This window comes from Poecile atricapillus, chromosome 13 (assembly GCF_030490865.1).
Source record: "Poecile atricapillus isolate bPoeAtr1 chromosome 13, bPoeAtr1.hap1, whole genome shotgun sequence".
In the NCBI taxonomy this organism is placed as follows: domain Eukaryota; kingdom Metazoa; phylum Chordata; class Aves; order Passeriformes; family Paridae; genus Poecile; species Poecile atricapillus.
In genome coordinates, this window is record NC_081261.1 from 7,049,813 (window position 1) to 7,163,863 (window position 114,051).

Here is a 114,051-nt window from a genome sequence, read left to right on the forward strand (position 1 = left end):
AATCAATAGAGCAGTAAGTGCATTTTGAAAGACTGGAAAACCCCATTGGACTTAGTCATGAGAAGAAAAAAACCCCTCAAACATTCTGTGTTTGAAGGCTGTGTGCTTGTAACGTTCAGCATGTGTCAACTGAGTGTTGTTGCCAAAAATGGAGGAATGTGGTTAGAGCATGATTTAGGGAACAAGCTATGATACATGTTTTTTTTCACCCATCTCTCAACAGCAGTTGTAAAACTGATAAGTTTGTGCTTGTCTCCCAAAACAAAATTCTGTAAGTGCTATTTAAGGCTGTTGGGCAGGGACTGTGTGAGCAGTGCAGTGACCCAGATGCAAAAGGCACCATAATAGTTCCAGTTCATGTTTCTTCTTCCAAACAGCAGCAGAAGGAAAAGTTGAGTGATATTTGGAGCAAAAGGGTTGACAGGACTTTTTGGTGCATTTCCCTCCATGGAAGATTTAAATAACTCAGCATCATCTTTTCCAGTTTTTCTTTTGAGCCTCTAACAATTGTCTCAACAAGGTATTAATAATGATACAACTTTTGTTAGGTTACTTAGAGATCAACAGTGCATGTTAATCTGTAATGAAATAAATACATTCAAAGATGGGACTCTACATCATCCCAGAAGCTCTTTTTTTTTTTTTTTTTACTCTGGATAGACAGAAGAAGGAAATCCCCAAAGCTTTACATAGACTCATAGAACCACTTAGGTTGGAAAGGCCCTCTAAGATCAAGTCCAACCATTAACCCAGCACTGCCAAGCCCACCACTAAACCATGTCCCCAAGTGCCACATCTGTATCTTTTAAATACCTTGATCCTGCCCATCCAGATGTGTCTGTGGAACCTTCCTGCCCTCCAGAAGATCAACCCAACTTGGTGTTGGCTGCAAGCTGACTGAGGGTGCATTCAATCCCCTCATCATTGATGAAGACATCAAACAGAGTTGGCCCCAGTTCTGAGCCCTGTGGATGTAACTCCATTCCCCATCACTTTCTGGGCTGAGCCATCCAGCCTGTTCTTAACCCATGTATGGTGCACCTGTCCAAGCCATGGGCAGCCAGTTTCCAACAGAATGCTCTTGGACATGGTGTCAAACTCTACCAAAGTACAGGTAGACACATCCACAACCTTTCCTTCATCCACTAAGTAGGTCACCTTGTCACAGAAGACCATGTTGGTCAAGAGGACCTGCTTTTCCTAAACCCACACTGGCTGGGTCTGATCCCCTGCTTGTCCTGGATATGCCATGTGATGGCACTAAAATTATCTGTTCCATGGCCTTCCCTGGCACCGAGGTCAGATTGACAGGCCTGCAATTGCCCAGATCCCTCTTCCAGCCCTTCTTGTAGCTGAGTGCCACATTTGCTGACCTCCAGTCAGCAGGGACTTCCCCAGGTAGCTGGGGCTGCTGGTAAGTCATGGGAAGTGGCTCAGTGAGCACCACAGGACAACCACAGTGAGTCTCCTGCCTTGCCTGTCCCTTCTGAAGAGTTTTCAGCCATCTGTTGCAGCACTCCAGTGCTCCAGCAACTCCACCATGCACATTCCATTGTCTGCACAATGGAAACCATGTCTTTCTGGGTCTTCTGAGGAAGCCCATCCCTGCTTTACAAGGCTGTAAATCAACAGCCAGCAATGGGTGCAAAATTCTGGCGTGCCCCAGCCTTTCTCTGACTTGACCTCTTTTATCTGAAGGAGCCATTTGAGGTGTGACTGTTCATGCATACAGAAAGCAGTTGCTTTAAAGTCTTCCTGCTAACCTGGCTTGGAGGAAAGGGTGCTTTATGAAACAGTTCCACTCTTGTTCCTCACCTGAGAAGGTGTCTAAAACAGATTAAGGTAGAGAGTGCGCTGATCAGATTTCCGCAGTCAGAAGTCTTTGCTGGAGGAGCTGTGGAAGGGATTGCAGCTTGTGGCAGAGGACAGCCCAGATTAATGACTAAGGGCATTAGGATACTTTCAGATGGAAAGGGAACACCAGGTGATACTTAATCCTGGTGCACCTGCAGTGCTGTGTCTCTTGAGTTTTTTGCCTTAGTGTTATCCTCACTTTGGTGGCATCCTATGGTAGGTATAATGATCAATTCCAGGGTAGTATGTTTATTTCCACACTGAATGCAAGTTATCTGAAAAGTTCTTTTAAAGCATATAATGAAGAATAGTGGCAGAGAGCACTGAAGGATTCATTTTCATGTATTAAAACTGCATGCAGCCTTCCCATTTGTTTTCTGTACCTAAGGGATAAATTTTGGTCTTTCTTGTTAAGTGCAAAATAGGAAGAACAGATTCATAAGCTGAATTTGGAACTGCGGATGTTTTTACTTGTCCTTAAAATACATTTATTCAGTAAATTTATCAGCTGGACTGACGCCACATTTTTAAACAAACAGTAGCAATTTTCTGCATTAAGAGGAGGGTGGCTGGGTCACTATGCCCTGCTACTCCAGCCATAAGCTGTGGGCAGTGTTCCTGACCCAGTTAATGGAGCACCTGAAGATTGAGTGGTGGAAAACACTGAGCAGTAGCTGGATTCTCAGCTCTGGGCTGGCTGCGCTGGATGGGAGAGGAGACACTTAAGAAAAGAATGAACGATGTGTCTCCAAAGTGGCACGGAAGCCAAGAGATGTCTATCTGTATAGAAACATGCAGCCTTCCTGGAAGTGGGTGGCTTAAATTTCCTTTGCCAAGAAAGACAAAAAACAGTGCAGTAAAGGATATTAGAGGTGTTAGATATACACTGCCTATTTCCAGATTAATATAAAATACTTATTGTCAGATGACCTGTCTGCCTGTTGATTAAATCTCTCCCTCCAACCTGCTAGAGTGGAAATCTGGGTGCACAGAGAGGAAATGACAGCCTGGGCTGTCTGCTTCCTAATCCTATGTTTGACTTCTGTGTAATAAAAACAAAAGCAGCACCAAGGTTTTAGAATCCCTTTGGTTTGTTTGAGCATTAGTTGTGTGTAACATTGCAGCAGGTGGAGGAAGGGGAGATGAAATATCCAATATTCATGGCTTATTTCAGCTGCTAAATGAGACTTGCTTATCAAAAGTAAATGATCCTGGCCCACAACACAATCTTGAAATCAGTTTTATCTGGTATAATTTCAAAGCAGTTTCAGGGTTTGGGGTTTCTTTTGCTTGAATCATAGAATCATTAAGGTTGGAAAACACCTCTAAGGTAATCGAGTCCAGCTGTTGGAGACAGACCATGATAATCTGGAAGTCACAGTTCCAGCTTTGTTTCCTTAAACACTCAACATTTATTTATTTGTTTGTTTGTTTGCTTTTATTTCAAGCATTGCCCAGTTTTAGGAACCTGTAAATTTGTGGGACAGTTCAGATCCAGAAAATGGGTGTTTATCATTCCCCACCAACTGCTTCTGGAAGTATATCCCAAGACAGCCCACTTGTTCCAAGTACCCAGATACATTCTCCTGTCAAAGTCAACAATCCACTCCTGTGCAATGTAACCACTAATTTCACTCTTGTTTCAGTTAACTGCAAAATCAAAAATTAATTTGCTTATGCCAACTTCCTATTCTCACTGCAAATGGTGGAATGAGTGTGTGCACTGACTTTTACTTGTGAAAGAGCAGCAGATCCATTGCCCAGCTCCATTTTCCTGCTGGGCACTCATTTGCAAGGATTTGACCTAGGCACACAAAGTCTGTTTTTTGGGTTAGTGGGAAGGGAGGAAAGGTGTTTGGACAGTAGCAGCTGAATTCTTCTTATGTCTTCTGTAAGGTCTTTATTTCAGAATGGGTAGTCCGGGCTCAGAATTTGGCAAAGAAAGGGGGATTTAAGCAGCTAAAATCTGCCAGGGCTAAAACTACAATTCCCAAAGCATCCTGCTTCACTGATGCCTGAAACTGGATGCACCTTAGTTTGTTGAATGCCTTTTTGATGAACTTGGAAGCTTTTCAGTTGCCTCCAGTTTGGCTCATGTAGCTGCCTGGAGTATTACTGTAATCTAAGCAGCCTTGCTCCCAGCTAATCCCCCCTGGGATCGAGAAACCAGTTAATGAAGCGTTTTGGCCAAGGGCCTGATCTGATGATAGATGCTTTCAGAGAGAATCATTTGTACAGCAGAAGGGCTGGGCTCCTTGCAAAAACACATCTGTGGATTCAGAGAGCCGCAGGAATGCCAGGCCACCGAGGAGAAAAAACGGACTTCCATTCCCCAGTCTGTCAACAGCCACATGGTGCTTCTTTTGGGTATTGCCAGTGTTGGAAAAGAGGGTTGGGTCTCCTTGGTTATATGTAAGGAAATCCATAGGTGGCTGTTTCTAGAAGGTGAAACACGTGGATGGAGTTGGCTGAGCTCTGGAGGAGGTCAGGCTTTCAGCAGCATCGGTGGGATGATCGCTGGGGAGCCCCTCGCTCTGCCTGCTCATTCCTTTTGATCCCAAGCTGAGGCACTTTGTGCTGGTGCAGGGCACAGCACTTTGGTGCTGACCAGAGATTTCAGGGTCTTCTGAAGAAGCACATCCCATCCCTGCTTAACAAGGCTGTAAATCAACAGCCAGCAACGAGTGCAAAACTCTGGCCTGCCCCAGCCTTGCTCAGACTTGACCTCTTTTATCTGAAAGAGCCATTTGAGGTGTGACTGTTCATGCATATGGAAAGCAGTTGCTTTAAATTGGCAGGGGAGCACACAAACAGAGGTGAAATGTTTCATATGGTTGTTAATGTTATGTGTTGAAGGGTGGCTGTTTTTTCTATGTGTACTGTGTTTGCATCCAGCACACAGGTATGAGGATGCTTTACTCAGTTCTTTCATTGTTCATGTGTGTTGCTAACGTGGTTTTGTTGTACCTCTTGCAGGCAGTCACTTCTTCCATCGTAACTCTCTGTCCCCTCGAAGCCTGGTCTACGAGAGTGAGTTCTCATCCATCGAGCCTGCCTTGGACATGTACGACGAGAACAAAACCTGAAAGGAATCCATGCTCCTTCCTGGCCCTTTTTCTGTTTTTTTCATTTCTCATTCCTATTGTTGTGTACTCTTTCCATGGATCTCCTTTGTCTGAAGAAGAGCTGCTTTTTCCAGAACACGAACCCGCCTTCTCGTTTGCACAGACGAAGACCAGCTGTGGTGGATTCTGAGGGTGGCATCTTTGAGCTGACAAAGAGCTGTGCACAAGCAAGGTTGTCTGATGGAAATTGCTGAGAACAGCATGGGGAGCTGTGTCGGCCCAGCCGCGGCGATGCAGGAGAGGTTTTACGGTGGCCCTAAGAGTTTGTGCTGAACTGCAAATGCGTCTCTTACACAGGCGTCTGCTGTTTCCAATTTTTTAGTTGTCCAGATGGTTGGGCAATGTCAGAAAGGGAACTGGTTGTAGAGGAGATGGCCAGTGACTGGTAAAAGCACTTGTGTATCTCGGTCAATCCATAACCTTACTGTGAAATAGCCCCTTCTGAGAGGGACCTTTATAAGTGCATTCAGTTTCCTACAACCCACTTAACCCTGGACAGTGGCGAGCCAGTCTGACATTCAAGCTGCAGAGAGGACCTGCATTTGCAGAAAGATTTCAAGGAACTTGATGCTTGGATTGTTTTCTCCAATTTGATTGAAGCAGGAGGAAAATGGTATATACAGAATATACTTTTGGTCCTTCTGTGTGCTGAAGTCAAGTGAATCTCTGTAGAGAGGACATTCACAGAACCAGCACTTGATCTACCTAAAAACCATTAGACTTCTTGAAATATGCAGGAATCAAATTAGCTTTCTTTCTCACGTAACTTTTTTTTGGGGGGTGGGGGGTAAAAAATCCACCAAATTTTTCACTGAGGTTTTTTTAAAAGCCAGCATGTTGGCATTACACAGAGAAGAAAAGAGGTATGCTTCTTATCCCACTCTCCTGTTGAGATCTGCAACAGTTATTTAACAAATACATTCTCTGAGCTGTGCCCTTTCCCACTGACATCAATAACGGGAATGCAGAAAGCAGGAGAAGAAAGGAAAGCAGCTACTGCTTTGACTCGCTGCAGGAAAAATCAATTTTTACCAGCATGTGACAGAAGCGGTGGGGAAATGGATATTGTTTGCAAGCTTCTGAGAGAACAATGCAGAAATGGAGAGCGAGAGAGGAACCTCTGGAGCTAAGTCATCCACAGTGTTCCTCAAATGAACAGACATGGAGGAGAGAGTGCTTCTGCTCCACCGTTTCCTACCGGACAATGCATAGCTGTTAATGAATGTTTGGATTTTTCTCCATTGCAATCTAAGTTACTGTAGGTGTAGAAACTCATTTGTGTCCTTGTAATGTGAAACACGGTTTCACTCTCTGTAAAGGAATCTTGAGAAATCAGTTAAGCCAAAAAGAAAGGTAAGACTTATCCTGCCATGCTTTAATTTCACCTGCTTTTGCTACAAGCAGGGGAATTTCCCCTCCTTTATAATGTTTTTAATTGTATAGCAGTCTGCTTAACATATATCCTTTTCTGAAGTGTGGTTCAGCTGTGTCTTTAACATGGATGTTCAAGAGAAAAAGAAAAACCCAGCTCTGTAAAATGAGGAAGTGAACCTCTTTGCCGAGCATGCTTTGACTTTTGTTGCTGTGCGTCAGCTTTATTTAATCTGATAATTCAAGAGTGGGTGGCATGAAGTGTAGGGAGGTTTTTCTCATAATACCCACATTGATGTTTACCAAATGCACTTTTATTGCCATTCAGCTCGCTCTGGAAATGCGCTGAAGCCCCAAACTTTTTTAAGAGCACAATTTTGACACCCACTTTCTCCTACAAAGCAGAAGTGAAGGTCACAGAAGTGCCACAGGTGCTGGGGCAGCAGAGGGTCGTGGTCAGCATCCCTCCTCTGCTGGCAGGTGTGCAGGGCAGGCAGCGACAGCTCCAGCACTGCCGGCGAGCCCAGGCAGAGCTCCTCATCCCAGCCTGCCTGAGCTGCACCCCAGCCCAGGCACAGCTCCTCATCCCAGCCTGCCTGAGCTGCACCCCAGCCCAGGCACAGCTCCTCATCCCAGCCTGCCTGAGCTGCACCCCAGCCCAGGCACAGCTCCTCATCCCAGCCTGCCTGAGCTGCACCCCAGCCCAGGCACAGCTCCTCATCCCAGCCTGCCTGAGCTGCACCCCAGCCCAGGCACAGCTCCTCATCCCAGCCTGCCTGAGCTGCACCCCAACCCAGGCACAGCTCCCCATCCCAGCCTGCCTGAGCTGAACCCGTATGGGACTCGGGGGCGGCAGAAGGGCTGGTTGAGCAGCCTCTGTGTTCATAATTACATCTGCAAGATCAGCAGGGACACGTGGGAGTGGCGCCTTGGGAACGCAAATGCCTGAGAGGAAAATCACCGTCTCTCAAGGAGGTTATGGAGCTTGTTCTTATCCATGAGGGCAGTCAGGTTATGATAAACCCAGATATCTGGGTGTTCCTGGTTAAATGCAAACATGTTGTGATGTCTCTGGCCAGCACAGAGTTGCTCTGGTGGGGTTTTGGGTAGGACAGGCTCCTGTAGCACTGCATGGGGTGCTGATGCCCTGAGCAAATCCTTCTTGTAGGGACTGCCCCATCCCAACACAAGGATTTCCCCTAAGGCCACTGGGAATGTCACTGGGGCACAATTTCAGCACAAACCCAAACCTGGTGATTTCCCAACTCCAGCTGAGCCCGTTTGCACAAGCTGTGTGCCAGAATATACAGAAAAGCTAGAAGAGGCATGGAAATTAAAAACTAGAAAGCACAAAGCCCCCAAAGACAAAATAATGTAATTTGTATTTTGCTAAATCTTATTTCTAACCTACCATCTTGGTTTTAAGGAGGGGGAGGGCAAGTTTGTCTCAGTGGAGATCAGGGTCTGGCACAGTGATGTAAAAATGGATTTGTGCTGTAGCATCTTGGATAGGGGAGCTGGTATTTGTAACTGACATCCTGGATTTGGGAAATATTGCAACACTGGAAAAATTAAAGTGTGTTCAAGCACTTGGTCCCTACGTGCGCACCAGGAAGTGCTCGAGCAGGCCTTCCCCAGTCAAGTCACATTTAGGATGGGGAAGAGGCACCACAGCAACATAGGTGATTTTTTCTGTGCTGTGCTGGTAAGTTTGAGGTTTTCTTTTTAATATTAATCAGTATATAAAAAAAGCTTGATGAGCATCGTTGTTCTTGTTCTGCTGCAGTGGTGCTGTGTGTGGTTGAGTCATTTCACAGAAGTAAAATATACAGTAACCTACCAAGCACTGTAAGTGCCAGTAACTTGGAAAATAATTTTTGAGGTTAAAAAAAAGTGCTTTTCTTAACACGAAAACATTCAGTTTATGACTTCTACATATGAAGAAAAGCTTTTATCTCCAAGTGTTTTCCTAAACTATTTAAACCCCAACACTTTGCCTTCCCTTTCTCAGCTTCCTCTCCTATGAAAGTTTTGCATGTTCCCATAAGATATTTGTAAAATCAGGGTTTGCTTGTGTTCTTAGAGGATAATTGCCAGTAAGAAACCAGACTGTAAGTGTGCTTTTTCCTATGATACACAACATTAAATATTAAATTTGAAGCATGTTAAAATTTATCTAACGATCCCACAATTGCTCCCTCCAGTGAGCTCATGTGTTGGAATCTGCATCGTCCCTTTGCTCTAGGATGCTTGCCCTGGCACCTGAGGATGCTATAGGAATAGCCAGGTATCCTGCATTAGCCAAAGAAAGACCAAAACCAGTTTAATAAACATGTCTAGGACTATGTTATGAGACTTTTACACATCTGTTTTCTTTAACCACATTCATGTAAAATAGTGCAAAGGCTTGGGAGAGGTTTTTACCAGCTCCTGGAAAGCAGAGGGAATTCTGCAGGAAATATGGGTCATGCTGAGGCTCCAGGACTTGATCAGTCCAATTTAGGTTTGAGGGAGTGCCACAGTCAGGTCATGAGCTGAAGGATGAAGGCACCAGGGTTGAGCTGAAGTTCAGGCAGCTCTGCAGCCTGATTACTGGCCAGTGAGTTGACTTAATTATTAAAAATATTTGTTATTTTGCTTAGCTAATAGTCATTTTGTTTTTTACAGTGTAGGAAATAGCAGCTCAGAAGCCAAGGCACAGTGGGGCAAAGGGAAGAGCCACGGGGCTGCTGCCAGTCCTGCAGGGTGGGCAGAAAAGGACAGGAGATCTCAGGGCAGGGACCTCAGGGAACACCTTCAAATTCCCAAGTAAAGCTTTTGCTCCTTTTTCACCCTGTGTTACCCAGCCATACTTGACCTAATTTTCCAGCCTGAGTGGTGCAGAAGAGTGTGTGATGTGCCATGACAGCTTGCATATGTGTTATATTTAAAGATATCTTCACTTTTTCCTTTCCCTGCTAGACTTGCTGCACCGCAGGGCAGCCTCAGTTCTGGCACACTCAGTGGAAGCTGGTGAGCTGGGGAGGGAGAGAGAGAGGGAAAGATGTTCCAGCTAAACAGATTGGGGGGAAATCAGGGGAGAGGTAGACAGTGCTTCAGTATGCTGGTGCTCATTTCTGCTTTTCTTCCCTTGTCTTTGAAATAATTAAGAGAAAAAGCTGTGCTCCCTACCCCTTCCTTGTGGGATGCAGTGACAAGAGCAGGGCTCCAGGTGGGATTTTGCTCCTGATCCAAGGCCATGATGCTCTGTAACCCCCAGCCAGTGATGTCCTGAGATGTCAACCAAAAGCCCCAAATTCACAAGGGTTTGTCAGGTTTACCTGGTACTTGCACAGTGCTTTGGGAGGATGAAATCTGCTCACAAAGCCTTTGCAAATCACCAATAATTGACAACTTGTTATCTGTCAGTTGATTGATTCTTTCATTAACCTAGTCTTTTTAAGAGCCTGCAACATCCCCACTCTTAATTCTCCCAATTAATCTCTACCTTTCCACTCCATCACAGTACTACTGGCTTCCTCCTCCTCTGGAGAGTTGGGTGAAGGTCCCTGTTGTGCAGGCACTGCTGTCCACCTGTTTTTCCAGCATCTTCTTCATCACTGTGCCATCACCTCACTGTGCCATCACCATGGCAGCCAGCCCCTCCAAGGGGATGCATCGCTCCAAACCAGTCTGGTGTGTGGGGGCACAGAGGTTCCTGCTGGGCTGTGCTCAGCCAAAGCAGGGCATGTGGGATCTGGGCTGTTGTGAGATGCTCGTTCTCTGGATCCCTGCATGGAGCAACCTTTTGCTCTTCTGCCCATTAGCCTCGTGGAGATGCTCATGTGAACAGAAATGGATGTGTAGGTTGTGCAATAACATCTGAATTTTTTTTTTTTTTACTTAATAATGTCCAGGGTCTCTGGGCTTGGGGGCCCTGTGATATAGAGTATTGCCCAAAAATAGTCCCTTTCCTAAGGAGTTAATAATTAAGTATTAATATTCCTACAAAGTAAGAACTACATAGTGTTTTACTGAAACACGACTACAAGGTTCTTAGAGTGACTTCAATGCAAGGCTGAGGTGTAACATCAGCTAGTGTCATACAGCTGGGCCTGGGGATTTGCAGCCCAGAAGTCAGACGGACACGTATGAGAAGGCTCCCTCACTCCTGCTGGGCTATTCCTGTCCCCACTTGTATCCACAAGCCCCTTAGGAGCCAGGAGCTTTTACTCTTTTCCCTGAGCTCAGCTGTGTGCATTTATGTGACATTTGCCTTTTTTGGGGGGTTGTTCTTCTTTTTTTGCTGCTTCTCACATACTCCAGGGCTCGCCTTTTGCTTGGCTCTGTCTTGATCTTCGGCTGCCCAAACCCCTCAGGGTGGGGGGGACAAGAGCCATTAATTCCCAGCAGAGCAGCTCTGCTGGGCTATGTTAAGGCATGGATCATTCAGATTTGCTGTGGATCACCTGTGCCTGTGTCTTTAATACCCTCACACTGTCTTGGGCAGTAAGAGCTGTAGCTGCCTGCAGCCTCCCCACAGACCTGGACTGCACTAGGAGGGAGGATGACACAGAAAACAGCTCAGCAACCCTCCCATGCTCCAGCACAGGAAAGTCTGGGCGTGAAACTTGTTCTTTGCTGCTGTTAAGCCAGGAATGTTTAGTGTTTGGGGCTGTCCAAGCAAAGCTCCTGGTGCAGGTTTGTGAGGTCCCAGCAAGGCAGCACCCCAGCCTGTCACTTTCTGCTAGTGCTGGAAGGTGCTACATGAACGAGAGACCTTCCCCGTGCCACCACATCAGCAGGCAGGCTTTCCCCACCATCTGTGTCTAGGCTTAACTCCCAGCACTGGTAAGGTCTGTAACACCACTCCTATAATGGGGAATAACCTTTCAGAGCAAAATGAGTGGTAGCATCACTCTTCTGCTTGTCCCATCAGCCCTGCCGCAGTTTGCAAGTAGCTGTTAATTACTAAAAGCTGCTCTGTATGACCGTGCCTGTCCAGGATCACCTGCTTGAGGCCATGGCTAACTGAATCCACCAAAATGGGATCATTTTATCTCAGCAGAGAGGGGACCCCCCAGCCTTTGGGCACAGGAGGCTGCAGCAAACAACAACAAAAATCCCCAATTTGTGTGTGTGTGTAAAATGAAAAGTCTGAACTGGCTTGCTGCCAGGTGGGTCACACCGGTGTGACCAGGTAACCTGAACACGCCAGCAGCTGCCAGGGGTCTGGGGACGCTGCAGGGACACAGGGACACACAGTGCCCTCCTGACAGCCAGAGCTTTCCAGTCCCTGTGGAAGTGTAGCTTGCCAGCAGCAGAACTTGTTGACATGTTTTGATGTAAGTATAACACTGTATTGTAGTTACGTGGTATATGCCGATATGTTCATAGTGTATACTGACTAGTTAGGGTTTGCTAATGTACTACATTTCAATAAAAAGCAATTTAAAAATACGGAGTTTGTGAGTTTGGTGTCTGAAAATATGGGAGAATGAGAGCATTACCCAGTGACTCCAGTCCTTCCAGTATTTCTTATAGATCTGTCTTAGAGGATAGTATGGAACAACATTGTCAAGAGATCCATTTTCAGAGATCATTTTTCCCACTCTAAGTATTTTTTTTACTGTACTAGTGCCTAGAAATCCCAAGCCTTTAAGGGCCACATGGTTCAAAGTGGCTTATGAATATGCTTATGAATATGCTGGAGACACCTTGCCATAGCTTTTGCTGCCTTAAAGATGGCACAGAGTGAGCAAGAACAGCAACAGTTAAACAGGGAAGGATCCTTCAGCATCTTCTCCCAGTGCTTAAACCCTTTCCACAGAGCACCCAGCCTTCAGAAACCACCCTGCTGCTCCCCTAAAACAGCCATGACATTGAGGTGAAGGCACAGCCCTACAGGCTGAGCCAGCTAATAAATATTTATATTACAGTAGTGTACAAAGGCTGGGATTAGGCCACTGCACTAACAAAGATGGATCATCCAGGGTTAAGGGATTTATAGCCTAAAAAAACCATGGCATTCCTGCCTTCCTGGGAGCTGGGCAATAAGCACAGAGATGGCAGATGTCAGTGTTTTGTGCTGTTGTAACACTTTCAGAGTTAGCCTGGAGGCCCTCTAATGGTTATTGAAACAAGAATAGTGGTTCACTAAATTATTGGGAAGCTGCTCTGTAGCCAAGGGATGAGAGGGAACTGCATTTCTCACTGTCCTGTGTGCTGCAAAGAGCATCCTTGCACTGGGCCACCAGCTTTGAGTGGGCTCCAGAGCTGCAAAGCGAGGACCAAAATTAAGCAGCTACCAGGAGGGGGATGCCAGGACCCCCACCCTGAGCTCGCCAAACTGAGATGCTGAGAGAGCATGTTCTTTGCAGCAAAAGGGGAAAATTAATTCCCATCTTCCCAGAAGCCTGGGCAGGAGTGCTGGACGTGTCCCACCTCTTCCAGTGCTCGACCAGCCTCTGGGGTGGATATTTCTCTAATATCCAACCAAAACCGTCACCGCCTTCCCGACACAACTTCAGGCCGTTCAGTTCAGGTCTTTTCAATGCCACAGGGTGCCACCGGGAGGCACAGGAGCCTTGCAGAGCACGGCGGTGACCCCCGACTACCCACCGCGGGCAGTCCAGGGAGGAGGCACCGGGCGCCGTCCGGACACGGGGCTCGAACCCGCGACCTCAGCGCTGCGGCGGCACGGAGGGGGCCGGGCCGCCAGAGGGCGCGGTGGCGGCGGGCGCAGCGTGGGCCCCGTGACCCGGCCCGGCCGCTCCCCCCGCGCCGCTCCCGCCCCGGCCGGGCCGGCCCAGCGCCGCGGGCCGCTCCGCTCCGCAGCCCCGCCGCGATGTGGCTGGGCCCCGAGGAGGTGCTGCTGGCCGGCGCGCTGTGGGTCACCGAGCGCGCCAACCCCTTCTTCCTGCTCCAGCGCCGGCGGGGACACGGCAAAGGGGGCGGCCTCACGGGTGAGGCGCGGCGGGGCCGCGGGGAGGCTCCGGCTCGGCCCGGGGTCCATGAGCGCGGGGCGGGGGCTGGGAGGGCCCGGCGGGGGGAGAGGGGCGCGTTCCGCCCGTCTCCTCGCTGTGTGTGAGCCCGGAGCCCCTCGGGCGCGGTACCCGCCCGGGGCCCGTGTCCGCCCCCGGCCGGCGCTGTCAGCGGTCAGGCCCGGGCAGCTGCTGCCGGGGAGGACGCAGAACTGACGGGGTGCCGGGACCGTCTCCTTTTCTTGTCAAAAATGGCTTCTCAGCCCTGCTCGCGTTGCTATGAATTATTAAGGTGGTTTATTTGCATATTTTGTGTGTGTGCTTTTTCAAGATGCAGAGGATGACAGTGAGACGTGGTTTATAATTAGTAGCAGTATCGAAGTTGTGCTGTACATGGGCCGGGGGTGAAGCTGTGTGGGTGCAGCCCACTGGAAAATACCCCTGTGTGCGGGGGACAGCCGTATTTGTGACATAAACTGCTAAAATAACATGACTGTCACCAAAGCACGATGTTAACAACAACAAATCCCCTCACTTTTAAAAACCCCATTTATGTGCAGAATGCTTTCAGTTATTAAATATGAATTACAAAGATGTGAATTTTACTTTTGTCAATTACACATAGCGACTGTCATATATTAGCCCTTTTAAACAAACTAATTACAGAAACGGTGCAGCTGTTAAACATCGTAAGCATATTTCATCTTTTCACAGTGATCAAAATTATTTTGAACTGCTCTGTTTGATGTCGCTTACCTTGTGCTGTTTTGCACATAGGCCTGGACTTGTATTCTACAATTTTCCAGTTTTTTCCTAAAAAAACGATGCCTGGTGCTATTCTGGGAACATTTAAACTGATGTGTCCCTGATGGCTTGAAGCTTTGAGCTGTGCTTCCTTTCCCAGCTAGTGAGGCTCAGTGAGTGTTCTTCAGAGCTCCTGCAGGTTAAAAGCCACGTGTCCTTAAGGAGCTGTGCAGCTGCAGTGACATCTCAGAGTTAGAGTGGGATGTTCAGCTGAGCTGGAAAGCTGTTTGAGTTGCTGTCAGGTTGCTGAACATCTCATTACCGGTCTGTGTGTCAATATTTGACATGTTCAGTATTGTTATAGGAAAGATTCAAAATTAACTTTTAATCCATATCCTGCCTAAAACTACGCAGGAAGCCCAGAGCCCAGACAGGTCCTGCTGTACTGGCTACATACGTGTTTGGTTTAGGTTTGTCACATGGGCTTGCTGTGGCTGATGTTTCACTGCAAGGACAATCAGTGGTACATTCTTAATTTCTTCATTTGTTATTATGTTAATTGCTACACAGATAGCCAAGAGAGATAAGGGAGAGGAAGTGGCATGTTTCTTGATAAGGAATGAGATATGGATGAGTACTGTTTGCACAGGCTTACCCAAACCATTAGAGCTGGCAATTGAAACCGGACCTCTCACAAAGTCAGAGCAACCATGTTCCCTCTCCAAGTTCTAATACTAGGGAACTTTTAATCACAAGTGTGTTGCAAAGTTAATTTGCATTAAAGATGCTCATAATGCATTGTCTAGAATAACAAAGCAAATAATCATCTTAGATGTCTGCTATACCTAATTGAAATAAAGACTTAATTTAAGTAAATTTATTTGCTTTACAAAGTCTGGTCCATCAATATTTACTCTGGAAGTGTCTCCTTTCTTATTTAACATAATATAAAAATATTTTGACTTCTGTATTACCAAATTTTGAGTTGCTGACATCTTTGTTTAATCAAAGTACTTCTGGAAGCATCCTTCAAACCCGTGAGCACCAGTTTTTCTAGATCTGCTTGATTCCATTTGGACAAGTTATCTACTTTTGGCATTGGTGATTCTGAAAAATACAGTGTTTGAAACTCTTGTGTCTTTTAGCTTGGTAGGGTTAAAAATCACTATTAGAAGCAGAAACCCCACAGAGGAAAACACATTTCACTTTCATTAGAAAACTCTACTGGGAATGTGAGGGACTATAATGAGGCTTAGTAGGCATTTAATTGTCATATAAACTTTGTCCATTACCAATGGGACAGGCTGCAGTTGGTTTTTAGGTAATTTACCTGCAGTGACTGCATGTGCATCTCCACTTTCTCAACCAAGTGCAGCAGCTCTTCCATCACAACTGCTCACAGACTGTGAACATCAGCGTTCTCTGCAGTGATCAGCCTGTGGTTTTGCTTAACCCAGTTCTTTGTTTTGGTATTACACTGCTGTAATTTTTGTCTCTTTGCTGCCTAGGTCTCCTTGTGGGAACACTAGACGTGGTTTTGGATTCCAGTGCCAGAGTTGCCCCATACCGGATTCTGCACCAGACTCAGGACTCTCAAGTGTACTGGGCAGTGGCCTGTGGTATGTGACTCTTGCTGGGGACTGGATTTGAGTTATTCTCTTGCCTTTTTGGTTCATATGACCGGTTATCCCACACAGGAGTATCCTGTGACTGCTCAGAACACTTCCAAGAGCTTCTGGTGGTGTAGTGGAAGATTCCAGAAATTACAAAACTAAGTGTTGTATAAACTGTAATTGAGGAACTGGAAAGTGTGCAAAAGCTTCTCTTTTCTGAAGATGTTAGGAATTTTCTTGCTCCAAGATGTACCTTGTATTTGCAAGGCTGTAATGAGATTGTGCAGAGAATAACACATGCTGGTTTTGGTGGGATGATGGGTATTGTGCTGCTGCTTACCAGGAGTATGGCACAAGATGGGAACTTGTAACATTGTTCAAGGTACCAGAGATACTTTGGGAATCTCTTGGTCCACTTTATGTTTTTTCTATTATTTCTGGCCTGGAATAGATGTGTATATAGAACTGTAAAATGGACTAGAATAGTATTTTTTTTAACATCAAAGATCCTTGGCCTCCTTTACTTGAGAAATGTAACTACTATTTTAGAATATCATAATGCAACCATCTGATGCCTGTTTGTCAACTTTGATTAAAGCTTTAGGTCCTAATGCTTTCTAAAGAGGAGATATCTCCAGACATATTTGTTAGACCTACTTTGTTTACAATAAGAACCTTCACTTCTCACTTTGTAATGGAGACATAAAATCTGATCACGAAGGAATCATTTGCTAGGCCCACAGAGGCTGATGTCTTGTTTTTCCTCTTCCCACCCTCTCCCCAGGCAACCAACACAATATTCTCCCTTGCGGAGCTACTCAGATTCTGCAGAGGAGATGTTTAGATGTTGCTGTGTTTCACAGAAGCACAGGTTCCCCTTTAAGGAGGGTGGAGGCAGAGAATCAAGAAAGACAGAAAACGAAATGGCAGATCAGGAACTGCATAGAAAAAAGGAGAATATTTAGTGCAGATCTATAATTTTATGGTATCTTGAAACTCAGTAAGTTATTTTTGTTCAATTTCAGGAGTGTTTTAGTTGATACCCTCTGTATCTCAGTTACTTTTAAGCAGTGCAGCATGTAGAAGTAAGATGGGCAGGGTAACACCCAAGTGGAGTTTGATAAATTATTGTACTGGATTAAATATGTTGTCTTCATCCAAAGTATTTTTTTTGTCATATTTAGTTCTCATTGTGCTGTCAAAGTAAGAGTACTGGCATTCCTTAAAAGTTACAAAATGTATACTGTTCTCTAGTCGAAAAATGTAAATATTTTATTTACTGTTCACTGTGTGTAAATACTAGTGGGCAGCAATCTGGTCACACATGCAGCTTCAGCTCTTCAGCACTTTGTTCTCATTACTTTATTTTAATTCTTTGTTCTTCTTTTCTTCTTTCTTATTTCCTCCTAATAGGAATCACAAACTTGGATTCCTTCATGTATGTCATTCTAATGTTATTCTTACAAAGATGTCAGTTAGCAAGGCCAGGCTTATTTTAGCAATTGGGCTGCTGTCACTTAGTAAGAGATGCAGCTCATGAAACAAAGCAGGACACACACTTTATTCCACTGCTGTTGTTACTGAACCTGTGGGGTTTTTTTCACAGTCAGAGCATCCTATAATTGATAGTTCTGTGCCCTTAAAATAAACCATTTTGTATTACTCAAAATCTTTTATGCTTTAGAAACATTGTCAGATGCTGCGGTAGATGTCAAGTAAATTTATACACGGGCAACTGAGCAAACTTTTGTTGTTGAGCACATTGGGCCATAAACCCAAATTCATATCCCTGCAGTCCTTTCAGAAAGGATAGCTCATTTGCTTCTAGTTTTATTCTCAGATTAGCTGGCATTGGGTTTTTATGGTTTGGTGTCCAACTACAAATGTGAAGAGGATTTCATGGCTGAAGCTGCCTCCCAGGGAACTGTTTGTGTCATTTGTTTTTCTTCTTTTCCATCATTAACTACACAGAGTGGTAAAATGTACTCATAGAGAAACTGAGTAGTGGCAGACATGCTGTTAACGTTTTTGGATATCCCACTGCTTAAGTATGAAACTAGAAGGTAAATTTACTGGAATATGGCAAAGAGAAATTTAAAAATGTTTTTGACTTGCATTTTAAAAGATTTCTTTTCATCTGCTTTTAACAATGTTTTTCACCTTGTTATAAAAACCTGCAATTTTTTTCTCTTCTGCTTTTTTTTCTGTCTACAATACAGTGATAGCTATCAACAGAGAGGAAGAAAAGACAAATATTTGAAATAATGAATGGAAATTAAGGCAACTTTTTAAAGAAAAGTTCTTTAAATTGTTTTTTTGTTTTAGACTGTATGCTTAAAGACAACTAACTGTTGGATAGAAAGTTTGCTGAAAAGTTTTTATTTAAGAAAGCAGAAAACTTTTTGATACAAATATTTTGGTTGCTTTTTGATTTATATGCTCCCTGCCCACCATTGCTTTTGAGAAATGGAATCTCTATGTAGGCATTAAAAAATTCCAGTTGTTCTGAAATTTGTTCCAGTTTTGAGGTTCATCTGGTAGTTTATTATTTTTGTTCTAGAATGCCAGTAATTGAAAGAGTGTTTCTTTACAGGAACATAGGAATGCTTTTTGTCTGGGAAAAAGGCTGTGTTTGGTGTGCATTGGCAAACAAGATGATCTGTTGGTTTTGTGCTGAGTATCCTTGGTGACAATGGAGACATTTTATTAGAAACATAACATTGGTGTACATAAAATATCCTTGACATGTACACACTTGGTGTGTCTGATTTGTCCTAATCACTGTTCAGTAATTGTTAGTTTCCTGCTGTGAACTTGGAGGAAAAAAAGACACTGTTCTAATTTTTTTCTTTGCTCTTGGCATCATCTTTCTCCCCTTCAATTAGGATCATCTCGTAAAGAGATCACAAAGCATTGGGAATGGCTGGAGAATAACTTATTGCAGACCCTGTCCATCTTTGACAATGAAGAAGATATCACCACTTTTGTCAAGGGCAAGATACATGTAAGTGACATATATCATTCCTTCCATGAAGCACTTCCAGATTCTGAGAAAGGACGGGGAGGTAGTTGTAATAATTTTTTATCCTGTTCAATCATACATAGGCATGGAAGTGTCATGGAACACAAACAGCATTGTCAACATCAGGTCACAGTCAGAGCAAATACTGAGCAAATACATTTGAAGGGGAAGGGTTAAGAGCAGTAGATCTCAAGGAACAGCCTGCTTAGGATGTTCCTACTAATCCAAATATAATACCTCTTTAAAAATCGTTGCCAATTATGCCTTTGATGCAGGGAGAATGCTTTAACAAAAGTTCATCTAGCAACAAATTCCAGTTTGCAGGCAATATACTTGCCCTGCCAGTGATCTGAAAGGCACCTGGGTTGTAAAGGAGCTGCACCCAACTTCCACTGACTTTGGAGTCAGGTGTCTGCTGGTTTTGCAGTTAACACACTTCAGATTCCCAGCCCACAAATCCTCTAGAGCAGAAACTTACAAATACAGTTCTTTACTGAACTGCAGGAAGTTGGATCTTTTTCAGCTCTCCTGTCAGATTCTTTAAAGTATTTTGCATGTGTATCTGTGCATGAGAGAGATTGTGGTCATTTGTTTTTCCTTCTGGCCAGTTAAGATCTGACAGACTGCAGAGTTCTGCCCTTCCTGGTAGATGATCTTCTTCCAGTTGAAGAAACATGTGTACAAGTGAAAAGAGACTGTACTGACTCAGTTCTCCTGCAGGGTGTTCCAAGTGTTCCCAGGCCAACCATGAGGAACTCAGTCAAACATTAAACATGAGTGCTTGTGGCATACATTCAGGAGTGGATCCCAGGTCCCAGATTCCCACAGTATCTGACTGCCCTTTTTGCATGTCTTTGCTGTTTCTGACAATAATAGGGAACAAGGATAAGTGCTATGTCCTGTTCCTTTGTGCCTTCCAGATTGCTGCTGTGACCCTGTGCTTTGTACATTATTTCTGTCAGCAGGCACCTTCACTTCTGTTTTTCCTCTCTCCTCCCATGTCCTTTCAGGGCATTATTGCTGAGGAGAACAAGAATGAGCAGCCCCAGAGTGAAGAGGATCCAGGTAAATTCAAAGAGGCTGAACTGAAGATGCGGAAGCAGTTTGGGATGCCCGAGGTGGAGAAATTGGTCAATTATTATTCCTGCAGCTATTGGAAGGGACGTGTCCCCAGGCAGGGCTGGCTGTACCTCACTGTCAACCACCTCTGTTTCTACTCCTTCCTGCTGGGCAAAGAGGGTGAGTTACAAGCCTACACGTTGTGTTTCTATTATTTCCCATGATCTTTTTGGTGCAGTTATCTTTTGTGTGATCTCATTTTCAAGCTGACAGGTTTTTTTTCCTTTTAAGAGTCCTTGAGCTCTGAGTGGCTCAGCACGTAAATCAGTTCTTGCTCTCATAGGCATTTCAGTGCTGTTTAGACTGAATGCCTGAGTCATTTTTTAAAACATTTCTCAAGTTGTACATCTGTTTTACTGAAACTGGATTACTTTTTACAAGTTAGACTGGGTTAGAGAGCCAAGCAGTATTTTTACCTTGGTGAATTTTATGTGGAACACCTGCCAGGACCCAGTATTTGCAAAGCCTGAACTCCTGAGTCCAAAGCTAATTTGCTGGAAAGAAAGAATGAAAACTTCAGTAATTGTAGTTGAAAGCATTTATTGGATGGGAGATAGTCCTTTTGGAACTGCATTATTTCTGGTCTAGTTAATCCCAAAGGTTATTTCCATGTATTTTTGGAGAACCCAGTAAAACTGTAAAGAAAAGATCTGCCCATGTGTAAGAGGGGGGGAAAACTGCTGCTCCACTGAGAGCTGGCAGGCTGCTTGACCTTCATTTCTCTTTGGTTGTTGTTTTGCCTCCATTGCAATAATAGTATTTTTTAAATTCTTTTCCTCAGTTACACTGGTGATCCAGTGGGTGGATGTAACCCAGCTAGAAAAAAATGCTACCCTGCTGTTTCCTGAGTGCATTAAAGTAAGCACGAGGGACAGTGAACTCTATTTTTCCATGTTTCTCAACATCAATGAGACGTTCAAGCTGATGGAGCAGTTGGCCAACATTGCAATGCGGCAGCTGCTGGATAATGAAAGCTTCCTCCAGGACAAGTCTCTTCCAAAGCCCAGAAGGCCTCTTAAGAACATCTCTGCATTAAAAAGGTATTATGTTCCCAGCAGTGAGAAAAGAAGACAGGTAATAGGTAATTATAAAAATAAATCTGTATTATTTTGTAGCTCCCAGGTGCTGTTGGGGTTTTCTCACTCTAGGGGCTGCATCACTTACATCAGTCATTAACCTTCTGCTTGTTCTCCCCATCCCAATTTGGGGCTACCTCATGTTGTTCTCATGCATGGCTAGGCACTCTCAGAAGGAATTTTCAACTAGAAACTGCTGAAATTCATATGTAAAAAAAAAAGTGAAGGAAAAAAATTACACCAACTCCTTTGTCTGAAGTTAAAGATTTATAAAAGGAAACAGATTTGTATTGTAATAAGTCCTCCCACTGGGGACTGTTCTCTGCAGTTTCAGGATCTGATGTAACATTTCAGTTTTGTAGATGCACTTGCATATTTTATCTTGTATTGCAGGACATACCTTGTCAGGGAGGCATGTCTGAAGGCTGAAAGAGGAGTCAGAGGAGGGGTGGCATCTCAGTTAGAGAAAGGAATACTAAGAATACACAGCACAGTCTGAAGGTTGTGATTGGAATGAACATTTGACATTAGTGTTTGAGTGGGTTTTTCAAGTGAGTAAGAAAGCTTCAGGATACTACCCTTACTTTTCCCCAGAGACCTGGATGCTCGAGCCAAAAATGAGTGCTACCGTGCCACTTTCCGGCTGCCCAAGGATGAATGCCTGGATGGACATACAGATTGTACCTTGTGGACACCATTCAACAAGATGCATATTCCTGGCCAGATGTTTGTTTCCAACAACTACATCTGTTTTGCCAGCAGGGCAGAGGAGGCCTGTCATCTCATCATTCCTCTCAGGGAGGTGGGAGTTTCTCAGCTATATGTTAAGACAACAGACCTCTCTTCTCTTTCGTGTCCTTCTGTCTTTTGTGCTATGCTTTATGGATAAAGGAAAACATGTCAGATCCAAATAGCCCTTGTCTTTGTGTTCTAGGTGACAATAGTTGAGAAAGCAGATAGTTCCAGTGTCTTGCCCAGCCCTCTGTCCATCAGTACTAAGAGTAAAATGACCTTCTTCTTTGCCAATCTGAAAGACCGGGATTTCTTGGTACAGAGGATCTCTGACTTCCTGCAGAGAACACCATCCAAGAAGCCGTGTGGCATCGACAGGGAATGGAAGTGGAACATGGCTGATCCCAGCAGCGAGGTACTAAGGAAATAGCTGACAGGAACTTTATCAGCTTCTCAGAGCAATGCTCCTTACAGTGTGTTTGCCAGTGCTGTCTCAGGCCATGAGCAGAGGAGAGAACATGAGCTCAGACATTTTCTGTTCTCTTGTCCAGGAGGTTCCAGAGCTGCCTTCCAGCAGCCCCCTGGCTGTCAGCCCCACGTCTGCTCTCAGCCATCGACCTGTCAGCTTCTGTGCTGGGCAAGTGCCAACAGCCTCTCAGGGACTGCTCAAACTCTTCAGGAGGAATTCTGAGGAGCTCTCTGGACCCAAAGGGGTAAATAATATGTTTATATAAAACAATTAACTTTAAATAGTTTGCAGTAGGTTGTGATTTCCTGGCCTACTCTCGAATGGAAACTTTTTATCCCTGCTCAGTATCACTGCTGTGTGTGTCACAAAGGTAGTGCTGCATTTGGTGTCTTGACTGTCAGCTTACACTGTATGCACTGACATACCTGAGATACTTGATCAGAAGCTGAGAAATGAATGTTACCAGTGTTCTGGGATGTGAATTCATGGCTGTGAAGAACAACTTTTCTTCAGAGCAAGAAAGCAGGGAACTTGTATCTCTGCTTGCTAGTTAATCATCATGATCTGTGGTTCTGCTTGCATTTATGTGGAGATTTGCAAGGTGTAGTTGTGAAGACTTGACTTTAAGCAAGGTCATTTAGAACAGGGTAGATTAGTATATATACTATTTTCTTCAGCAGAAAGCAGAGAGGTTTTAAATGTCACAATGTATTTTTCCTGTGAAGTGCAGGCCTGAGTATACCCAGAAATCACGTGTCCTACAAACATAAAAATGCAATAATCTTCTAAAATAGCCATATTTTTTTTTTTATGAAGGCAAAGGAGAAGATGAAGGAAGAGTCTTGGAACATTCATTTCTTTGAATATGGGCGAGGGATGTGTATGTACCGCACTGCCAAGACAAGGGAGCTGGTACAGAAAGGAATCCCAGAGAATCTCCGTGGAGAGCTGTGGCTCCTTTTCTCAGGTAGGATGTTGTGCTGCATATTTTGACAGCAGGAGTAAGCTTTCTGCACATCTCAAAGGAAAAGGTATGAATCTTAGCTCATTTCAGAAGAAATTAATGACAGATTAATTCCATCTGAATGATACTTTGTGGTGGCTTTATTATCCTAGTAGCTGTTTGGCCTCCTTTGTCTGTGTTTCAGTGTTGGAACCTAAACTCTAACATGATTTAACAATGAGATGTTGCTATATTTTCACATCTATTTGTAGTTCATGAGTTCATGCAATGCTTCTTGGCATCTCTGAAACTGGGAATAAAATCTGTGTTTCAGAGCACCAGAGGTAAAGCAATGCTTGTTTGTCATTTCAGGGGCTTGGAATGAGATGGTGACTCATCCTGGTTACTACGCAAATCTTGTGGAAAAGTCAATGGGAAGGTACAATCTCGCTACTGAGGAAATTGAGAGAGATCTGCACCGCTCTATGCCAGAACATCCTGCCTTCCAAAACGAGTTGGGAATTGCTGCCCTCCGGAGAGTCTTAACAGCTTATGCATTCAGAAATCCAACAATTGGGTACTGTCAGGTAGGAAGAAAGTCTTAGACTTGTTAGTCCTACACAGTGACCATGATTGACTTGGACTTTCTCTGTAGTTTTTTGTTCAGTTTCAAGCTTTTCCTTCATGCTGTCTATGTAGTAGTAACAAAGTAGGAAAGAAGTTATGCTGCATCATCTCTTAAATATCCTTTGAACATAGTATTTAAATAGATTTTCACAGTGCTGTTAGATGTAATGTCAGAGTATTTAATAGTTTTCCTGACAGAGCTTTCCATAGTTCAGCAAAAACATCTGATTTTATTAAAAGGAGCAATTAAATAAGTGATGTTGCACGTGGACAGTCTGTTGAAAATGAAACCATCTGCTGGTTTGTGAAACAACTTGGTGGAAATTCAGGTTCATTTTGTGTATTGCTATGATGTTACAGGTTCTCATTATGTTGTTCTGTTATGGCCAAATTCTTACAAGGATTTTTATGAAGACTTTGAAAATTATTCTTGTTCATGTTGTTTACTGAAAATGCATGACAAAAGGTCATCAAATTATTTGCTGCCTCATGAACAGAGGAACTGAAAACAGGAAGAAAAATTGACTTAAGGTCATCTCTTGACTCAAATACTAGTAGAAGCTGGAAACAGATGTGACTCTTAGTGACAGTTCGCTGTATTCATGCTTTTAAGTTTAGTTGGTCTGTAATAGCAGAGTTTTCATGAAGACCTCCATGTTCTTCCCCTGTTTCTGTGTGTTTGCTGCTGGCTCCTAGGCCATGAACATTGTCACTTCAGTGCTGCTGCTGTACTGCAATGAGGAAGAGGCTTTTTGGCTCCTGGTGGCTTTGTGTGAGCGGATGTTGCCAGATTACTACAACACAAGAGTAGTGGGTGAGTCCTTGTCAGATTCCTGCTAAAGCCTGGATTTTCAGCTATGGTTGCACCAGCATCTCCCAGGAACACCTTTTTGTTCAGAATTAATTAAATGTGATGCGTTTAAAAGACAATGAAGTGCAACTCTGTTCCTTTTAAAGTGGCAGGGGTGTGATGGAGACATAGGAAGAGACACTTGAGGCCTCCAAGGTAGTAGTTTTACCTTGTAGTAACAAGGAAGTTGAAGTCACCAAAAATTGGTATCAGGAGGGATCATTAGCAGTGGGGAGGAATATCTAGAAGAACATTACTGAGTTTTAGTTTTCCCCATCTGAATGCATCTGAATGATGTGTTAAATCTTTGGAACAGCCTGCCAGGAAAGGTTAGTGAAAGCACCATTTCATGAGCTTTTAAAGTTGGTTTGTATAAAAGAGTATAGTTTGATGTAAGTACCATAATATCAGTAATCCTCCACCCCTCCATTCAGGGCAAATGCACAGATTAACGAGAGGTTCTGTGTCTGCATGCTCTGCAATGTAGGAATAGTCTCCATCTAAATATGTTGGTTTTATTGAGAACAGAAATAAATTAATGTCTTAATTTTAGTTACGATGTTCAGAGGCCTATATGAAATTTAGTGAATTCATACTGTTTTGTTTAATAATTGCTTAGCTTGGTACATGACATCACCATTTTGAGTTTTACCATTGTTTTATTTGTCTGTTTCAGGTGCATTGGTGGACCAAGGCATCTTTGAAGAACTTACACGAGAGTATCTTCCACAGCTGTCAGAAAAGATGCAGGACCTGGGAGTGATCTCCACCATATCCCTTTCCTGGTTTCTCACTCTCTTCCTGAGTGTGATGCCCTTTGAGAGTGCTGTAGTCATTGTCGACTGTTTTTTCTACGAGGGAATCAAGTTTATTCTGCAGGTGTCATTGGCCATCCTTGATGCCAACATGGAGAAGTTACTACAGTGCTGTGATGAAGGTGAAGCCATGACTATTTTGGGCAGGTACCATAATTGTTCTTCTTTCTAACAGAATAGTAACGGTGGCCTTTTAGTCACCATCTCTTTCTACCTAATGGCAGGTCACAGATAACACTACAGGATGAAACTTTTGCTCCAGAGAGGTTTGTTATTGCTTTCTGCAACAGCTGAAATTAATTGTTGGATCAGTTATGGAGGAATCCCATACTTCTGGAGCTGTTTTGCAGCTTAATAAATTCCTGCATCTCAGTTTGAATTTGAATTCTTAAAGGTTGTTTATTTGAAATTTACATATTAATTCTGCATTACTATTTAGAACAGATTCTGGCAGGAATCATGTTCTAGAAACATAAAACATTATCAAGCAAATATCTCTCAAGTCTAGTAAATGTAAGATTTTCTTGTTTTAAATGGGAATCTCTTCTGTGTGCTGCAAGATCTTCAGCATATGACTAGAAGCCCACTTTTAGAAGGGTAAATAGCCCCAAAATAGGGTGAATATCAACTTTACTCCAGGTACATTGATGGTAGCATTGCAGATCAGATGGGGAAAATTACAGTCTCCTTCTGGTTTAGATTAGTGATACAAACAAGTTGGAAGTAATGTACATAGGATCTGTGTGTTTTCCTGGACACTAATCCTGTATCTTGCATCTGTTCTCATTTTTGTCCACAGATATTTGGACAACGTAGTTAACAGACAGAGTGTCTCTCCCCCTATTCCCCACTTGCATGCACTGTTGACCAGTGGAGATGACCCCCCACTTGAAATTGACATTTTTGAACTCATCAAAACTTCATATGAGGTAAAGTTCTAGCTTGGATTTTGCCCAAGATATTTTTTTCTCTACTAACATCCCATTTTATGCTTTGTGCTGCCAAAATCTGAGCAATGTTCATAGATTGAGATGCTTAAGAGTGCAGGCTGAAGCCATTGTTTCACCTGCTTGGTATGAATAGAAGCTGACACTGTTGGCTGTTACAGATTACAAAGAGTCTGCCCAACACCAGAGGGACTAAAATGAAGACTGCAAATAAGGAAGAAGTTACAGAATAGAGATTTCTTCCTGCTTTGTCAAAAAAGTCTCCACTGTTACTTCTATTTGAGGATTATCAATGTTAAGGAATTAAGGAGGGAAATTCCGGGTAAAAATTGTGAAGTACTCCACAGAAATGTGGAAGAATCCCAGTTCACGTGCATAGGAATCCTGTTCTGCAGACCACATTATAGTAATAGGAAGGTGACCCCAGCATGGTGCCAATGCAGTTAAAATATCTCTGCACTTATATAGGTGTTCCTCACAATTCGTACTGAGAACAAAGTCATGAGAAGTTTGATTCTGAATGATGGAAAGAACACAGGTGAAAGAACTGATGTTTGGCAGTTCTTCCCTGCTAAGAGTGGATTAATTTCTGTCTTTATCTTGTTTTTCACCCCATCCACTTCTGGCTGTTTACAGTCAGGCAGCTGTCATTTTCCTGGGTGTTTTGTTTGCTTCTTCAGATCTGCCATCTCTGTTTGTTCTTCTTTTTTCTTTTTATAAAAGAGTGTCACTGAATTCATATTACTTGTCTGACCTAGTCCATAGAAAAGCTTCTTGACTGTGGTGTTTCTGGCTGAATCTCATGTGGGTCCTAGAGGAAAAAATGACAGGGCTGGAAGGAATGACAATCTGTCTCTTCTCTTATCTCTGCCACAGTACACGACCTGTATTTCTGTCAGTCCTGACAGATCCTTTTTCTGTAGAGACCTCTGATGTTGGATTTCTCATGAACTCCGAATTGCTTCTCTTGCAGGACAGGAGTGAATAGGGAATAGAGCTCAAGTTTTTTCTCATCTCACTGCTGGTAAAAGACTTCTAGTGGGTTTAGGTCATCTCTGAGGGGATAGTACACTTGTTAAATAATGTAATTGAAGATGGATTGTTCTCTCTTCAGGAGATGATGTTGACCTGATCTGCTTCCTTTCTTGTAGAAATTTGGCAATCTGAAGGCAGATGACATTGAACAAATGCGTTTCAAACAAAGGCTGAAAGTGATCCAGTCTCTGGAGGATACAGCCAAGAAGAGTGTGGTATGTGACTCCCAGATTGAATGAGCTACCAAATGGCACAAGTCATGGAAGGTGTTTTGCTGTGAGCATTGAGAAACTTTGTGCTGTAGCAGACCAAGTTTTAAGTGACTGAAAGAATGATTGAATGAGATGTTTGGTATGGAGGGAGATAAAAAACACCTGTAGGCTTTGACATACTCTCCTATGCCTAGTGCTGTCTGTTTTACTGCTTGCCTGGAATCTTTGAGAAAAGATGGGTAGCAGATAATTATTTTTACTGCCAGTTAGAGAGTGCACTAGGGAATTTTACTGAAGGGTTCATGGCTGGAGGGGAGTGTCCATATTTATTGCCATTATCTCCCATGTCCTGTGTGGAGAATCTCATCAGGGTGTTTATTTCACTGTTGTTCTTTAATGCATCCAAGTCAAACATTTGAAGATAAAAACAAGAGGGAGGAGTGACACAATCTGCTCAGCCAGGTCTTCACAAACAGGAAATAAGCACAGTAAACTACTTAAAATATCAGCAGTTTCTGCTTAACTGCAAACTGCCTTCCTGATTGGTTTCCAGGGGTGTTAGAATGGTGATGTTTTTCTTCCATTCTGTGTGATATCTCCTTGCACTTGTTTTCTTCTCTTCTGTGTTACACAGATTTTCCAGTGAGTTGTGTTTGATTTTTCTACTTTTGAAATAAATTGTTCACTCTGTTTTATCTGTAACTGCAGGTCCGAGCTGTGTCTGGTGACATTGGTTTCTCTATGGAGGAGCTAGAAGAGCTGTATGTAGTGTTCAAGGTAAGAAGCCTTCCTTGAGAGCGAGGAAGAAATGTCACACACAGTACAAATAGCAAAGTAAGTTGAAAGGGAAGCAATGTCTTTGCTTTAATTCTTAATGTGACCTATCAGAAACTGATGTGGCATTCTGTTACACATGGTGCCAGTAGGACTGGCCCTGTTACTATCTGATTCATTATTTTTAATTTTTTTCTCCCAAAGGTGGCCAAACTGCATTCACAGCATTTGAATGATACTCAGAAAGAAACTGTAGAATCAGTGGAAGAGAATGTAACATAGCCCTGAGAATGGGGAGCTGGGATTGACTGTACTTCAGTTTTTATTCTCAAGTTTTCCATTGACCTCATCTGTAATTGTCACAAGATTACTTACAGGCTTTGCCTCTGTTTGTCAGCATATATATATTTTAAAAGAATGGTATTACCCAACTGCATCTACCAAAGTTGGTTGTGCTCTGTTGTAGACTTAGAAAGAGAGGCTTAGTTCTAAAACTTGTATGTTCTCTTTTCAATAACACCTGACTGACATTTTGTTAAAACCTGAAATCATGTTTTGCATTTTTCACTTTAAATAATTCCTTGTGTTTTTCCTGAAATCCATATCTCTTCCTTCATTTTTTATTATTTTGTAGTGAGGTAACAGTAGGAATCACAAGGCAGATAATGTGTTTCCTGAAATGTCTCTTTGCTTCCTCAGTGCTATTCTTGAGCTGTGACAGTCTCCACTCCTGTGGAGTAGCATAATCTGCCCTGTTAATCCTTTCCCTCCAAAGGCCAAGTACCTGATGAGCTGTTACTGGGGGAACAACCGTGCAGCCGCTGCCCGCAGGGACCAGAGCTTGCCCTACCTGGAGCAGTACCGCATAGACATGGAGCAGTTCAAGGAGCTGTTCATCAGCCTCACCCCCTGGGCCTGTGGGGCACACACCCCTGTGCTGGCAGGGCGGCTCTTCCGCCTCCTGGATGAGAACAGGGATTCTCTCATCAACTTCAAGGAGTTTGTGACAGGAATGAGTAAGTGGTGCTTTTGGAGAAAATGGAATGCTGCAAAAAATGTGTCTGTTCTTTTCCAAGAAGAGATAAAAAGAGATAATGGTGTCACTGTCATGAGGGAGGAGGGTGGCAGGAAGCCTCAAGCTGGACAAAATTTGCCTTTCTGGTGTGGATTTCATTATTGATTCTGCACAGGATTTTGAGCAGTCATTGTATGGGAATTCATTCTGGTTTGAACCTCTGGGCAGAGGGTGATTCTTTATCATTAAACTGCTATTTTTCTTAACCTTTTTTTTTTTCTTGCCAGGTGGGATGTACCATGGTGACCTCACTGAAAAACTCAAAGTACTCTACAAACTTCACCTGCCTCCTGGTGAGTGACTGCTTCTGTGTACTGCTGCTATTGAACACGGGCTGCTCTGACATCAGTTGACATGGGGTGCCTCAGGAGTTTTGCTAATGAAGTGAGTCGTAACTGCTGTTCAGTTAGAGATTTTAACATTTGCTTCTCTGTGAATACAGCTCTGAATCCAGAGGAGACAGAGTCTGCTTTGGAGGCCACAAGTTATTTCACAGAGGATGTGACAACAGAAGGTAATGCAAGACTGCTGCCTTTACCTCTCAGGCAGGAGTTGCAGCATAAATCCATATGCTCTGAACAGTGATTTTGTGCAAGGCAGTCTCATGCTGGCAGTGTGTTAGGATTGCCAGTATGCTTGGGTTCACTGTCTTTGTTGCATGATGGGGAAGAAGTTTGGAGCTAAAACTCCTTGGTGCCCATTCCATGCAGGATACAGCATGCTCTGAAGCATGGGCACAGACTGCTGAGGAGGAGCAGTGTGCTTTCACCAGCCCCTGTGTCCCACCATGATTTAGGTTTTTCATGCAAGTCTCATTGTCTCTCTTCTTGTTTTTGTTTCCTTCTCTGTGTCTGTCTGTGTCTGGCCTTTTCTTCTGTTTTATCTGGGATATTGTCCCCTCAACCCCTTTTTCTGCCGCTCAAGTATCTCCTTTTGTCTCAGAGCTGGATATCTGCCTGCACTGTGAGTCTCAAGGTCAGTCCATGGATTATGTGCATGCATTGAGCATGGCTGTGGTGCTGGAACCACCTGCCAGCCCAGTGTGCTGATGTAAATACTCTGGAATTACTGCTGCTGCTCCTTGCTCATGACACTCTCACTATTAATAAAGTGTTATAAGTAATTAAATATCTTTCAGTATATTCTGCCTATTGAGTTTCAGCCATGGTCAAAATAGGTTTTGTCTGGCTTCTTTCAGTGGAATTCATTCCATCCTAGAAAATGGTGGTCAAAAATATGCTCAGAGCAGAGTGGGGGGAGTGCTAGGCTTGCTGGCCTGGGTAGGTGATCCCTGTACCTACTCTACAGTCTCCCAGTTTAAAGGAATAAGGATACATGCCACTGAATAGCCGAACTGTTGGTAGACTAGTTTACTGCAATTCTTAAGATTCAACATTAGAGATAGTCAGATAGGAAGTCAAAGTATATTAATCATGCTAAACATTTACCAAAATACAACAATGCCCAAAAAAATCTGAGTAAGTACAAGAGGTAAGTGTGCATTTTGGTGCTAGGTGGCTGATTTAACAGTCTGAGTTGAACCAAGACTTCTTCTTTGTTCTAGTGACAATATAGAGAACCAGAAGTGAAGTTCATGAAGTTAGACTGCACATTACTCCCAAAATGTCAGTTCAGGCAGTGAATAATGAGAAGTAGGCATTAATCACATAAGTGCTCAGTAGTGATTTGGGTATTTTCCATTCATTATCTTGCTTTGGGCGACTGAACATCCTTGTCTTTAAGCCATCACACTGCTTTTCTCTCTTTCATACCTGTATTTTCTTGCTTTCTTTTAAGACCTCTCCCCTCTACCTCAGCTCTTCAACCTACTTTTTGAGTGTGGCTCTTTATCCAGCTCATCCCATCAGCCTCATGCCTTCATCCAGTTCTGTTCACTCCTCTGAACATATCATGATATGGGAGTGTGAGATATAACTTCTATTAAATGTACTCTTTATAATTTAAATTTTTATGTATAGTTGTCTTAAGTTCTTTGTATGTTGTATTACTGAAAATCAGCTATAAATTATTTTATAATTCCATAATTCTTTAGAAACCCAGGAAGATAAAGGAAGGAGAAATGAGAATGGTCCAGAAAAAGGTAATTTCATCATCAATAGACCACATTCTAATCTTGTCTCTCTCATATTATGACCTGTTCATTGTCTCATGCTGATCAAGGAGACCTTGCAAAGTGTCCCTTGTGGACCAAGGTAAAGCAGGAGGTGAGCTGGGAAATAAGTATTCCTTACACCTTACTGCTCCAACTCTTTTACATACCAAGATCACAGCTTTTGTAAATCATGTTGGGTGAGTTGTCAGCTCACAGCGTTTGTCTGTGAGAGGTCAAGCTGATGCAACATTGTTAAATTTTTTGCTCTACTGAGCTGCATCAGATAAATCTGCTGAAAACAATGCAGCCTTCCTGGTAGATGCTTTCCTGGGCTGTCAATAACACCTTCTTCAAGCCTGATTTTTGTTGGCTCAGCATTCACTTTTTAAGTGTATGAAACAATAAACCACCTGACTAGTGGCTTGTTCTTGCCTTGCAGAAGAGAAAGGTACCAGTCCACAGGACTACAGATATTACCTAAGAATGTGGGCCAAGGAAAAAGAGAACAAGAAAGAAACAATTAAGGATCTCCCCAAAATGAGCCAGGTAAGAAAGGAGTACGAAGGTTTCCAGTTGGATCATTGGCAGCTTAGTGGAATTCTGCAATATGTGCAGCCATTGTGCCAGTATGTTCAGTCCTTGCCCTTAGCTTTTCTTGCTGTTCTGGTCTGGTAGTTTTAGAACCTCTAATTCCACACATTTTTGTTGAATTCTGCAGTGGATATGGACAAACTCTTTGTATCAACCGGTCAAACATAATGTATTCACTCTGCCTCACAGAGCAGTTTTTCCTGTAAGAACTGCACTCTGTGTTTTCCCTCCAGAGCAGGATGTTTCAAATATGCTGTCAGTTACAGAAATTTGTTCAGCTTTTTTGGTTTTGCATTGCTTCAAATTACAGCTGCTTGGTAGAGAGTGAAGAATGTGGTTACAGAAGAGAGAGTCAGATGACTGGTGTGATCTTTTCTGTCTCTAATTTCCTTAGTGGGTGCTACTTAAACTAGTTCAGAAATGCTTAGAAGCTGACCACAGAAGAGTAGCAGAATAGAGGTAAAACTTCAGGTTTTTCTTAGCATTAGTGAATATGTGACTACTCTGTTCATCTGCCAGCAGAAAACCCACCACTGTTAAATTGCCAGCTGTGTCTCAATTTGGCCACAACAGAGATGGGGGAGTTTGTCTATGTCAGACTGTTCTGAATCAGTTCAGTAAGTTGCCACTTGGTGGGGAGGCAATAAGCAATGAGTCATTTGAGGTGGTGCCTGTTGCTTCATCTGCCACTGACAACTTTTTTCAGCCTGATACATGATTATTTCATCTTTGTTAAAGGAACAGTTCATAGAGTTATGCAAGACCCTTTACAACATGTTCAGTGAGGACCCCGTGGAGCAGGAGCTGTACCACGCCATCGCCACTGTGGCCAGTCTGCTTCTGCGGATTGGGGAAGTTGGAAAAAAATTCTCCAACAGGCCCACGAGGAAGTCTGAGGACTGCAAAGCAAACAATACCCAAGATCCTGTGAGTGAAGAAGAGTCACCAACATCTGAACAGAGTCAGAATTCAGCAGTGGAGCAGCAGCCCCAAGCTGACCATGAGGACAAAACCAGTGTTGATGCTCAGCCTGGAAAAACACAGCAGGAAAACCAAACTCTAGGAGATGGGTCAGGGGAAGGACAAGGCTCTCCTTTACAGCTGCTATCAGATGATGAAACCAAAGATGATATGTCCATGTCTTCCTACTCCATGGTCAGCACGGGCTCCCTGCAGTGTGAAGACATCGCAGATGACACGGTGCTGGTCGGCTGTGAGGGCAGCAGTGCAGCTGCCAGGTATGGCAGCACCATTGACACTGACTGGTCCATCTCCTTTGAGCAGATCCTGGCCTCCATGCTGACAGAAACAGCCCTGGTAAACTACTTTGAGAAAAAAGTCAACATTCTCCAAAAGATCAAGGATCAGAAGAAAGTAGAGAGGCAGTTCAGTTCATCCAGTGACTATGAACTTTCCTCTGTGTCAGGGTGAACTCAAGAAAGCAGGAGTTGTCTTTGGGAGATAAAACAGGAAGATAGTGTGGCAGATGGCAGGATGGTTTGGTATTTTCTGTTTGGGGTTTTTTTTTTGTTTATTCAGAGACCAGTAACTACACAATTACAATAGAATCCAGTTGATAAGGGGCTCCTGACAGTGACTGCTTGTGTAGATGTTCCTTTGGCTACTCTGGCTGAGAGAATTAGATTTACATTCTTGAGAGCCATTAGAACCTAATAGCCCCTGACATATAGAATTACCACCATAAATTATGCATGTCTGCCTTTTGCTATCTTTTATTTCAATGAAGTTTTATTTCAGACAGTAACTGCTCCTTGCCTGCCCTTGTTTGCTGTAGGTTCCTGGGTAACTTGCACAGCAGATGCAGCAGCCTGGCTTGAAACCATGCTCACCTCTGGCTGCCAGTCCGAGAGCTAATGCAGTGTAATCAAGTGCTATAGGACTCTGACCTATAAATAATCTTGTACGTTCCTGTAAGCTGTTCTGTGACTCAGCAGCTATAAAGCAAATGTGCCCCAGTGCTCCCAGCACCCTAAAATCTAAACACAAGACATTGCTCAGACCTGCAGGTTTCTTTCACATGTGATTTGGCATTTTCATAGTGTACGATCACTTACTGTCTCCTCCAGAATTCAGGAATTTTCAGGCAGACCTGGTTTTCTAGCATTTGCTTTTTTATTTCTTTGAAAGCCATTGGTTTTAATTTGTCTGGGAAGCCACAAGCTCCTTGACTTCAGTGCAGAAGTGATACTGAGTCAATCAGTGGGCCCATGATGGTTATAATGAAGGAATAAGTTCCTAAAATAGAAGTCAGTGAATCAGCCTCAGCATTCCAGGGCAGTGGCACACTGGTCTGCTGGACTTTCCCTGTTGGTACATTCACTGATAAATGCTGATTCCCTGTCACTCCATTCTGTTCACTAGCTAGTGATGGGTCCGGTTTTTAGGAAGACCCCTGAGAATACTCTGATCAGTCAGCCCTCAAAAATGCTTGGGGCAGAAATTTGTGCAAGAGCACTGTGCCACCCACTGCTGCTCAGTGTCCTTTCTTGAGAGTTTAAAAATGGACGTGCTTTTAGAAACTACTGCACATCCAAGGGCATTTGTACCTAAAGGGGAAGAATTCAGAGCAGTGTAGCTCTGCCATCAGCCCCTTATGGGAAACCTCAATACCAGAGCTCATTCCAGTTAGAGACGAAATAACTGGGAGACTGAGTGTTCTTTTAAATCAGTTAAAACCAGAGGAAACTACGAGTTGCCCTTCTGGTAGCAGGGTGTGTTTTCCAAGGGAGGAGAAGTAATGCTGTTACTACAGATAAACTCATCTCAGCACAGAAGCAGTGGCCTTGCAGGGGCAAGGCAAGAGACACTGCTGCTCAGGCAGAGCAGACCCCGCACTGAAGGCAAGGTTTGATCCAGCTTTTGGCTGGCATTTGGGATCTAAAGGTAGGAAGGACACATGTGGATGTTCCCATTTAACACTACTTGGTGTGCTACTCAGTGTTAATTCATCTTTGTGACATTTTTGGTCTGTATTCACAGCTGGTACATTCTTATTTCTCTGCCTCCTCTGTTCTGTATCACTGGAGAGCAGCCATTAGTAAAATTGCTTTTACTAATTATTCAGTAATTTATTGTAATTTTTTTAAAGTACAAATAATACATGTGATTTTACACAGTCTGTCTTACCTGTCATGTATTCAATAAATGAATCAGAATCCTATAGGTTATTTAGCTGTCATTTATTTCTCTCTGAGTTCATGGAGCTGGTTCTTTACCCAGTTACAAGAGTGTGTCACCAAAACTGCGAAAAACAAAATCTCTCCAACATTTTTAGAGAATCAAGGCATTACTTTATTCTGGCCAGGATGTGTAGCAGAAATAATTTCATCCACACATACCCAGGTGTGCAGAGAAAATAATTTCATGACACATGGCTCCTTACTGGATTTTTCAGATACTTATATAGTCAAAACCCATAGAAATTCGTTGGTTCAGTGTTCATTGGTCCCAAGTTGAACTGTTTTTAGTACTTGGTTTCTTTTGGTTACAGATTTCTTCCCCTCCCATGGTAATGCGATCCTCATTCCTTGGTTGTTTTACGGTCTTTTCTGGACCAGGTGTTGGTGACCACGCCAGGGGTGATGTTTGCAGCTGATGGTCGTTAATGGTTGTTATCTTTTGTGTATCTTCTGTGCTACCGCCAGTCTGTTGAGATGTTAAGTTCATCACGAGTGAGTATTGAAACAATCCTTTGAAAAGCAACTTAAAATGCCTTTCCTCCGGGCAAAGGCAAATGAAACCCCTGACTAAAGTTACATAAAAATTTTTAAACTTAGTATATTTTCCAACAAGTGGACTTGGTGTGACTGCACTCTGACTTTTCCTTCCTTCCTTTTTTCTTTCATTTTTTCTTCTTTATTTTTAGATTTTTCTTTATATTGCATTTTTTCTCTTTTCTCCTTTTTCTTTTTTTCCCTTTATTTTTTCCTGATTTTTCCCTTTCTTTTCTTTCCCCTTTCTCCTCCCCCTTCTTTTCCCTTTTTTCCCCTATTATTTTTTCCCTTCTCTCCCCCTTTTTCTTTATTACTCTGTAGATTTACCTTTTACATGACAGAGACCAGCCCATGTCCAGGTCGGTGCCGATGCGGACCCGAGGGTCACGCCGCGCCAGCCGATGCGAGGCTGAGCCCGGAGCTGCGGGCTCTGCCCCCGTGAAGGGCGCTCCGGCCGGAAACTTGATGGGTTTGGTTCAGCCGATGCCGGTGCCGGTGTCGCTGCCCGGTGACTCTGCCCGGTCCCGGTGTCTCTGCCCGGTCCCGGTGTCCGGTCCCGGTCCCGATGTCTCTGCCCGGTCCCGGTGTCCGGTCTCGGTCCCGGTGTCTCTGCCCGGTCCCGGTGTCCGGTCTCGGTCCCGGTGTCTCTGCTCGGTCCCGGTGTCTTTGCCCGGTGTCGCCGCCGGGGGGCGCTGGCGGCTCGCGCGGCGGTCACGTGGCCGCAATGGCGCAGCGGTTCTGGGTGCTGAGGTGTTGCCGCTGCCGCCGCTTCCAGGGGCAGCAGGTGGGGACGGGACGGGACGGGACGGGACGGGACGGGACGGGACGGGACGGGACGGGACGGGGGCAGTGGGTTCCGGACGCTGACCCACCCCTCTGTGCCCTCCCAGGCCAAGCGCAGCGGGCGGTGGAGCTGCAGCGTGTGCGGCCAGCAGCAGGCCGTGCAGAAGGTGAGGGCGGCCCTGCACCCTCAGCCGCGTGTGCTCACCCTCGGTGACACCTGGGCTGTCGCCGCACCTCGTGCTGCTCCCTCAGCCTTGTCCTCATCCGTTCTGTGCAGGTTTATGGGCAGGGCTCGGGCCTGGAGTGCCGGCGCCATGTCCAGAAGCTGAACTTGCTGCAGGGTGAAGCAGAGGAGGCGTTGGGTTGGACATCTTGGTACAGTGTTTAACCTTTACCTGCTCGTTGCTTTTGATGTGCTGCGGCTGGTGTGCATCTTCACACACTGGGTGCCTGTTGGCCAACCTGAGCACATTGTAAGAAGGTTTTCTGGCCTCAGGAAACCTTTTCTGACCTTTTCTGCTGGTTTTGGCCTCACCTCAGGAACAAGCTCTTTGTTTCTTTTCATAAGGATTTCTTTCAGATAACTATAGGTGATCAATAGCATGTGTTGGTCAGGCCTTTACTCGTTAGTATGTACGCAATAGGGTTTGGGTTTGTTGTGTTTTGTTTTGGTTTTTTTTTTGGTTGTTTTATTTTATTTTATTTGGTCTTTCTTTTGATGAGCTGACTGTGGAGATGTCTCTCTTGCAGATTACAGTCCTCATCAGATTACATCCTCAGAAAACATCCATTTGAAGAAGTTGCTGCCTAACTCCTGGCATTTAGCGGGTTCACACTGTGAATCTGTTGAGTAATCACTGCTGCTGTTGATAAAAGACCTAGTGCAAACACTTTGGCATAATTCCTGCTGGGCTGGAAAATCTGAGTAGCACCTTCCTGTTTATTTCATTTCTGAATCTGTTTATAAATCATCTAATCTTGAAATGGTCTTGAACTGGTCCAGCCTCCTTTTTACTCAAAGTTATTTTCAGAGATCAGTCACAGGTAGTTACGTAAGTTAGTTGTGACTACACAGTGCTTCACAGTTAAGCTTGGAGAAGAAAACTCATTGTTCACTTTATCAAAAAGTGTTGCTATTTTTATTCTCAAAGAGTTGTGAAATTCAAAACGTTATGAAACAACTTCCCTTTTCCCTGCTTTCATGGGAAAAAAAATAAGTGAGTTTAAACTGTTGTACCAAACAAACACTGTTATATCCCTAGTTATGATCCATTAAAGTGTATAATTTCATAATCAGTGGTTTTAGATCAAACCTGCAATTCTGTATAGCAACAAGGAGGGCTCTAACGAGAGCCTCTAACTACATTTAATCAAGTATTTGTGCAATGTATCTTGCAAATCATTCATTTGGCATAAGTTTTTCCACAGATTCTGTTTTTTTCTGACATGTCTCCTATCCAGTGTTCTTATCCATGCTTTCTGTCCAATCCCTTGTGCTATGACTGGGTGATTTGAAGCCTGTAAATCAACAGACTGGAGTGTGTTCTAGAAATTGTAGTTTAAACCTCTATTTTAGGTGTGTAGAAGACTGTGTAAGTGACAGCAAAAATAAAGCAGCACAACATGAGGACAGTTCAGTCCAGCAGGTAAGATCCCTACAAAGCTGAGGTAAATACAAACCCATTCTGTTCTGGGTGAATCCCAGTGAAACCAGTGATCCTGTTACATGGTTCAGACAGCTGAAATGGTGTGTCAAATCAGAGAGGCTCTTGCAGAAACAGAGGGAGATGTACACAGAAACTGCTCCTGAAACTTCAGGGGACTGAACCTGGGAATGTGATACAGGAGCGTGTCCTAAACTGATTCATGAGGTGGGGCATTCGGCCCCTGCATAACAATACCAAAAATGAGAACCCCCATGTTTTGCTGTTGTTAGTAATTCTTCAGTGTTGTAGGAGGGAAGGACAGAAGGCAATCGTTGGAGTAAATATCTGGACCAGGAGAGTGAGGATCAGGAAGATGACAAGGAGGAGGCAGCTCTGGAAAGGCAACAGTTCTGTTCCCAGAGAAAGAACACTGTGGGAGAACAAAGGTACAGAGAGAACTTGGTTTTGCAATTCCTGCCCCCGAGTGGTGACACTTGATTTGGAGGTGTGGGAGGGAGCTCATCTCTGAGATCTGAGCTAAGGTGCAGGTTGCAGTGTATGACCTGAGCAGGGATTTGGTATTTGGGGATAAAGAGCCATCCATTTTATAAACCTCTCTGGTGATCTGTGAAAAGAATCACAGTGGATCTAGTCTGTCCTCTTTGTTAATGGTTTTCTTGACCAGGAAACACCTGAAGCACTTCCTATCCAATGATGTTCCAGAGCATGCAGAAGAAAGTGGAATTTCTCAGCTTGTCTATCAAGCCAAAAAAGTTAAAACCACTGAGGTATTTTAGTTATAGAAGATGCTCCTTACTTCTTTTGTATCATCATCACTTTGAATTTTTGAGTCTTTCTCTGCTCTTCTTCAAGCAAGCCAATGAATGACTGGGGAGAAAAAAATGTTGGGGGTTTCTCTCTGAATGGTTTTATTTAAGCAAAGCCAATGCCACCTTTACTGCTTCTATGCTGCATTTATAACCAAGTTCTCTCCATTTTTACAGCACAAGAAATGCTTTGGAGCAGTGCCTGATGGACATGATGGAGATGCTGGTTCTGGAGGCCATGTGGTTCCTGCTCACTGTGAGGCTGTAGTGCCTGAGGAGAATACACAGCCCCCAACTGCTTGTACCAAACCATCCAAGTGGGGAAAATATCTCTCATTTTCTGACAACTCCAGTGAAAATGCTGCTGCAGTGACCATGGCACTGCAGGAGGGCAGTGGAGGTGTGGGGCTAGACAGCACTGCTGCTGGCAGGGTGTGGAGACACTCAGGGCAGGCTGGAAGAAGTCTGCCTCAGGGTACAGGTTTTGATTTTAAAAAGTGTGTTGCTAGCACTGAAGATCTGGCCCTGAGACTGCCCAGGAGCAGGTGCACAGTTGAGGAAGTGCTCAGAGAACCTCAGAGCCAGGTGCTAAGGGTGGGAGCTGCTGCAGGGACCACTGCAGGAAGCTGCTGCTTGGATACCACAGGAAGGGCAAACACCCTTGTGAACTCTAACCCTAGGCCAAAGATGAGCAGTATTTCTTGTGAGCAACTCTTCTGCACAGGTGAGGAGTTTGATGATGACCTCTGACATGTCTTGCTCATTTCTAAGGTATTTGCTATGTTGGTTACTTAGAGTTTTGAACTAAAGGTGTTTGTACACAAAGCCATATAGAACTGCACTATTCAAGTTGTTTACTAGCTTGATTGGTTGTGTTTGGGGGGAAGGGAAGGAGGGGGAAGAGACTTTCTCTCAGGTTACAGTGTTGTCTAGCAACCTCAGCAGCTAGAAATAGGAATGGAAGTAGGTCAGCTAGGGGAGACAAAGCTCACAGGCATTAAGGATTCCTGGCCTGTACAATTAAATTCTGTGATTGACTCCTCCTTACATACTACAGCTCCTTTTCCCAAACTACATCTTTGTAGAAATCTCCCACAGCAACCCTTTCTTCCAGAGCTAAAAGCAAGCTCTAGAGCAAGAAAAACATTGGATTGCTCTAGTTAGGGCAGCCCTAAGTGTACACCAAAGTATGTGCAAAAAGGCAGTCCTAGGCTGCTTTGTGTTTTTAGCCTCATCTGTCAATAATGTAGCTGTGATACTGAAATGCTCACACAGACACATCACATGCAGTAGTATTTATTTTTCCTCCATTCTACAAGCACTTAAGAACATGAGACAGGAACCCAGAGTAGGAAGAATGATGAACCATAATAACTCATGCTGCAATTTCTGCTTTCAGCTAGAAAAGTGCTTTTTGTTACTACTACAAGTGAGGTGGCTGCTTAGAATACTGGATGGCATCTAGTGCTGCCCCAATGTCGCAGTTCTTGGTCTGCAGGAGCCGAGTGAGCCATCCACCCTCATCAGAGAAGCCCATGGAGAGCATCTGGGACAGGGACTCAATGAGGCGAGGGTCAGCTTCTGTGAAAGGAAGAATAGTTTAAGAGTTAAGCTATTTCATGTAATTGGAAAACCAGGCAAGGCTTTAATAGCACTCTTTGAGAGGAGGAGACATGCTCATCTTTATCTCCCAGGAGTGCAGATGTTTGAGATAAACAATACATAACCAGAGCTAAGCAAAGTGCTTAGTCAGGCTCAGCTGGCCTTGCTGTGGGGGCTCAGTGCTGCTGATCTCAGCTGAGAGGCCTTGGATACTGTTACTGGCTCCCATCAGAAAAGTGCTGCCCTAAAGCCACAGGCTGTACTGGTCCACATCCTGCATTAAAAGCCTCTCAAGCAGCACACAGCAAGGACACAACTGAGGACAACACCTATTTTGTTGCTCAAATGGTGTATTAGCCTAAAGTCAGACATCTGGTTAAGACTTAGCAGCCCACATTCAAGAGAGGAACCACCTGATCATCTCTAACAGCAGCAAGAGCTGCCAAACCTGCCCAAGTCAGGGACAGGTTTAGCTCTAACTTACACAACCTTGGTTTCTACCACCTCTAAAACAATCTGCTTGTTTCAGGCCAAGTTGGCAGTTCCCAAGCCAAAGTTACTCTTAACTATGGAACCTGCACACACTCTCCCTACCTGGGGGGAGGTGTGGGTAGAGAGCAGCTTCTCGCAGCCCCGTAGGTCCTGGCTGGGGAGGATCCTGAGGCACGTTCAGGGAGCTGGGACCGTCTGTGTCTGGCATTTGCAGAGACTGCAGTTCACCCGTGGAAGGATCCACTTCTTTGGATGATAAGTGGGTCCAGTCCTCCTCACCCCCTGATGAACTGCTAGATTCACTGTGTTCCTGAAATGGAAAAAAAAAAGGTCCAGGTGTTGTAGTGCTTTCCCAGGCAGGATGCACACTCCTACCATTTGCCTTTAATATAAAGAATTATATCCACAAGAAGTTCTATAACCTTTGCTGTAAACCTGTAAAAGTGCTGTACATCACTTAATCTGCTCTCATCTTCTTATTCACCCCCACCAAGTAATCATACTCAATGTCATAATTCCTGTACCTGGGAGTGGAAGCTGCCATCTTCCATTTGTGTGGGCACAGGATCTACCACCATGTCCTGTATCTGTTCTGCAAGGACATTCATTTGGGTAGCAGACTCTGTGTTACTCCAGTCTGCTGTGGTCTGAACGTTCTGGGTTGAAGTACTGCTGGTTGCCTCAGCATTGGTCTTCTCTTGGTTGGCAGAAGTGGGAGTCACTTTGCTTCTCTGTCCTCCGTGTTCCACATCGATATCAACTTCAATACCTAGAAAAGCATTTGAGGTGGACAAAATCTTAAGGGTTTTTTCCAAAGTACAGTCCTAAATGATCCTAAATACATCAATCCTGCTCTACACTCTTAAAGGTTTCTGTCATCCTACAATTTGCCATGTAACATGCAGGAATTAAAATGCAAAGCCTTCTTTAATAAAGGATAGTTAAGCACCAAATAGTTATCTTCCTCTACACAGACCATATACTTAAAGGGCCTGGGCACAAGTTACATCTATGTCCACATAAAACAAGGCAAAATCCAGAGTCACCACTGCCTTGAAGTTACAGTGCTGACACATTAATGAAATCTTTCCTCATTTTCTCTGAAATAAAAGGTGCTGAGTGGCTGTTCTAAGCCTAAGTATTATTAGTAGCCAAGTGTAAATTAAGCCTTTGAGGCTTGGAGGCAGGAGGTAGTTCCAAGACCAGTCACAACAACTGACTGTTGCTCCTGTTGAGCAGACCTATAAGCCAGTCTCAAGGACTGATAACAAACTGCAGGTCACTTACCCAGGGGGCTCAGAAAAGCTGCAACACTCTCCCCAACATTCTTTAGGAAGGTGACATTGGGGTCCTGAGGCTGGCTGTTAGTAGAAGCTTCTAGAAAAACAATTTCTATTAGCACACACAAGCTCAGAGGGAAAGGGCACCTGTAGAGGGTGTGTCCCCACAGGAGCTTAGCGCTCATTCCTGTCACTGGCAAACATTAAGAGAACAAAGCACTGCCGAGAAAAACTAACTGAGCTACCTCTGGAACAGAAAGCCAGCATTAGCGTTGTTATGGCTCATTAGCCATGCTGAAAGGCAGATCTGGAGTAGAATTGTGACATGCTTGACCTAACAGCTCGGCTTGGTTGGGTTCCAGATACTTTATCTGCATTCTCATTGACTGCATGGACCTGAGCACACCTTAAAGTAATCATACTTTGCACTGAGAGGTGTCAATTATTTCAAGTAAATTAGATCAGTTCCTTTGTTTGCTTTCCCACCCAGACTCTACACCTCAGCTAGTCTGAGGCTCCACCACCACCACCTTGTCTACCAGGGCATCTCCTCTTACCTTCTGCAGCAGGTGCACTGGGGGCTGCAGCAGTGGCTTCGGTCTGCTCCGAGTTCTGGCAGGGACCTGCAGGCCCAGGATACCCCCAGCAGTGCATCCATGGGAAGGGTGGAACACCATGGCGCATTTTACGGAGCCAGCGTCCTCGGGGAAGCCACTGTAAAGGGTGACATTCATCCATGTGACACTGGGTTCTGAGCAACTGAAATGCTCAGTTGAATTTGTCCAATCTCTCACTCATCAGTTCCCTTCCACAGATTTTGCTTACCTCAAATGGATTAAGCAGTGGGCTTTGGAACATCACCATGTTGTGCTCCTTGTGGATGCCTTTCCCCTCACAGGTGCTGCACAGGTCATAGTCTGGACAGACACTGCACTTGAACCTGGTCCCCACCACGGGTCCCTCACAGCCATCACAGATGACATTGGGGTGCACCATGTTGCGAGGGGGCTCCTGGCTGCACTGCGAGCGGTGCTCCCGCTTGCACTCCTTCTTCTCTGTTAAGGAAAGGAAACTTTGCATCAAAAACAGGTTACTACTTACAGACGAGAAATCAGGCAGGAAAAGCACAAACAGACCATCAGGGCAGTGCTGACTTACTAGGTCAGTTTATTTTTACACTGGCTGCCAAAGCTAAGCTAGGCTCGTAAGAGACCTTAAACCACATGCAAAGAGGTTTTGCAAAGATACTTTCTTCTGAAACCAAGCATGCCTTATCCTAAATATCTCTTGGCATCCTTATTTTAGATTGGTACTGCACCACCTCATGTTGGCTTCTCATCCTACCTTCCCAAGAACTGCAAGAACAAAATGTTTCTGGAGGAGGAATTAGGAAGGCGGATGCCAGGAAGCTTAATATGAGAACAGGGACAACAGGTGTGGCTCATTAGATGGACTGGAAATAAAGCTTTGAGGGCATCTACCTGAACACAAGGGACTAGGGACCAACTGTGCACTGGGAAAGGGGAAATAAGGCTAACACATTGTTGTGACTATTTCAGATACCAATGCTAGTTTAGTGTATCCAGGGAACGAGAATGACAACAGAGCCTCGCACTGGGCCAACTGATAGGGCTAGGAGGAAACTCGTGGTTTGTTTATCCCACCTTAGATTCATGTTCTGTCACATTACATTGCCCTTTATTTAACCTCCCCCGCAGAGGCCGCAGCTTCCACCAGGCCCCTGAGGACACGGGGAAGGGCCAGAGCTGGCTGCTCCCGTTCTGGGAGCGCTGCCAGGAAGCGCTCAGCCGAGACCCGCCGTGCGCTCCGGAGCTGCGCGGCCGTACCTTTGATATAAACACGGAACACGCCATCCCGCACATAGGGCATCGCCAACTCCAGCTCCTCGTCGGTGGAAAAAGCGATCAGGTCCCCGTCCTCATCTGGAAAGGGCGAAGCGCAGGATGAGGGACCCGGTCGGGTGTCACGGGGGGTAACGGGGCACCCAGAGCCCCGCGCTCCGAGACCTGCCACCCCCGGAACATCCCCCCGGGGCCCGGCCCGCAGCGCAGCCCCGCTCACCCTTGTAGTGCATGCGGAAGGCGGGCGGCGGCCCGGCCCGCAGCAGCCCCTGGAAGAGCTCGGCCACGCGGTCGTAGATGGCCCGGTAGCGGGCGGGCGGCGGCAGGGAGAAGCGGCGGATCTCGCGGGCCGTCTCCTCCTTGCCCAGCAGGTAGGCTTTCACCGTCAGCGCCGCCATGGCTGTGGCGCAGCAGGAATTGCGGCCGGGAGCCGGGACACACACGCACGTACAGGGCGGAGCGAGCGGCGGCGACAGCGGCTCGGGCGGCCGCGCTTTTATAGCGCCACAGCACAGGCCACGCCCCGAGGGGCCACGCCCCTTCCACCCGGGGCCAGGCTCCGCCCCCGAGCCCTGTCCTGGTTCTGGTCCTGGTCCTGCTCCTGCTCCGGGTCCTGCTCCGTCCCCATCCAGCGCGGACGGGAAAGCGCTCCAGGCGCGTTTTCCTGCAGCCCGGAAAACCTGTGCGTCCGTGCAAATGCCCGTGTCTGCTCCCTGCCCTGCTCGGCCCCGGGGCAGTGCCAGGAGCGTTGGGGGGCGCGGGCTTGTTGTGGTCCCCAAAGCACCAGCGGGGCTGGGCGGTGCGGAGCGAGTGCGACATTGGGACCTTCTGGGTGGCCTCCGGGACAACCCGGTGGGGCAGCGCTGGGCTGCACCGGCCCTGTCACCGCTCGGCAGGAGCCGGGATCCGCCGGGCCATGTGCCAGCCCGGCACTTGGGCCGTCCCGGTGCTGCCTGTCCCTCCAGCGTGGCGAACGGGGCCAGCTGGGCCAGGGAGCGGAGCCGGGAGCCACGCGCCAGCCCCGCTCGTGCAGCACCCACCGGAGGGGTTTGCGTGCCGAGCATGACAGGAATAAATAACTCTCCCCTGAACCCCGTGCTTCGGAAAGGGGGGGACTAAAAATAAAGACACCGGTGTAAACACAACTGACATTAAGGGGGATGTGCTGTGGCCTTTCCAAGCTGGTTGGCAGCAGTACTTTTTGCAGATCAGATAGAGTTGACAGGCCTCTTAATCCGGCCGCAGGAGGGTTCAGCTGGCAGAACACACCGTCTGTGCTGTCCAAGTGTAATTAAATAATGATGGATCAATGATTATTAGGTTCCTTGTTGGTATTAGTTTCCTCTCACCCAAGGGCCTGACCACTCTGACTCTCGGTGCTGTATGGCTTAGTTTAAGATATTAAGAACTTAGGAGAAACTGTGTCATGATTTATCATCTTCTGTAATCAAAGGAAGCATAAATTTTCATTTCCACGATGGGAAGGTAGTTTACTTTTTGATCTGAAGTATGTATGTTAAAACAGTTGTCCTTTCATACAAAGACATTTTCGGCATAAGTGTGGCAATGTTGAAATTTCAACAAAAATTTCCTGGAAAATAGTATTTACAGTGGAAAGGTTTGCCTTATGTAGGTTAAAATGTTTTCTAGAAAATTCAATTTCTAGGTATGACATAGCTAATATTTCCACCCTGAAGCAGTGGGTTAAAGTTTAAACACCAGCAGACTCAGGTGGAAGCATGAAAGATGCTGTGAAGGAAATGATTCAGCGACTTTTAGAGCAGGAAATACTGAAAGATTTGGGCAGGCAGCAAAGCCATACTGCATTCACCTTCTCTTTTGCATGTTTGCTGTGTATATATCCTCATGTCTGAAAGTGTCAGTGAAAGCAGATAACTTGATGTTGTTGAATTATGTTTTTTTTCTCCAGAACATCTGATGTGGCACCAGCAGAAGCAGGACATGCAGTACAGGATGCTCTGCCATGCTGGATGTGCCACACCAAGCAGCACCTCCAGCATGCCCATCTCATGTCCTGTTTCTGAGCCCCCCAAGGGCTTCTTTTGATCTCACCTATAAAGCCAAGGACTTGTGTTTTGAGACCCAGCTCCAGCATATTCATTCCTTAGATTCTAAGTTGTTGCTGTTCCAGACAGCTCCAATTCCTAGTCCCTTCTCCATCCCTGCCTGTATTTGAGGGGCTTTTGCGGCACAGGGGTTGTCCTCGAGTTGCTGTGTCTTTTCATGTCAGTTCTGTCTCCAGGCTAATTGATTGTTACATTTATAATTATCAAGCAATGCGCTAAAATAAAATAAAAAATCTAAGTTTTCCTGTATTCACTTTAATCCAGTTCTCCTGGTGGGACATGCTGAGTCACGCTCTCCCTTCTGGGTGTGACATCATGAACTTTTACAAAACATAAGGCAAACAGGCTTTCACCGGTCTGTTGTTGGCATACCTCACCGATCACGGGACAGGGGTGACTCAGTGAGTCTCCTCCTCCTCCTCGAGGTCGGGGATTTCCTCTCACAAGTCCTTTTCCAGCTCAGACCTCGCTCTCCCCCCATTACCTCCAGTTCTGGCCGGTTCCTCAGCCCTCCGGAGAAGCCGTGTGAGGAGCTGTGCTGTATTCCCAGATCCACTCGAGAAGTTTCTCCTTCTGTTTGTAAGCGGATCTGGATTTTGGCATTCTCAGCATGAAGCAGTGGCTGTGTGGATATTTTCTTATGATTCCTTAGGAATCTCATAGCAGCACAGCAACCCCTGCCCAAAAAGTGGCTTGTTGGCCCCAGGTGCTGAGCAACCATCTTCAGAGATGGGTGTAGCAAAGGAACTGTAAAAGGAACAGGAAAAAAAAGCTGTTGGAGTTTTAAAATTCAAGTTAGAGAGGAAAGGCTTAAAAAGGAGCAATTAGCATCCCTTCAGTGCTCTCTGCTTTCTCTCTACACCCACTTCTGCTGGGAAATGTTTAAAAATATTTGGTGAGGTTTTTGTTCTGAGGGCACAATCACCAGAAATACTCCTTCTGTCCAAACTTCTTATGTTTGCAGTAAAGCCCCGGGGGGAAGAAGGTGGGGTGGAGGAGGAGAAATGTTCAATCTCTTCCTTGCTTGCAAACCACAGCAGAAGCTTGTGAAAAACGAGGTTCACATATTTTTTTATGGAATTTAAAAGTTTAATAGAAAGACAATTAGGAGATAAAAGTGAAGTATACAGGTACGGCCAGGTATCTCTGCATTCAGCCAAGAGAGCACACCTTACTAACAAAGGATTGTCCCTTAAAAACAGAACTCTACTACATACCTATAAATTCTCATACATATTTATACATTCTTCTTAAGTTGATTGATGTTCTTTTGTTTAGTTTTTACCTTGTCCCCTACCCAATAGATCAATCTTCTTGGTGCCACTGGGTTTTATATCCTCCGATAACAGACGCAATAAATCCTTCTCTTGGAGGTCTTGGAGGACAAGATAATCTTAAGAATGCAGGGGGGTCTCTGACTATCTTCTCAGTCTTTGGGTTATATAAACAAAAGTAGTTTGTGCTTTAATATCATGTTATAGCTTAACATATATATGTATTATACCACTATTTTTAAGTTTCATCAACAACAGAAATAAAAGAAACTATATTAATACGACAAAGTTTTCTAATATAACATATAACATTCATTATAATATTTGCTAAAAGCCAATAATATAATATGCACTTATAACAGGCTGATAGGGATTTTCCAGAGGAAATTTTCCCCCAGATCTTTGCTCCCGCCTGAGGCTCCCATCGCTGTCCCAGCGCTCCTGGTGAGGAGGGGAGGGTTTGGCCCCTGTGCCCCCCCGGCTCTGGCAGGACAGTGTGTGGATGGGGCACTTGGTGCAGCCCGGAAAGCTGCACATGGTGCCTCCATCACCACACACTGAGATCCCACACGCTCCTTCCAGAGGCTTCTGGAGAGGTGCAGGATGCTCCAGCCATGTCGAGTCAGACCCTGGTGACTCAGCCTGGTCCCATGACCGCTTCTTTCCTCCCCTAGCCCAGTGAAAACACTGTTCATGCCTCGGAAGCAGAACCCTCCTTCCTCATTGGCACAGGCAGAACAGAAAGCTGAGCAGGGAGGTTTCTGCTGTCTCATTTTTGAGGCTGAGCTTTCCTGAAGTTTAGCTGTGCCACGTCAGGTGTTTACACAGGCTCAGCAGGTTTCTCATTGCTTTGTTGAGAAACTGTTAAGGACAGAAAACTCTGGGACAGTTTTTTCACTGAGACAGAGGAGCAGATAGAAAGAATGGGTGGAGAGCAGGCACAAGGTACAAGCATGCTAGGGGTGTTATGCAGTTCCATATGGATTTTATGTTCCTAGAAGTGAAAAAAGAGTTTTTTGCAGCCTACGCAAATTGCTTAGGGCAAGTGTTGGTTTGAGAATCTGACTTGTAGCTTTTGCCCTGAATTAAAGCATCAACATGTCAACACTTTGAAGGTAAAGCACCCTGTTGTCATCTTCCTCTCTCACGGCTAAGGAGATTTGGAAACAGTTATACTGCAGTGAAACAAGCCATGGTGATGTCTGAACACAGCAGCCTATAAAATATATAGAAATGAAATTATTTTGTTTCTTGCATAAAGCAGTCTGGGAAGGATCAAGCCTAAAGATGGGCCTAACTCCAGAGCCAAGCTCTTTAGAGGGCTAGATAAAATCAGCTATAAATCTGGATTACATTTCATACCTAGACCTAATAAATGTTTTCTCTTTCTAATTTTTGTAATGGCCTCAGGACCTGTGGATTGCTATGGAAGTGTTTCCCATGAAAGCCCCTCATTTCTGCACTCAGCATTGCCAAAATCAACTGTTCAAAGATCATGAGATCACATTAAATAAAACCTTTTCTCTCTATTTGCTGCCGGGGTTTTGGGTCTCAGCAGTTCACATTTTAATCTTTCTTCTGCAAAAGGTCCAAAGCTCAAAACTTGCTCAAAATTTGCTCAAAACTTTAAAAACAGAATAAAAGACAAAACTGGGAAAACAGGGATGGACTTCAAGAATAAAAGAGACCTTTGCAGGTCTGAGAGAAAAATGGCAGGTGCTACAATTTGGCTTTGTCCTTCATTTTCTCCAAAAGAACTCAAGGTTTTTATTATGAGAGGGTGGTATAAAGCTCATTAATTTCTTCAGACTTTTATGAAGACAAAATATAACAGCAGAAATGAGATTAAACTTTATCCTTGTGGAAGAGTATAATTAATTGTCTTGGAGAAATTATTAATGTTCCTCTCTTCTCTTCTGCTGCAGACACACCACATATCCCAAGTGGAGGGAACATTTTGCACCTCTGAAAATAAACAGCCAGCATTTAATGGACTACAGCGTTTCCCCACCAGCAGCTCTTTCTTGTCTGCCACCTTTGGGGAGGGAGGATTGCCATTAATTCCTGTGGGCCTGCTGCTGTTCCATGTTCTGATGGGGGTTGCTTGGGCAATGCTTTGTAAAATCCAGGTCAGGATGCGCAGGTCCCCGGCCCACGGGTTCTTAGCATTCCCGAGAGTTCTGCTCAGGGATTTCCCTGCTCAGGGGTGTGAACAGAGCTCTGTTCTCGGCCCTGTAGCTCCTCCCTGGCTGCTGTCACTGGAGGGAGGCAGAAACTTTTGATGCCGTCCAAATGGCTCCCTCTGCCGATTTCCTTCCCGGATTTACTAACCATCGGGAGAGGCCATTTCAAGATTTGAAAAACGTGCTTTATTTCATGAACTGAAGAAAATTCTAAGGATGCAGTTAGGCAAGACTGGAGAAATGGGTGACCTGTGCTTTTCCTCATAAAAATGCACAGCCCCCAGTGAGGCAGCCCCTGCCTGCACCGTCCTGGGTGCTGGGCTCCCTTCACTGCTCACCTTTCCAGAAGGAAACAGTGGACACCTGAGGAGCCATTTGGCAGATTTTCCTTTTCAGGAGAATTCCCATGGCTGCCGGAGTGTTGCTGGGAGGAGATGTGCCCGGGGAGGGCAGCTGGGTCCCAGCTCATCCCTGTCTGCAGCCTGGGGTGGCTCCAGGGTGGCATCGGAGCACTGAGCATCCTCCTGCCTCTGCCACGGGCACACACCGTGCTCTGCATTGCGCCCTAAAAGGTCCAAACATTTCAAGCAGCACGCTTTGATCACTGGAAGCCAGTCCTACAATATTTACATGTCTGAGAAATATTTACTTGCTCAAACAGCTCTGGGGAATGGGAGATGACAACTTTCGCTGGTTGAGGAGTTATGTACTCATGTACAGGGCACCTGAGCTGCCTGACCTCATGCCCGCCCACAGAAACAAGTTTGGATGATGAAGGCAAATAAATGCCTGCGGAGCCTGACCTCACAGTACAGTCTATAATGAAATAACCTGGACCCATTAACAGAAGAAAACAGAAGCAAAACAATTTTGTAATTTGATTTTTTCTGTCCTTCACCGAGGCAAGCAGCTTGAGGTCATAACCCCTGAATACCAGGTCCTTTGGAAGAAGGATTATGTCCTTTCAGGCAGCAGCTTCCATTTGTGATATTCATCTGGCATTGATTTTCTCTCAATAAACAGTGGATGCTGTTTCCTTAACCAAGATGAAACACTTCTGTGGGAATGGCAGCAAGGATGCACTTCATGATTCCTGGGGCTGCTGCCCCCGATGTCACCCTGCACCCTCCGTGGGGACATCCCTGTGCACAGGGGCTGAGCACACACCTCCATCCAGGGGCACCCACCCGTGACTCCACAGGGACCGGGCCATTCCCGGGGCTCCACGTGCAGGGGTGTGCATCACCCTGGCACAGCCACAGGTACACTCACACCCCCACACCCTGCAGACAGATGGACCCGGGCACATGTTCACACACACAGACATATGGACACAGAGCGAGGCACATATGGGCACACACACGTGTACAGACCCACGCCGGCACCCACAGACAGATCTGCAGCTTTGTGGGCACATAAGGGTGGGCATGAGGAGGCAGGCGTGCATCGATAGGAGTCAGCCAAGGATGTGTACATTTGTATACGTAAGCCATGAGCGTGAACGCTTGCACACACACACACGTGCTTGCAGACGTGCACACACACATGTACATGGATGGACATGGACAGATACACACACACAGAGGTGCACACACACTCATACACACACAGATACACAATCTCAGACACAATCTCACACTCACACAGTCACAGATAGACACACACATAGACATGGGCAAACAGACGTGCAGACACACAGAACACGCACTCACATGCACACGCACACACACATACATATTCTCACATACACACTGTCACAGACACACACACTCACACTCACACCCACACTCTCACACTCACACACACTCATTCACACTCACACTCACTCTCTTGCACTCACTTACACCCACACTCACCCACCCTCTCACTCTCACACTTATACACACACACTCCCACACTCATACTCACTCACACTCACTCTCACACTCCCACACTCACTCCCACACACTCACATACACACTCACACTGACACTCCCACACTCACACTCACACCCACACCCACACTCACACATACTCCCACACACACTCTCACTCACTCACTCACTCACTCACTCACTCACTCACTCACTCACTCACTCACTCACTCACTCACACTCACACACACCCCCACACACACACTCACACACACACACTCTCTCACTCACTCACTCACACTCACTCACACACTCTCACTCACTCACACTCACTCACACACTCTCACTCACTCTCACTCACACTCACTCACACACACTCACACTCACACACACACCCACACACACACTCTCTCACTCAATCACACTCACTCACACTCACACACCTACACTCACACACCTTCTCACCCACACTCATTCACACTCATTCTCACACTCACTCTTACACACACTCACACTCACACTCTCACACTCACACTCACACACCTACGCTCACACACACTCACACTCTCACACACACTCACACTCATTCTCACCCACACTCACTCACACTCACTCATTCTCACACTCACTCTTACACACATTCACACTCACACTCACACTCTCACACTCACACTCACACTCACACCCATTCTCACACTCACTCTTACACACACTCACACTCATTCTCACCCACACTCATTCTCACACTCACTCTTACACACACTCACACTCACACACACTCACACCCATTCTCACACTCACTCTTACACACACTCACACTCACACACATTCACACTCACACCCATTCTCACACTCACTCTTACACACACTCACACTCACTGACACTCACACCCACACTCACTCACACTCACTCCCATTCTCACACTCACTCTTACACACACTCACACTCACACTCACACACTCACACTCACACTCACTCACACTCACACTCATTCTCACACTCACTCTTACACACACTCACACTCACACTCACACTCACTCATTCTCACACTCTTACACACACTCACACTCACTCACACTCACACCCATTCTCACACTCACACTCACACTCACACTCACTCACACTCATTCTCACACTCACACACTCACACTCACACACTCACACTCACTCACCCCGCCCCTGCAGTCCCGCATTGCCCCGCACGGGGGCGCCCTTTGCTCGCTGCTGCCCCGCCCATCGGCCCCGCCCTTTGGCCCCGCCCCTCGGCCCCGCCCAGCCCCGCCCCGCCCGCCCGGCGGGCCCGGCGCGGGCGCTGCGAGCGGGCGGTGCGGGCGGTGCGCCCCGCTCCGCTCCCGCTCTCGGCTCCGCGCTCCCCGCTCCGCTCCGCCGGGGCCCCCGGGGCCGCCGAGGCCGCGCCGCGCCCGGGACATGCGGCCGCCCCCGCCGGCGAGGAGGCGATGAGGCTCCGCAGCGGCACGGCGCTCACGCTGCTGCTCGGCTGCCTGTGCGCGCTGCTCTCGCTCTCCTGGTACGGCGCCTTCGGCGGGCACAAAGGTAAGGGGGGCTCGGCCGCCTCCGCGGGGGCCCGGCCGCCGCCCCGCCGCCGGGGAGGGGGTGCGGGGACTCCGCGAGTCGGACCCCGGGGATGCGCTGGGATCCAGACATGCTGAGCATCCTGTGGAACCTGGGCGATCCCGAAGGGCAGGATCCTGCTGGAGCCCCAGGGGTGCGGGCTCGGCGGGATTCTGTGCGCCCCTGGCCCCGCGGTACCCCCTGGTCCCCCCGGGACCGTGACCTGTGGAACCTTTGGGGCTGCTGCCCGTGCCCGGTTGGGCGGGAGGTGCCCCAGCCGGGGGTCTCTGCTCGTCCCCCAGCCGCGCTGTGGCCAGGGGTGCCCACGGAGGGTCGGGGGGCTGCGGGGTGATGGGCGGGCTGTTGTCCGGATTGGGGTGCGCTTGGCTTGGCTTTGGCGATGTGCTTCTTTGCACCCCCATGTTGATGGCCAAAATCTTCATGGGCGATAGGAGCCAGGTGGGTTAAATCTGCGTGAAAGTGTGGTAGTGCCAGCAACTGGGGGGAGCTCTCAAATGCTGGGGGTTCTCTGGGCAAACTGATGAGGGGAGATGGAGCATCTCTGCCTTCCCTGCATGTGTCTCTTGTAGCTCCATGCTGAGTCCAGTAACTTCAGTGGATGTGGGACAGGTGTGAGGGCTGTGGCTTCAGCACACAAATATTGGTGCTGGCTTTGCACTGAGTAGGCAGCTGCAGAGCAGAGGTGCAGGGCCCTGTCCCGCCGAGGCTGCAGAGGAATCCTGTGCAGGTGTTGCAGAGATGCTTGCTGCTGGTTTTTCCTGACAACACAATAGTTGCTTTTCTCCACCCAGTCTCTCACTCAAGCAGTGCACTGGACTTATGCTGGCCTGGAGGACAATTCTGACAGTTGCTTCTGAATTGTGTCTCTGTACTGTGTATGAGTGTGTAACCTCCTATGCCTGTGGTAATTGCTCAGCTCTTCCAGTTCCTGCACTTTTAGAGGTCATTAAAGGTGTGTGGTCTGACCAACCAGGCCTTGACTCTCTCCTTCCACTAGCTGTGTAAGCATCTCTCCCTGCTACAGGTGAGAAGCAGCTTTTGGTGAGTGTGAGCTGTGACTTGATGGATTTGCACTCCTGTGGCACACCATGCACCGTCACAAGGTGCAGCTTGTGCGTAGTGCAAGGCTGGCATCAGGGCTGGGGCAACTCTGGGTGAAGGTTTTTTGGCCCTGATGGGCAGGATGACATGAGCCAATCCAGCCCCTTCCCTGGCAGCAGGCCAGGGGTGCCTGGGAGGTGCCATTTTGTCCTGGCAGCTGCAGGTGTCTGACAGGTGGCTGCTTGGACTCCACTGCCTCATTCATCACTGAAGGCTCTCCTGCTGTGCTGCTGAGGTGGTTTAAATCCCACCAGAACTGCCTCCTGCAGAGGTTTGTGTGATGGGTGTTTGCAGTGCAGGGGTGCTGCCTTGGAGGATTGGTTTGCTTCTGCTGGTGGTATTTTTAAGTGGCCACAATGTTTGCATACCCAGGTGTTACTGCTGTGTGTTGCTTTCAGACAGAAGTGCTAGACAGGAGTTGTGTAGGGGCAGAGGAACAGTCTGAGAATTGCCCTGTGGTTACCACTGAGCAGTGGCTTTGCTTGCAGCTTCCTCTCATAAATAAAGCAAAAGCAGCGTGCAGTGCTGTGTGGGCTCCGAGCAGCCCCTCCTGCTTTCAGAAGCAGGGTGGCCAACCCCACTAGGCAGTCTGGGCTGTGTTGTCCTTTGACACACTTTTAACAAGCAGCTTTTCCCTTTGGCTCATGCAAGTATCAAAATAACAACCCTGGGTACCACTGTCCCTGTCCTTCTCGGCAGGACCCTCTCCGGATGCGCGTTTTCCTCTGGCAGCAGCAGATTGTCAGCTGCACACAGTGATGGCTACACCAGGTCACAGCCAACACAGGCTGGCTGTGTCAGCACAGCAGCTTTCCAGCTATTGTGGTCATTTTCGGATCAGGCCCTTATTCTGTACGGAGCTGGAGAAGACCTTGAGAGGTCACTGAGTCCATCTCCTGCCGTCCGCAGGATTGCTGATAACCAACCCCTTCCTGACAGATGTTTGTCCGCTCTTGAAAACCACCAATGACAGAGACTCCTCCTAAGCTCCCCAGACAATCTGTTTGACATTTAGCAGCCCTCATATTAGGTTTTTCTTATGATTTGTACAGAAATGTCTTTTTCTTCAGTTTAGTTTCAGGATTGCTCTTTTTTTTTTCCCATTTATTTGGCACAGACAGAAAAGTTCCTTCTGTCTTTCTTTGCAGCAGGCCAGTAGGTATTTGGAAATGGCTATCATTTCCCTTACTAATACAGATTAAACCACACTGGTTCCTTTGATCACTCTTTTTTAGGTCATGTATTCTCGGTCTGCAGTTGCTCTTGTTGCTCTCTTCTGGACCATAATCCTTGGTGAGGAGTGATGCTTAACCTTGGATACAGGGCCAAAGTTGCTGCTGTATTTTTGTTCAGAAGACTAAGGGTTGCTTCATATTTTTTACAAACAATGATCCTGTTTATATATCCCACTGTGTGTGCTTTTCACTTTTGCCATAGGTGACTCATGTTTATATTTTTTTGTCCCATCAACCCTTCAACTATTCCTCTCCAGATGTTTTCCTGCTTTTCATTCATTATCTTGTGTTTGTTCAGTTAATTATTCTTACCAAATTGCATTACCTCACGCTTGTCCTTGTTGAACTGCGTCGCTTTTTTTTTTTCCAGATCTCTTCTTCTAAATTATTGTGATTGTTTTGAATTCTGATCTTGTCCTCCTCCGTGCTTGCAGTCCCTCTCAGCCTGGTGTAGCCTTCCAGCGCAGTCAGCCAGTTTTCTCTGCCATCAGCCAAGCTGTGGATGAAAACACCGACTGGTGTTGGACTGGGATGGGTTCCTCTGGAAGGTGCTTCAGCTGAGCCCCCAGGCAGTGCTCAGAGAGCAGTGCCCTGTTCACAGCTGGTCCTCCCAGCAGTGCTGGTCCTATCTTTGGGCAGCTCAGGCCAGTCCCTGCATCCCTGGATACGTTATGGGGATGTCCCATCAGACACTATCAGAGGTCTCTGAAATCTTTGTTTCTTCTCCCATTCCTGCAAGTCCTGATGCCCTGACACAGAAAGAAATATGAGAGATTTGATGCGATTTGTTCTTGATGAACAGAGGTTATCCCTTGCTCAAGTTCTCCTTGTTTCCTAAGCACTTCAACTGAAGTTAAACTGATTATTCTAAAATTTCCTTCCTCCTTATTCCCATACCTGTATTTTTCAAAGATAGGCTTTGTATTTGCCAGTCCTCTGTAACATCAGTCATCCCCTGTGAGTGACTGGAGACAATTCCCTGTGAATCTGAGTTGCTGATGTCATTGAGTTCTGGGGAAGTCTGGCAAGGTGTCTGCATTGCCTCCAGTGGGGAATAATATGATATTAAAATGTAAGGCATTGTAGAATCTGCTTGTCTTCCCACTCTGTGTTGAGAGGACAAAACAATTAATTGAAAGAAAATAAACCAGAACAAACCATCTCTAGAGCTGCTTTTCTGAGACCAGCTCAGGGCTTGTTTACCTGCTAATGGTGTTCTGCTCTGCTGTGGTTATTAGTAAAGTTTTGACCTCATGGCCTGAAAAAACAGATGCTGCCTCTTTCCAATTATAAACGGGGTTTGAAATAGTCTGCTGGAGTGGGAAGAGAAGGGCAGCCTCAAATAGCACAGCCACTCACCCAGGCAGCCGGTGTCCAGCATCACGGGCTGTTCGGAGGTGTGCCACGTGCTGTGCGTCATGGTGGTGGGTGTCTTGGCCAAAGTCTGATATTCTTTCTGTGTTGATTTTAGATTTAAATATGGTTTCACTTCCCAAAACCATGAGCTGCCCTGCAGAAAGCTCTTTTGTAACCTGGTGTCAGGCACTGGACGTGTAGGGTTTAATTGTGGAGGATCAGGCCTTTGGGAAGGTGCAGGCAGGTTTGGGTGTTAATGTGCCCAATGTGGGGACTCCAGGGGACTTGGGACTTACTGAGGGATCAAAATAACCAAGAAGGTTTCATGGCTTTAGGTGAGTCACAAGTACAGATGGGATGAAGGCAAACAATTTAACCTACCAATTAAATTGTTGTGGTTTATTAATTTCCAGTGGTGAAAACTGTTCAGTTCTCATCCGTAATGTTTGTTCTTATCTTGACTGACTGGCCATGTACTGTTTATATAGCCTTTCTCCTTGTCCTTTGCAGCCTGTGCCAGAGCCATAAATGCTGCAGGATATTTGGGGTTTAAGTGTTGAGATTTGATTTTTAATTGAACAGGAAACTTCAAATCTTGTGTTGAACCTTTTAGGAGACTCCCAACACGCTGCCTGTTGGAAATGCTACAGGTAGAGGTTGGCATGGTACCTCCTCAGCGTGGCTGTGTAGCTCAGGGCAGGCTCTGTACCCATGTTGCCTGTGCAGGCTTCCCCTGGGAAGTTTTTTCACCATCAACTTTTAATGATTTTGTGTTACTCATTCCCAGCCAACTCCTGGCTTGCATCATAAAACCCCAACTGCAGTCAACTCTGTAGCTGTAGATTTGCCTGCAGAGTGGGGTTGCTGTTTGCATGGTGGCTTCACACCCCCAAGATCAGCTGTGTGGTGTTTTGGATGCTCACCTCGTGGGAACTGTTCTTCCTGTGGATGTTGTGGAAGCGCACAGCGCCTTGAAAGGCTCACCAGGCGCATCCTGGCTGGGTGTCTTGGTGCAGGTCTGAGCCCAGGGTTTCTCCCTTGGTTTGTGAATGTGGTGAGGAGCAGGAGGCTGGGTTTGGTGGCTGTGGGGCACTGGCTGCAGCATGGAGGTTGCTCTGGTGCAGCAGGGAGGGCTCTGTAAGGAAATATCGCTCGTGCAGTGCCGTGCGCGGCGGGATGCTCTGCTCACTGGGAGTGTCCTTTGTGGGAAGCAAACTTTGTCCCGGAGGGATGTTCCTCTGAGTGTGTTTACAAAGTCTTCTTCTATAGTGCATAAAAGCCGTGAACACTAATCCGCTCTGGAAGCAGCAGAGTCAAAGCTTGATACCATTAAATACGAGCCGTGTCCTGCGGCATGTGGGGTTCCCGCTGCTTTTTCATTTCTGTTGCCTGCACCAGCTTGACTTCAGCTTTTTGTAGTTTCTCTGAGGTCTCAGGCACTGCCTGCAGCGAAATGGATACGAGTGCAAGTCCTGGTTTGAGCTGGGATCGCTTCACAGCAGCCCTTGCAAGCGTTTCCCAGGAGGAGAGACGCCAGCAGGAGTCCCAGGAGTGCTTTTGAGGAGGTGCAGGCAAGGACCTGGCTAGGGAACCATGGAGTTTGGAAATCTGTCATTTAAAATGTGTGGTGAACAAAATGATGTGCAGGAGCGTTTCTGAGAGACTTTACATGGCCTGGGTGGTGCTCAGCAGACGTTGTGTGAAATTGGTGGCTGGAATGTGGCAGCATTTACAAAATTATTGCACCTGTGACTTGAACAAATTCATCCTAAGAACGAGAGGCACTGTGCAATCTGTTGATATGCATTTATCAGAATAAGTAGTTCATTGTCTGGAGTCACCTGTATACTGTTTTTTATTTATTTGCAGTTTTTTTAAGGCCATTAAATGGGGCTCTTGACCTGTCTTGTGCAGTTGCTGTGTCCCATTGCTGCTCCCACATTAAGTGCTATGGTTGTGTGATGGAGTTGAAGTTACAAGGGCTCTCTCCTAACCTGTGCTCTTCAGCACAGACCTGGAGTTGTGGCCTTGCTGTGCTATGTCCCTCACAGTCTTGGAAGATTCAGCTGGCTGGTTTCATGCCTCAGCTCCCATCTACTCTCTGGGGACAGTGACATCTCTTGTCTCTGAGGTTTGGAGGACACTGCCACACTTCTGTGACAGCAGGGTCTGTGTCAGCACGTAGGAGAGGAGCAGTCAGAGGAGGTTAACACACACACACCCCCAATTACATCAAGTACTTATCTTGGTTTACTTCTGTTGCAGAACAAAACTCATTTGCGATTCCCTTTGATTCATCTAAAACAAATCATTGATTTGTACTTATATCCTGAATGTTCATTGATTATTCACTTAGTGTTTAATGTAAAACACATCTATAGCTGGCTAGTTTAAGTGAAGCTGCCAGTCATCTCCAGAAAGCCTTGAAGCCACTAAATGCTGGAGAAATTGCTTTAGCAATAGATGGACAAGGCTCCTGCAGGTAGGCTTGGATTATCCATGGTTCTCCCTGTTCACAAAACCCAAACCAGTCACCAAAGGACCGGTTTTTCTGTTTGTGGTATAAAGAAACACAAACAAATACCCATTCTGGGGTGCCTGGCTCAGCACAGGCATCCACAGCCACGGGGACTTGGAAGGAAACTCTTGAGGCTGAGCCACCTGCCTAAAAATACTTAGAGATGATGCTTAATGTTGCAGGTGAAGATTTTCCATATCATTTTTGTGCCAATTCTAATATTCAAGTTTTCTTATGAGACAGAGATGAAGAGGGTGTGAGATTGGGTGGGAGAAGAGGGCTGCTGTGGTGGCAGAACTCACTGGGCAAATTAAAGGATTGTGGAAAGTATTAAAATAATCAAAGAACTTCAGCAGGGACAGGCAGGTTTGCATTGTTAGGAGGAGAGGCTTTTCAGGGAGGGCTGATCAAGTGTCTGCTTAGCAGCTTCCTGATACAGGCACAGGATTGTTGTCTTTGATGGAGGGGAAAAATTTTTTTTCTGCCTTTTTCAGTTGAATTGCAGCATAGGGGGCTTTTTATTCAGTGTCAGTTTTTATTCAAATGCCCTTCTTGGGTTTATTTTTGAGCTTGCATCAGGCTTCCCTTGCAGAGCAGGAAAGTCTGGGAGTGGCAGATTCCTGTATTAAATAATCTCTTTCTGCATTAATTGTGTCACTGGCCAATTCTCCTTCTGTTTTTGTCCCAGTGTCAAGTCACATTTGAGTCTCCAGGATCAGTGCATTAGCATGGATGCATCTCTGATGCACAGGGGTGGCTCTGTAACTCCGTCCTCTCTCCTGCCTGCTCCTGCCTTGCCAGTAGTTAAATATTCCATCCCTCCTGTGCTACATACAGGATAAATGCTTACCTAAAGGTTAATCTGTATTTTGAAGTGACTAGACATGCACGCAAAAATGACTTGTGCAAGATATTTTAATTTCTGCTTATATTAAAGAGGACAGCAGCAGCGTTCAAATGTAAATCATTAGGCATTAAAGAAGCTTCTGGGCAAAAATTAATCTCCACCTGTCTTTTATGTTCCTGATGAGTTTTGTTGTGCTGCAGTGTCCATTTACTTGTGGCTATAATTGCCACTGGTGGTTTAGGAGCTGTTGGTAGTGGGATGGATGCTGAACTGGAGGAAGAGCAAGGTGTTGGCTTGTGTCAGTGCTGCTGCCTGGTCCATACCTGTTGACCAATGAATTTTTAGACCATCCTGATTGCATTTTCAAGTCTGCCTTAGAGCACTTAGGTTTTTCTTCTCCCGCTGCAATGCCAAAGCTTTCTGGAAGGTTCAGAGACCCCTTTTTGTCACTTACTGCTTGTACTTACGTGGCAGTAAGTCCTCTGTGTATTGTTAGTGTTTTGAGGAATATCATGGCTTGGGGAGGAGGCCTGTGGTACTAAAAGGTTGTATTTACAAGCTCTTGTAAATAATCAAAGAAATGCTTCCAGTCCTGAGAAATTAGCTCCTTAAAGATCTGTGTATATATATTTTATATAGTGAAAGCATGTAGTGGTTTAGTTAAAGTGTAGTAGTGAGGCCAGTCCTGCCAGTACCAAGAACTTCACACCGAAGCTGGAGAGGATTTCTGAGGGAGAACTACATTTCTTTATTCCTCCCCAAAAGACAGTCAGGGGAGCAGAGCTGCTGTGCAGTGTCCCCAGGGTGTGTCCCCACGTGAAAAACAAGAGCAGTGTTTGTCTGTGTCCTTTGCAGGGTGAATGGATGGATCTGGCGGTGGCTGAGCTCTCTCAGAGTCAACCACAGACAAGTACCTATCAGATAAATTATTCAGTTAATGCTGGCAGAAGTGTTGGGGTGGTCTCCCCTCCCTCTGCTCTGTGCCCAGACTGTGAGCTTTTACTTTATTTGATCTCGCCTTTCATGTTTTAACTATTCCTTTCTTGTGCCACCTCTCATTGCGCTCTCTGGAGCTGGCTTTGATATCTTTTCCCTTTGTCTTCTATTTCCCTCAGTTTCCTCCCTTTCTTCTTCCTTTGATGTTGTAGAAAATGACCAGGATGGAGATCTTCCCATGTCTTCCCTCTCTTAATCTTGACCAGTTCACGTTATCCACTTTTTGAAGAACTTTACCAGATACTTACCTAATAGCGTGGCTTTCTCAGCCCCAAGCAGTGATTTTGGGTAGAAGCTGGTTTAGACTGCTTGGGGAGGATTTAGATGCTTGGGATGGTGCTGGTCCTTGCACCGAGTTTCAGGGGTTGTTCTGGGTCTCTGGAGTGGTGGTGAGGCCAGGCACAGCCCCCAGGACAAACCATCCTGATGCCAGAGTGAGGATATGCCATGGGGATGTTTCCACAGGCGTCACATGAGCTGGAGCTGATGGGCAGCAGGAGCTCATCCTGCACTTCACATACAGAGCTTCAGCTAACTTGATGGAAAAGCAAAAATTGTGTTTAAAAGGAGATTAGTTTGCTAACTTTGAGGAGCAAGAAGTATTTAGGAAAAAAAACTGGAAATGCAAATTTTGGCTGAGCACAAGCTTTGTCATTTGATGGCTGAAATTCTCCACTTTGTTGTGCCAGTGAATCCACATGAAACATGTATTTTCCCTGAGCTAAAGAGCTGACCTGGGTGGGGGAGGTAAGTACTCAGAGTGGTGGATGAGCATAATTAGGACATGGATTGTGGGTTGGCTCTGTATAGATCAGTTTGTGTTTCGTTAATGTCTGGTTCCACCCTGTCTGTCTGTTTTATTGGATTAATTTATTACTTTCTGAAAGTGCTTCTCCAGTGAGCTAAAATATCTATTTACTGGAAGTATTTGGTTACCATGAAAAAGTGTATTTGGCATGTGTTTGGCAAATATTAAGTACTTTCTTCTGTTTCTTTTGCAATTTAATCTTCTATTTATCTTGGGTATTGATTGCTGAAGGCCTTGGTAATTATTTGCTGATTTTGAAAACAATTATTTTAGAGGCTCAAATTACTTTTGTAATGTTAATCATTACCTTGGTGTGCTTGCTTTAAAGGATGGGGTCCCTCTGACAGCTCCAGGGTGGGCATTTACAGTCTGAAACAACGCTGCCATCTTAAAATCACAAAATCATTACTGGTGTTTTGTTCCCAAAAGGAAGGAGACACTTGCAGAGATGCAAACCTGGCAGTTGCAGTCAGCTCACAAATTCACTGTTCCTCTTGATGGGAGGAGTGGCCAGTTTCTGAAGTCAAATAAAAATATGGTTGCATTCAGTTTCCAGATTAATTTAATGGTGTGTCGGCCCCAGCTCTGGCGCAGGGCTGGTGGGGCGAGGGGCAGCTCCACTCTGGTGGCAGTGGAGCTCTGCCAGGGGGAGAGAAGCCACACTCCAAAGGGTCTCACACTTGCAAGTGAATGTGGTGCCATACAGAGGCACATCTTGCTTTGGGGGAAGGTGAGAAATTGAAAAGTCTCTGCTGGGAGCTGAGTAATTGGCACCTGCTATTATTGTGTTCCTCCTCCCCCTTTTAATAACTTGTTTATAGAGATACCTCTCCTACAGATCTCATTACACAGCCATAAAGCATGATTCTTTAAGAAATACATGCATTCCTATTCATGTCGGGTCTGAATACCTACCTCCTTCATGTTCCTTAAGGAGAAGGGATGGTTTTTGTGGTATCCAGGCATCTTTCCTCACTGCTGGTCAGAGTCACAGCTGCCCATGAGGAGACGAGCTGTGTCCTTGCCATACCTGGATGGAGATGTAATTCTTTCATTAATACAAAATCTGGCAGGCAATTAGAGTGGCTGGGAGGGGAATTTTGTCTTCTTGTTATTCTAGGCCTTGAGGCAAGGGGTTGTGTTGTCTGTTTGAGTGACGTTGGCCTGATCTCCACCAGAGCTTGCACAGTGACATACATTGCTAGAGAGCACGAGAGGCGACGTTTGGCATACGCCCCTGGGATCTCCAGTGCACTGAATCCCACTTCCTGCTCATGCATCAACTGATATGTTTAATTGGTTTTAACAGTTTCATCCTTGTTCTTTTATTAGTGGATCGTGGTGCAAAAGGAAGCTGGGAGCGTTTTTGGATCCTGTCCTGGGTAATTTGATGAGTAAGTCTTGCTGAGCTTCATCTCTCTACAGGTGCAGTGATGCATCTCCTGCAGGGGATGTGGTGGGAAGAGCATCTCCTCCTCCTCTTCCCAAACACATATGCAAGGAAGGAAGAGGAGGAGAGGGCAAAATCATGTCTGTGACAATTATTTTCTAATTCTTTTCGCACCTTATAGAACAAGAACGATGAAGGGAGTCTCAGAAAAGAGGGCATTCCAGTTAGCCCTGGCAGGGATGTAATCTCTTTTCTTCATACTGAGGTATAAAGATAATTCCAATCGGGATTGAAACAGCGGATGGCAAATAATTCTTGAACAATCCGCTTATGGTGTTCCAGGATGCGAATGAAAACCACTAATGGGATAAAGAAGGATCTAGATAATTATCTTGACTGCATTAAATCCCATCCTTTCAGGAGAATACTCTTGTGTGGACACCAATTTCATGTGTATCAAATGCTAAAGCTGACTAGACATTTTCAGAAGCTGGCTGATTCCAACACAGCCATCCTCTCTTGGTGATCATCTATCTTTTATTTACCTGGTTGGTCATAATAAATCTGATTTCTGGTCTCTGCTGCCCTGTTTCCTTTTTTTTCCCCTCCCCACAGCAGGTTAAAGCTGTGACACACATTCTCTCTAGGGCAGATTTGAAACCTCCTTCATCTTTTTCTCCTTTCATTTGGTCTGCTGTTTTGAGAGACTTCCTGGGGTTTTTTTCCCCTGTTTTATAGCTGGTACTGCTGTTGTTTTAAGTCTGACAGAAGAGCTGCATGTAACATTTAGGTGTGCAAGATATTTTTTAAATTGATCCATTTTTTTTCCCCCATCATGAGCTCTGCCTGGCGGTGTGGGGGACGGCGCTGTGCTGCAAAACAAATCCAGTTATACAGTCAGCTAATGAGGCTCTTGTTGTAGGCTCTTTGTGTTTGAATCTAATGGACACCCCATGGATGGAATGGAGGATGGCAGAAAGAGAAAGGAGCAGTTTTGTAATGACTGAGACCTTGACATTTGCATGGGGTTGGCTCAGTTAAAAGCGTTCAAAGCTTTGCACTACAGAAACCCTGTTATATGAGACCCCCATGGTCAGAGAAAAGGGTGGCACAAATGCACCTCTAAGAATGTGGGTGACAGAAAAGCACCTCTAGGAAGTGGCTGATCCTTTATTATCCCCCAGCAGCGCAGTCAACTGCATTTTTCAGCTGTCAGAGAGCCATTTCTCTCCAGCCTCATGTCAAGTGTTCCCCAAGTGAACTGAGGCATGTCTGAGCTGGCTGCAGCATCTTGTGGTGAGCCAGGCTGTGTGTCCCACGATGGGAGCAATCTGGAGACTCTCAGCTGGAGACAGCTGCCCACGAGCTGTCCTCCAGCTGGAAGAGGAGGATTGGCAGTTGGCACCATTCCTTTGCTCTCCAGAGGACAGATGCTGTTCATGGCTCTTTTGTCAGGGAAAGAGTCCCACCATTCATTTGGAGAGTGCCCAAATGCTGCTTCTCAGTAGCAGCCCCTCTGAAACCACAAGGTTCCCATCTTTACTTGCTGGCATGGCAGCCTTGTAAAGCTCAGTTGTCTCTAGAAGTACAGAAGGACTTTCTTGTTCTTAGTGAGAAGTCAAAGGGGAAATTCTGTCCTGTCCAAGGTGGACTTGGGTGTCCAATCTCCCTCACGTGGCAGAGAGAGGTTAGAAGGGCCAGTTTTGTGCTGAAATCCACGGAGTTGGTGTGTCTCTTTTTGCTGTGAACTGTAAGTTGCTCTTGACACCAGAATTGCTGTTGACATCACCGTGAGCTGTCACTTGCCTGTCCCATCTGGAGGATGTCCTTAGAGGCATGTGAAGCTCAGCCTTTCCATACCAGGCCTGGGTTTGGGGCAGGTAGGCTGCACGAGGGTGTGATCTGCAGCTGGGCACACCCTGATAAGGCACTTGCCAAGCAGGCTGTGTGTGGAGAAAAGGATAGATGGGATCCTTGCAGCCTCTGGAAGGCTCTTTAGGAAATGGGTCATGTTTAAAAAATGTGGTCATTTTTTGTTTTGGTGACATGCTTCTTGAACAGCAACTCTTAAATTGAAATGCTCACACAGAAGAGTCAGTATCAAGATTTCTTCACCTTCTGATCACAGTAGTGTGCCCTGTGACTCTAGGAGCAGGGCTCAACTTTAACAGTGATGCCTGGTGCAGGCTTTTTGCCTAAAAATTTTTGCCTGACATTCTGCAAGAGGAGTCTGGCAAAGTCCGACAGCTGATTCCTTAAAATCAATTGATTGCTGCTTAAAATAAGATATCCATCCTACACACTTGTGACTTGCACAGAGATCTTGATGGGCATTTTCACCTGGGTCTTGGTATCACTGCACACCCTTCAGATGAAGCACTCATTAAGAAATCTCATTACTTGCTCCGTTAAAGGTGTCTGGTTAGCTGAGTTGCTAATTGAAGTGTCCTTTCTTCAACCCAGTGTTGTGATGGAGAAGTTCCTGGAGCTGTTAATGTCAAGTGTTACCTCCACAGAGCATTATAAATGATCTCCTGCCATCTCCTGCTTGGGTGAGCGCTACCCAGAGAGAAACTGTGGGTTTTTTTCCAGATGTCTGCACAGCTCTCAAGTGACTTGCATGATGTACACACACAGAAAGGCAGATACTTCATGTCTCTTTGGAAATCTGTCAAGACAGTGGCAGATCGCTTAGCCTAGGTCGTGCTGTCTGTTCCTAACTTCTAAAATGCAGGCCAACGAGTATCACTGTAATAGTTAAAGGTCAAGCAAAATTACAACCTTTAGTCCTTCATAGCAGCTGTGGTCATCAGAGGAGGTGTTTTACTCCTGGGATTGAAATTTTCAGCGCTTGTCTGTTGTTGCAGAGTGCTGGTTAGCTGTTCTGCAAGCCTGCTAACCAGAGGTGGCCATTTCTGCAGGTACCCCTGATGGTGTTCAGAAGCCCCAGCTGGGACCAGGATCCTCTCTAGTGTGCCCTAAATGTCCTGGGTGCCCTGGGAACCCTCCCAGAGAGCTTCACCATGAAAGGCTGGGCCAGGAGGAGTGAGTCCCTGTGGGTGAGGTGGTTGTCAGTGGCAGAATTTGAAATCCACATTGACTCATCAGCATTGCTTGGTTACCAAGGTCACTGCAGTGCTGGGACGTACCAGACTTCAGTGTTTCATGGAGAGGAGGAAAGGGAAGATGTTGACAAGATAAAGCTTATAGGTGGGTAGAATTCAGATCACTGCCAGCCAGTGCAGAAAAGGTCAAGAAATTCTTTAGTCTGCTGGTGTGTGGCGTAGCACATTGGCAAGAAGGTGTGGATTTTGTACATGCACTCATGTTTAGTTTGGCTTCCAGGAGAAGTCCTTATTTCTTCTCCTGCTGCCAGCTTCTTTGGAGTTGCCCTCCTTCCCTCTGCTCTGCCTACATTTCTTGCTGTGATTTCAATTATTTATACCATTTCTCTTCCCCTTAAACTGCTCCACTGCCTGTGCACTATGGAAGCAGCTGTCGCTTCCCAAGCCTGTTCCGCTGATGTGTGAAGAGCTGATCCCTGTGCACACAACTCGTTAAGAGCATTTCAGGGCCCTTCAGAGTGGGCAACTATGTGGATGTAAAATTGCAATTGGATCTTACCTTACAGAAGATTTTAAAGTGCAGCTGGTGAAGTAATGATCTACTTATTAATGTCAAATAGCACGAGGGAGCTGCTCAGGGTAACAAGGGGAGAGAAGGAAGAGTTTTGAAGAGGAGTATGTCCCCTTCTTCTGATGAAAATTTAGCAGCTTAGAACTAGAGGTTATTCTCTTTGTTCCACCAGTGTGCATTCAGCAGAACCTCATTAAAATAATTTAATTTCTTTTTGACGCAGGCTGATGTCACAGAGGTGACAGGGAGGCACAGCCTCACCCGCCTGGTCTGGATCCAGAGCTGAGGCTGAGAGAGGCAAATTCACCCATTCAATTTAGTCCTCCCTCATTTTTACCTCTGCAGCATTAAGCTTGGAGAATGAGCAGAAAATGTTTAAATCCCTTTCTTCATTGCTGCCATGTTCAAACTGAATTAAGTCTCATCCAAAAGCAGCCTGTGCTGTAGGAAACATCTGCCATGGTCCAAATTATGTTTTGAGGTCAGAATTAAAATGTATGTAACTGTTGAGAAGTGAATAATGAATACTCAAATCCCACTCTTCGCCAGCAGTTGTTTTGCAAGATGTGATTTGTACACATCCCTTGTACCTGTGCAGGTACATGAATGTGTTATTAGAATAGGAACCAGCACGTGTCACAAGAAAGAATGGTTATAAGGTAAAGCAGCTTGCTAGAAATTTAAATAATTTTTTATTTCAAGCTTACATTTATTTATTTATTTGACTTCTACACATGTAGCTTTTGGAGTGTAATTGATGTGAGGATGCAGTTGTATTCACAGCACATCTGTGTCAGAGACAATATTTATGTGCAATGGCTGTTCCATGAAATATTTGTTCTCTCCTCTTGGCTCCTCCATCCAATAAGTAGATGTGAGCTCTCAGGGAAAGTACAAACAATTTTTAGATATGTTCTAGATGTAGTCCTTAAAGAATTTTTTGATGGTGTAACTGAAAAGAGCTTTTGAAAAGGTAGAACAAGCCTCAAGTAGAGAATGGCCAGGGAGAGGCTGGTGCCCTGCTGTATTTGATGGACTTTCAGTCTGCTAATGAAGAAAAACTAAAGCTCCCACTTTACAGGGTATTGTCTGAGGACTGAGACTCTTGGGGTGTGTTTGAGTGCATGGGCTTCCTTCTGGCTTCCTTTGGTTAGAGGCCATTCAAGTTTGAAAAAATTGCTCAAGTTCCTTAAACTGTGTTCTGTCTTTCAGTGGGAAGTGCAGAGATAATTGGAAAGTAAACTGAGGAGGGACTGACAGAAATGAACGAGGCAGAAGTTTGGGCAGGACTCGCTGTGTGCTAAAGTCATGCTTCTGGTGCACAGTGCCCAAGGTTGGTACCAGCGTGTGTCAGAGGTTGCTTCCATGGTACTGCCAGACTCCCAGTGGATGAATGGATGTCTCTGTTCAGAGTGAGGGTCCTGAGGCCCCACAGCAGTGTAGGGTGAGGGTGGAGTAGGTGAGACCTGACTCCTAGACAGGGAAGTGGATTGATGAAAAGCAAAGCCCTCTACAAGGCTGGCTGGGTGTCATTCAGCCCATTTCACAGGTGGGAAATCAGGACTCAGGAGAGATTCCCAACCTGCCAGGTGCATAAATCCCTTTGGAATCTCCCTCCTGCAGCCCCTCAAACACAAAAGCCATGTCTACAGAAGGATGGGTTTGCATTTCTCTGCTGGCATATTTGTTACTGGAGGAATGCCATTTATTGAATTTTTCCGGGAGATCCCCACTTGTTCTGGGCTGGGAAATCTGTGGGACTCGGGGCAGGAACCTCAAGGTGTGTGTGCCATGAGGACAGACAGAGAGAGCATCCTCTCTGCATCATCTCACCCTGCTCAGCCCTAAGTTCTTCAGCAAGGCTCCAGAGCCAGACAGAATACACATGTGGGGAGGCAGCTGGTGCCTGAGCTGCTCGAGGAGAGCAGAGTTGGCCTTTAGTGAGCTCAGAGGTTGGGTGGATTGATGGTGCTGCCTTGGAAACCCAGGGCCAGGGGACAGGGGTGGAAGGTCACACCACAGGCTGCTGTCGGTGCACAAGAATGAGGGAGATTTTTATGTTTTGTGGCGCCTCTTTTCCTCCTTTGGAAAAAGCTTCTATTTAGTGTCTGTGTAAATGCTTTATAACCCGAGTGCTGCAAGTAATTGCTCAAAATTTGATGGTGAATTTTAACCATGTACAGACAGTGCCTTCAAGTTCCAAGGATTCTTCTCTCAGATTGTGATGCATTTTTTTACTGCATTTAAATGAGTTATTTTATATAAATTCTGAGTGCTGGCAGGCTTACAGTAACTGGGAGTTTTTAAAGCTTGTTTTTTCTGAGGGACTAAAACAATGTCCTTCTTCCCAACAGCTTTCAAACTCTTGGTCTCAGTTCAGCCCAGTTAGGCCATGGTGTGGAAGCCCCAGAGGTGATCTAATGTCCTCTGAGTATTTTAAAGGTAGCCAAGAGGGCAGAAAAGAGATCTCTTAATGGCTCTGTGGGTGCAGAAAGTGTTATCTTCATAGCCCAAGCCACAAGCAGCTCTTTAATCAAAGCTTTTGGTTGAGTACAGGGTGCCCAGATGTTGGGTTTCCCCCAGGGGTGGGATGTGCTGGGGTGGTTGTAGCCAGCAACATTCTCTGTGCCTGGTCAGCAGCTCAGCCCATCCCTCATAAAGTCCTGCCAATGCAGAAAATAAACAAGACCCAGTTTTTTGTGCTTTCTCACACTTCTAGCAAGAGTTAGAAGTAACCACAGAAAGAAAATATTGGAGGCGGGGAGACAGAATTAATGGGACCATCCATTTCAGTATTCCTACCTATGGCCAGAGTCTCATTCTCTAATTTTTGTTGCTCTGGCTTTGTTTTTCCTTCATTGCAATCAAGATAATGCAGTACAATAGTGCACTAAGAATTCCAGCTATTCAATTACCTTTCAGAAGTTGACTTAATTGGCTCTTTAAGTGATAGCTCTCTATTGTGTGCAATCAGCAGCACTCAAGGAGGGAGCAGGAAAAGAAGGACTTTGTTTCTAATCAATAATCAGAGGTCTTTGAAATAATGCTGCTTGCAATTTGTATCAGTGGTTAAATTACACTGAAGATGATCATCTGCACCTTCCTGGAGGAACATGACTCTAGCACAGTAATAAAGCTTTGCCATCCACAAGCGTGGACTATTTTACTCTGTGTTTCAAGTTAATCCAGTATTCTCCCCTTGAACTTTTATTTCCCCTTCAAGTATTAAAGAAAACCAAAACCAAACTGCTGCAGAGCATGGCACAGATGGTTTGGGAAAGTCTAATATGGAATGACTAATCATTTGGTTTGCACCTCATAAAGTATGCAAATGAATGTGATACCTGATGATAAATAATTCAAAGTTGAGATGCAAGGCAAGGGAAGATGATAGAAGGAATAAATATACGTAAACCAACCTTAAGAAAATAAGCAATCTCAAAAGCTTAAGCTTGTCTTCCAAGCTACAGTCCATAGAAACAGCTGCTTCTTTGCTTCCAGTGCTTGAATCCAGGGGACTTTAGGCCAACAGTTTGTAGTCAGTTTCGCCAAAACTACAAATGTGAGGAGCTGCCCTCCTTGCACAGCTCTGTTGCACTTCAGGTCATCACTGATCCTGGTTTAGGCTGCAGGAAAGCTTTGCCAAGCAGACTAGATTTACTTTATACATATGTTTTTAGGTTTATTTTTTCCTAGTTATTTGGTTAAAAGTGATTGTCTGCTTCATAGTTACATTAAAGCTAAAATTACTAGTCATAATTAACTATTTAGTCATAATTAAAAATATTTTGAATCCAGAAAGGTCTTCTTGAGATTGCAAGAGGCACAAGACTGGAAGTTACATTCAGATCCCTGGTGCTACCACTGCCTGGGGCAATTCCAGCTCCCATGCCCTAATCCATCCCCTCCCATGGGAGTAGGTGAGAACTGCAGATGCAGAGCTGTGTGGAACCCCAGGTTTTAATGATTAAGCATCCAGCACACTCCCAGGTAGGGTGTGTGTCTCTCTGCCCTCCATTTTCAGCACCTTCTATAGGGAATTTCATTTGCTTTGTGGGAGCAGCCCCAGGATGTTCCTTGCAGAAATTGGACTCTCAGACCAAGCTGGGATTTAATTGATTAAAGATGCTTCTTCCTTTGCTCCGTGCCCCATCCTGGTAAGAGATGGATAATCACCTTCAGTGCAGTGTTCTTGCAGCAGGAGGGAAGGTGGTGTTGATCCAGATTTACAATCCTGCACTGAAGAGCAGCTTTAAGATCATTTCACGAGTCAGCTTCGTAGGAGTTTTCACTAAACCGTGGAGGTAGCTCGATTTTGCCCTTTTATCAGCCAGAAATAGCGATGCTACAACGTCCTGCTGCAGCTCAGCATTTGGCAGCGTTCCTGAAATTGCCAGCAGCCCTCTCCCAGCGGCCGCTGGCCGGTGTCAGGCGCCTTCGTGCCCAGACACCCCGACAAGGCCACGCTTGTTCGCTGAGGGCTGGTACGGTCTTGCCTCGGTGGAGGAGCAGAGCTGAATGGTCATTTTGTCACGACAGTGATCACAGCATCTGCGCACTTCCACCGTGCAAGTGTTTTACTGATGATCCCGAGTGCCGGCTTGGTTCCATTCTGACTTTGCAGAGCACCGTGGTGCTGGGAGAGTGTGGCCTCTGTTTACCAGATGAAGTAACTGTTGGTTTGCTCCTAATTTTGTTTGTGTTGAGTTAAGCAATATAGGGGAAGGAAGGAAAAGAAGCAACTTTTTTGTTGCAAATTTACTCTGTGGCTTCTTTGGCTCGCGGGAGGTGCTGTTATGATAAAGTCTGATATATTTTCACATCTGCCTACGAAAAATGTAGGATTTATCTTTCAAATGAAATTTTCTCTGCTGCGCTGCCAGCAGGGTTTTTTTGAGTAGCTATTTTTGTGAAATATAACCAGAGAATTTGTATTGGCTTAACACTTAAAATGTAGCCAGGGGAAGATGGAATATTCATCTTTATTGTATTTGTTTCTCCTGTAATGAGACGTTACTGTCTGTCGTAAAGGAAGTGGTTCTCCAGCCCAGGGACCATGCCCAGTGATTTTCTGTTTGCTCCATTAGCTCGTGTGCAGACCTCCTGATTTTTTTATGTGCATGTGCTTTTCTACTTGTTTAATCCTGCCAACTGCTCTTCTGGTTGGAAATCCATTTCTGTAACACTGGGTATTACACAAATTTGTTGAAGCTCTTAGTGCAGATAACGGGGAAGGGGGGTGAGCCTGCTTTGCCCGGTCAGCCTGAGCCAACTTTCTCCTTCCCATCAGTCACACAGAGCTTTGGCTGCAGCTCACTGAGGGCTTAAAATGCACGCAGTAAAGAAAAATAAAGTTTAAGGAACAGCTAGAGTGCTGTAAATGCCGCTTGGATTTTGATTTACGAAGTCCAAGCACAGCACAAATTGGATGGCTCACTGTGCCCTGTGGAAATCTCTTTGTCTGCCTTTTTTTGAAATATTTCCATAACTAGTAATCATGGTATTGTAGCAGAGAGCTCTTCTATGAAGAGCTTTTTGGTCACTGCTGCTGTTTACTATCACTCTGTACAGCGTGTTAATTGCAGCTTCTCATTCATGGGAATATTCATCAGGAATTGCAGTGTGGGTGCTAGCAGTGGTGCTCTGGATTTTGGGGTTCTTATGCGCATGATGCTTTGGGGACCAGAGCTGGAGCAGTGAGAGGCATCCTCCCTCTCTGTGTGTGATTTGCAGTGTTTGTGGAGCTGTTTCCAGCAGGACTGAGCACATCCCTGCCTGTTGTACTCTTCTGGTTGTTTTAATCTGTTGAATTCATCTGTGGCACTTTGCCTGGTGGAGAGTGGTGGGAATGTTGTCAGCAGTGGCAGAGAAGGATGCCAGGCTGCTTTTTTTTATTATTATTTGTAGTAAAGCCATGCAAAGTCCAGCCAGGGCCTCATGACAATGATTTGAGTGGCTGTCAAGCATGCATGTACTTTTTGTTTAAGCAACGGAGCAGGCTACCTGCTCAAAGTTTAGTGTGAGTTTATATACTTGTGTTAACTTCTGACTTAACTATCCAGTTCTACTAAAAATAAAAGGAGTAAAATCATTCTGGCACACTTTGATAGCTATGACTTTTGGAAACTCTTCAGTTTCTCTCTCTTCTCTTTCCAAATTTCTTCCCAAGAATAGTCGCTACGCTTTCTTTTTTAGGACTTTGCCCTAATAATTATATCTGCGAAGATCTGCTGGGATGGGTAATCCAACAAGCAGGATTATGCCCTTAAATGGAAAATAAGCCACCACAACAGCCAAAGTTTGGGGAAAAAAATATTGTTGCGGGAAAACAAGGTTGCTAAATGTATTATTCCATGTTGTGGAGCTGCAGAGTCAGGAAATGCTTGTTCGTGCAGAGAGGAAATGCTCATGTCTTCTAAATGCTTCTTGCATTCCTTTTTAATTGTTGTTATAGTAGGAGAACATGGCTCTAATAAAATACCAACTACTGTCCCCTCTGTAAAAGGGACAAGAGGTGTGAGAAACTGGAGGGAGACACGGAGGCCAGTCCTGCTTTATGAACTCTTCACTCGCTGGGTTCTGCTCCTCCCTTTCCCCCCCAGGCTGGGAGGGGGTGCAGCTCCTTCCAGGCTGCCTGTCCAGCTCTCCATCCCCCCTGCCTCTCAGCCAAAGATTTGGGCTAAATAATCCAATTAAGCTTTGCAGCTTATATAACTCTTCTGGCTTGAGGCAGCAGCCGGGCTGACGGGGATAGAAGCACATCTGGAAATAGTGTACTAAACATACTGCCACGGCCAGAGCCAGAACGGTTTGGACAAATTTGCTCATAAGCACAAGATGTCCTTTGAACAGCAAGATAAGTGTGCATGGTCTCCTTGCTGAAGAAGTTGAAAAATATGCTTCTATCCATAAATTGTTTCCCTGGCTTGGAAACTTTACTGGCTTTTTTCCTCTCCCTTCTCCTTTGGAAGATCATCCAGCTCTTCCTTTTTAGCTCCAGAGGATCAGCCAGGCCCTGTAGTACGCTGATCATAAATAACACTTTTTTAATTTTATTTCAAAGGTGGGAAGGACCTCCAGCATTATTTAGTGTGATTTCTTACCTGCTACACATCATAGGAGTTGCTTGTTATTTAATCTGAAATACAGCTTGGTGTATAACTGGAACACAGCTCTGAAGACACAACTATTTTTTCTGAGAATTCATTATAACCCTGGTAATTTATCCTAATGCTTAATGACACTATTAAAACACAGGCATTTTATGTTAGCTTGGGGGTTAGGGAGAAAATAGAATTCAGCCATTCTGTATTTCAAGTAGTGTGCCCAACACAAGTTTAGAAAAAAAAAAAAACTAAAACAGTGCATGTTTTGGCACTCTTGGATGTCTCTTCTTTTGTTGGCATCCATTATTCTCAGTAGGGAAGTTATGGGCATTAACAGCAGAATGTATTTGCCTTCATGTGAAGTGATATGTGCTTATAGCTTTGTTTTACAGTCTGCTGTCTAATGTTAAAGAATTTATTTGTCAGGGGTGCAAAGCTGCTTTAGCACTCTCATCCTGCCTGTTCCTGGGTGCTTGGGCAGCTGCTTGTCCAACACCTTCCAAATCTGTGTTGGTGAAAGGTTTTAGAAGCATCACCTCCCTGAAATCTGGTATCAAGCACACACACACACCCACCCAGACATACTTGGAGTTCCTGGGCTTGTCCTCTGTAAAACATGCCCAGGGATTTGGCTGCAGTGTGTCCCCAAGAGGGGACATTGCTGGGGCACAGCTCTCTGTGACATCCTGACCCTGCTGTGGCTTTTAAAGTGGTTTAGCCACTTCTGGGTTGCCCACAAGGATATGTACCTTGGCAAAATCCTCCCTGCTGGGGAGGTGGTGCAGAGCACTGGGTGGCTCTGCTGGGGCTGCTCCAGTCTGCAGCAGTATAGGGCTAATACGATATTTCTTCCAGTGTATGGATTTATAAGGCTGTCAGAATGCCCCTGCTCTCACCAGGCTTTGGACATGGCCATGGGAACCTTGTAGGAGTGTCTCTGTAGTCATGAATACTTATGTGCAAAGTCAGGATCTTATAGTTTACACATTTTGGGGTTTTCCATGGTCATAAAACTAAATAATGAGTTTCCCAAAGGAGGCTGTGTGTCTTGAATCACTCTTCCAGCCCATGCCAACACTGGAGATCCTGCATCTCCATTGCTCCCTCAGCCATGGGTTTGCTGGCGATGATAACACAGCTTTGCTGCCTCTGCTTCCACATTGCTGCTGTATCTGACTGACTGCCCACGCTTGATGTTTTATTCCTAAAGAAGAAAGAAATTGGATTAGATTTTTCTCAGCCACGCACAGCGGTGATCCTGGGTAACAAAGCTGATCCGAGTGCAGGAAGCTTTGGGAAGCTGGGTGTGAGGGTAAGTTATTAACTGGGGACTCACCCAGGGTGATTTGCTTTATGGATCTATCAGCAAGGCACTCCAGGGGATTGCAGGAGGTGCTGAGCAGCCTCCATGGCCCTTGAGAGACCATTTTGGGTGCATCAGGGCTACCTAAAGCACCTCAGTACAGAAATTACCTCCCTGGACACTGAAGTCCAATAAACCTCTTTGTAGAGAGGGAGCAAGGGCTCAAATTTTGCTCTACATAGTAGTGCTGCAAGTTTCAAGGGTAGTTTCCTTGTGGTTGAGTCACTCTGCTGTTTGTCCTGTGCCGTGCTCAGCCTCTCTCCCCCGTGGTGGGATTTTTCCTGAGTTTTGACCTCCTGGCACCCCTGGGACAGGCAGATTGCAGTGAGCAGGGTCAGGCCCTGCAGTCCCTCACACCCACTGGTGCAGTTTGCTGTGATTCCTGCAGATTAACTCCTTCAGTACCGACTGTGCCTTTGCTCAGCTGTGTTTGGGGTTTCTCTTGTGTAAAAGCCCTTTCCCTCCTATGCCTTTCCTGAGCAGCCATGGCCTCTCTGGAGCTCTGTGCCCTCTCTTGTGTTTCCCTCACACCTCCTTGAGCTGACAGACTGATCTGATGTCATCCTTCACATGCTGCTGTCAGGGCATATGGCTGCACTGGGGCTTTTTGGGCTGTGTGAGATGCAACTGTTTAATCATGGAAAACTCTCCCTGTGGGTTCTCAATGCTGTTTGCAGGACACAGCTTCTGGCAGCCCATCTTGCATTCTCCTTGCAGCACCTAAACATGTCAAATTTCTGTAATAAAGCTTCCCTCGGGGTGGAGGGTCTGGAAAACTGATCCACAGCAGCCCACAAAGCAATTAGGTTACCTTATATGTGGCACCAGTAAAGGTAGCGGTGAGTGAAATACTGAAAAGCCAAATCCATTTAAATAGACATGTTCAAAGGGAATGTGAGGTGTGAACAGCATGTCTTTGCTCACAGCTAGTGTGAAGTGTCTTCTTCCAGGACTCAGCAGCACTTTAAGAATAGTTGTGAAATTAAGCATAAATACCATGGTCCTGTGGTCCAGGCTCCACACCTATTTTTGGAGGTGGCAAGCAGCAGGCTGTAAGGCTCAGTGCACTGCCTTTAAGCCTTTAGGTAAACCTGACATTGCAAGAAAGCAAAACCTCCAGGGATGTGGTTTCACAGACATTTAAACTGTTCTCCTTTTGGGCTGTTGTCCAAAGGGACATCCTGGTTCCTGTGTGCTTCCTCTGCATCACTGACTCGGTCAGCAGGATGATCTGACCCAAAATTAAGCCTGCAGCAAGGATGCTAAATTTTCCAGCTGCATCAGGCCATGGGACTGTGGGGCTGACTGGGTTTTGGTGCCCTCTGAGGAGATGCAGTGAGCACCCTGCCCATTTTGGCACTCCTGGCTCACCGAAAGCCACTCATGACACCTTGCCTGGAGCTCAGCACAGGGGAGTGGGAGATGCCAGTAACATTTCACAGCAGCAGTTTGTTGAGAAGCTTTCAGGCATCATTTAATAAGCAACCAAAGGTCTTAGCAGTAGGACACCCGTGTAGTCAGCATCCTCCTCCCCTCCAGCTGTTTATTTTCTACCCTTGAAATGTCCTGCAACCCCCATCTTGCGCTGTGCCATCACCAGCATCTGTGTTGCTTCTCAGCAGAGCTGATCTGCTGGAATAATGCTGCTGCTGGCACGGGCTGGCAGGCAGCTCTGCAGCTGGGCTGTTGCGGGGTGTGGAACCAAGGCTGCCCGGTTCTGGGTTAGTCCCTGCATTTTGGAATAGTAAGAAGTCCATTTAATGCAGGTTGCTATTGCTGGGAAGTCGGGAATTCTGTCTTTGTACTTCCAGTGATGTGTTTTCTGCAAGGGGAAGAAGAAATAAGGGCGGGTTTTATGCATTCTAAACCAGCTGGTCTGGCTTTGTGGGAGAGGGTGTCGACATTATTTGATAACCCTTTCTCATGTTTTCTTGGCTGGTGAATGACAAAAGGGAGAAGTGGGTCTTCCCACTCTTTTAGTGGTATGTTTTTCTTCCCAGGAACTATCCTAGCATATAAAATGAAACAAGAGCCCTCAGATAGCATCAACAGCTATAGTTGGCCTAAGTGTGCTATTTTATGGCAATGTCTTGTTTTTTCTCTAGAGAAAAGAAAATGTACCCCATTAAGTGCTCATGTTACAAACCTGCACCCCAGGGGATAAATATTTCAAATATTAATGCTGAGTAATTTTTAAAAGGTTCTGCATGCACTTTATTTTGAGCATTCTGCAAATTATTTAAGACTACTGAAACAAAATGCAATTTAGATCAGCTCATCCTGTGATCAGTATGTGGTGATTTTAAAATCTGCTCTACCCAACAGCATGGTTGTGCATCTGATCAGGCATTGGTACAATAGGGAAATTGGAATCTGGTGGTGGCTGTGGATCTGCAGGTAGACAAGATGTACAATTTACATAAACAGTGGAATGAGGGGTTTGCTCTCAATATCCTTGCACTCAAGTAGTCACATGCATTGCAAATGAGTTACTCTTTTGGAAAAAGAAGTCAAACCTGACTTGCATTGAAGTTCTCAGCTATTAACATCAGTGGAGCCAGGGACTCCAGCCAGAACTTCTGTGATTTCCTTGATATCCCTCTTAGTACATCACTCTAACTTTTCCATATGTGTTCTCTGATTTATAACACAGCAATACTTCGTTTCACTGTTGTAAAATTCTTTCATACACTCAGCTCTGCCAAAAGCTTCATATGTTATTGATTAAACAAATTCCCACTGTTCCAGGATCTCGGCTGCTCTGAGTCTGGTGGTAACTTTAGTGGAATGATGAGTGCAATGGTCGATTGTACAGGAGGTGGGGAAATACAAGGCACCAGCACTTACTGCTGCTAATCAATAAATTCACCTTCAATTTGCAGTGTGGAGCTGCTTTTTCCACTGGTCAGTGCCACATTTCTCCTGAGATGGGCTGAGCTTGTCCATCAGCTGCGAAGTGCTGGTGGCTCAGGGTCATTTGTGGGGGGGATAATGATGATGTTTGATTTTAGTAATGTTGGGAGAAGGATTAACAAGAGTTTCATTTCGACTCCTTCACAGGCAATTACCGACAGCTGCTGCTGGAGAAAGGGCGTGATGATTAACACAGTGACCTTTGCAAGGATTGACTTTCCTTCTTGGAGAGAATCCTTTTGGATGGACTTATGAGCCATTACCACTAAGCAGGATGTGTGGGGGCTATGGGTTTTGGTGGAACGAGGTCTCTGTTTCACTATTAACTTAATTAGGTTATAATGGAAAGGGTTTTCCTGTTGGACTGCGAGGCATTTGCTCTGCTTCAGGGTTTTCTGCTTCTGTAAAGCTCCAGAGCTGGGCCTTGCCAGCACCCGTGGGGACATGGTCCTGCACGCTCCAGCCATCAGCTGTTCCTTTGGGTTTGTTTTGGTTCATGAGATTTTATTCACTGGCTTTGCTGTTTGTTGTGAGAACGAGGTGAAAGGGAGAGAAATGCAGTCTGGAGAGTTTGGTGAGAGCCGAGCAAGTCCGATTTGGGCTTTTCCTGCATTGTGATGGTTCACAATCCAGCATAACAAGTGACATGGCCCATGGCATGGTAGGTGCCCAGAGCTGTGCCTGGACCCCAGTGAGGTACAGATGAGGCTGCTGTAGGTTCCTGCATGTTCCTGTTCAGAACAGGAGAGCAACACCAGGCTGTTCCTGCTAATGCATCTCCTTTTAAACCATACACAGGTTGGCTTGGTAGGATTGACCACATGTACAAACTCTCAGCTTTTCCCATTCCCCTTTTCCCCCCTTCCTTGCCAGCCCTTGCCCAGTGTAATGTCCTCATTTAAAAATCCTGTCAAGCTGCAATTATTTCAAGGTTTAATGACCCATGATTTCTGTAATGCTTTATTTTGTTCACTTTCAGCATGTTTTTATTCCCCAGTCAAATAAAGGGTATTAAAAATACCACCGAGTACAAAGCCTTCACTTTCCATTTGAGAAAAAATGCTTCGAAAGCTGTATTGGTGCTACACAGGTAAATAATTAGATTGCTAATGAATTAGCTTTGCTTTGAAGACAAAAGCTTCAGTGTTCCTAATTAGGTTGTGAGGAGAGGCATAGAAATGTGTGGTCTTTCTCCCAAGGAAAAGGGGAGAAAAGGGGGCTCCCCACCCAGCTAAGACCAGGGACCACTGGCAGGACAGTGTTTTACCTGACCTTGGGCTCAGCACCTCCCAGCTCTTTGACATTGTTTAAATTCCTCAGTGAATTCAGAGGAGTAATACACTTGATCTGTACAACACATTTCCTTTTCAGTTTCAAATTAATATTTGAATGAAATGGTTACTTACTGCTATGTTTTGAAACAGGGAGAATGGAAGCCTGTGGTATATTTTCATTATATCACTCTCGATGCTTTTCATCATAAGCCCTATTATCATGCCCATCCTAAGATGAATTGTCTCATATATTTTTTCTTTTCTCACAGAGCAGGATTTTTTCCCCAGGCCTTTGATCATTCTTATCACCCTCTCAAAAGCCCCTTTTAAGTCTGTATTAATATTCTTTTTCAGATGAGGTGAAAACTATTGTGGGATTAGGCAGCATGATTTTAATAATGTTATAATCTTCATACTATTATTCCCCATCCTGTTCACTAGCCACACTAACATCTTGTTTACCTCCCTCCCTATTCCCGTTTTATCCCTGGATTGCTGTTGCCTGCAGATAGGGCTGCAGACACTGATGCTGTGGTTTCCTCCCCAGTTAATATTGCTAATTAAGAACCATGTGAAAAATACCTTGATTTCCCCATCCCCAGTTAAATTGCGTCTATCAGTTTTGATGTCAGTTTGCCGTTTGGTTGACTTTTCTGCTGATGATTTGCTCCTTTTCAGGCTTTGATGAGCTTATCTCCATGTCCACTCCATATTTGGCTACTTCACTAATTCATCTCCTTCCCCAGATTCTCACTAAATCTATTAGCTGGTGAGTTTAATACCAATCCTTATGGCTTCCTCTGGATAGTTAACCTTTTGCTATGATGAAAATTCACTGTTTAATCCCATTTTTTTTCTCTTTAGGTCAATGGCAGCGTTTGCCCTCTTCCCCTTTCTTCCTTAGCTTTTTTTGCAGCAAAATGAATTGCCATCTGATTTCTTCATCTCTTAAATCCTTTGAATGGGTTGGTAAAAAACCCCAGGACAAATCAGGACTGGTTCCTTTGTCAGAAGCTGATGGTGGTTTATACCTGCAGGAAATTTCCTCTCCTGCCAGTGCTTTTGTTTGGCAGGTGAAGCCCAGGGGATTCGCCGTGATCTTGAAGCCCTTTGTATCCTTCACTGTGGTTCACCCACGGAGCTGTGCTGCAGAAAGAGATTCCAAACCTGCTCTGCAGGTACCCAAGAGCAGTCTGACAGCTTCTGCTGCCTCCTCTGCCCTGATCCAAGGCATTTTAGGCAGAGGTGATGGGCATTGCTGTTTGCATTCCTAATTTCTGAGTTTCTACATCTGTGCTTTGGGGCCTGCATCCCTCCTGGGGAGCCTTTGGATTTGGGCACAGGCACCCCTGTGACTTGCTCTCCTCCTTGGAATGGGGAGTTGTAATGTTCACCATCTGTGTTGTGTTTCAGCATCCCATAATGGGAAATCTACTCATCCCCATCTCTGAAAACTTACTACTTAGGACTTTAGAAGCAAAACAAAAAGCTTATTTTTTTAAATATCTGTGAGCGTATTGTCTGAACTGACTCTCCAATGCTCATACTTTGGAATAGCAAGGTGCAGGGGATATGAATTTTCCTCTCGAATCCTTCTGATGACGTATGTGCTGAGACAACACTAAACTTCAGCGAGGAGATGCACAACAGAAATATGATCAACACCTACTGCTGCAAAAAGAAATAGTGACTTAAAGGTGCCCGTGTTCCCTGGGGAGGGACCGTCAGTGGAGAGATGCATTGCATTTCTGTCTCATTACACAGAGCTGCTGAAGGTTGAAATGCTGCTAAATATACCACAGGCTCTTATTAAATGGCCATATTAAAGAAAACAACACATACACACACACCAGACTGGAGCTGGGGAAAGCTCTTGCTTTATTTGAGGATCATTTTTTCAGACAGGCTGACTTTTAATAAGCCTCTTGCCCTGGCTGATGAGTTCTCTCAGCGTGACGCTGATGCCGTGGGATGCTCAAACACAGCAGCCAGCCCAGAGGCAGCACAGGAGCCCCACTGACTGTGGGGGATCTTTCCTGCTGCCATCACCCACCTGGGCAACCAGTGCCTTTACTGGGTGTGGAGGGTGGGTACTAGTTTTTCTAACATGCTGTAGACTCTGGTGCTCCAGAGCAGCTCTGGAACCGATCAGGATAGTTCTTGAGTACAGGCTCCAGGTTGGAGCATAGTGGTGGCACTGAGGGGTGCATCGTGGTGGTGGGGGCATCAAAATATATTATTCAGCCCCAGTCCAGGATAGCACGTGCTGTAGGAACTAATTGAACTGAAATAAAGAGAAAATAAAGGGCAGAGGATGAACACAAGGAACTAAAGCATAGCTGCTGGTTTGGACAGCTCTTTTGTCCCATCCCTGACAGTGTCTGAGGCCAGGTTGGATGGGCCTTGGAGCAGCCTGGGCTAGTGGAAAGTGGCCCTGCCAATGGCAGAGGAGTGGAATGAGATGAACTTTAAAGTTCCTTCCAACCCAAACCATTCCGTGACTCTGGTGACTGGGCCTCCCTGGAAGTGCCAGTGCCAGCACTGCCTAACCCAGCCTGATTGCTTTGAGTTGGGAAATCCACATGCCAGCCCTTTCCTCCCCTAGTCCCTCTCCTGCCTGAAGCTCTCCACACCTATAGCTATTTTCCCAATAATAACCAGCTTTCTAGTGGTACTAGAGATCCTACTTTCCATGTCACTTTTTGCCCTGATGGTAACCACAAGTTAAAATACAATATTTAAAACTTGAAAAAGTTTCTTTAAAATAAACTTCCTTTGCTTAATTTTTTTTTTTTTAAATTATGTAAAAACCTTATAATAAAGAAACTTGGGGTGTATCTATAAGCAGCAGCTAGAAAATGTCTGCTTTGACTTAGTATCCAGGTGGTTTGGGACACAGTGGAGAAGTAAATGTCGCATAATGTTTACTAAATAGAGCATCCGTGTTTGCTGTGTGGTGATGGCACTGCTGAAACACTCACACTTTCTGTGCAGATGAATCAGCCCCCAGCAGGGTAATTGCAACTGCTGGAGCCTTTTGGGAGGCCCACCCTGCCAGATACCACCCACTCCCCAAACTCTACCCTTGACAGTGTTTGAATTGTTGCTTGGCTTGTCTTGGTGCTCAGTTCCTTAATGCAAATCAGGTTCTCAGTGGCTGCATCTATCCCACGCTGCCAAAATATTTATGATTTTAAAAGATGAGTCTGAAACTGGGAGCCATGACCTGCTGGCTCACAGAAGGGAAGGTGATGTGTCTCTCAGCTTTTTCATTTCACAGGAGCTCACTTCATATTTAGATCTGAAAGAAAAGACCTGCTCAGTCTTCATCCTGCTTTTGGGGGGGGGGGGGGGGGGGTGTGAGGGGCTGATATTTGGGTATTTTGGATGCTAAACTATCCTTTCTTATTGCTACTTAAAAGTCTCTTTGCAGTGGTTTTTTGAGGGATGATTTGGGGATTTGTTTATGGTGAGTCTCTAGAGCTGGTTTTTACCTTTTAAAGCCAAATAACCAAAGGGCAACATTTTGCTTTTAATGGTATAAATAGATTATTGTGGAGTTGCTGCAATCTCTGTACCTGTGTGCAAAGTGCCTCACACCTGTGTGCTGCACCAGCCACCAGATTTCCATATAAAACAGGACTGTTTCTTTTTTATGTCTCACGAGCTGAATTTAATTCACCGATACGGCACAGTAACTCCTTCTATCCATTTTAATGGTCCAGTGAAATTCTGTTAGCAAAAGACCTAATGAATGTTGTGATTCAATCAGGGCAATCTAGAGTGTAATGCGTGGAGCCATGCCAGCATTATATAAATCATTAAACATCAAAATGTAAAAAAAAAAATAAAAATTAAAATTAAAAATCATCATCTAACTCCAGGAGCTGCTGGGAATGGCTGGGTGCCTGGCTGGGATGGGGCAGTGGCTCACAAGCCTGGTTCTTGTTCTTCCCTGTTAGCATTTTTGGATAACACAGATGCTCCAGCATGGAGAGAGGGTTATTTGTGTGCTCTGCAGTCGCCTCAGGGCCTTGCAAGTCCTAGGGGGGGAAGCATTTATTTCTTAAAGGGGTGCTTTAAATAAAATTAGGGAGAACAGTCATTACAGAGACATTTTCTGTGAGCAGATGAATTTTCTGCTCCAACTTCATTTACATTGTAAGGGAAGTGCACTTTTTCTTGCTCCGTTGGCTTTGGGAATTCGTACAACAGCAGTCTAAAGGTGCAGTTTTGTTCTTGAAGCCAAGATTTTACAGAGCTAAACAGTTTAGAGGTTTGAGGGTTGTTTTTAGTTTTTAAACCAAGTCTCTTGAAAGTCTTCCTAATGAGAAGCAAGTCCAGCTAGCAAAGACTGTGTGTTTGCTTTTGAGAAGATTGAATTGGAGGGAAATCTCTGGCATTGGCCATGGGTCCACTCTGCTGGGAGAGGTTATCAGCAGAGAACAAAACCAAAAGTAATTGGAACTGAAATATGGATGTGTTTAAAATGCACTGCAGACTCCCTGGGAGGTTGGATGTGATTGGAAAGATGAATGCAAAATACAGAATTATAACATTCCTGACTCTGTGTGTGTGTGTATATATATATATGTGGATGGATGGATGGACAGACGGACTGTGTGAGATATCAGGGTGGGGGTTTTATTTGCACTGGTCTGATTCTGTGTCTGTCTTCTGGTTTAGGATCAGATTATTTTGCTTTCACTTAAAAATGGATATGGATGCAGTTGTCCCAGCCTTCAACTCTGCAAGCAAACACAGTTTGCACTTAAGAGTCGCTTGAATAAGAATGAAGCCACAGAATTCTCCATAATGGAGAAATGCTTTTTATTAAGGGGGTGCTGTCTTAGATGGATAAATGCTTTGGGAAGGCTGCAGGAGCTCAGCTCTGCGGGACACCCACAGGCTCCTGGGAGCAGCCTGTCAGCCCCAGCAGTCTGTGCCCACCCCTCGCATGCTGCTGCATCCTGGGGAGTCACAGAATGTTCTGGCTCGGAAGGCACCCACTAAGATCATCAAAGTGCAGCTCCTGAAAGCGCCTGTTCAAGCCATCCCTGCCTTTTGCTTCCCTGGTGGTTTGTGTTGTTGCTCAGCAAACCCAGCCCAGCTAAAAGCACAAAGCCTGGCAGCTGTGTCCGGGCAGAGCCGTGCGGGACAGGGGCGTGGGGGGATCGGTCAGTCAGTGATGCTCAGCTGGACACTTCCCATGGCCACTGTCCCTGAGCCTCAGGCTGCTCCCCCCTGCAGGGATCCCCTCTCACAGCTGCTGCAGTGGGCATGGCATGGACAGATGGTGATGGGCACTCAGCTGTTCCCAGCTCTGCTTTCCTGCCCTGCTGAGCCCCAGCTTGTACGAGGATGCCTGATGCCCACTGGAGCCTCACAGCCAACCTGCTTCTAAAAACAGATTGTGAAACACCATTGAGTGCAAATATGGGCCCTGGCAAAGTGAGGAATTAGTTCTTTGCACATGTGTGCTGCAAGTTTGAGAGGTTTTTGGTCTCCCAGGTCAGTCCTGCAGCCCATCACCTAACACTGACTTTTTTTCTTAAACCAGTATATTTTAAGCCCAAAGCAATGTGTTATCTCTCAAGAAAAAATAAACTGATTTTTTTTTATTATTATTATTTTGGATATAGCTGGGAGTTTTTGTCCTGCAGTGCTTGAGTCTAGGGATATTTTAAGAGCTCTGTTATCTTGTTCTGGGAGGGAATACAATAAATATGTAGATAGGCAGTGCTGCTGCTTTGAAAGGTATGTAAAGGGTCTGTGCTGAACTGACACTAGCTGAAAAATTTGTTCAGCCTAATTAGCAGCAAATCACTTCTGTGTCCAACCTTGCTTATAGACATGGGAGCCAATCCCCCCCTCCTTATCCTCTGCTGCCCTTTGTGGGTTTTCAGAGCCCTCCCTGGCAGAGCGGTGAGGGTTTTTGTGAGGACACAGATCTGCAGCCACATGTCATGGCAGGCCGACAAGTGCAAAATTACTGGAAATTCATGGGAAGCTGTACACCCATCTCAGGCTTTGTCTAGGATTGTTCAGGCTGTCATCAGAACCAGTCATGATCGATCAGCTTTTAAATTTAATGAAATTTTAATTAAAGAATGGAAAGCCTACGAAGACATCATATGACAAGAGCGCTGGAAGCAAATACAGTTTCACTTCCAACCATTAACCAGGAAAGCAGCAAATGGTTGACTGCACACTGCCATTGCAGTCTAAGGAAAGCACAGCTCTTTGCTTTGGCGGGCAGGTCATTAGTGACTGAATAATCAGTGACATTTCCCTTCTAAATCTGACACAAATGAAGTGCAGTGCTCTGGAAAAAGCCATTAAGTGCAAAGCCTTGCCTTCACTCTGCTCCAGGTATTGCAGAACAAGATCTAATGGCAGCCTTTAGCTGTGATTTGGCTTTGATAGCATCCACAGGATAGTAACCCCCCAGGATGCCAAGAGCCAAATGCTTCCAGCCTTGCACAAGCCATCATATTGTGCAAAAACAGAAAGTGAGATTTGTTCCTTGCTGGTGTTCCCAGATGCAGCCAGTAAAAGATACAAGTAGGAAAACCAGTAATCTGGAGTACTGGAAAGCTGAATGTAGCTGAATTCTGATGTCTGAGAGGTACCAGCAGGTAAAGGTCTCACTCATTGTGGGATGAGTTTTTAGAGCCTGACATCCTCCTGTGAATTCCTGTGGCAGCTCTCAAAGCTGGGTGTCAGCGTGTTTTTCTGCACGTTTGAAAATGTTTTCTCGATGGGAGTGGAAAGCGAGCGCAGGAAAAAGGAAGGACTGGTCTTGTTTATGTCTCTGCCTTGAATTTCTCTGAATAACGTGTTGTCAGATGGACGGAGTCATCAAATGGGTGTAACTTCCTCTGCTCCCTCCCCATGTGCTGTGGCTTTGAAAATAATGTCAAAAGGTTAATAGGAGCCAGACTGCCTTGGGGGGGTCCCTTGTGCTGAAGCAGAGTCTTTAAGGAGGTTTTTCTTGGGGGAAAGTCTGAATAGGGGAAACTTTCTAGGCAAAAGCATTACCAGTAGCTGGACTGGGAAGCACTGTTGTCTTGGAAACTCTGTGCACTGAAGCTGGATATGTCTGATTTTCAAAATTCCTTTTTATTTTTCTTCATAGACCCCAAAATAGAAGTTTTTGATACAATGTATCAATTGCAAGTTCAATTGCTTTGATTTATATTTAGCCCTGTGTTGGGAAGTTCCAGTGCAGTATTTTTGATCATTAGCTCTCCTAGACGTGGTTGGGTTAAGAGTCTACTATTTAGTGGATAAGTCTGCTTTGGGTATAGTCTTGTGAGTTACAGTCTTACTGAAAACACATTAATAACCACAGATAAAAGTGTGTTTTTAATGAGCTGCTTCATTAGTAATGGGAAAAAATGTCCCGTGAAGGTTTGTCTGTGGCTCACTGATTCCACTCCCAGCTGTTGTATAGTTTGTTCTGACTGAAAGCTCTTAATAGTTTTATTGCTCTGTTTACAGAGCATGGGATACGATGTTGTTTCAAAATGAAAAGCTTTGTTACCCTATCAGAAGGGTTTTTTATACATTTATGATGCGTCCTAAAGGTGTGTATCCAAACACTTGAATTCATATAAGCATCCAGGTAGCTGTTGCCATGTGATTTTCTTTATCCTGATGTGTTTTGGAGAGGTTAGATTCACAAAATCTCTTTTGACTGCTAAACTTTGGGGCTCTCTTCCAAAGCTGGAGGAGATGCTGTCTGCACCCTTGTCTCACTGCAGGGCAGCATTACCCCTTGCCAATATCTCTCTTTCCATCACTCAGGATCCTCCAGGGGATGGCTGTATTTTTGTATCTAGGAAGGAAAAGCTTTTTACAAGCTGGGGAAGGCTCAACCTGCAGAAATGGATAGATTGGATATTAGGAAAAAATCCTTCAGAAGAAATCTGCCCGTCATTCACACAAGTTGCCCAGGGAAGTGGTGGAATTATCATCCCTGAAGAGATGTAAAAGATGTGTAGATGTGGGAACATGCTTTAGTGGTGGACTTGGCATTGCTGGGTTAATGGTTGGACTCAATGATCTTAGAGTTCTTTTCCAGCCCAAACTGTTCTATGATTCTGTTTCTCCATGACCCAGAAACCCAAGCTGAAAAAGGAAAAATGGAAGTGGCTTTATTATTGTAGTTCTGCAACTTAATCTGCCCTCCCCACAACCCTTTCACCAATGGGTGCATGCTGGACCGCAGCTCCCTAAATCTGTAATTTAAGGATTGGGGAGGCAAGGGAGGTATGAGTGAAACCCTTCTGAGCACAGATGACGAAACTTCTCTTTCTTCTCCATCCTCAGGTGACGTTGTGGACATCTACCAGCGGGAGTTCCTCGCGCTCCGGGACCGGCTGCACGCAGCTGAGCAGGAGAGCCTGAAGCGCTCCAAGGAGCTCAACCTGGTCCTGGAGGAGATCAAGAGAGCACTGTCGGAGAAGCAGGCCCTGCGGGACATAAACCGCACCTGGAGCAGCTTATCTGGTGAATAAACAGGCGTTGAGGATCTGGGGCAGTGTTGAAGCTGTTTCTAATGAGGAGGTAGAGAGGTGTGTGTGTGTGCGTGTGCGCAGGGCTGCGGACAGGACCTGCTCTTCTCTCCCCCGGTGCGAGCAAATTGTGGAGTTCAGAGAGACTTGGGAGCTCTTAAACTCCTGTTTAATTAGAGGTGCATAAGCATCATTAAACACAGATTTGCCTCTGCCGAGGATATTTGCCAATTTGCTTGCTTACAAGCTTTTTTTTCTCCCTTGCAAGTCATACACTCCGTTTCCTATGGCTGTATTCAACCCATATGGAAAATGGGTATCCAAAGAGAGGGGGGAGGAAGGAGTTAGGCTGGCTGAGCACCCCTTGCCAACTTATTTGTTCCTTTTTTTTTTTTTTTTTAAGTTGCTCAGTTCAAGAAAATTGGATCTCTGCAGAAAGATCTGATTTGACCTTCATTTTATCTTCATTCTCCCCTCTCCTTCCCAAATATTTCAGGACTTCTTTAAGGCCCTCCTGGCTCCTGCTGAACTTTAATTGGGTTTGTGGTAGCATGTTAAAGGTTGGCCTGATTTTTTATAACCCAGCAGTAGTCTCGGGTGGCCAGGCTGCTGTAAAAAGGCTTTTTGCCTTGCAGTCTCTTCCTTCCTACCGTGCCTTGCAATTGATTCCCTTTTCCTTTTTAAGACGAAACCAAGTTAAAACTGTGGAATATCACCAACAAGAATGTGCTGCACCTTCCCACCATCTTCCATCATTTGCCACATTTGCTGTCAAAGGAGAACAGTCTGCAGCCAGCCGTGCATGTGGGACAGGGGCGCACTGGAGGTAAATGGGAATTAGTGCTGCTTCTGGTGCTCTTCCTCACCTTGGTGCCTGTCCCTCCCCTTTCCTCCGGGCCTGGCTGTGGCTCAGATACGAGCAGGACTGGAGGAAGGGCTGCATGCATCATGCAAGCTTCCTTGGTTATGGTGACATGTGGGGTGGGTGATCCATGTCACGCCTGCAAGTCTACAGGGGAGTGCTGTCTATGCTCTTGACTGGCCCTAAAATGTTCTTGATGCTTCTGCCAGATGTTGTTTGCTGCTTTCCATATCCAGAGTGCTCTAGAGTTTGCCTGGAAGGGCTTCAGATGAAAGCATAGTTTGTAGGGTGCTTCATGGAGACTGTAACCCAACTAAGGGGACAAATCCCATCAGGAACAGGACTTTGGTTACTTGATGATTCCCCCAGCTCCCAAATTCCAACCCAGCACCAAAGACCTGACTTGCACCTACTAAACTGGAGTGTTTTTTGTTTTTCACAAGTGGAAAGGCCCCTGGGAGGGAAAAGGGTTTTGGGTATTTCCTTAGAGATCATTCCTTCAGGAAAAAAAGCAGAGCCTATCTGACTGCCCATGGGTGCCCTGCTAGCCTGGCACACTGGGGTGCTGCAGGTTGGCACTGAGCTGAGGACAGGAGTGTGGGAACCCTGCATAGCCCAGGACCCCCCCAGCCTGCTGCTCACTGCTGGTTTTTAATGACAGAGCCTGGCACTGACCAGGTGAACCATGAGTTGGTCATGGGAGTAGAGCAAAATGTCCAACACAGCCCCCCTCTCTAAAATCTCTCCGTGGCCCTGGGCAGTGTCCGTCGTGATGGGAATCCCCAGCGTGAAGCGGGAGGTGCATTCCTACCTCACTGACACCCTCAACTCCCTCATCTCAGAGCTCACTCAGCAGGAGAAGGAGGACTCTGTCATCGTTGTCCTCATTGCCGAGGTAAGACAGAGCTTTGCCATTTTTCCCCGTTTCCCTGGCCCCCCACCCCACTGTGCGCCAGACTCGGTGCCAAACAGGATGCTGCCCACCCGGACACCAGCTCTGCCACTTGCTGGGCAGATAAGCCGGGCCTTGGGCTGCTGTCCAGCAGGATCAGCAGGTGTGAAGTGACCAAAATGAAATGCTGGTTGAGCCAGAGAGGATCAGGATGTGAGCAGGCAAATGTGTGCCATTAGCAGCTACCAGTGTGGCACAGCTCACCTGAATCATGATGCCTTCTGCAGGGTGCTTGAGTGGTCATCCACAAAATGAACTGAACCCCATGACCATGTCTAGGAGAGCTCTCAGATCTGCTCCTGCAGCAGCTCTGTTTCTCCATGTACCTGTAACACAGCACTAAACCCCGCTTGAAACTCAAGAGTTGGTGACTCGGGGTTGAGACTGATATGCCTCTTTGTACTGGTGCCTGGAGCCCAGAATCCATTGCTGAATCCAAGGGCTAAAAAGACTTGATACATTAATCCGCAAGAGCTGCTTTTATCTATGGGTTTAGATGTTTATTTTTCTCCATGGCTTTCCTCTCAGGATTATTTTCTTGAGCCTGAAGTGCATTTGTCTTAATTTCCAGAAATCCGGTGAGAAAGATAAACCTCAGTAGCCTGTTACTGAGAGCGGAACAAAGATGAATGTCTGGGTTTGCTGCCTGTTTACCCATAATCTGACATTTTGAGTAGCATTTGGCCTTCAGGGCTCTGGCTGGTATTTTCTACAGGGAGAAGGTGTTCACAGATGGGTGCAGCCCAAAGGGCCCAGGACAGGGTTTGGTCCTGGCCATCATTTAGCTCCCTTGGAGCCAGGACAAGTTTGGTGACAAGTTTTTGCAGTGGGTAAGTTGAAGCCTGAGAGGCTTTAAGCAACTTGACCCAGACCAGCTCCTGTTTTGGACTGCAGTAACACTACTTTAGTTGACTTGAAAATAAGGTGTGTGCTCTATGGCAGCTCCTGATTTTCAGGATGTACCTATGACAAGGAAAGTGAACAACAAATAAATTAATTCTGATCCTGTGAGGTGTAGGAGCACACACACCACATCCCAGTAACAGCATTGGCAGTTGTTTCAGATTCCTTTAGCCAAGTTTGGTCTTGGAGCTGCACAACATCCTTCTGTGCAAGTGTCTCCCACTGCTGTGCCTGCTCTGCCTCTTCCCAAAGTGTTTCTCCATGTACCTGCACTTGTTAGGGCATGGGACAAAGAGTAAATAGTGGAGAGGGTGGTATGAACCTGAAGTAAATGCTGAGTAATTTGGAGACTCAGCACAACTGCAACAACTGAATGTCCTTCCTGGGATAGGGACTTCTCATTCCCAAGTGTCACTGCTGGCCACTGCAGGTGTCATCCACAGTGACTGGGCTGTCTGGGAGAGCAGGGGCTTCCTCAGCTGCCTGAGGGGAGCCCTGGGGTGAGATGGCTGGCTCAGCTGTCACCAACCCACTGTTTCAGGTACTTGGAGTGGAGCTACATGGTTCCTGCCAAAGCCAGGAGCATCTTTCCTGCTTTTGTTTTTCCCATTGCTGTTTTCTTGGCACAGTGAGATAAGAAATCAGTCCAGCACTGGGACTCTGAGCCCTGTTTAGGAAAGGGACCTTTTCCTTTGGAGAAAACCCTCCCTTGTCTCCGTGCCAGCACAGAAGTGCTGTGCTCAGCCTGTGACACACATCCCAGTGTCTCATTCTCACCTCACCCAGCAGCAGCTGGTCCCGGCTTCTGCGATGCTGCATCGGCAGATCCACACAGGACCTCATATGGCTGCCCAAATCAATGCCACCACCAGGAAACAGGAACAGTTTTTGCTCCTGGGTCTCCTGCCCTTTGTTCTGGGGTTTTGTTTTCCCTGTCACTGTGCAGACGGTTTCAGGCTGGTCCCTGTGCTTGCACTTATCTCACCCGCAGACAGCAGCGAGCAGCACTGGCGACCTTTGTCTCCCAAATGTTATGGGTTGCCATGTTGATGGTTGGAACAAACTGGGGCTTTAGGAAGAAAAGTGTCAAAATGAACCTGAAATGAAAAACTTATAAAACAGACCCCTCATTTTCACCAAAGGGTACAGAGTATTCGCTGCCATGAATATTCTCTTGGATGTAAGACAGGGTGTGTAGGGAAAAAAGAAATAGCTCAGAAGTTAAAACTTGTGCAAACACCTGGTGCTGGCAGGGGCAGAAGTGCTAGGAGAGCACATGGGGAAGATGTGCAGGATCTTGTGGCCTTTGGGATGGATTTTGGTGTGTGATGCCTTTGGTTAACACAGAGGAGTGCTCCTGGGAGCCTGTCAGCATGGGAGAGCAGTAAAGCTGGATAAAAGGAGATATGAGGATGAATGAAGATGATACAGATGTGCTTACAATACCCTGGATGTGTTGAAGAAGATTTCTGAGCCATGGGGGACACAGGCTGAGGCTGAAGGGTCTAACACTGCTTTTGTTTTGCTTTCAGACGGATCCACAGTACACAGCCGGAGTGGCAGAAAATATCAAAAACTTGTAAGCACTTCCAAGTGGCTTCAGTGTACAGCCTGTGCCTGCAGCAAGGCCAGGGAAGGGCTTCATTAAGGAAAAAATACACTTTTCTGCTTCCCTGTTGTATTTTGTTGTTGCTTGGGGTTTTTTCCCTCTTTTTAAACTCTGTGCTCTCTTTGCTAATGCCGCTTCCACTTTCTGCTTGTTCTAAAGTGCATCCCGTATGTAGCTTCTAGGAGGCTGCTTTGTGCCCCAAGTATTTAACACACGTGGTCATTTTGTTCTGTTTTGCTTCTTCTGCCCTGGGGCACTGTGAGGAGATGGATTGTTTAGATTTCCAGCGATCCTGGCAGTTGTTTCAGCGTCTGCTGCAGCCCTGTCCTTGCTCTGTGCAGTCTGGGCAGTGTAGTAAGCACACATGAAAGCTACTGCCTTATTTTGCTTTAAAATCCATGATCTATCTTTCTTCCCACTCCAGCCTGTTTGTTTTCCCCTTGTTCTAGGCTCCAGTTACATTTGTCTCTCTTGCTGGCTGCTATTTATGTCCTGGAGCCTCAGTGGCTTTCGCAGCTTCGTCTGTGGCTGTTTAAGCAGAAGCTGGTGATGGATTATTAACCATGAGCCGGTCCAGCGATAACAGCAGCAGAGCTCGGGGCAAAGGGAAGAGGGGGTGAGAGAGGGGCGGTGACTCCCGTCCAGCTCCTGCCATTGCTCCTTTCCAAGGGATGATCGCAGTGGCCGCAGGAAGGAGAAGCGAAAGGGCAGCAGCTCCTGCCAGCCCCTGTCCCGAGGCGGGGATGGGAGAGGGGCTGGGACGGGCGTGGGGAGCGCTGTGTGGCACTTGCAGAAGAGCTGAAGCTGAAGCAGAGCCCTCCATCTTGCTGTGCAGGAGCTGGCAGGGCTCCCCTCCTTGTGCCTGCAGGAGCAGGACGCACTTCTCGGGGATAATGGACTGATTGTCCGGTGGATCCTGATGAAATTACCGGGCGCTGCTGCAGAGAGCGCCTCTGCGTACAAGTCCTGAAACTTTAATTGACTTAATGATTTGATTTCTCATCATCCCCCTCTCCAGTGCCTCCTGCCCCTCCCTGAGCCACTGAAATTATTTTTATTCCAAATTGAATTGAGGTGGTGTGGGGCCAGGGCAGGCTGGGCTTCTCACAGGAGGGAGAAAGCTGTTGCTGCTTTACTGCAGTGTTTTTCAGCTCAGTGAGAAGCTGCTGTTTCACTGCTGCTTGAAGAAGGAAAGATTTGAAAATGTTAGCTGAAAGACCTTCCAGTCCCAAGGAAGGAATAAAGAAGGGCAAAAGCAGTGAGAAGTTTTGGGGAGTCTCGTTGCTTTGTTTCCCTTTGCCCCATCTCCCGTCCTCCAGGCTCTGCACAAAGAAAGGAAATCAGCCTTGCACTAAATGTCCTCCAAAAGGCAGTATAAAAATAACTGTTTTTCCTGCTTATCTCTCACAGTTAGAGCAGTCCCAGGGTATTGCTTGCAAGGCTGATGTAGGTGCTTACTTTTTAGATGGGTGACATTATTTTCTGTTTGACTTTGACTCTTGAAGGGTTTCTTAGCCACATTATAGGAAAAGCAGATGCTGATTTTATCAGCATAAGAGAATAAGTAGACTTCCTGCTGGCTCTCTGAACTACAGCACCACAGTGTTTTAAGCAACTTAGCAGAAATGTATAGCACAACCTCTGCAAAATTAATTTTAATTACTGATGCCTTTGGAAAATCTCTAAATGCCTGTAGTGCCAAGCCCTTTCTTTGCTGAACCAGTTTGCAGGTCATTTAATCCTGTAAAAGGTACATGGTGCTCAGGGCTGGTCTTTAAAGCTGACCCGTGTGTGTGCAGGAGGGAGGAGGATGCTGGTCGGGGGAGTATGTGCACATGGGGCTGTTAGAGACTGTGGGAGGGAGAAGATAACTTAAAATGTTCATGTCAATCCCAGCTGATGTCTTCTGATGAGGCCTGGAAATGCACTAGGTACCAGGGAAGTTGTACCTTAGAGGCTGTGGTTTTTGTTTGGTTCTGTGGCTCAGTGTTTACCCAGTGATTTGGTCTATGAAATGTTGTGTCAGACGTGGAAGTATTTGTTTACTGCTGCTTTTCTTCCCCAGATTCCCGAAGGAAATACACTCAGGTCTCCTGGAGGTAATATCCCCATCTCCACATTTCTATCCTGATTTCTCCCACCTGCGAGAATCCTTTGGAGACCCCAAGGAAAGAGTCAGGTAAGAATGAGTGAGCACATAAACAAGCAAGCCCTGAATTAAGGAACTGTAGCAAGTTCCTCACTGACTCCAGCAGGAAAGGCTCTTCTGCAGGGGCAGGTGAGGACCTTAAACTTGAATTATCCAAGAGCTGGAAGGATGTGATTTGGTGACAGGGGATGAAGTAGCACCAGGTTTGCCAGGCTTCCTTTGTGCTGTGGTGTTTCTGTCACCAAGCAAGGGGCTCATTTTAACCCAAATTTTCTTCATTTTGGAAGTCCTTGAGATTTCCAGTAACTCTTACCTGACCAGGGACCAAAGAGAGAAGCCATATACCATCCCCTCTGCCTCACAGGGCTGTGTCACCTTCCCATCTCAAACCCAGCCTTGGCAGGCTCCCTGGAGCAGCCCTATCCCAGCAGAGACCGACACTCCTATTGTCATTGTCTCTTTCAGGTGGAGGACAAAGCAGAACCTGGACTACTGCTTTTTAATGATGTATGCCCAGTCCAAAGGCATTTATTATGTGCAGGTGGGTTTGGTGCTGGTGCTGAAGGGAAGATGGATGTACCTGTGAGTTCACTGTACTGGCTCATACCAGCTGAGAGAGAGCAAAGAGCACATTCAATTCTGTGATGCAGCAGAGTGGGAGCAGGTTTTAACCACATAGGTTCAAAAGCTGGGTTTTAAAAACACTTTTTGACTTTGAAACCTCCCACTTAGGAAAGGCAGAAGTCCTTGTTTCTCTTACCTGTTAGATTAAGTGAGAAAAAGTGCTTGGAGCACTTTCTAGAATAAACTGGGTCTGTGCCAAAGCTTTCCTCTGGTCTAAGGTGTGATTGCTCTGCATAGAGAGACTGTTGCTGGGACCTGGATGGGACATTGGAACTGTGCCCTTTTTTCTTGCAGCTGGAAGATGATATTGTGGCCAAACCAAACTATCTCAGCACGATGAAGAACTTTGCCTTGCAGCAGCCCTCTGAGGAGTGGATGATCCTGGAGTTCTCTCAGCTGGGGTTCATTGGTAATGTTCTCCCCCACTCACCCCAGTCCTATCAGGCACAAGAGCCTGCTGGCTCTTGCCAGCACTACATTCTTGGCCCAAGAAACTGTCCCCACAAGATGGTAAAATACTTGGACTTGATCCCCTCCTTTTTTTGCAGTGACCCTTGTGTTTGCACAGGGGAGAAAGATCCTCACAGCTGGTACTGCTGTTGCTCACTTTTAGTAAAAATAAGCCTGGTGAGTGGCCCAGCTGACAGCCAAACAGCCTAGATATGGCCAGTAGCTTTTAGGCTGGGTGAGATCTGGATTTGCCTAAGAGTGTGCAAAAGGAAGTTTACATCAGCCCAGAACTATTTTGGGAACAGCACTACATGGTTGCAGTAGCAGCTTGATCTGTTATTTTGGATACTGGTTTGACTGGCTTAAAACTTGTAGTTTTCAGGGCAGGAAATGGTCTGACCTGCAGCTGGCTGCGTTTTTCGTCCTTGTTTCTCTTTACGGAATGGGAGATTTTTAGACCTTTTGATACTGTTATGACCTGTGAAGCTCTAATGCTTTCTAATTCTGTGGCAAATATTAAATCCAGAACTGTATTGGCAATGTCAGCAGTGCTGGTACATAAACCAGAGCCATGCGTTGTTTCCTTCACATAGATGAACACATCTAACCTCCATAGCCCAGTCTCACAATTTTTTCTTTCCCAGCTCTGATTCTAGACCATTTCATACCTTAGCTCCTCTCTCTCTTTGTGCTTTAGGAAAAATGTTCAAGTCTCTGGATCTGAGTTTGATTGTGGAGTTCATCTTGATGTTCTATAAGGACAAACCCATTGACTGGCTGCTGGATCACATCCTCTGGGTGAAAGTCTGCAACCCTGAGAAAGATGCAGTATGTAAACAGCCTCTGTTGAAGGGAAATGTTCTGTTGTGTGTGTGCAAATGTACACTTGGCTGTGCCTCCAGAGGATCTTTTCTGTGAGCTCTGGTGCTAACTGACTGCACTGAGCCATCCCTGTGGAGCGTGCCGCAGGGTGTCCTTGTGGACTGTGTAAATGGAGACCTGGGAGTTCAGGCTTTTGTAGTCTGCAGCTGCCAGGAAAGGCATTATTTCTGCATCTAAGCACTAACAGGGTATTCCTCCTCCAGTCCTGTGTTCCCCATTCTTGTGTGTTGTTTTGCATTCCGGTGTGCTTCTCTCCCTGAAGCTGTTTCCCACTCGCTGACTACAACCCCAGAATAACCCTTTGACGCTGGATCCATGTGCCCTACCCTCCTGGAGCACACGTGGAGACTGCCCAGAGAGCTCACCCCAGATGACCCAGAGCAAACCCTCCTTGCACAGTCTGCCAGAATGAAGCCAGATCACACAAAACTCTTGTCAGGGTTTCTAAGAGGGTGCAGAGAGGTGAAATGGGTTCTGGTTTTGTGCTGCCACTCCTTTTGCAGAGCCATAAGGCCCAGTGCCCTGTGGAGGTTGTGTTTGAACTCCAGCAGCAAGGGGCTAAAGTGAGTGGGAAGGGCAGAGGAGGAGTGTGTGTGGCAGCAGATGTAAGATGAGCTCAGCACCAGATACTCTCCTGTCTTCTCTCTGAGCATACTGTATTTACTCAAACGCTTGCTTGCCCTCCTCCCCCAGTGGAGAACAAGCAGCAGAGTCCCTGTGCAGAGCTCAGAGCCAGTGGCTCAGAACAGACTTCATGGTGACAACCATGTTGTGGTGATAAATACCACAGCAAGTGGTCACTCTGGGAATTAATATTGTATTTATGTCCTGGGGGGGATGGAGCATCCTCAGATCTGCAGAACTGGGGCAAGGATGTGGTTTAATTTGGCTTGATCCCTGGCAGAGGACATGGCATTGGCTCCAGTACCCCTGGTGCAGCAGGACCAGTCTCAGATGATGTCCACTGAATCCTCCTGTCAGCTCAAACCATGTGTTCAGATGTGACACAGCAGTCCCCAGGACTGTCTGGCAACCCCACAGTCTGCACAGCTGTGGGTAAAGCCGGGTGGGTGGGATGCTGGGATGGAGCTGAGAATGATGCTGCTGTCTGTGCCCCCACCTTCAAAATCCTCAGCTTGAGCACTGATTAAATGCAGGTCCTGCTGCGCAGGATCATCTTCTCCTTAGCTCATCTGTGCTCATCTTTTCCTACCTGATGGAACCAAGGTTTTCTCTGGGGAAACCGCAAACCTCTTAAACATGTTGCCTTTTTAAAAATTAACCTACTTTCCATGTGGCTTTCTGGCTCCTTTCCCCCACTGTTTGCATGATTAACTCTGTACAGTGCCCTTTCAAACATGACTTTCGCTTGTAAATCCCACTGTGCAGAATCAAATTGGTAGCGGGGAGGATTTGTCTTTTTGATTGAAAGTTTGTTTGACCTGAGCTTTTGGTGAGTGCTCTGCCTGCTCTGGGTCTATTTTGCACCTTCTTTTTTAACTAATTTTAGATTTACCTAGGGTAGAGCTGTGTGAAAGGATGACCTTCTTACCACCAACTGAGCTGTTCCCCCTCCTGGCTTGTCTGACAAGTCTGCTTTCAGGAAACATTTCTTTAGCAGTGCAGGAAAAGAGGAGAAAGGTAAATCAGGAGATGCAGTAGCTGCCTCCATTCCCCTTCCTCCTCCTCTCCCCATCCAGAGTGAGATAGCCATGATGGAGTTGCATCCAGAGTTGCTGGCAGCGTGTAGGATCTGTCCCATTAGCATGGCTAGTTTTAATTTTCTAATGTAACGTGAGCTGGATTAGGGGATTATCTCTTTTGCAACTCACAGGGGTCATGCCTGGAATTTCCCAGCTCCCAGGCCGTGCTGGGGGCTTGGTGTGGCACCCTGTCTGTTCCAGGCATCCGTCGACGCCGCACCCGTCGTGGGATTTCTGCCGGGTGGGAGGCTGCAAGAACAGATGGCATTGGGGATGTGCATGCATTTCTTTTCTTGGAAAAAGCCAAAGTTGGATAACAAATACCCTCTCCATACAGCTTTTAACCTGTATTTTTGTCCTGCTCCCCCAAACTGAGAGAAATGAGCTATTTTAAAATGTGAGTTCTCATCTCCCCACGCTCTCAGTGATTTTCCCTTTTGTCCTTTATTCCCTCTCCATCGTCTCTCTCCCTCCACTCCATGGTAAATCACTGCCAGGATCACAGTTGCCTCTACAAGTTTATTTATGTGGTGGATAGGTGTGAAACAGCCCAGCAGCTCTAACAGTGGCATGTACTGTACATCTGCTCACAACTCCTGCCAGCAGACTGGGAACTGCCCATCCAGAGAGAGCCCACACTTGGGACCTGTTCCCCTGGGCTGAGTCATCCCAGGATTACTGTACCCTCAGACATCAGGGATCCCAAGATCTGAGTTGTAGGAAAAAGGCTTTCCTAACAAGCCAAGGGCAAAGGAAACTCAGTTCTCTGGTTGTTCCTCCCTGACAGCACAGCGGGGATTTGCTCAGCATTCTTAGCTATGCTTGGCAGGAGAAATTTGGCCCTTAAACCAGGACCCTTCCCAGCAGAGCCAGGGGGGCCAGTGGCCAGGAGCCTCAGTCTGGTTTCCCCAGAGTGTGGTTAAAAGCCCTCTTGACAGCTGAGAGCCTAAACACCACAGAAGAGCACAGAGATGGAGGACAGGGTTGTCTGTCATTCCTTGTGCCTTTGTCCATCCCTGGTGAGGGCCACAGTGGCCTGCAGAGGTTTGAGCCTGGGGCACTGTGTCTCATTTCAGAAACACTGCGACAGGCAGAAGGCAAACCTGAGGATCCGCTTCAAGCCCTCGCTCTTCCAGCACGTGGGAACCCACTCCTCCTTGGCTGGGAAGATACAGAAGCTGAAGGTGGGTACCAGCTCTCTGTCCAAGCTACAGGTGGCCTGGCCTGCAGACACCCAGGAATTGACTGCTTTTGGGTGGGGACATCAGTGACAGCAGCTGGTGGCAGTTGGATTTCTGTGAAGTGTTTGTGTTTTATGATGAATTACAGTGAGCTAAGGTAGCTCCTGCTCCTCAGAATGGCAGTGACATGCACCAAGAGTCACTGCAAGATTTCAAGCCTTGGTACCAGTCCTAGCCACCCATCCTGAGTGCCAGACCATGGTCCAGGCAAGTGACTTCGAAGGATCTACTGAAAAACCTTGAGAGATGACTCCTGGGTTGGTCTGACTTCCTTCCCACTCCACTTCATGTTCCTGGGATTTGGTGATGGGCAAATTATAACTCACTGTATAAGAGCTGGAATTGTTGATGTGTGTTTAAACATGAACAAAATGCAGCTTCCCACAACTACAAGTGCAGAACCCATAGACAGACATCCCTGGGCTGTGCTGTCTGTGTGATCCCTGGGGAAATGGATGGTATAATCCAGTTTGTATCACAGTGCAGTGCTGTCAGGCCATGTAATCCAGTCATTTTATGCTATTGTCAGCCTCACAGCTGCTTTCTCCTCAAGTGTAAAGACTGTTTCCAGAACTCCTGGGGCAGGGCCAGGCATTCAGGGACAATAGGACAATGAAAGGCTCCTTGGTGTGCTGGATCAGAGCACAGAGCAGGAGTGTTTCTCTGAGCTGCCTCTCCTGAAGCAGTGTCCTGGGATCCAGTCACACATTCCCCTGCCTGGTGCCTTTCCCAGATTACTTTCATGTCTCATCCTTCTGTGCCCTGCAAATCACAGAATTTTAATTTGCAGTGCCTTGTAGCTGTGACCCTGGTTCCTCACAGGCCAGAGCAGCTCATGGCCTTTCTCTGCTCTTTTGCTTTGTGCCCACCAAGGACAAGGACTTTGGGAAACAGGCACTGCGGAAAGAGCATGTCAACCCTCCTGCCGAGGTGAGCACCAGCCTGAAAACCTACCAGCACTTCACCTTGGAGAAGGCTTACCTGCGGGAGGACTTCTTCTGGGCCTTCACTCCCACTGCTGGAGACTTCATCCGGTTCCGATTCTTCAAACCTCTCCGTATTGAAAGGCCAGTGCTTGAGGGGTCAGTGGGGGTGTGGGGGCAGCCCAGAGCACATGGAGGCACTTGACTTCTGCTCTTCTGGCAATTTAAATCAAATTTCTTGCCCGTCTCCTGCTTGGCTACCCAGGAGGAAAGAGCTTCCAGGGGAAGGATAATTTAACCCTTTCTCACTGGGGGCACCTTTGCCAGAGCCCTTTGCTTTCCTGCACTTGTGAGCAGTCCATGGTTTAGTTGATCTGGCATAGAAAGTCTCAGGCCAAATGGTGCTGTGGGCTCTTTGGGAAGGTGCCTGTTAGGTTGAGCTGTTTGATGATTTAGGTGGGGTGAAAGCCATCATGTGCCCCCTCGCTCAGTGTGCCTTTCTGTGGATTTGGTCTCTGTCACAGGTTTTTCTTCCGCAGTGGGAACATCGAGCACCCAGAAGATAAACTGTTCAACACGACTGTGGAGGTTCTGCCGTTTGACGTAAGTCTTTGGTTGTGATTTGAGGTGAGGGTGGAGTGGGAAGCAAAAGAGGCTTGAGAGGAGGGAACTGCTTAGAGCCATCAGGAAAAACCTTACAAAATTTGAGTGCCTCTTACAGGTGTTGGCAGGGAGCCAGAGGGTCATGCCTGGTGTGATGCCACCTCGGGAATGGGGTGTTTTGCTAAGCACGGCTGTGTGAGCCATCCCTGTCTGGGGATGTTGCAATGGGTGGGATGGCTGCAGAGGAGGAGATGAAGCCAGAATGGTGCAGTGGAAACAGCAGTGTGAGGACTGCAGCTGTCCTCTTGTTTTGGGCGTGTGTCTCAGGGTTACCAGGTGTGGGACGAGGGTTTGGCTGGCAAGGACATCTCTGGGGTTGCTGCTTTTCCTTTGGGACTTTTGGGTGACTCTTGCCTTTGGCTTTGCACAAAACTCTCCTTTTGCAGAGTCTACAGTCAGATAAGGAAGCCTTGCAGGAGGGAAGAGGCACAGTCACCAAGTACCGCAGGACAGCGGATGGCTACATCCAGATAGGTACAGTGGGGTGTGGGGTGGTAAAGTGCTTGCTGTCTTTGATAACACATCCCAAGTCCTCACCTGCATGTCAAGAACCTTAGAGCTATTTGCTTGGCAAAGAGTGATTTCTGCTTGCCAGGAGAAAGGTTGGAACAGTATTTAATTGTCATTGTCTCCTCTCCTCCACTGCCCTCTCTCTCAGACCAGGTTGTCCTCCTCAGTTTTCAGTCCTGCATTTCTGCCAATCTCTGCTCAGAGCTGGGACCAAATGATGCAGATTATTTGTTTGCTTACTCTGGGGTTAAAAACCTCCACCATGGGCAGTTTTGCCATCTCTGTACTCAAACCATTAGCAGGTCAGACTTCGTCTCTTGCCACTTGAGCTTGTTTTAGTGCTTGCCCTGCCCTTGGACAAGAACGAGCAATTGCAGCCTCCAGAGACCTGCCAGTGTGTGATACAGCCCTGGTGTCCCTGCTAAGATGTCATTTTTTTTTAAAGCAGATAAATAAAAGAAAAAATTCCTGTCACATGCAGTGTTTTGCCATTTTCTCATTCTTCTGCATACTGGCTGGTTTCTCCCAGTTGCATTTTCAAAAAAATAAAAATCACAACCAAAAAAGCATGTCAGGAAACTCTGTCCCCTTTCACACAGCAGTGATATGACACCAAATACTCCAAGTACATTTGATTTTGTTTACCTGATTTTTTCCTCCAAAGTGTGGCATTTTGCACTGTGTTGCCATCCACAGAGCTGTTTTTTAGCCTATTTTGTGTGAGGCAGCCACAGGCAGGGCCTGCTGGGGCTGTTGGGTGTGCCCTGGGAAAGAGGGGAAGTGTAAGGGCAATGCCAGAGGACCATCCCTGTGTCAGCCTTGTGCTCTCCCCACCAGGTTCATTTTCCAAGGGCGTCGCAGAGGGTGAGGTGGACCCATCCTTTGGGCCACTGGAGGCCATCAGGCTGTCCATCCAGACCGACTCCCCGGTGTGGATCATCCTGAGCGAGGTAAGCTGAGCTCCCTCAGCACGTCCCTCCCCTGCCCTGCTCATCGCTCTGATCCCATCCCTCTCTTCTTCCAGATTTTTATCAAAAAAGCAGAGTGAAACAGGCATGAGGCAGAACGGACACACTTGTGGATCCCTGGTCCTGCTCCCTCCCTCCCGCTCCCTCCTCCCTGCGGCGCCTTGCCCGGAGCAGGACAGCGCAGGGCCGGCTGCCGGAGGCGGCACTCGCCGACAGACCGCGGCAAAGCTGCTGCTGCGCCAGCCCCACCATCCCCAGCAGGGCTGCGGGGCCAGGACGGGCATCGACTTCTCCTGAAGAGGAGCAAAAAGCAGAACCCAACCCCCTGTGCAGAGGGGTGGCTTTGCTCCGCTCCCCCGGCCCCTCGGGGTGCCGGCTGCCGCTCGGGACACACGGGACAGTTTGGGGCCGGGATGAGCTTTAGCGAGCGTGGGGACAAAAAGCACCTTCAGCCCCGGACAGGGCAATTTTGGCTGTATCTGGGGACAGAGCAGGTCACACTGAGACCTGCCAGCTGACCCCACCATGGGATGGAGGTGGCAGGGACCTGCCTTGCCCTCTCCCAGGCAACAGTCCTGGCCACAGCTGAGAATTAAGTGAGGGCAAAGACTGACCCTCCTTCAGCAGAGGAAGAACGAATCCAAAGGGGTTGGAGCTATGATTATGGCAGGGAAAACAAAAAAATAAAATATGCCACACTGTGCCTGCCAGCATTGAACACAGCCCCTTAACTCACGGTGAAGTCTCCAGTGTCTTCATGCCTTGAGATTGAGTGCAGAAACTGTCTTTTTTTAAATAACTATTTCAGTTATTAATTGATGTGGGTTTTTTGGGGAAGGAAAAAAAAAAGCAGAGGTAGCCCAGTTCAAAAATAGTAGGGATTAGTGTAAATCCCAATGTCCTTTCAGCTATACACTGGAATGCATTATACTACTTTAATGTTCTGTATTTTTTATTATTGGATACATTTGATTTTTCAAGTACATCTCTATATAAATATATAAAACAATGTGCACTGTAATAAAAGCTAAATTTAAACCTTTGGTGCAGTAGTGAGAGTCACTTGCAGCAGGGCTGCTTAAGGCACCTGTGACCCCCCCAAGTTTTCTCAGTGGAATCCAGGGAGGACAAGGTCCTGTTGCAGGGTGGGTGATGAGTGAAGCTGGGGCAAAGTAAAGGTCATTTAATCAGTGCCAGACACAGACTTTAGTACTTGGACTAGGGTCAGGCTTTTCTCCCAGTGTTTGGATGTGGTTTTAGGCAAGCTTACCCATCCTTTTCAGTTAATCACAGCAGCTTTTCCTGTGAAACCCAATCCCCAGCTCAGATGTTCTCACACCAGTCTCTGAGCACCTTTGACAATCACAGGTGATTTCTAGTGAGAAAAATAATTTATTTTTGTATATCCATGGTGTGATTCTTCAACACAGATCATTACAGCAGTAAGGAGGAGAGACAACAGCATGTGGGTCAGTGTGTGCTCCACGAGGCAGAGCCAGAGGCATTTTAAAGCAGACAGTGCTCTAAAGCAGTGAACCTCCTCAGCGGGGGCAGGGGCTGGAAAGCATTTGCTTTCTAGAAGGGAAATTATCTCTAAAGAGCAGAGGAGTGCCAGCATCCACCTCCCTTCAGCGAGGAATGCAGAGCCAGGGAAATACTCTCCCTCTGATGGTGCCACATGCCCGGCTCCCCTGTTCTGGGGTAAACAGAGAGCTTTGGGAGAGCCGTGGCTCCTCTCAGTGGGCACCACGGAGCTGGAGAGGCCACAGCAGTGCTGCCATCCCTGTGGAGGAGCTGGGCCACAGGAAGTGTGCCAGGAGCCCAGCCAGAGCCAGCCCCATCAGCATCCAGAGCAGCCAGGCACTGGCATACAGTGGTCCCAACCTGGGTGGGAGAAAACACCATCAGGCACTGCCAGCCCAGCCGGGGCACAAGGCACGCTGGCAGTGCTGCAAGTCCCCACCCTCCAGGGAAGAGGTGACACAGCCATGAGCACATGGGGGCAGGAGGAGGAGGAGGAGGAGGTGGTGAAAATCTGCCTGCAATCCCACCCATGGGAAGGAAACCTGTTCCAGAGGCCAGGATGTGCTCCCAGCTGCCCTGGGCTGGTTTGGGGTGCCCACAGTCCCGGTCAGGTCCTTACCGTCCCTGCGCAGCCACGGCGTAGCCCTGGAAGTACTTGAGGCGGGTGTAGAGGTACAGGAGCCCACACACTGCAGTCACACCTGTGGGGATGGGGAGCCAGTTCTGGTGGGGCTTGGGGTGCTGGACACTGCTGGAGCTGCATTCCAGCAGTTGCCCCAGCAGATGGGGCATGACCCAGAGCAATTTGGCTTTAAACCACTGTGGGAGCTTAAATGTTTTCTTCCTTCCCTTTTTGTGAGGGATGAACTTCTCTGCCCCACAGAGTTGCCCTGGGACTTGGGTTGGCAATGCTCCCTGTGGTTTCTCCACACAACTTCCCTGTGGCAGCAACCCAGTCCCCTGAGCTCACTTGGTAGGGGGACAGACAGTGGATGAGTAAATGTTTGGGTTATGGTTTCTTGTTCTGACATAGCTTTGCCTCAGCTGCTGCCACCCTGGGACAGCCTGACCTTGTCTTGGAGAAGCAGCACAAGGGGAGAGCCAGGCTCCAGCAAAGGAGCAAGGGCTGCCAGTCCTTCCTCCTCCAGGCAGGGATGGGCTCAGCTGCTCTCAGCTGCAGTTGGGGCACTTCTCAGTCACTCCAGCTAAAGGGGAAATTTGCTTTCCATGAACAAGAACCTCACAGGCACAGAGAGAATGCCTAAATCACAATGGGATTTAACTTAGGGCTGTGTTTTCTTTGTTTGTTCACATGGTTTGGGTTGGAGTTCCCCCCCACATCCCTCTTACCTTGATGGAAGAAAATTCCAGCAACCCAGAGGAGTGAAATGAAGATTGGGAAGTACTCTGAGCAGTTTGCCCTGGTGAGAACCAGAGATGAGAGTTAAAACTGCCTCCTTGTACATCAGAGCCTGGATAACCAAGTCTGGAGAAGGGAATTGGAAACTCACATCAGAGCAAATGAAAAGAGCTGATGAGAACCATCACTGTGCTGTGGGAAAGGGGCCTTTTCTGTGATCAAGAATACCCAATATCTGTATTGTAGAGGAAAAAAGCAGCCAAACAGCACATAGCATTCACCTCTCCCATATTCACATGGCCCTGGAATGACAAGCTGTGGCTGAGATGGAGATTTGTCTCTGCTGGGCCCTCGACAGGCTCCATCCCACACACAGCACCATCACAGGCAGCTGCTGCACCTCCAGCTGCTGTGGGAGAGCCTTCTTGTCAGTATTTAAGGAGCTTTCTCTTCCCCTTGGCTGAGCACAGCCCAGATTTGGGAGTCACACAAGTCACACTCCAAGAAGGAGCCTTCTCTCAGATAAAATTCAGCAGGAGATGATCAAACCTACAGCCAGGTTTTCCTCTTTTTTCCTTTAGTGACAAAAATACAGATTTTCTGCAAGAGTAGGAGCTGTGCTATTAAAGACATTGGTTTTGCTTCTCCCACATTTTACCATTCCCTAGGCAATTTAATCTTAATGTTGGCCAAAAATGTACAAACCTTTGGAGAATGGAGCCAAACTGGAAGCTGGTAAAAGTCTGAAGAAGCTTATTCTGTAAATGCAGTTTAAGCTTCAGTGAGGGGAAGCTGCCAGGTTTCTCCAAGTGAATAATATATCAATACCACTTTTTCCCATATTATTTTTTTTTTCAATATATCAAATTATCCATTTGTATACTCTTCCACTGGGAAAAGAGAAGAAAAACCCAGAAAGAAGCAATATCTTCTCAAGTCCAAGTTCCCTGAGCTCACCTTCCCTGCCGATTAGAGCCAGGGTTTCCCAGAACACCGCAGCCAAGGCATGGCATGGTTAACACACATTTAACAGTTCAGTGTTTGATTAAAAGCCACATCAGCAGCTCCCCAGCTCACAGAGGCTGATGTCTCCAGGCAGGCTGGCCTTCCATGGCACCACAGAAGGACTGAAGCCGGTGGTTTTGTCACTCCACAAATGTTTCCTGTGTGCTGGCAAGGGAACGCAGCTGCTTTGTTCGGGATTTAGTGCCGGGCTGGAGCTACCCTTCACACCAGCTCCAGCCAATTCCTTTCAATCGCTTACAAAACAGAATGACTGAGATGAAAGACGGAATCTGGTGCTTTCTGGAAGCCGAAGGGATCTGCGAACATTTCCATTTTAGCTCCAGCATTGCTCTCTCCATAGGAACAGAGCAAAAAGAAACAGCCCTCAGCAGGGGCCCGCAAGTGCTGATTCTCACAGTACAATGGCTTCTGAATGGGAAAAAATTAAAATGCCCTTGTAGCTTCAAGGGCCCAGCAAGGCCGTTTGCTTCAATTCAACAGCAAAACATTACAAGAAAATATCAGGTTATTAATAAAGCTTTGGCTGCTCTCACCACTTGGAGCAAATGGTAATATTAAATTTAATGATTCTAATCGTGAATGCTCTGTGCCTCCTCCATACAGCCACTAATTTGTAATTTGGCTGCCTCACAATGCCAGAAGGAAAATTATCATGGATGGACAGAAACACCCCAGCCAAAATGCTCCAAATCAAAATGAAGACCTTTGTACACAAAGCATTGAAAAAAAAAATTATATCAGTAGCAGTAAGTGGAAAGGTGACTTGAGGGGGACCAGTCTCTCCCAACAGTGATGGTTGGCTCAAGTCTTATCTAGACAAAGTCGCCACAAAAACTTAACAGCTTACTGGGCTCTGAAGGTCCGCTCAAATTCAGGGTGACCTGTTGTTTCAGGAGGGGAAATCTTGTACTTCCGACGGGCATAGATCACCTGCATTGCAAAATAGGCTAAAAAAAGAACACAGGAATGGTAACAGACCAGCAGTGATCATTTAACCAAGCTTTATCTGGCTTGGAATCAAGCAAGTGGTTAGAATGAAAGAGCTGGTATGATCTACGTCTACAGTTCAAGGCTGTCACACATGACCTGTAATAAATGTGCTATTTATTTCACTCTCATGCTTTAAATTCAGGTTTGGTTATCCCAGCTGAGTGCTGGATGACACTGCAACATCTCACATCCAGCACCTCACTGTATGAGGTGCACACCCAGCAGAGCCCTCAGTGCTGCTCCCCAGGAGATAAAACACACAATAAAACCTTCCCAAGTCCACACTGAGTTGCAGAATTATTTCTTAGTCTTGCACTTTGTGTTTAGAGTACCTGTGCACCATCAGCCTGTCTGATGGGAATGATGTGCAGCATTTTCTGCTGTTCATAGTGGGTGCAAAGCATGGCCCATGTCACAGAGCAGCATCCAGACTGCCAGCACTGGGATAGCACTAAGTCAATTAGAGATGCTCTTAATCATGGCAATAAAAGGAAATGGGGAAGAGGGTGATTGTTTCTTGCTCTTCACTCCTGCAGGGCAGCCCCAAGGCTCCAGTGGTTCAAGGAGCAGAGGTGCTGCCCATGCCTGCTATCAGTGCCACATTTGAGCCCCTCAGTGTCTGCTGCATCAGTCCTTTGTACATTGGTAAAGGACATGGAAAGTCACTTCAAATATTCAACAACATAAAGATTTGGAATGTTTCAGTATTCTTGAAAGCTCCTACTCCCACAGGCAATTGCTGATGCTCTGAGTGTTTTATTTAGGTGCACTACTACACTGCTGCCTTTATTGAAAACTCCTATTTTCATATAGGAGAAAACTAAGTTACAAAAACAATTACTTTGGTGGCTGTGGTGGTGTCATTGAGACACTTGACACTTTTGCTATGTGAGCAAAATCCTCACATAGCAACATTCCAGAGCATCACACAGAGAAACAAGGAGCTGGGGTGCAAGGCCTGCCTTGGGGACTGTCTTATTGTAACAAAGAAAAGCAGAACAGCAGGATAGAGAAGGGGAAGTAGGGACAGATGTTCCAAGATTAAAGACAAGACATGTGCCTGCAGAAAAGCATTAGAACATATGTAGAAGGGAATTAGAAATGTAAATAATCTGATGCTATGTGACTTGTTCATCACAAGGTTTTAGTAACACAAAAAGTAATTTCTTTAAGAACACATTTAAGAACAATTAAGCATGTTCTAGTGTCTTCCACACTGACCCAGCCCTAAATAAGAGGTTCTGGCAGAGCAAAGTGCAGGGAAACAAGAATGTTCCCCCCTCTTTGATTCATTTGTAGCAGGTTAATTATGGGTGAGGGTGTCACCCTTCTCCAGAGGTCCAGCAGGACAGGACACAGCACTCCCTCTGTGAACCCAGAAAGGTGTAACATGCAACTGGGATTCAGCAGCTGCTGGCAGAGCTCTGGCAATCAGATGAAACCATGACCCATCCCATTACCTCTCATCCTCCCTAATGCTCTCAGGGTATCATCCCAGACTCCTCTCCAAAAATGGACTGAGCTGAAGTTACAGCATCATGAGCAGATCTGGCTTGTGGCATAAGCCAAACTGCACTGGACGAAACTCTTCAATCCTGCTTTGTGCCATCTGCACCTTTCCTAAGGTAGGATTCTTGTGACTGATGGGTGAGGTAAGAGTCATTTCACATCAAACCTCTCCATCAGCTCTACACTTGGCATTTTGCTTCTACATGGGGCTAATATTCAAGTCCTACACAGATCCCTGACACTTAGGGATGAGTAACATACAAAACAACCACCCAAGAGGAGCAGGAGACTTTTGGAGGACAGCTGGCTGTTGCCCAAACCTGGTGTAAGGGTGAAGAACTAAGGATGAAGAACCAGTCCACAAAAGCAATTCTCAGAATGAGGTGTTGAAAAAATCCACACTGCATGAGCCTTCTCAGCACAGACTCCTGGAGAAAAAGAGTTCAATCTACTCTGCAAAACCTTTCAAAGCTTTTTTTTTTTTTTTGTGATTCGTGTCTCGAGGTTAATCACCTGTGTGGATTCCCATGTGGCTTAGAAGCTCAGCTCTCCCTGAACTTTGCTCTTCAGTGGAAATATTTTTCATTCTCTATTTGATTATGTCCACAAACTTGTCAAATCGTATCATAGCTGCTATCTGCCACATTTGAGTGAACCTGGCAAACAAGCCCTGTGGGGCCTGACAGTGACATTGCATCAGTTTTCTTTCCTTTGAAGCTGTAAAATAAAGGAGCAGGGGAAAAAACTGGAGTAGAATAATTTTGCTCTGTGGTATAATGTTCACCACAAGGCTGGGGCACATATTTAAAGACTGCTAAACTCAAGAGTTTCACTAAACTGAGGATGATTAAATTAAAAAAAGTTACTTGAAAGTATGTGGAAACTGCAGGCTCCCAGGAAATTCCAAAGGAAAGATAAAAATCAACCAAACACTGTACTGAGGTCAGCCATTAAATGCCATCTCCTACTCCAGGATGTGATGGAAAGGAGGAGTGTCTGTAGGGACAGCCCATGTCTGTGCTTCAGCACTCACCTGCTCAGAGCAAACCCCTGACCTGTAACTCACCTACAGAATGTCCTTTCAAAACATGCAGAGAAAGGCACTCACAGCTCTCAACCCCAGTGACAGGCACACATATTTCATGGGAGTAGATGGAAAGGAAATGCACAGTAGTTTGCAATTGCTCCTTGGCTTCCCATGCAGAGATCATAAAACCAGGATACCTCATCCTATCAAACAGATATGAGGGTGCCGATGCCTGCTATTTGTCTGCTGTTTCACACCTGGCTTGTATACCATGAAAGTAAAATGTTTAATGCTGCAACCTTTAAAAAGTACTTGAAATTCCCATTAAACAAAAATATTTGAGACAAAACTGCTATCTAGAGATTTGCTACTGAGGGTTTCCTAAAGGAAAAAGGCACAGCAGCATTTCTGTAACTCAATTTCAAATTTTCTTCATGTCTTGTCTTTGCATGCTAAACATTTGCTCCACCCTCAGTTTAAGAACAAAAAAATTCATAGTACAAAGGTTTCTTCCATTTGTAGCTGGTGGTATGTCTGTGTAAATTGCATGGAAATTACTTAAAATTCAGAAGTCTTGAGCTCTATTTTTAAAGTGGCATATTTTGTTTTAAATAATGCTTATATTAAGAGATTTATCATCTGATGGCTAAAAGCACGATGCTGCTCAGAGATTCACATTCATTTGTGAATGCTTACATTTGTAAGCATTTGTGTGATAGCTGTATATAATTCACCAATTAATACAGTAATAAAAAACCCACAAACCTTCCCTTATAGAATTGTGAAGATTTGAATAAAATGGGGGCTCTGTCCCCATCCATGGCAGGGGAGTCCTGAAGCTCAAGAGGGACAGACTTTATCCAAAGGACCCAAAAATAAACAGAGCTTGGCAACAACCCCGTTCCTTCTAAATGGTCTAAACACAATGCATCTATTTAAATTAGAAGTCACTGTGTTCCTTTGAAGAGCTCTGTGTCTATTTCTGCCCAGAACTTGCATTAGTTTCCAAATTACTGCGCTCTCAGTCCATCTTGTCATCTGCTCTGTGCCATATGAGCATACAAGGATATTGGTGACAGAGAAACACCTGTGTGCACGAGGCTCTTTGCTACATCCACACCAGCTCTGTCTGTACACTGACCTCCTCACCAGCACATTTACTAACCTGCCTTTATTTTGGCTACCTCCAGCCACTGTAAGTTAAAAACCACCTGCTAAAATTCAATCACAAACTAGTTTACTTTAAGACCATGTCAAAATTGCTTTAAGTCTAAAAGTTTTAATTGCTGGCTTTGAGGATTATTCTAGTCCCTGCTAAACAATGACCACCCTCAGGCATGACACTTCTGCAATGAACAAGCCAAAAATTCGTATCATTTTACCAGGCTGGAAAACAGTGACTTTCACTGCACAGACACTCTGAGAAAAATACAGGAACCACATCCCACAAAGTTTAATGTAATTAGCTTAATACTGCCATTGCACAAAGGATATTTACCTTGCTCCAGGACCCCCAGAACTGTGACTGTGGCCAGCAGGTCTATCTGATCTCTCATGCTGCCGACTGTGGAGCAAACCCCAGCCTGATGTGCTGGGTATAGGTGTCCCAATGCTCCTCCACCACCCACTTCCAGAGCTGCCTCTGAGCACAGGTGTTTCCTCCACCACACCTTAACCCTCTCTACAACACATGGTTTTCCAAAGCATCCACCCACCAGAAAAACGTCAGTTGCAGCCAAGTGCCTGTTGCTGAACAATGGAGCAGGGAAGAATTTTGCACGAGCAAATTGTGAAATTCTTCTAATTTACATTTGCATATTTTATACCACGATTGAATTATATGTTGCTGGCAATGGAAAGATGATGGAATTCTTTCCAGCCCTTTTGTTGCTAGTTTTAATGAGCTCTGAAGCATCTCAATTATGTGCAAGGCTGTAAAAATTATTAACAAGCATTTACAAATTAATGACTTGACCTTCAGCTCTTATTTCAAGTAGTGGAGTTGACCACATGAAAGATCTGATACACTCCAGCTGGAATAACTTAATTTTGTTACCAGATTTTGTGATTTAACAGAACATTCAGATACTTTATCCTACTAATTACTACCCTTCAGTTTATCAAAGAGGAGTACAGTTCTTTTCTAGCACTTGCTCACCCTTAGTAGTTTTCTGAAGTTTTTAAGCAGTACAAACCTTTCCCTGGCTAACATACAAAACACAAGTTCTTAGTTCTGAAGGCAACAGAGGACGTAGAAACATACAGACCCTGATAAATGTTACACTGACATCAGTGTTTTAATTGTAAAATGTAAAATTTGAAAACCAGCAGTGTTTTAGCCTTGAATAACTTATCTCCCCACTCCACAAAAGTAAAATTGGCATCAGTTCAAAAAGTTACCTTATGTTTTTGAGCAAGTTTATATGGATGACTACTCTGATGCCAAAATTTTTAAAATCAGAGAGAAGGTTTTCTCTTAATGCTGGTGTCTGAGCCACTGCATTTCTCTCTGTTCAGTCACACACACAAACCCCCACTGAAGAATCTGTGCATGTACCAGACCTGCAGTTTCTCCCAAGAGGGACATAGCAAGTTTTTTTTCTAGTTTGGCTTTCATTGCTTCAAAACCCCATTGTGACAGCTCATCAAGTTGAAAATTCAGTTAGTCAATCAAATACCCAATGTTACACTTTTTATAAATAGCCACACACGTAGAATTGCAAAACCACTCCCTTTCTCTAAAAAACACTCACATGATGTGAATTCTGACTCTCCAAGGTACAGCAGACTCAGACTAAATAGAACTAAAACCTAAACGTTAACCTTAACTGAACCTATTGGTGACCAAATATTTCATCTGTGGTGTCCAATATAAAAGTCAGAGAGGAAATGTCACCAGGGTCTCCTTACAATGTATTTCAACAAACAATTCAGGTTTGAGAAAACACTTCCATTACAGATTTCCATTACTCTCAGGAAAAACACTGGCATCAAGGAAAAAAAAAAAAAAATTCAAATTAGTTTCTGAGCAAAGGTTCATGATAAGCTGCCACTGACTCCTTCAAATCTTTGGAAAACCACAGATATCATTTCAGTGGGTGATGGTTTGGGAAATTTCTGTTTCATTCAACAATAACTAAAATGCAGCATTTTTAACAGGACAATAAAGCAAAAATTAATGTTACTTCACTGTCCTGCACCAGCTAAAAGCAACTGATTCTGGTACTGCTACTGATTGCTACATTTGTTTCTTTATAATCTTCCGAAGTTACAGGTCTCTTCCTCTCCCAAACAGAAAACAAAACTTGTAGAGCAGGAATACACTAAAAATACACTCTGGCACGCAGAGGTTGCTGTGAGGAAACACAGAGGCTGAGCTGGGGCTGCAAACCCAACTGCACAATGACACCAACTGCAAAGCCTGGAGAACGACCCATCAGTGTCTGAAGCTGGGCAGTGGCTGTGGGACGCCACCAGCCTTAAGCCAAGACCTCCACACACGCTGCTGCCAGTGCTTTGCTCCTTGCTCAAATATCAGCTCCCGCTTGCAGCACATGTCCCACGTCTCAGCTGGAGTCCTGTGTGCACCATGTGCCTGCATCAGACAAGGAAATCAGTTTGAACCTCCAAAGGCTGTCATTCTGAGGGAACTGGCACATTTTGGAACTCTACAATTTTGCACATGTGAGGTCTTGGTAGTTATTAACATCTTTTTCACTACTAACAACCACCTCTGCAGTTGAATTTCCCAGCTTCAGGTCTACAATGCATTCCAGAAAAAAAACAAAAGCCCGGAAGCAGTGGGAGTAGCATAAAGCCCAATTTTCC

The 114,051-nt window shown here is 46.0% G+C and overlaps 5 protein-coding genes across 12 annotated transcripts; 3 read left to right on the forward strand and 2 right to left on the reverse strand.

Annotated features, from left to right (window-relative positions):
• Positions 1-13,099: 13,099 nt before the first annotated feature.
• On the forward strand, positions 13,100-35,250 carry TBC1D9B (TBC1 domain family member 9B). Of its 3 annotated transcripts, none has more exons than XM_058848517.1 (22): positions 13,100-13,294; positions 15,565-15,675; positions 18,555-18,673; positions 19,702-19,930; positions 20,592-20,850; positions 21,481-21,688; positions 21,821-22,033; positions 22,170-22,331; positions 22,904-23,054; positions 23,403-23,617; positions 24,354-24,471; positions 25,184-25,469; positions 26,122-26,251; positions 27,421-27,519; positions 28,225-28,293; positions 29,066-29,306; positions 29,593-29,658; positions 29,808-29,879; positions 30,308-30,340; positions 31,419-31,466; positions 31,918-32,024; positions 32,808-35,250. In XM_058848517.1, exons 1-22 carry the CDS (start codon positions 13,177-13,179, stop codon positions 33,498-33,500), a joined length of 3,747 nt encoding a protein of 1,248 aa, XP_058704500.1. In that variant the 5' UTR covers positions 13,100-13,176; the 3' UTR covers positions 33,501-35,250. The 3 variants fall into 3 exon arrangements, with proteins under 3 accessions (XP_058704500.1, XP_058704499.1, XP_058704502.1); XM_058848516.1 differs by having other exon boundaries at positions 13,101-13,294; positions 30,290-30,340; XM_058848519.1 differs by lacking the exon at positions 30,308-30,340 and having other exon boundaries at positions 13,101-13,294.
• A 1,235-nt stretch (positions 35,251-36,485) lies between these two features.
• Positions 36,486-40,544, forward strand: MRNIP (MRN complex interacting protein). 2 transcript variants are annotated; one of them, XM_058848683.1, is made up of 7 exons: positions 36,486-36,587; positions 36,694-36,753; positions 36,864-36,961; positions 38,163-38,232; positions 38,542-38,678; positions 38,918-39,020; positions 39,237-40,544. In XM_058848683.1, the coding sequence occupies exons 1-7, from the start codon at positions 36,528-36,530 to the stop codon at positions 39,807-39,809; spliced, it is 1,101 nt and encodes a 366-aa protein (XP_058704666.1). In that variant the 5' UTR covers positions 36,486-36,527; the 3' UTR covers positions 39,810-40,544. The 2 variants fall into 2 exon arrangements, with proteins under 2 accessions (XP_058704666.1, XP_058704667.1); XM_058848684.1 differs by lacking the exon at positions 36,486-36,587 and having other exon boundaries at positions 36,703-36,753; positions 36,864-37,011.
• SQSTM1 (sequestosome 1) lies at positions 40,340-44,782 on the reverse strand. Of its 4 annotated transcripts, none has more exons than XM_058848679.1 (8): positions 44,516-44,782; positions 44,281-44,376; positions 43,259-43,485; positions 42,991-43,147; positions 42,441-42,530; positions 41,678-41,922; positions 41,256-41,463; positions 40,340-40,640 (listed from the first exon to the last, which is right to left on the reverse strand). In XM_058848679.1, exons 1-8 carry the CDS (start codon positions 44,691-44,693, stop codon positions 40,483-40,485), a joined length of 1,359 nt encoding a protein of 452 aa, XP_058704662.1. In that variant the 5' UTR covers positions 44,694-44,782; the 3' UTR covers positions 40,340-40,482. The 4 variants fall into 4 exon arrangements, with proteins under 4 accessions (XP_058704662.1, XP_058704663.1, XP_058704661.1 ...); XM_058848680.1 differs by having other exon boundaries at positions 42,441-42,527; positions 43,259-43,488; XM_058848678.1 differs by having other exon boundaries at positions 43,259-43,488.
• An 8,196-nt stretch (positions 44,783-52,978) lies between these two features.
• On the forward strand, positions 52,979-103,825 carry MGAT4B (alpha-1,3-mannosyl-glycoprotein 4-beta-N-acetylglucosaminyltransferase B). Of its 2 annotated transcripts, XM_058848662.1 has the most exons (16): positions 52,979-53,247; positions 63,480-63,541; positions 88,164-88,343; positions 89,034-89,174; positions 89,972-90,105; positions 92,598-92,644; positions 94,740-94,853; positions 95,289-95,364; positions 95,742-95,856; positions 96,595-96,725; positions 99,559-99,666; positions 100,597-100,790; positions 101,171-101,249; positions 101,696-101,783; positions 102,657-102,769; positions 102,844-103,825. In XM_058848662.1, the coding sequence occupies exons 2-16, from the start codon at positions 63,538-63,540 to the stop codon at positions 102,865-102,867; spliced, it is 1,548 nt and encodes a 515-aa protein (XP_058704645.1). In that variant the 5' UTR covers positions 52,979-53,247; positions 63,480-63,537; the 3' UTR covers positions 102,868-103,825. The 2 variants fall into 2 exon arrangements, with proteins under 2 accessions (XP_058704645.1, XP_058704644.1); XM_058848661.1 differs by lacking the exon at positions 63,480-63,541.
• A 359-nt stretch (positions 103,826-104,184) lies between these two features.
• On the reverse strand, positions 104,185-112,047 carry LOC131584040 (leukotriene C4 synthase-like). The gene is made up of 5 exons (XM_058848789.1): positions 111,722-112,047; positions 107,545-107,644; positions 105,662-105,732; positions 104,931-105,012; positions 104,185-104,671 (listed from the first exon to the last, which is right to left on the reverse strand). Exons 1-5 carry the CDS (start codon positions 111,777-111,779, stop codon positions 104,524-104,526), a joined length of 459 nt encoding a protein of 152 aa, XP_058704772.1. The 5' UTR covers positions 111,780-112,047; the 3' UTR covers positions 104,185-104,523.
• Positions 112,048-114,051: the final 2,004 nt, after the last annotated feature.

What these genes read in the sequence shown, in the direction of transcription:
- TBC1D9B (XM_058848516.1), top strand. Translation starts at nt 13,177, where the DNA reads ATGTGGCTGGGCCCCGAGGAGGTGCTGCTGGCCGGCGCGCTGTGGGTC. An exon ending in ATACAGCCAAGAAGAGTGTG is followed by an intron (nt 27,520 to 28,224) that starts GTATGTGACTCC and finishes CTGTAACTGCAG; the next exon opens with GTCCGAGCTGTGTCTGGTGA. An exon ending in AGAGGATGTGACAACAGAAG is followed by an intron (nt 29,880 to 30,289) that starts GTAATGCAAGAC and finishes CTGCCGCTCAAG; the next exon opens with TATCTCCTTTTGTCTCAGAG.
- MRNIP (XM_058848683.1), top strand. Translation starts at nt 36,528, where the DNA reads ATGGCGCAGCGGTTCTGGGTGCTGAGGTGTTGCCGCTGCCGCCGCTTC. An exon ending in GCGTTGGGTTGGACATCTTG is followed by an intron (nt 36,962 to 38,162) that starts GTACAGTGTTTA and finishes CCTCTATTTTAG; the next exon opens with GTGTGTAGAAGACTGTGTAA. An exon ending in AAAAAGTTAAAACCACTGAG is followed by an intron (nt 39,021 to 39,236) that starts GTATTTTAGTTA and finishes CCATTTTTACAG; the next exon opens with CACAAGAAATGCTTTGGAGC.
- SQSTM1 (XM_058848678.1), bottom strand. Translation starts at nt 44,693, where the DNA reads ATGGCGGCGCTGACGGTGAAAGCCTACCTGCTGGGCAAGGAGGAGACG. An exon ending in ATGGCAGCTTCCACTCCCAG is followed by an intron (nt 41,464 to 41,677) that starts GTACAGGAATTA and finishes TTTCCATTTCAG; the next exon opens with GAACACAGTGAATCTAGCAG. An exon ending in CTACCCACACCTCCCCCCAG is followed by an intron (nt 40,641 to 41,255) that starts GTAGGGAGAGTG and finishes TTCCTTTCACAG; the next exon opens with AAGCTGACCCTCGCCTCATT.
- MGAT4B (XM_058848661.1), top strand. Translation starts at nt 53,151, where the DNA reads ATGAGGCTCCGCAGCGGCACGGCGCTCACGCTGCTGCTCGGCTGCCTG. An exon ending in GCAGAAAATATCAAAAACTT is followed by an intron (nt 92,645 to 94,739) that starts GTAAGCACTTCC and finishes TTTCTTCCCCAG; the next exon opens with ATTCCCGAAGGAAATACACT. An exon ending in GACCCCAAGGAAAGAGTCAG is followed by an intron (nt 94,854 to 95,288) that starts GTAAGAATGAGT and finishes TGTCTCTTTCAG; the next exon opens with GTGGAGGACAAAGCAGAACC.
- LOC131584040 (XM_058848789.1), bottom strand. Translation starts at nt 111,779, where the DNA reads ATGAGAGATCAGATAGACCTGCTGGCCACAGTCACAGTTCTGGGGGTC. An exon ending in GAGCGGACCTTCAGAGCCCA is followed by an intron (nt 105,733 to 107,544) that starts GTAAGCTGTTAA and finishes GGTTCTCACCAG; the next exon opens with GGCAAACTGCTCAGAGTACT. An exon ending in TGGAATTTTCTTCCATCAAG is followed by an intron (nt 105,013 to 105,661) that starts GTAAGAGGGATG and finishes CCATCCCCACAG; the next exon opens with GTGTGACTGCAGTGTGTGGG.